The sequence below is a fragment of the Camellia sinensis genome, chromosome 15, assembly GCF_055761805.1.
Source record: "Camellia sinensis isolate YWXY chromosome 15, ASM5576180v1, whole genome shotgun sequence".
Taxonomy (NCBI): Eukaryota; Viridiplantae; Streptophyta; class Magnoliopsida; order Ericales; family Theaceae; genus Camellia; species Camellia sinensis.
The window spans coordinates 6,943,111-7,087,289 of NC_138975.1; the positions used below are offsets into that span (position 1 = coordinate 6,943,111).

General features: G+C 36.8%; 8 protein-coding genes and 1 long non-coding RNA gene across 55 annotated transcripts; 5 read left to right on the forward strand and 4 right to left on the reverse strand.

Annotated features, from left to right (window-relative positions):
• The first annotated feature begins 7,445 nt into the window (after positions 1–7,445).
• VHA-A (vacuolar ATP synthase subunit A) lies at positions 7,446–21,011 on the forward strand. The gene is made up of 20 exons (XM_028216224.2): positions 7,446–7,834; positions 8,737–8,863; positions 9,246–9,301; positions 9,405–9,461; positions 9,594–9,705; positions 9,822–9,859; positions 9,994–10,095; positions 10,720–10,776; positions 10,874–10,945; positions 11,050–11,151; positions 11,260–11,322; positions 11,407–11,539; positions 12,741–12,847; positions 18,614–18,808; positions 18,964–19,050; positions 19,181–19,285; positions 19,663–19,760; positions 19,869–19,947; positions 20,269–20,357; positions 20,498–21,011. Exons 1-20 carry the CDS (start codon positions 7,757–7,759, stop codon positions 20,610–20,612), a joined length of 1,872 nt encoding a protein of 623 aa, XP_028072025.1. The 5' UTR covers positions 7,446–7,756; the 3' UTR covers positions 20,613–21,011.
• A 338-nt stretch (positions 21,012–21,349) lies between these two features.
• On the reverse strand, positions 21,350–30,279 carry LOC114274356 (7-dehydrocholesterol reductase-like). 33 transcript variants are annotated; one of them, XM_082910297.1, is made up of 10 exons: positions 30,080–30,279; positions 29,145–29,367; positions 28,816–28,922; positions 27,908–28,010; positions 27,750–27,815; positions 26,546–26,659; positions 24,761–24,822; positions 24,039–24,180; positions 23,034–23,186; positions 21,350–21,855 (listed from the first exon to the last, which is right to left on the reverse strand). In XM_082910297.1, the coding sequence occupies exons 9-10, from the start codon at positions 23,179–23,181 to the stop codon at positions 21,593–21,595; spliced, it is 411 nt and encodes a 136-aa protein (XP_082766423.1). In that variant the 5' UTR covers positions 23,182–23,186; positions 24,039–24,180; positions 24,761–24,822; positions 26,546–26,659; positions 27,750–27,815; positions 27,908–28,010; positions 28,816–28,922; positions 29,145–29,367; positions 30,080–30,279; the 3' UTR covers positions 21,350–21,592. The 33 variants fall into 33 exon arrangements, with proteins under 33 accessions (XP_082766423.1, XP_082766410.1, XP_082766421.1 ...); XM_082910284.1 differs by having other exon boundaries at positions 24,039–24,226; XM_082910295.1 differs by having other exon boundaries at positions 24,039–24,231.
• Positions 30,280–43,410: 13,131 nt separating this feature from the next.
• Positions 43,411–67,689, forward strand: LOC114274323 (V-type proton ATPase catalytic subunit A). Of its 5 annotated transcripts, XM_082910308.1 has the most exons (14): positions 43,441–43,561; positions 62,176–62,228; positions 62,364–62,593; positions 62,918–63,019; positions 63,127–63,189; positions 63,274–63,406; positions 63,534–63,553; positions 65,457–65,651; positions 65,821–65,907; positions 66,038–66,142; positions 66,519–66,581; positions 66,688–66,768; positions 67,087–67,175; positions 67,314–67,689. In XM_082910308.1, exons 3-14 carry the CDS (start codon positions 62,564–62,566, stop codon positions 67,426–67,428), a joined length of 1,083 nt encoding a protein of 360 aa, XP_082766434.1. In that variant the 5' UTR covers positions 43,441–43,561; positions 62,176–62,228; positions 62,364–62,563; the 3' UTR covers positions 67,429–67,689. The 5 variants fall into 5 exon arrangements, with proteins under 5 accessions (XP_082766437.1, XP_082766438.1, XP_082766435.1 ...); XM_082910309.1 differs by lacking the exon at positions 62,176–62,228 and having other exon boundaries at positions 43,424–43,561; positions 62,398–62,593; XM_082910310.1 differs by lacking the exon at positions 62,176–62,228 and having other exon boundaries at positions 43,438–43,561.
• Positions 61,556–62,404, forward strand: LOC114274358 (putative pentatricopeptide repeat-containing protein At1g16830). The gene has a single exon (XM_082909952.1). It carries the CDS (start codon positions 61,556–61,558, stop codon positions 62,402–62,404), a length of 849 nt encoding a protein of 282 aa, XP_082766078.1.
• A 671-nt stretch (positions 67,690–68,360) lies between the features above and the next one.
• On the reverse strand, positions 68,361–85,486 carry DWF5 (Ergosterol biosynthesis ERG4/ERG24 family). Its single transcript, XM_082910313.1, has 15 exons — positions 85,351–85,486; positions 82,146–82,368; positions 81,867–81,922; positions 80,910–81,012; positions 80,753–80,818; positions 79,543–79,656; positions 77,310–77,436; positions 76,598–76,698; positions 76,160–76,285; positions 75,937–75,998; positions 75,661–75,742; positions 75,485–75,567; positions 75,004–75,037; positions 70,031–70,178; positions 68,361–68,825 (listed from the first exon to the last, which is right to left on the reverse strand). The coding sequence occupies exons 1-15, from the start codon at positions 85,440–85,442 to the stop codon at positions 68,563–68,565; spliced, it is 1,680 nt and encodes a 559-aa protein (XP_082766439.1). The 5' UTR covers positions 85,443–85,486; the 3' UTR covers positions 68,361–68,562.
• Positions 85,487–85,649: 163 nt separating this feature from the next.
• Positions 85,650–93,523, forward strand: LOC114274316 (putative pentatricopeptide repeat-containing protein At1g16830). Of its 9 annotated transcripts, XM_082910307.1 has the most exons (7): positions 85,650–85,787; positions 86,007–87,963; positions 88,519–88,617; positions 89,556–89,678; positions 89,782–90,079; positions 91,088–91,390; positions 93,204–93,523. In XM_082910307.1, exon 2 carries the CDS (start codon positions 86,177–86,179, stop codon positions 87,845–87,847), a length of 1,671 nt encoding a protein of 556 aa, XP_082766433.1. In that variant the 5' UTR covers positions 85,650–85,787; positions 86,007–86,176; the 3' UTR covers positions 87,848–87,963; positions 88,519–88,617; positions 89,556–89,678; positions 89,782–90,079; positions 91,088–91,390; positions 93,204–93,523. The 9 variants fall into 9 exon arrangements, with proteins under 9 accessions (XP_082766433.1, XP_028072024.2, XP_082766431.1 ...); XM_028216223.2 differs by having other exon boundaries at positions 89,556–90,079; XM_082910305.1 differs by having other exon boundaries at positions 85,783–87,963; positions 93,196–93,523.
• A 134-nt stretch (positions 93,524–93,657) lies between these two features.
• MED8 (mediator subunit 8) lies at positions 93,658–103,745 on the reverse strand. 2 transcript variants are annotated; one of them, XM_028216227.2, is made up of 12 exons: positions 103,312–103,745; positions 103,085–103,209; positions 101,698–101,822; positions 101,445–101,619; positions 99,111–99,218; positions 98,953–99,020; positions 97,907–98,206; positions 97,133–97,189; positions 95,505–95,714; positions 94,881–94,934; positions 94,186–94,231; positions 93,658–94,008 (listed from the first exon to the last, which is right to left on the reverse strand). In XM_028216227.2, exons 1-12 carry the CDS (start codon positions 103,536–103,538, stop codon positions 93,824–93,826), a joined length of 1,680 nt encoding a protein of 559 aa, XP_028072028.2. In that variant the 5' UTR covers positions 103,539–103,745; the 3' UTR covers positions 93,658–93,823. The 2 variants fall into 2 exon arrangements, with proteins under 2 accessions (XP_028072028.2, XP_028072027.2); XM_028216226.2 differs by having other exon boundaries at positions 101,439–101,619.
• Positions 103,746–104,386: 641 nt separating this feature from the next.
• On the forward strand, positions 104,387–106,926 carry LOC114274347 (uncharacterized). Of its 2 annotated transcripts, none has more exons than XR_003633388.2 (4): positions 104,387–104,864; positions 104,948–105,029; positions 105,135–105,210; positions 106,577–106,926. It is a non-coding gene; the product is annotated as an uncharacterized LOC114274347 (long non-coding RNA). The 2 variants fall into 2 exon arrangements; XR_014357341.1 differs by having other exon boundaries at positions 106,599–106,926.
• An 18,432-nt stretch (positions 106,927–125,358) lies between these two features.
• On the reverse strand, positions 125,359–129,619 carry LOC114274326 (uncharacterized). Its single transcript, XM_028216231.2, has 3 exons — positions 128,941–129,619; positions 126,852–126,955; positions 125,359–125,661 (listed from the first exon to the last, which is right to left on the reverse strand). Exons 1-2 carry the CDS (start codon positions 129,326–129,328, stop codon positions 126,882–126,884), a joined length of 462 nt encoding a protein of 153 aa, XP_028072032.2. The 5' UTR covers positions 129,329–129,619; the 3' UTR covers positions 125,359–125,661; positions 126,852–126,881.
• Between the last annotated feature and the right edge of the window lie 14,560 nt (positions 129,620–144,179).

The following is a 144,179-nucleotide window of genomic DNA, read 5'->3' on the forward strand; positions in this document are numbered from 1 at the left end:
AACGTTATAAATTCTTCAAACCATACTAGAATTACAACATGCATGCGAAAAAATCTTTGAAAACAACTTCAAAATGCTATGAAACATGCATGCATGCATGATTTGAGTTACAATTCTTAAAGTTTAACTCAAATCTTGTATCAACCTTCCTAATTCCTTAGAGTTCAAGTCCTACACATCATATTTAGACAATATAAAGGTTGAATCCTTACCTAGACTTTCCAAGATTAAGGGCTAAAGACTTAATTCTTGAATCTCTAGGTTCAATTCTATCTCTTCTTAGCAAGTCTATTGGGCAAGCTTAATCTTCTCATTGTTCTCCCTCTCTCGCGCATGTGTGTGTATAGGCTCAAGAGTGTGTTGAATGAAGGAAAAAATGATGAGTTGAGGCAAAAATGTCCCTTATATAGGCTTGCCTAATGATAACTAATTAAGGCTAATCACATGGGCATCAAATTAATCTATTTAAATCGTTCTGAATCAAATTACAATTAAATCTAATACAAATTTCTATAAATCCCGAGTAACACATGTATCAAGTTAATTTCTGAATCGGATGTCGATAAGGCCTTCAATTCACAAACCAAAACGGAAATATGAACAGACCTTTCTATGCTTAACAGATATAAACACAAACAATGCAATGCACAAATAATTAACTCGTGATTACTTCTTAATTACTTGTTAGGCATACTTCAGCATGGATTAACGTTAATCATGGGTTGGGGTTGTTACAACTCTGACAACTATTTTTTGTTTAGATCTAACCGGATGTGATGTAGATATACTCATCTTTTTCGTTGGAAACATATCTTCTTCACAGTCAGTGATGGTGAAATAAGGAGTCGGAGGTCGGTGGTTGCCGGTGAACCCCAATTGATGATAGTCATCAGTCGCCGGTGACTATATATCAAAAAAAAGAAAGAGTAGAAGCAAGATGTGGTTGCCCGTTGATGATCGCCGGAAATCACAAAGAGCAAAAAAGGTAGAGAAGAAGAAAAATGTGATAGGACTTTTGAGTATAAATAAAACGTTATAGGATTAAATAGGCTACGTATTTTTCAAAAAGAACTTCTTGATAATTTGCTCCTCTTTTTTTTTTTTTTCTTTTCTTTGGAAAACATATATTATTGTAACTGAACCTGCACCGCACCTTAAAGTTAAAACTTATTAGGTAAATTACAAATATTTGAAATTTGATTAAAATACGAATAATATTTTTTAGTTTTAAAAATTATATTTTACGTCTTGAGATTTTTAATTTCATAACAAATTATTAATAAATTATCAAGTCAATTAATTGTTTTTAATGATATTAAACTTATGTTTCAATTAATAATTTAAGTAATTTTATTGTTGTATAAGAAAGTAATTATAAATTTTATTTTTTAATTAATTCTATTAAATAAATTTTTTTAATAAGGAAATATTTATAATTTTTCAAATAATAGAAAAATAATTTATACTTTAAATAAATTTTAAAGTGTGTATTTATACATTAGATTCGATTTCTGTGTTTTTTTTCTTTTTTTCTTTTGAAAACATATATTATTATAACTGAACCTACACCACACCTTAAAGTTATAACTTATTTGATTTTGATGCAAGCCACGTCCACAGATATTATTAAAGTAAAATAATGGAGACGAGGACAATTTAGACGAGCCCTGCTGGAGACCCCCAGCAGGGAAGGGCCCCCAGCACCCCCACCTCCACGTGGGGGGCTGGCAATGGAAGGAAAATCAAAAAAAAAAAAAAAAAAAAAAAAAAATTATTTTGGACCAATCAGGAGAGACCCCCAGTACCCCCACTGGGGGTCTCATGCATTTTCCCAATTTAGACGGATACACGTACACATCCAGAATAAGTCAAAATAACCCAACCTACAGAGAGAAGAAATATCACATTACTAGTACAATCAAACAGCACGCTACTTAGAGGCAGTGCATGTCGTGATAAATTTTATAAATTTTGGGTCGTAAATTTAGGATTGATTTGGCCTCTTTTAAAAAAATTTAAAAATCAAAAAATTTAAAAGTTATTACTCTTCATTAAAAAAATATAAAAAAATTATTTTACACAACAAAAAATACAAAGGGAACAGGCGGGTGCACAAACAAGACGGTGTTGTTTAGCTTGTAGGGACCTATCACGGATCCTATTTTGATAATCTGAACCGTTAAATGTGTAGAACTCGTCGAGTACTATATATTTATAAAAAATCACGTTTATCGAATATCGCTAACTACATGATCAAATCAGTTTTGTTTAAAAAAAATAGATAGTGTTATAGTTAACGGTTAACAAAAAACTAATCCAATTAGATAGTCATCGATATCCGATCAACATGATTTTTTGTAAGTATATAGTACTCGACGAGTTCTACACATTGAACGGTTCCAATTAGCAAAACGGGACCCATGGTGGGGTCCTTCAGGCCGAATAACACCGTCAAATGTAATGTCCGAAAATGAGGCAAACATCTCTTATACACTACTCTGCACACTACTGTCACCGCACTGCCCACCATACTGCTTACTCCCCCAAAAATTTATCCTATACATTAATTTATACAAATTTTTAATACACATTTTTTCGTAAAAAACCAAAAAATTATCCCAAACAATAATTTTTTTCTTAATTTTTTAGTCAAAAAAGTTAAAAAAATACACTTATTTATGACATTCAAAACAACCATACTTTTCATATTCCAGTTTTCTTGCTCAAGTGTACACAATGACATAATAATATCTCAAAAAGTCATTAAAAATATTAAAATAGAAATGGTAATTGTGCCGAATTAACGGACAGACTAAATAAGTATGAGTCTTAGTTTTGAACTAACTTGAAGACCAGCTACCTCGAAGGTTTGATTGAAATATGAAATTCAACCGGACAAATGATATGTATTGACTGGGTAAAATTGGCCCGTAACATGACTAAATTGAATCACCTAGCTATTTTTTTATCAAAATGAAGAAGCTAACAGAGAGACCTATCAACGAATTTAACTCGACACATCTGTTGAGCTATTGTTCGGTGGTCCTACCTGAAGTCAGTAAGACTCAACCAATGCGGTTATGCATTTGACGTGCAACTAGATTAATGGTTTGCTTAGCCTGGCTGCCAATATGAGAATTAGGCCGTTTTACTTTAATTTCGATTTAAATCTTATATATTAAAGTTAGATATCCGCTATGACTCCACCTGCTCTTACTAAAAATACATTTATATGTTTAAAACTTATTTATATATCTATATATTCAAATATCTCACTATTTGTATCTATGCCATTTATCTGTGTAATTATTTATTTAAATATGTCATTATTATTTATACACGTATCAACTATTTGGCCCACCATCAACTGCTGTCGTTGGCTACTATTGTCGCCTATGCTGACGACTTTTCAACGTTTGTCTTTCTTACAAAATAAGATTAATCATTGAATCTAATGTGTTAATGAATCTACCAACTTAGATTTATTGACAATTTTATAAAAATAAAAAAATTAAAGCATGTTGACTACTTAAATATGAATTAATTAGAAAAAAAATAGATAACTTTATCAAATAAATAAATCAAAAAAATAAAAATAAATAAAACACTGCTAACAATAAAATTAAGCTCATACAATATTCCTATATTATTTTTTGGTCACAAAAAATTAAAACAAAAAAATAATGGCGATTAAACTAAAAATAAATAAATAAAAGAATGGCCGCAGACAAATGGTGATTAAAGTATTGTTTGGGAAGAATTTTTTAGTGTGAGTATTTGGTTAAATTAATTTGATTTGGAAGGTTGTTTTTCATATTTTGTTTAACTTTTTTTTTTTTTTAGAGAAAAAATGAAATAATTGTAATTTAAATATTAATTTTGATTTCTTTTCAAAAGATAGAAAAAAAAAAGTTGCTAGTAGTTTATTGGTTTATTATGATCAAATTACCTTCCTATTTTAAAAATATTTTTTCATAATTAGTAAAAAAAATCACTTCTCAAAATAAGTTTTTTTTGACTTATGGAGTTTATTTTTGAATAAATTACAAATACATTCTTTGAGATTTACTTAAATTACAAATTACCTATGTAATTTTAGAAATTACATTATGCCCATTAAGATTTCTAATTTCATGACAAATAGGTTCTTTTATTAATAAATCATCAAGTTAATTAATAGTTTTTAATAATATTAAAATTTTGTTTCAATTAATAATTTAGATAATTTTATTATTGTATAAGTGAACAGTTAGAAATTTCATTTTTTCAACTAATTCTGTTAAGTAAAAAATTATGACAGGAAAATATTTATAATTTTCTAAATCACATAAAATAATTTGTATTTTAAGTAAATCTTATGGGTGTATTTATAATTTATCATTTATTTTTTAATTCACTTGCCTAGGGGTGTGCATGGTCCGGATTTGAGTAAAACCATGACCAATCCGTTATCTACGGTTCCTGAAAAATTGTAACCAATCTAGTCCGTTTAAATCGTTGAACCAATCTGAATCTGTAACAACCCCTATCCGTAATTAGTCACTAATCCGTATTTAATGATGTTAATGAGTGGATTAAAATAAATTATGTGTTTATTCTGCACCTTGTGTGATTTTGGCTTCCTATCTGTTACTTATAGAAATATCTGTTTGGAATTTCACTTTAAGATGTAAATTGAAAGCCTTATCGGCATCCGAAACCGAAATTGACTGTACCGATATGTTATTTGAAATTTTTAGAACTATATGGCAAATTTTATTAAAAATTGATTCAGTCTGATTAATTAAGCCATAATTGGTTAGCCTAATATTCTAATTAATGTGTTTTAGCACCATAAACATATATATGAGACATAAGCTCATTTTGAGCTCATTTTCTTTTATCCCTTTAATGGAAAAATCTGGTGAAACATTTTAGAGAGAGAGGGAGCACAATTCTAGAGAGAGAAATGAAGAGATTGAAGAATAATTGAAGGTTTTGTGTTGAATTCACCAAGATTGTGCTAGAATAAGAGTAATTCAAGACTCTAGGTAAGATTACAACCTCTAGATTGTGTAACTAAGTCATTTAACATGAAATTTCTTCAAGATTATGTGTTTAAGGGTGTGTATTGAGCTTAGAAGGAAGATTTGAGTTGCAATTCATGCATACATTTACATTTTCTTACAATTGAGCATATTTTCATAAATCTTCTCTTGTATGTTTGAAATTCATCTTTATTTGGGGAAATCACCAAGTTTCAAGTTGTTTTGTAGTGTTTGATCATGTTTTGAGAAGTTTGATACAAGAAAAATTCATGCATGTTGTGTTCATGAACATCCATCATGTTTTAAGTTGAAATTGTGAGTTTTTAACAAACTTTTGGGCCATGATTTTATGAAATGATCCTAAATTCTTCAAGTTTTACAAGTTTACTATGTTATCTCAAGTTTTGGGGCCCAAGAGATGTGTTTTGATGAGTTGAATTCGAGTTTTGAGCTTGGAGGTGCAATCTGGAAATTCTAGATTTTGCATCTACGCTCGAGCTTTGGAGTTCACGCTCGAGCGACCAATCTGAGTGCGTGCACTCCGCTCGAGCGATCAAAAGTCCGCTTGAGCGTGAATTGCAAGCTCCCAGAAGTTTCATGTCTTTTATAGATCGCTCGAGTGAAGGAATGTGTACTCGAGCGACCATTCACATTTTGCATGTCCGCTCGAGCGAGGAAAGCTACGCTCGAGCATGTACCTAATTTTCAGAAATTTTGACTAAGTGTTTCAAGGCATGTTTTGGCATCCTCATTACAATTTAGGCATTCCTAAGCCTTAATTAAGCCACAGTAATGAGGTTATGGATTATAAACACACTAAGAAAAGAATGTACTAAGTTCCGAGACAGCAAGTGTGTGTGTTTTAGGCAATGTGATAAGAAAGAATATGAGCTATTGTAATGAAAGCTAAGCCGTGTTGGCCATGTGAATGTGTAATGATTAGATGTGCTTGTGTTATGTATTTTGTGATTGTAGGTCAAGACTCGAGGATTGATTGACCATTGCTGGAACCACTGTGAGTAACGTTATTGTAAAGATACGTTCATATGAATTACGTTCCAAATGAAATATGATAAGTTCTGATTTCTGAAATGATATATGCTTTCGTGAACGAATATTCAAAGTTTGAAATCTATTATGGCATCCATAGATAGTCCCAAGTCACGAGGGACGGCATGAAAATGCGGGTCCATGGCATACAAGTAATTACGGGATCTCGTTAGCCACTTCATTATGGTGATATGTGTTTAATCGGTATCCGGAACCGATTACTCTAGTCGGAACACGTTATGTGATGTGTTCTATGGGATGTACCATTATTATGTTCTGATATGAGAATGATTATGTTCTGGTCTGTTTTCTGCTTTTGATATATTTGGATTTCGTTCATTAAACCATTTACCTTAATGTTATTCATTGGGCTTTAGCTCATTATGTGTATATATATGTATAGGTGAGCCTTCTAGAGCCCGAGCCTGAAGGCTTTTTGTCTGGACCTGTGTTCTGTTGTCAACCAACCATTGTGCCTCGCGCGGAGGTTCCCGAAGCATCTTGAGTTTAAGTTCTGTGATTTCTGTTTATTTAAGGCTTGATTTGATGTCGTTGGCTGTACTTAAAATACTGTAATGTGTGTGGGTATAATGTATGGTTGACTACCGGTTATTGTATATAAAGTTTTTAAATATTCCGTTTCATATAAGTCAGCACAGCTTATTGGACAACTATATTTATGTATTTGCTTCCGCTAGTCTTTTAATTTTGTTTATCTGTTCAGAGGCCTTTGGTAGTCCAAGGATTACTGGCCGGTTACGATGCTAAACCTATAAGGGCGGGTTTGGGTCGTGACAGAATCAATCCATTTAAACACAGATTAGATCGGTTTAGGATTACAGATTTACATAATTAAATAACAAAAAAATATATATAGCACTTTAATTTCATAAAAATATAAATATAACACCATATTAGTTTCAAAATAGCAACATGTCTTTTCATAATAGCGACAAATTGTTCTAGAATTTAAATAATCATAAGAAAAACTAGTTCCACCATAAGTATTTAGACCATTACAAATTAACACTAAAAACTACCAAACAAAAGTAATAAAAGAAGATACTATGCAAGTTTAGGTTTGGATTTAAATTTTATATGAAATAAGAGAAGATATTATACAGAAGAGTGTGTAATAAAAATATAGACTATTTATATACGGTCTGGATCGGTTCCAATCCGAAACCGTGGGGTTCAATCCAAAACCAATTCGTGAAGTACGAATTTTTAATTTTTCAATCCAAAACTGAACAACGGATTCAAAAAATCAATACAAACCTATTAGATTGGATTAGACTGAATCGGATTATAGATTTTACCGATTCCTTACTCAGGCATACACTTGCCAACTGATGAATGACGCGGCTACGTATAAATGGACACACCATGAAACCTGATGTGTATGCGCAGCGTCAGATTACTCTCTCCCCTTCCATATCACAAGTAGGAAAGCCCCTCTCTCTGCTCCCTCTATATCTCTCTGTAATTGTACTCATAATTCACGTTCTCATCTCTTCTTCTTCTTCTTCTTATTGTTTTTGGTTCTTCGCATCTGTAATCGCCAAACCCTCTCTATATATAGGATTCCATTGGAAACCTTGTGTTTCCTTGACGATCTGATCTACACAATTGAAGTTTAGATTTTTGATTTCGGTTTCTCCTCTGATCCGTCTCACAGAATGCCGTCCGTATACGGAGCTCGATTGACAACTTTCGAAGATTCAGAGAAGGAAAGCGAGTACGGTTACGTTCGAAAGGTCTCCCTCTTTCTTCGATCTCTCTCTCTCTTTCTTTTCCCTTTCAATGTCTATTATTTGATCCATTTTTTCCTGATCTACGTGCTTACTCAATTTTTTGTTCACCTTGTTTATCCTGTTTAATTTTATTCAAGGTTTTATTTGCTTACTTTGAATATATACGTTAATTTTATTGAGATAATTTTGATTGATTCAGTCAGTTATATTTGTATAAATATTAGTTAAGATTCATGATTTGCAGTAGTATTCTTATTCTTAAGATCTGATTAGGGTCTCCAATTCAACTCAACTTGCAGGCACGATGCTGCACTGCTTGTAGTGTAATAGTTTATTCCCCTGTTTTCTAATTAGCTTATTCCTTATCAGTTGACTGAATGGGGAACTGGAGCTAATCCTTTTTGAGTTATATACAATAGATTGATCATTCTTCTAGTTTATTTTGACATTTTTGTATAGGATATTAAAAATAATATTATGGATTTACTTCAGATATTTGTTCATGTTTCTAAGTTGCTTACATAGATTTTCACTAGTTACTTTCTTTTTTTTTCATTGATTCTGATTATTTTAGATTCTGAAACCATGAAATTGACTTGATGATTTTATTTTTTTCGAGGCAAAAACGCATATGTTAGTAGAAATGTGTAATGATACATCTAGGACAAGATGATTCAAGTAGCCTACGGTATAAAACCAACAAATAGCTTTGATTATAGTAAGGCCTTTCAATATTTTAATGAACTTGTTCTTTGATTTTGTTCCAATGAACTTATTTCTGCTAATAATTTTTTTTAATTAATTAATTAATTTTTTATTTCAAATATGCCAATTTGATGTAACCGATTCTAAATATTTTTATGTTTTCTCCAACTATATTAACATTTTAGTTTCTCACTGAACAGGTATCAGGACCAGTCGTTGTTGCAGATGGAATGGCAGGGGCTGCTATGTATGAATTGGTACGTGTTGGACACGACAAACTTATTGGGGAAATTATTCGTCTGGAAGGAGATTCTGCAACAATCCAAGGTAATCATTTTAGATATGTCCTCAAAATATTGATTATAGAAAATGTAGGGTGGTAATTCATTCTACAACTCCTCTTTATATATATATATATATTTTACTTGTGAATGTGTACAAGTTGCATCCCTTGATGCTTATTAATGATAGGTTATACATATGTATATAAATTCTACAAATATTGTTAAGAGCTTTTTAACCTAGGCCTTAATTGAGCCCTGTTGGTTTTTAATGCACATCATCATCTTTCTTGATTTAATGTGTCCCCTTCCTTACTGTCGCTCTCCCTTTGCACCAAGTTTCTTGTAGCTATAGTTATCATCTTGTACATGGTGAAACTAAAACAGCTTAATATTGACAATAATTTGTTGTCTATATATCATCTCAGTGTATGAAGAAACAGCTGGGTTGACGGTCAATGATCCTGTTTTACGAACACACAAGGTAATCTTGTTATGTTTTATACAATATTATTGTTAGAATTTTGGAGTTGTTATAGATCAAACATTAAATGCACTAACATTTAACTTGTCCATTGACATTACAGCCTCTGTCGGTGGAGTTGGGTCCTGGAATCTTGGGGAATATATTTGATGGCATTCAGGTTTGTGAAATATATGCTTCTTCATATTGCCCAACTTGAATGTTGTCTTGCAACTGGGTCTTTTATTATTAGCCTGGCTTAAGGAAGACATTTACCCACTGACAATCCATTTATTGTTTAAAAATAATGCAGAGGCCTCTAAAGACCATCGCAAAGCGATCTGGTGATGTGTATATCCCTCGTGGTGTCTCTGTCCCGGCCCTTGACAAGGACACCCTTTGGGAATTCCAGCCTAAGAAAATAGGTAATCAAAGAGCATTTTACTTTAGTCGTTCAGAGACAATTGTTATGGCTTTTGTTTACATTAGAGAGCTAGAAAGATTTGATGCTTCATAGTTTAACGTCATCTGTTGGTGGCAGGTGAGGGAGATCTTGTAACAGGGGGAGACTTATATGCTGTAAGTTTAACAATACTCAACTTAGTTTACAGAAGTTTAAAAGTCCTTTCTGTAAAATTCTGTTGCCATATGCGTCTGGCATTTTTATTTTGTTGTTCTTCATCTAAGGTTGCCATGGTTAAATCATTATGCAGACTGTCTTTGAGAACAGTTTAGTGCAGCACCATGTTGCACTTCCTCCTGATTCTATGGGAAAGATAACCTACATTGCACCGGCTGGTCAATATTCATTGAAGGTTTGTCTAATTTATTTTTTTGTTTTTGTCATTCAGCGTTGGCTATTCTTTGTATGACATCCTTAAGGTCAAGTCAGTAATCTTTTGAACTATGTTTTATTTGCATTTGCCATGCACCTGGACAATTTTGACTTAAATATATATGGTGTTCGTCTTAGGCACATTTTCCCCCCATTGTCGTGTCGTGACACATTTAAAGTAATATTTGGGTCAATCTCTAACTTTGACATGCTAGTGGTGATACATATTGTCTCGTAAAAATCACTTACTATCACCTCGATTCTACAAGTGAGTAAAACACACTGCTGATATTCATCGAACTAATTGGTATAGAAATTCTGCCATTTTGCCCAATAATATTTTTGGGTTAGCATGATCATGTGTTGTTTGTTCTAGCTAGTCAATAGATTTAGGTAGGAGGGTTTATGAATGCCAAACACAATTCACTGGTCAATAGATTTAGGAGGGAGGGTTTATTAATGAACACCAGCTTGTGTAACATTTCTCATTCTAATATGTTATTTGAAAATGTTATCCTCGGTATATGTTAAGATTGATATAAAGCCATGCAACGGCTACTCTTCCAGTAGAGCACTTGCATTGACTTACTCTATGTATGTGCAGGACACTGTATTAGAGCTTGAGTTTCAAGGTGTCAAAAAGCAAATTACTATGCTTCAGGTTTTTCGTTTTACTTTTGGAGTTCAATGCACGTTAAATTATTTTATTCCAATATAAACAACTTTATCTTACGGTGGTTATGCCTTCGTGTTTGCAGACTTGGCCTGTGCGAACTCCTAGGCCTGTTGCGTCAAAGCTTGCTGCTGATACTCCTCTTCTTACTGGGCAGGTAACCAGCATAGATAGAAATTGTGTTGCCTGATCTTATTGGTTTTTATTTGTGACCTATATAGCTTGAAAATTTTCTGTACCTAATGGCTTTATTCATATCAGCGTGTTCTTGATGCCCTTTTCCCCTCGGTTCTTGGTGGGACATGTGCCATACCTGGTGCATTTGGCTGTGGAAAAACAGTCATTAGTCAAGCTCTTTCCAAGGTATTTTTTCCTTATAAATGATCATCCTTTGGAAAGTTAGGTGATGAAACTCATCACTAGTCATGAAATGTTGGATCATTCAGTTTGTATTGATATATTTGTATGCAGTATTCTAATTCCGACACTGTCGTTTATGTTGGTTGTGGAGAAAGAGGAAATGAAATGGCAGAGGTACATGGTTGTGTTTTCTTGTTTGGTCATTTTAACAAATTGATTATATTGGAGATGTTTAATCTAGATTACCTAATTATTTAGGTTCTTATGGATTTTCCTCAACTGACAATGACACTGCCTGATGGCCGTGAGGAATCTGTTATGAAACGTACCACACTTGTGGCAAACACTTCAAACATGCCTGTGGCAGCTCGTGAGGCTTCAATATATACAGGTGATTATATGTACTCTTGCTTAATATTGTTTACATGCCTAATGTCAAGGTAAAGCATATTTTTTAGGAGTGAATCATTCTCAATTTGAATTGATAACTGATTGTTGGTATTGTTTATATTTTATATGCTATTTCCCTTGTATAAAGGTAATTTTTCATACTCGTGATTCCAATGTGTATAATCTCTCAAGATGTGCACTGAATGAAATTGAAGGCCATAGAGAACTTCTCTTCAGCTTTCTTGATGTACAAATGAAAATGCATTGTTTTAAGCGCCCCTTCGTATTGCAGCCTGCTGGAGAACAAGAAACAATGTCTAAGAAGCACTAACATTTCTAAGATGGTGTGCCTGTGTCATATACTGACACTTATCGGACACGTGCCCTAACATGTTCTATTATTTAAAAAAAAAAAAAATTAACTGGAAACACTTCAGACACTTGGGGGGCACAAGTATCCAACTAGTAGAAACACAAAAGATAAAACAAATTGCAACTTTGAAGAAAATAACTAGGGAGTCAATGATAAAATCAAAACAATGCGAGTCTATACTTGTTAATCTCTCCTCTTTATAGCTTTTGGATTTTGTGAACTCTAAAGCCTGAAAGCTCCAATTTGTTAGTGAACAAAGATTTTAAAAATAGATATTAGGACTCCTGGAAAAAAGATTTCTTACCATTTTCATATAATGAAATATAAATGCATTTATAGTGTCAAAATAAAGAGATTATTAGTATTATTTTAATGTATATAATGATAATATATATTTATTTGTTGCCATGTTGTGTCCTGATTTTTTGAAACTTGTAGTGTCAGCTTATCCATGTTATGTTGTATCCGTGTGCCGTGTTCATATCCATGCTTCTTAGATGACATGTTGCTTTGTTCCTCTACCCTTTGTCCAACCCAAATGGAACCGAGCGTGCCTCGTTTCTTACTTATAGAAATGTGCAAGGATGTAATACGTCCTTGAGCCAGTTTTTGGATTCTGTAGAGGCCTTTCAATAGGTTTTTGATGTACAACAGATGGGTCTTTTTTATACAGGCTGTGCACTCCCATGGTGCCTCATTTTCTTCAAAAAATTTTTGCTTAAAAAACCTTTTTGAGTTATATGAGTTTCCTTTCCTTGGACAATGAATTAAATTGTCCTGCATGCATTGAGCCATAATCATTCTATCTACGTGGATGTGAATTTTCCAGGAATCACCATAGCTGAATACTTCAGGGATATGGGCTACAATGTTAGCATGATGGCAGATTCAACATCACGTTGGGCAGAAGCATTGCGTGAAATATCTGGTCGACTGGTGAGTGACCAAATAGTAGCTTAAAAACATTGCGTGAAATATCTGGTGGATTGCCGAGTGACCTAAAATGAACTTTTTTTACTTTTATGTGTTACCTTTTGGTCTCGGAAAATATTCCTTGCCTTCTCTTTCTTGCCCACACCATTTATTGTAGTTGTATTTTTATATTTCATTCTACCAAGTAATCTTTACATTGTTACCTCATTGGATTTCTAGTCTTAGCGCCCTCTTTTCCTGTTTGTGTTCTATGCTGAAACTACATACTGATGTTTTAATGGAAATTAAAGACTAGTAATTTATGGTGATAATATGTTGAAGGGGACATGAAATGTCTGCAAAAGAGCTGGCATGCACTGTGGAAGCATTTAGCTTCTTCTTTTTTTTTTCCCTCCCTTGAAAGGGTTTTGCACAAAGCAGAAGAAGTTTACTGTGTGAATTATGTGTATCTACGAGTTTCAATGCTTTTTTTTTTTTTTTTTTTTTTTCCATACACGTGTATGACCAGTGCCAATTTCAGCTCTTGATGTACATTTAATCTCTATTATTATTTAGCTTCATTTTATGAGTTGACTGTTTCTTGAAATGATTTATTGTAGTTGCATGGCCGAGTTGATTGTTCTCATTCAAATGGGGGTTTTAGCATACTACCTGCTTGAAACTGAATTTTGTTCAAAATGTTCCTTAACTTGCATTAAAACTTAGAAAATATGAGGAAGAAGAACTCCGAAAATATGAGGAAGAAGGAATATATTTCTGTTATATTCAAAACTTCTTATCTTACAAGACCAAATGACACTCCTTATATAGGAGATATTACAAACATCATTATAACCCATTATATGCCACTTACATATTATATATTACCACTATCTACCACTATCATATTATATACATGCCACTATCTACCACCAACACCACTATCATATTCTATATATGCCACTATCTACCACCAACACCACTATCATATTATATACATGCCACTATCTTATTATATACATTAACACAAATTTTCAGCACTCCCCCTCAAGCTGGTTTGAAGATATCTTCCATAGCCAGCTTGCTAGTCAGCTTATCAAATTGCTTCTTGTGTAGTCCCTTCGTTAGCACATCAGCTAATTGTTCACCTGTTGGAAGGTAGGTCATACAGATTATGCCAGCATTGATTTTCTCCTTGATGAAATGTTTATCCACTTCTATATGTTTTGTGCGATCATGTAGAACTGGATTATGAGCTATAGATATAGCTGCTTTGTTGTCACAATAGACCTTCATAGGTGTCGGGTGAGAAAACTTTAATTCTTCAAGAATTCTTTTAATCCACATTACTTCACAGATTCCATGGGCAACAGCTCTGAACTCTGCTTCTGCACTACTTCTAGCTACCACATTCTGTTTTTTACTCCGCCATGTAACTAGGTTCCCACCTACAAAGGAGCAGTATCCGGATGTTGATCTCCTGTCTGTAACACTTCCTGCCCAGTCTGCATCTGTGTATACTTCAACTTGAAGATGTCCATGTTTCTTGAACAGTAAGCCTCTCCCTGGAGTTCCTTTCAAATATCTTAAGATCTTATAAACGGCCTCAAAGTGCTCTGCCCCTGGTGAGTGCATGAACTGACTTACCATGCTGACTGCAAAGACAATATCAGGCCGAGTATGAGACAAGTAAATCAATTTCCCTACAAGTCGCTGATATTGTTCCCTCTCTTTGACTTCTTCAGCCTTAGCAGCTTGTAACTTCAAGTTAGGCTCGATCGGAGTCTCCACCATCTTACAACCAAGCATACCTGTTTCTCCAAGGAGATCAAGAACATATTTTCTCTGATTAACGAATATACCTTCCTTGGATCTTGCAAATTCCATTCCGAGGAAATACTTGAGGGCTCCCAGATCCTTAATGTGAAATTCTTTTGCGAGTTTCTCTTTGAGGGCTGCTAACTCTGCTTCATCATTACCCAGTTAAAATGATGTCATCAACATAAACAATCAAAATTACAATTTTACTGTTTTTTGAATGTTTATAAAATATTGTGTGATCTGCTTGACTCTGCGAGAAGCCACAACTGATAACTGCCTTCCCAAAGCGTTCAAACCACGCTCTTGGTGATTGTTTGAGTCCGTATAATGACTTGTTCAATCTGCATACTCTGTCGCTTCCAAGTCTCTGCTCAAATCCCGGCGGTAGGCTCATGAACACCTCCTCTTCAAGATCACCATTGAGAAATGCATTTTTAATGTCAAGTTGATGTAGAGGCCAATCTGAATTTACTGCAAGAGATAACAGTACTCTAATGGAATTTATTTTAGCAACAGGAGCAAACGTCTCCTGATAGTCGATCCCATAAGTTTGAGTGAAGCCTTTAGCCACCAGTCTCGCCTTGTATCTCTCAACGCTTCCATCTGCGTTACATTTTATCGTAAACACCCATTTACACCCAACTGTTTTCTTGTCTTTGGGTAGATCAACTATCTCCCAAGTACCACTTCTCCTTAAAGCATTCATCTCCTCCATGACTGCTAATTTCCAATTCGGATCATCCAATGCTTCCTGTATATTCCTTGGAACAAACCAGTGTGAAATCCTAGATGTGAAAGCTCTATGGTTTTTAGACAGTCTTTGATAGGAGAAGTAATTTGCAATAGGATGTTTAATGCAATTTCGGACACATTTCCTAATTGCTATAGGAACATCAAGGTCGGAAATAGAAGGAATAGGATTACCTAAAATTTCGATGCCAGAACTCGGGTGGACATTCGGGTCATTAGGATGGACATTCGGGTCATTATTCCTCAGATGAAATCGCTTCCTAGTATAAACCTGAAGCTCAGGATTTAGATCATTTTGTAGTACTTCTCCCCCTAAACAAGAATCTTCTTGACTAGGCACCATAGAACTTGGTTCTCCTAAGTGATCATTATCAGACAGATGTGGTTTTTGTGTAGGATAAATGACATTGGGGAGCGGGATAGAAATATCCCAAAAACGGTCTTCTACTCCACTTGTCTCCCCCTGAAGAGAAGTGTTGGGGAAATAGGATTTTGTTTCCACAAATGACGCATCTATACTCACATGAAATTTCTTGGTTTGAGGATCGAAACACTTATACCCCTTTTTGTTTGAGGAATAACCCAAAAAAAACATATTTTATAGCACGGGGGTCAAGTTTTGAACGAAATTGACTGGGAATATGAACATAGGCAGTACATCCAAAAACTTTGGCGGGTAAATCAGAAAACAACCTCGTGTCAGGAAAAAAAGTTTTGAGACAATCAAAAGGTGTTTTGTATGTTAACACCTTTGTAGGCATCCTGTTTATCAAATAAGAGGCTGTTAAAATTGCTTCACCCCATAAATATTTAGGAACATGCATATAAAACATTATAGCACGTGCTACTTCAAGTAGATGTTTATTTTTTCGTTCTGCAATGCCATTTTGTTGAGGGGTATCCCGATATGTAGATTGATGAAAAATTCCATTTTTTTCCAAAAACTCACCCAACTGCTCATTGAAATATTCTGTTCCATTATCAGAATGTAAAATATCAATTTTGGTTTGAAATTGGTTTTCAATCATATTGTAAAAATTTGTGAATAAATTTTTCACGTCAGATTTTTTATTCATCAAATAAATCCAACATAAGCGGGTATGGTCATCAATAAATGTAACAAACCATCTTTTACTAGAAAGAGTAGTGATTTTAGAAGGGCCCCAAACATCACTATGAATCAAATAAAAAGGTTTGGAAGCCTGGTAAGGTTTTGGCAAATAAGTAGAGCGATGAAATTTTGCAAAAATGCAACTTTCACAATGAAAAGAAGAACAATCAATCCCTTTAAATAATTCTGGAAATAAATGTTTCAGATAAAGAAAACTAGGATGTCCTAGCCTATAGTGCCATAGCATTATTTTTTCTCGAACAGAGATTGAACTAGTACTATTAAAGCTCTGAGCTTTTTTATTACTAACAAGTACTTCATCAAAGTAGTAAAGACCTTCAAGCATCCTAGCACGCCCAATCATCATCCCCGAGTTCTGGTCCTGAAATTCACAATGGGATTCAAAAAATGTAACACGACAATTAGAATCCTTAGATAGTTTACTGACAGACAAAAGGCTACAGGCTAAGTTGGGGACGTGAAGAACAACATTGAGATTAATTTTCTCAGTTAGTTTAATAAATCCTTTTCCTGCAATAGGTGAAAAACTACCATCGGCTATTCTGATTTTGTCATGACCAGAACAAGGGAAATAGGTACTAAATAAATGGGAAAAACTAGTCATGTGATCGGAAGCACCGGAATCTATGATCCACGGAGAGAAGTTTAGGCAAGAGAAGGCTTTAGGATTTCTACCTGTTTGTGCCAACAAAACACTAGGAGTACCGGATGAGGAGTTGGATTTTATCAGCTTTAAGAGTTGATCAATCTGCTCTTTGTTGAAGGGACCTGAATTGGCTTCATTAGCGGTAGGAAAGCCACGATTCTTCTCTCCTTGTTTGCTGCTTTTCCAGTTGACAGGTTTGCCATGGATCTTCCAACACGTTTCGCGTGTATGGCGAGGCTTGTTGCAAAAATCACACCAGACCCGTGGCTTATCATCAAACCTGCGCTGGTAATTTGCAGCCTTGTTGGCCGCAGCATCGCTAATTAAAGCAGAAATTTCAATTGATTCACCAGTACCTTTTTTCTTAAGCATGATGCTCCTTCGGCTTTCTTCCCTTCTGACTTCGGCAAATACTTCGCCAATGGATGGGAGAGGAGGTCTGCCAATAATTCTTCCTCGCACTTCATCGAACTCAATGTTGAGGCCGGCAAGAAACTTGTAAATACGGCTGTCTTCCACAGTTTTCTTGTGGTGGTTGCAGTCGTCAACCGATTTCCATTCGTATGTGTTGAAGATATCAAGATCCTGCCACAACCTTTTCAACGAATTGAAATATTTGGTGACGGAATCATCTCCTTGACGAATCTCTCCCAACTTCAAAGTTAATTCGAAAACTTGAGATTGATTTCCTAGGTCAGAATACATCTGACTAACATTATCCCACAATTCTTGTGCAGTAGTATAGCACATGTAATTAGAGCTTATATCCTCTTCCATGGAATTGACCAACCATGTCATAACCATGGAGTTTTCAGCGTCCCAACTGTCGAACAGCGGATCATTAACAGCAGGAGCCTTCTTGTCACCAATGAGGTAACCGATCTTTCCTTGTCCACGGATATACATCCGGACAGATTGTGACCAGCGGAGAAAATTATCACCATTTAGGCGGATGGTGGTGATTTGGACAGAGTGAGAGTTGGTCGTTTTCACCGGAATGGCAGCGGAAGGGGTTGAAGTGGTTTCAGACGTGACTTTCGACATGGCTATGACGGTTTTAGGGCTGCTGTGTTTTTTGTTACTCTGATACCAACTTAGAAAATATGAGGAAGAAGAACTCCGAAAATATGAGGAAGAAGGAATATATTTCTGTTATATTCAAAACTTCTTATCTTACAAGACCAAATGACACTCCTTATATAGGAGATATTACAAACATCATTATAACCCATTATATACCACTTACATATTATATATTACCACTATCTACCACTATCATATTATATACATGCCACTATCTACCACCAACACCACTATCATATTCTATACATGCCACTATCTACCACCAACACCACTATCATATTCTATACATGCCACTATCTTATTATATACATTAACACAAATTTTCAGCAAATGTCATGTGCCTTGTTTTCTTTTTCAGGCAGAGATGCCCGCAGATAGTGGATATCCCGCTTATCTGGCAGCACGTTTGGCTTCATTCTATGAACGTGCTGGGAAAGTGAAATGTCTTGGTGGGCCAGAACGTACTGGTAGTGTCACCATTGTTGGTGCTGTTTCTCCTCCAGGAGGAGATTTTTCTGATCCTGTTACATCTGCAACCCTCAGCATTGTTCAGGTGAAATGAGATTTTACAGATTTTATATGCAACACCTAGTGGTTGAATCATGTTGTTGGTTCAATTAATCATCTGGAAAAACATGGCCTGCAAGTCAAATTCATCTACTTTTCCTTAACTATTGTGTTAAACTAGCTGTGCGCTTGTTTTTGCAGGTCTTCTGGGGTCTGGACAAGAAACTGGCCCAAAGAAAACACTTCCCTGCTGTAAATTGGCTAATTTCCTATTCAAAGTATTCATCGGTGCGTTCTCGAAACGTTCTTGAAGTGTCATAAATTCAGAATTTATGTTTGTACATGTCCATTATTTAGCCTTTTCATCCAAGTGATTTAGCAACCCACATATTGAATACATTTTTTCTTATGTTTCCAGGCATTAGAATCCTTCTATGATCAATTCGATTCAGATTTTATTGACATCAGGACAAAAGCTCGTGAAGTGCTGCAGAGAGAAGATGACCTTAACGAAATTGTTCAAGTATGTTATTTTATTAATTTCTGCGATCTATTTCTTTGGGACACCTGATGAGATAACCAAACCATGCTTCTGTTTAGGGGCACGATGAATGGAGGAGAATGGTGGTTTAAGCCACAGTTTGTCTTTGATTTGCCATGCCTATTATGAAACTACATTTGCTATGAAAGTGCATTGATGTCTCAAAGCCACTGCTTTCTTTCTTTCTTTCTTTCTTTCTTTTTTTCTTCCTTTCCTTCTTTTTCTTTTTCTTTTCTTTCTTTTACATTAAGAAATGTGCTTCCCTCATCTCTTTTGGTGGGAAGTTACGCAATGCATATCTAGATTGTTCCTATTATCTACCTGTCAGAGAAGTAACACTGCTCTTGTGCTTAATGCAGCTGGTTGGAAAGGATGCTTTAGCTGAATCAGATAAAATTACCCTAGAGACTGCAAAGCTTTTGAGGGAGGATTATCTCGCTCAGAATGCATTCACACCGTAAGCGCCTGCATTACTAATTATACTCTCTACAAACTAATCTCCACTAATTCAACTCTCCATATTGGCTTTTAATCTTTCATATCTGTGTGTTGTGTGTGGCAACAGGTACGACAAATTCTGCCCTTTTTACAAGTCTGTTTGGATGATGCGCAACATTATCCATTTCTATAATTTGGCCAATCAGGTAAATCATTCCCTGTTTTCTTCTTGTCCGTTTTGAGATCTGTGAGATCAGTTGTGAGGATGATGAGACTACTGATTTATGGACTTCACTGTTTATTAAGAACTTCTCTATCCCTCATTCATTATTATTTTTTTCCCTAATTGCTTAATCAAGAGCTAAAGTATTAGATAGAAAATACAACATTGTGAGCTATTTCTTGGATGATCAAAATCAATACTTGGCATTTATTTTCCCATCTCTGAGGCATTAATTGGAAATATAGATGTAGAATTGGAAGTGAGTTCTGGATTCTCTTTAACCAGGGATATCATTAATGTGCAGGGGGTGGAGCGAGGAGCTGGTATGGATGGCCAGAAGATAACCTACAGCCTTATCAAGCATCGGTTAGGAGATCTATTCTACCGCTTGGTGTAAGTGATACGAAACATCTATTGAATGAATCTCTCTTTCTCCCCCACTTGCCCTATAGCCTTTGTTCATTTTCTTCTTTTGTTGTTTGTTTGGTATAAAAGCTGCAAGTTTTTCTCTGCTAATCTGTACAATGTTGCAGGTCTCAAAAATTTGAGGATCCAGCTGAAGGGGAGGAAGCTCTCGTGGGAAAATTCAAGAAACTTTATGAGGATCTGACTGCAGGTTTCCGCAATCTTGAAGATGAAACTCGATGATCAACTTTTGAATGCAAAAGTAACCAAAGATTCATTCACCCAGTGGGAATTTTGATACTGGGGGGAAGTGGAAGCTTTGCCCAGGTTGTTGCATTGTGGCGTTATGCGAGAGAAACAAATGAGATTTGGTAGTTTGATGCTAATTTTATAGCATTTTGGCCCTTGTTTTATATGGTTTGCTCAAGTCATATTTATTTTGTTTATCAGTTGTTCCCCCCTTAGGTTTGTCAAAAATAAACAAGACTCGTTGTTTGCTTGTGATTTTTTGTTGACACTTTGATCCAATAAATTATGTAGGAGTTTAGTAAGTTTAGTATCTGAATTCTTGTGTATGGTTTGCTCATTTGCACTGGGTGCAACAAATTTGGAGAATGAAGTTAAAATAATTTTTCATTTTAAGATTTTCTATTTATGTTCATGCTGTGTACATGGGTCGTGAGTTTAGTATAGTATCTGAATTCTTTTGTATGGTTTGCTCATTTGCACTCGGTGCAACAAATTTGGAGAATGAAGTTAAAATAATTTTTCATTTTAAGTTTTTCTATTTATGTTCATGCTGTGTACATGGGTCGTGTTTGACCGTGCGTTCAACCCAAAGAATTCAGTGTTTGATTCACTAATGTGGAATGAAGTGAAATACGATAATCATGTCTTATCTAAATGATGATTTTATTTGTAATGAATTTATATACACACACACATATAATAAATCAAACAGAAAAAACCAAACACAGCGGTAGAGAAAAAACAAGAACATTACCCAAGCTTAAGAAAGTACCATATCTAGTGCAAGTACTCTTTAAAAAAAGGTTTAAAATGATTCAAAAACAAGCAAACAAAGATAGAACATCAACAAAATAAAGAACAAGCCACCCATCAGAAGGATGTGAAGATGCTGATAGAAGCCAAATCAGTCTGGTCAAATTACAAGTGAAAAGGTGGCATCTTCTGTCCTTCAGACTTGTAACAATAAAGTTGAATCAGCCAGGGCCAACTTTAGGAATATCATAATGCTCACTCATGTTTGCAAGATACCAGTTGAAATCCTGAATCCGGTCACGATGTGATTTATTAGATATCTTGGCCAGCCTATGCACATCGATTTGTTCCTTTTGCTCCATGTAGCACCTCTCTGCTGGCGTCAGATGCTCATCATAAGAAGCAGAATTTCCTTCCCCAGCAGATTTGTTGGCATCATTTACATCATCCTGGTTCAGATCTGTTGCCATTCCTGTATTTCCTCCTGCACCATGTATGACAGTAACATTAAAGGACACGTTTGGATTGGGATTAGTTATCCATGGTACCTAGTTTATCTCACATTTGGTAACACAATTTGACAATGGAATAGGGTGTCATTGGACACTTCATCCCATTACATTGAGATAACTCGATTCTACGAGAAGATAGGACAGAGAAGGATAACACAAAAAATGTAAAGAAAAAAATAAGGCATAATGTTATCCAATTCCATCCCTCTCAAACATAAAATAAAACAATATACATTATCTTTCACAATCCTCCCTTATTCTGTGTGGTCCATTATCACACCACGTATTCTAAAGATAATCATATCTTATCCGGAAATTAAACGTGTCAAAAGGGTACTAAAATAATCAAGGTCTATTTGAAATAGAATAGGCGCAAGAAAAAAGGTCTGCCACTCTACATTTCCCCAATGCACAGCACAAAGACTAATTTGCTTCGTCACACATCTACTGCTTTCCACCCTCAACACAGTTTGACAGCCAGGTAGAATTGGCTAGTTAAGCTGTTCACATCATCATCCCATAGGAAATTTGGGATGAACGGTTTTAAGAAAGTCCACAGATAGAAAACAAAGAAACCATTTTTTTGCAATTGTAAATTCAAAGTGTGTTATTTAATTCAATAAAATTGTCCTACGAAATTTTACCTTGATTCGGGGAATTTTACATTTTTACTTGGTGCGCATAATTTACCAAAATGGATCAGAAAGTATAGCATGAAGATTAAACAAAGACTCATGGACTCCTCTATATTTATTTGACAAAACTGTCTTAGTATAGCTTGCATCCGAAGCTGAACAATTGATTTCATTCGATACAAACGAGTACAATTAAATGAATAAATTTAAATATCCAGATCCTTGCAGAATGATGTTAATTCCCACAAGAAGTTAAATGTTTTTATGACCTACCAAATTTGAAACAACCAGTTAAAACCTACACAACAGGTTAGCAAACTAAGATGACTTACTTCCAACCAAAATGGGATGAGAGCGAGTAAAAAACCACTTTATCAAAATAGGAAATGGAAGGATGGGCAATGCAATCAGAATCCATTCCATGTATGTGATATATATGTAGGTATCCATGCAAGTATAAACAATGAACACTCAACTACGCAAGGTACGTACTTTCCTAGAAACAACCAACCTACCTGCTGAAAGCTCATTTTCATTGACTTGAGAAATTTCATCGTAATGCTTCTTCTGTTTCTTTTTCTTCTTCACCCCTCCAGCCTTGACATCCAGGGCCTTTCCTTTCAGCATCAGCTTCCCACCAACAACATTCTCACAAGCAGACATATTCCCTGTTGATAAGATTAATTAAAAACAAAATTTAGGGCTTGCATATTGGTATATTGGTGGTGTAAAGGATGCAAAAGAAATGAATAGCAAAGCAAAGCAATGGCGGCGTAAAACAACAGTTGTACATAGTTAATAAGAATCAACCACCATAAGTCAAGTGTTCTCATCTCTCACACACATCCACATCGTATCACAATGCCCTGCTAAACCCTCACTCACTTTTCCCGCGTTCATACTGATTGTGCATTTGAACCTGTTTAGTTCCCTCTCCTTCCCCCAAACTCCCCCCTCCTTTGACTTGGAATGCTTTGCATCAACACCTAAACCTAAAACAGCTTCCCAATCTCCCTTGTTTGATTCATACAAGTTAAATTTAATTGTTCTTCACACTTGAACTATTTCATAATTCATTATTCCATATGTTTGGTCTTTAATATCAACCTAATCATGTGCAACAACAAGAAGCTTTTCCCCTCTTATTTTTATTTTAATTCAAATACACATTATTAAAAAAACACAATCAAAATTTTGCTGCAACTTACAAGTAAGAGTGTGGACAGAGGTAGGGCTGAGGGAAAAAATTGGCAGAGTTGAAAATTTTCTAGCAGCCACCAAAATCAGCTAGTATTCTAGAATTTTCGAATTAACGGATTGGCAGGTTGGGTTGATTTGATTTGGTTTAAGTCTAACTAAAATCAAACAACACCCAATGACAAAATTTTAGAATACAAAATATCAAGAAACCTATTTTCTCAAAGCAGCATCATCATCGTCATGAACCCTAATTAGAAACAACAAAGATATAGAATGCCACGAAATAAAAATAAAAAACAGGGATGAGAGAGAAAAAGTACCCTAGAGGGAGATATCAGTTACAGCAACCGTAGGCGGCGGAGGTTTGGAAGCGGCCGACATTGGGATGGGCGGTGGTGTAGAGCAAGATCCAAAAACCAACCGAGAGAAGAGACTGACGAATGTAGACAGACAATCTGGATTCTAGAATGATCTACTCATGTTCAGATAAAGGAGGAGTTGTGTAATCCTGCGCTTAATTGAAATAAATTAATGTCATTTCAGATTATGATTTCATATTTAAATAAAAGGTGGTCCTACATGCATCAATTGGTATTTCAATTAGTGTACTAACATACCTTATGCTATTAAAATTGACTCTACCCATTATACAAATTACAAATATCAAAAATCTCTAAAATTATATCATATCATCGGTTATTACACTAATTGGTATATCAATTAGTGCATATAACATTATTTTTAAATAAATGGAAAAAAAAAGAAGATGATTTTATTCTTAGGGAAATGTTAATTATTTAAAAGCAAAAAATAATAATAGTTGGACTCATAATGTTTTTAATTTAATTTAATTTTTTTTTATATCATGAAACCAAACGTTGAATAATATTGACAAAAAATTTATTGTTAATAATGAGATAAGTCAGAGTGAGTTACATGCAAATGATATAGTTTCCATACTGCAATATAAACATGAAAGCAACTAATTTAGTAACAATCTGAGGTACAGTTTCCATACTGCAATATAAACATGAAAGCTCACCATCCTGAGGTCAGGAGAAGACTGGTTTTTGTCTCACCCTTAGCCGTGTATGAGGCCGCAATCTGTATAAACAGCAAACCGGATTAATTCTTAACCTTCAAAGGAAAATTTAGCAGCTACAAAAAAGCCAGTTAGACAAGTTTGGAGGTCAACCAATAAAAGGAAGAAATAAGATTGGATATTAAAGGCAAACTAAAGCCTTTTGTAACCATGCAAGCAAATACCTTTGATGAAGCTTTTCCCCCAAACCAAGCACTTGCCATTTGTTCTACGAAATTCTTGCCTTTGCCTGCTACAGTCATAATTGATGTATATGCATAGAATGCCAGTCGAAATTGCTGTCTGAGGGAAAGTCATCCTCCTATCTCTCATCAAAGCCTTATAGAAAGAATTCATCTCAAACCTTCCTTTCTTAGATATACTGACCAACACAGAATCTTGGCTCTCTCCAATACCCTTCAGCCCGTAAAACAAGTTGAGTAGATTGGTCAATCAATTCATACTAAATCTTACACAAGGTGAAAAATAGAAGGCCAGGCCCTCTCCACACCACCTATGCTGCCAAAACTTCACTGTCTCCCCTTCTCACCTTGAAAATTGAAATGAGTGGATCCCATGAAATCATTCCAAACTTGATGAATACCTTTCCAAAGCCCCCACCCATATGATATAGTCACCTCCAAAGAGGTCCAGTCACCGCATGAACCGCAATATTTGGCCATCACCACTCTCCTCCACTATTTATCCCTCATGTTTTCTAAAGCCACTTGCCCAAAAGAGATTCATTAAAAACTCCCAACCTCCTAATTCCCAATCCACCCTCTCTCAAAGAAGTAAAAACAATATTCAAATCCACAAGATGATATTTAAACTCTTCCCTATACCTTTGCTTAAAAAATCTCTCTACAACTTTAAACCTCTCCTAGCTAATGAAGTGGGATTGTGCACAAGGACATGAACTAGGTGGATAAGGTCCACAATGTGTTTTTAATTACAGTAAGTCAACCTCCATTTGATGGGTACTGCTTATTCCATCCTGCCAACATCCCTTGGAACCTCTCCATAACCCCATCCTGAACATATGTGTCTTGAAGAGCACCCACTCTAAGCCCAAGAATGGAGACCGACCCACCAATATCTGGAACTTCTCCAACAAGAATCAACTCTGATTTAGCCAAATTAACATTCAAACCCAATACATCGTCAAAACATAAAAGGACACATCGTCGATAACCAAATCACATTGTCGTCCATGTATATCAGGTGGGAAACTACCATTGGGGACCCATCTATCATCCCTACTGAAAGCCTTTCGTGAACCCACCTTGATTTGTCATTTCAATCATATGACTTGATGCCTCCATGACTGAAATGAAAAGCAGAGGTGATAATGGGTCACCTTGCCTCAGTCGCCTCGAGGTTTGAAGGAAACTTGCTGACTAGAGATTCACCAAAATTGAGACATACTGTGGAAATACAAAACTAGATCCATTGCTCCATCTATCACTAAATCCCACCTACCCCACAAATATAATAAATAAAAAAAATCCTAGTTCAAATGATCATAAACCTTTTCTATGTCCAATTTGCATATTACCACTGACTGCTGGCTGAAACCTATTGGGATATCCTAGTCATTAATGAGAGAGGGCACGGATGATTTTTGAGATTTCTTGGTTGCCCAATCAAGCAAAGAGACCACCACCTAGCATCCCTTTGGCATGAAATGACATGGGATGTAGACCAACCAGTGAATGACGTCAAGGGATATGTTGGAGTATCTACCTGCTTAATGCAATAGGTGATGGCAAGAACTGCTCAGGACATCATCCCAAATCTGCAGTTTGTGAAAACCTTTATATCGAATTTCTTGCCAATCCGAGGATACAGTTCCATACCCTGCAAGTATGACAACCATAACAAAACATCAGAATCAAGAGCATGTCAATACCAAGTAAAAGTTTCCCTTCAGATAATACATTGTCCAATCACATACTATCATCACAGCAATATGCATCTAGACTACTTTACCAATAACCTAGTCCCCACATTTCAAGAGATGAGGGGTAGGCAGTTGGCACAAATGCTAATGCTTTAGCAGGGATTCAGCAGAAAAAAAGTAACTTATGTAGAAAAAAGTAAGAGACATGCATATTCTGCAGCAGCCTATAATTCAAACGAGTCACGAACATGCATATACCCATCGTTACATTTATGGGGTAGCACTTTGTGTGAAAAGCACAAAATGGGCCCAATGAGGTTCTGCTGATAGCCACAGTGTTTCCTTGAGGAAAAAAAAAAACTAGTCTGAACGTGGCAGAATATGTGTGTCACTTTGCTAACAACAAAAGGAGATGAAATATGATGACGAGTATAAAATATAATGTTATGGACTGGTATTGACCCAAAATATTTTGTATAAAATATATTACTAGTTCGAGTGCAAGAAATTAATAAAAATAAAAAATATTTAACCTACAGATATCACATTGGAAAAGTGTCCTTTGCTTAGGGAATGGTTTGGAAACACCAATTTAAAATTCTTGAGGCTATTCAGAGTTTTCAGACTATACATATAAAAACTAAACAGAAGTTTCTAAAAATTTCAAATGACTTACAAACACAAGAAACCTTAAAAACAATGCCCAAATAGTACACATTAATATGTGTTTGGGAAGGGAAAGATTGGGTACACACCTAAACTTTGCCATAGTTGTGGAAACCTTTTCAGCATGTATCTAAATCTTTGGTCAGGGTATCATTCTTACAATTTATGGTAGTAAAGTTATGCATTTGCAAAACTTTCAAATTACAATTTTGCATTTTGACTGGGAATTTGCAAACTGTGTATAGTTCTTCTTCCCATTTTTCACCTCTAATATCATTGATCATCAAGGTATAACGAAAAAAAATACACATGAATAAGGAAATAAATGAATCAACAATTAGATGACATTGAATAAACATCATAGAAGCTTAAGATGCTCACCCAATAGAAATCAATTATGATGTTTCCACACGAACCAGAATCAGAGGAAGATGGTGCAACATGACCCTAGTATGCACAAAACATGAGCATCAGAAATATAGAGAGATGTTGCATGTATAAGAAAACACTTGATGGTTAACCCAATAAAAAATACTTACTTTTATGTAAAAGAAAATACAGAAGATGAAGCTTCCAAAAATGAGTGCTGAAAATATTTCTCCCAAGTGGTCATAGACAATTGTAGGGTTAAAAACCCCAAACCTGAAGAATGAACACAAAGAAGGGATATCAACACAGTGGATTATAAAAGCCACTTGGTCCATTGAAATTAAAATTCAGATAAACACATGTTGTTTTCTCAAGAATGTAGGGTCCAGAAAATGTGAAATTGGAACGAAAACCAAAACAGAAGGTTATTCAACCCTAACAACACTGCTAAAAAAGTATCTGCAAAGTTCATCGACATCTGGATATACATACTTTGGCCCCAGGAAATTAGTTTCGAAGGGTAATCACTAGGAAGATAGAGTAAATACAGCAGTATAGAAGAAATTATGAAGCATATTGAACAAAATTCAAATACTGAAAGAACCACACAGCATCACTGTTTCTTGAAGGTAAGAGAGGAAAACAAAGAAGCCAATTTCTCAAGTACCAGAGCTGGTAAGACCAAAATTATGACATAATTTCAGTGATTAGTCCCCTCATCTGATCAGGAAGAGCTCCTTGGATAAAGACACAAGAAGTGAAGGCCAAATCACCATAGTTCAACTGACATTTTCAGAGAAAGAAAGAAACATGACATATCTAAAGAGGCATATTCTTTTGAACCTTTGCTTCCTTATTTAGATAACCATACTTCTGACATTTCCAATGAAAGATACAAGAATGAAAAATCTAATTTTCCTTTTCAATCCTTTCTATCTTCAATTTGTTCACTAGAGTTTGCAGCACAGCACTATCTCTATAATTCTGTCAAATACAACTGCAAACAGCAGCACATAGAAAAAAGGTTATCAAAAACTATGAGCCTCTAATAGCAAAGAGACTTAACACTCCACATTACATTCGCACATGACGTGCATGAATGCCTCGCTAAGAATAAGAAAGCCCTAACCACCAAAGGCTGAGATAAGTAATCAATGTCACTGCATATGCCGCCACACCATTCGCCTGCAATAAGCAGAAGATCAAGGCTATGATTTCGGCAATACGACAACACTTAAAAGATAACTATTGAACAAACAGCCAACAACACTTGCTCACTTTTTTTGATGCTATAAAAACTCCAAATAATTTAAACACCATTAAATAAGTCAAATCTACATTTATATGTAGGCAAGATGCAGAAAATGACAAGGAAATATCAATGAGATAATACCAGATATCTGGTACCTTATAAACAGGCCTGTTTCCAGCAGGAGATATTGGCCCTTCAACCCTTTTTCCAGGTAGAAACAGTTGGAGTACAGCCTCAAATGCCACATAACATGAAATCATTTTCCATGCAATAGCAGTGGGTTTTGGCCAAATATTAATAAATCCCGGCAGCCCATGCTACCTTTGGTAACCCAGAGCCTGAGATATAGACCCATCAGCGTGCACCATTGTATACCATCTGTATGAAGTAATAAATTCTGATTTTAATTTTATCTTCATAAAAAGTGCAATGAGTTCAAAAAATCAATAGAGGAGCTAAAATTTGATTATTTCTCTGTGCTTATTGGTGGGGGGACCTCCTTGAAGAAAAATAGATTCTCATCCCTAAAAAATAATAAATTAAACTAGCAAACTCGAAGGGCTTTCAAAGATTTGAACAAACTGATCTTATTTCGACTTTGACTTGGTTATTGTGATCATGGCTACGCGCTGGAGACGAATGTAATCATTCAATTATTATGAATTCAAAGCAGCATGTTTGAGACAAACAATCACCCAATTTGCATCACAGATTTATACTACAGAAATTTCAATCATCTAAGTGGATGAATACATTGTATATTTTTTTACTTTTTTTTTTTTTTGGTTTTGTTTTTGTTGGGACCATATTAGCATAAAGTCAAAATAGCGGATGAAATTCACAAAGTGGAATTTTTACTTTTCTTTCCATTCAGCATTCTCAAGAACCAGACAGAGTGCAAAGCAAGGCTGTTCAAAGTTATTCACCCAAAAAAAGGCTGTTCAAAATATAGGGATCGTGAAATTTAATGACAGTAGTAGAAATCTGAAGATCTTAGAATTGTCGAGGTTGAAAATTGAATAAAATTGTAGACGAAATCAAGTGCAATCAAAGAATGGATTGATGTTATGAGAGAATTACAAGGACTTACAAGAGAATAACAAACGGAGGGCACAGAAACGGAGGGCACAGAGTGAGAAGGCAGATCATTGAGTATGTAACGATGGGGGAGTGCACCATCTTCATCTCTGCCATTACTCCTCTCTCTCTCTCTCTGTACTCTAAAAGTGCGTCTCTTTGAGGCTGACAACGTCTGACTTACCCGGGCAGGGGAAGAGGGCCGATTTCCCCGACTATGGGGTGTGTTAAAAAAACAAATTAGTTTTTTTTTTTTTTGAAAAATTACATTGACACGTACCTTGAAGTTTATATTTATTACAATTTTCTCATCTTTTAGAAATTATATCTCCTTCTCTGAGGTTTAAAGTTTCATTACAGATCGTCTGTTAAGGTTTAAAGTTTTATAACAATTCTCCTCTTACCGTAATGATAATCATACATAAAATTAAATTAACGGGAGGTCAGTGTAATTTTCTAAATGTAAAAAGGTAAACTCTAATAAACATAAATTTCAAGAGGTGTCATTGTAATTTATCTTTTTTTAAACTTTTTAACTTTTTTACGTTAAAAAAAAAATCACAAAAAAGTAATTTTTTTACACAAAAAACTATAAAAAAAAATTTAAAAAGTTAAAAAACCAATTTTTAATCAACTTCTCACAATACCCATATGCCATTCTCAAAACTTTAGTCCCATTCTACTCTAGGGTGTGCTTTTGTTTTTCTTTACTCCCATTATAGGGTGAAACAGTTTTACAATGTCCTTTTTTAGAAAACGATTTTATCAATGCCGTTTTTTGTCAATAAAAAAATAGTAAAATGTTCCTACAGAAAATCGATTTTGCAAAAGCCCTTTTTAGTTAACGTGTAATTAATTCTTAGTTAATTAAAAACAATTTTGATAAAACTATTTTTTAGTAAAAAAAAAAATTCCAACTTGTATTGCCAGCATAAATATTGTTTGCCAAAAATAAATTTATTACATAAAACGGTTTTACAAAAGCCGTTTTATAATACGACTTTACAGAAGCCATTTTATGGGCAACATTTTGTATTTCAATTTACTTTTGTTGTCGGGTTAAAGTGAGACCCAAGTGATTTGTGTTGACACTGAGCAACACAATAGACATTGTCATTGAGTATAACTCACAAGGAAGATCGACGAAAAACAAGCAACGCGACACCATTGGCAAAATTGGGAAGACCTTCAACAAACATCCACATTCAGGTTTGTATTGCATAAATGAAGGCTTTCATTTCAGATTTCGAATTTTCAATTTATAAATTAAGGATTGTTGAAGCTAGGGTTTTGAAAAGGTACAAATGTTGTAATTCATAAGACATGTTTTGTAACTAAGATCTAGTTTGTTCAATGTTGAACAACATTTTCTGGCCACAAAATTTAACAAATTATTTGATCATCTGTTGTATTTTATTTTAAATGGTTCTAATTACTTCTTATTGTATGTCGAAATGAAATTTTTTCTATTTTGATTATAATCTCTTGTGAAACATGTATAGGTTTTTTGTTTACAAATAATTTTACAAATTTTTTTATTTGAAATGTGGGCATTATTTAAAATGTACAGGTTATTTATTTGAATTGTGCAGGTTTTATATTTGGAAATATTTTGTATTTTATTTAAAATGTGGGCAGCATTTTATTTTATTTTCAAATGATTTTATTTCCATTTTCATTATTTTGAAGGTAAAAAGTGAAATTAAATTTGTCGTGCTTATGTTTTCCAAAGGGAAAATAAATTTTATTCTTCATGGAAAAACTTATTGTTATTGGTTTTTAAATATTTGATACTATTGTTTGATAGTGAACAATTGTGGCCATCCTAGTTTACAATTTGAACTTCTGAATAATTTAGGATTTTGTTGTTGGAAGTTGTTAGGTTCTTATAGTATGACAAATTAGGGCTTGTAAAATTAGGTTCTTATAGTATGACACATTTGGTTATTTAATTTTGCTGTACGAAATCTATAACAACTCAGATTTTTAATTATTCTGTAGAATTTATATTAATATTATTTAATCTCAGTTCGAAAAATATATAATTTATTATATATTACTATGTGTAATTTTGTAAAATAATATAATTATTAAAAGTTTAGGGTCAAAATATAAATAATAATAATATAGATAATATAAATAATAATAATAATGGGTGTGGTACTAAAATAAATCATTTATTTTTTGTTAATATAAGATATAGTGTAATTTAATTAATAATTAAATTATTTATATAATTATATTAAAATATTGAGTTAAAGAATAATTATCTTAAATATTTATTTAGGATAAGATTGAATTTATATATAATTATTAAACGAGTCTGAAGTGAGACACGCGTCGGACCATGTGTTGGCCGATGAGCGGCGTCGGCTCCCTATAAATAGGGAGAGCGATCAATCTGGAGAAGGGGAACGAAAGAAGAAAAGAAAAAAGAAGGAAGGAAAGGAAAGAATGGAAACAAATAAGTAGAAACTGAAAGGTCCTTCATAGTGGAAAGAAAGATTAAGGTATTAAAGATAAGGTGAGTTATATTATATCTTGAGTTACTAAAATATATTTTATGTATATTTTAACTTATCAAAATTTGTTTTATACAAGTTATGTTTTTAATAAAAGTTATGTTTTATAAAGGTTTTAGTTACGTGGTTTATATTCTGAATCCTATTTGCTTAAAAGGAAACTCATACATATGTCTGTTTATATTTTAAAGAATATTTGATTATGACCTTATAAACAATTATGTTTTGTAAGTACCACCACGGGAGTCTCATGCCTTGGGGGACTTAAATAACTATTGGCCTCTGTTTGACCACTTTGTGGTCCTCTATTTGTCATAGATCCACTGACCTCTGTTTTGTGCGGACCAAAGTGCTGTGCGGCACTAAGTGCTACACTATTGTGGGAGTCACCTCTAGAATCCGTACGAGCCACCTCTTGAATCCGTACCTCTATTCTGTGCGGATCAAAGTGCTGTGCAGAACTAAGTGCTACACTACTATGGGAGCCACCTCTAGAATTCGTACGAGCTGCCTCTTGAATCCGTACCTCTGTCTTGACTGTCACTTCTGTGACCTCTGTTCTGTTCTGTACCGTGGTTATGACTATTTATTTACATAATCTATGTATTTTAGTTATGCTATTCAAATGATTTTTGTTACTCAAAGGATTTATTTATATAAATGTTTTGGCCTAATTAACTATCCATGGTTATTTCGTACCCTTATACTCTTGGTATAATATTTCTTACTCTGTCGTGTGCTTATAGTTGTTTACCAATTTTCAGGAATCAATGCACTTCAGAAATAGCTTTTTGGAAAGTCGGGTTGCGGAATAGACACACAGTATTTCTTTATGATATATTTTTATATGTAAATATCGGCCTTTTTTGTCAGTAAATTTTGTAATAAAAATAGAAACTCCAATGATTATTTTGGTACCCTCATTTAAATATTACTTCCGCTTGCGTTTATTGATTCGTTTAAGATTTGGCCGTAGGTAACTCCAGTTATTGGCCATCACGATGCTTAACCTTTGGGTATAAGGAGCGGGTCATGACAAAAGCCCTATTACTTATAATGTCATATACGAATGGAATTATGATGTATGAAGTAGCTTTAGAACCCAATGCTACACGAAGGTGAAATGAGAAATTATGGCGTATACAGTACAGTATGTAACTTTACGCCTAATTTAATATGTGGCAAGCTTTCTTGGATGATGGAAGGGAGAGGTGCGAGAATGTTTTCAGGTTTTTGTCTTATTTGTTCTTGCTACAGCTCTCGCGGTGGCCTTCGTCTTCTTGGCCTCTTCCTCGATACTCTTCGTGTCTCTCTCTTCTTGGCCTCATTCGCGGTGCTATTCGAGAATGTTGAACTACAGAGAGTGTGTGTGTGTTTCGAATTGTTGGACCAGATTAGTTTTAAGCCAAAAAAAAGTTAACTGAAAACGGTTTTAGAAAAGTCGTACTATAAAATGGCTTTGTTAAAACCGTATTATGAAACAACTTTTGTAAAACTGTTTAATGTAATAAAATTATTTTTGACAAACAATCTTTATGTTCAAAATACAAGTCGGGGAAAAAATATATTTACTAAAAAATGGTTTTACCAATATTGTTTTTAATTAACTTATAATTAATTACACATTACGTAAAAATGACTTTTGCAAAGCCGATTTTGTGTAGGGAATTTTTTAATTTTTTTTTTATTGATAAAAAATAGCATTGATAAAACCGTTTTATCATATAATGAGAATAATGAAAAAAACGCACCCTACAGTGGGACTAGAGTTTTGAGAATGCCATAGTCAAGGAAATTGGCTGGGGAAGAGACCTAAGACTAGTGTTCGAATGTTGATGGCTGACAGTACTTGGGTTTTATAGTGTCATGACCCAACCCCAAGGGCTTAGGCTTGGAATTGTAACTTACTAACTTATTCTATTTGTAGCAAATTGAATTGCGCAAACGAAAATAAAAATAATTAAACAGGAAATTACTCAATTTTACTATTTTAATAAAAGAAAATACATCTATAGCGCTTTTATTATTTTATTATTCAGTGACCGGCTCTGAGTAGAAACAAAAGGGAGCATAAATATAAAAAAAAGAAATAAAAGAAAGACAAAATAGTGGTTCAACATCAATCCTCGTGCAGATTCCATTACGTGAGATTATGGGTTTCCTCTACATCTCGTCACCTGAAATAGTAACAGCTATAAGCACACAGTAGAGTGAGAAATATTATGCCAAGAGTATGGGGAATACAAAATAACCATGGATAGTTAGTTAGGCCAAAACATTTACATAACTCTATTTGGTAAACAAATCATTTGAATGGCAGAAACTAAAATACATAAATTATATAAATAAATAACCATTACCACGGTACAGAACAGAACAAAACAGAGGTCACAGAAGTGATAGTCAGAACAGAGGTCAATGGATCCATGACAAACAGAGGACCACAAAGTGGTCAAATAGAGGCCAGTGGTTATTTGAATCCCCCAGGACATGAGACTCCCATGGTGGTACTTACAAAACATAATTGTTTATAAGGTCATAGTCAAATATTTTTAAACATTTAAGCAAACATATCCATGGATTTCATTTTAAACAAATAGAGTTCAAAAATTAATTCACGTAACTGAAATATTAATATAATTTATAAAAAGTAACTTGCATTAATATAACTCATAAAATATAACTTATATAAAATAAATTATGATAAGTCAAAACATACGTGAAATATATTATGGTAACTCAAAGTATAATATAATTCACTTTAAAATTGAGTCTTACTATTTCCTTTATATTTTTCCTATTTTTTCGAAACTGTTATTCCTCCTTTCGGTCTCTCTTTATTTCACTCTCTTATTTTCCCTCATTCCTTTACCTTTGTCGCAGTTCCCCTCCAACTTCTTATATACCTACAAACTCATGATGCCTACACAAGGTGACTCATTCTCCCTAAAGCTAGATGGTACAGGTGGCATCTAACCATCTCTCCTGACAGATTATAATCCACTAATTAATGCAAGTAACTGATTGGCCTTATCTCATTAGTAGGCTTATTAATAATATTATTTATTTACTCTTACTTTTACATTTATTTATTTACTATCTTTAACTCTAATTTGGCCAAATTAGTATTATAATTCTATATTTGTGTTAATTTGGCCCTAAATGATAATTCCTAATTAATCTCATATTTGATAACCTAATGCCAAATTAAATTTATATATTTATTTATGGAATAATATATCATCACATACTATCATAATTATATAACTATAAATATTTATGTGATATTTAATTAAACGTTTAGAGTATCACATATAGGGTGCAGTTCTGGTCGTTGGATCGGGTTGAAGTCCGTTCAGATGAAGCTATCGTGTGTTTATTTTGAAGTGGTCAAAAGCTTTTTTTTTTTTTTTTAAATTATTTTTTTAAGAATATGTAACAAAGTAGAGAGGTTATATGATCTCAAATAGGGTACAAGTAAAAAATTAGCCATGTTTCCAAAACAGCTGAAGTTGTCCAACATACCCAATCTATTAAATAAAAAAGCAATCTATGTGTTTGATTTGAGTTTTCTGGATAAGTTTTTTGAAAATTGATTTTTTTGGTTTTCGTGTTTTTTTGTTTTTAGTGAATATTTTTTAAATTTTAAACATTTTTTTTTACTTTTTTAGATGCACCTTACTTAGATGTATATAAAAAGTAAAAAATTTGTGAAAAAATATTTTAAAAAATTAATAAATACATAAAAATACAAAAAAATGTACTGAATTCTTGTATTTTTTTTTTATATTTTTTGTATTTAGTGAATTTTTAAATTTTTTTTTTACAATTTTTTTACTTTTAAGGTGTATTTATGTTAGGTGTGTCTAAAAAGTAAAAAAATTGTTTAAAATATTAAAAAAAATTAAGTAAAAACAAAAAAATACGGAACATAAGAAAGTAGAATTTTCTGAAAAGTGTTTTTTTAAAAGTGGAAACAAGCAAGATTAATTAGGATTATTTATTGAAAATTTATTCATAAATAATAATTAATGGTTTAAATTCATTTAACTCGTGAATCTCATATTTTATCAATTTAGGCCTTATTTAGGAATATGTTATTTTAGTAATTTGTTGATTTTTTATGAAAAGATGTACAAAAAAGTAGAGAGAATGATATGATAATTTATAATATTTTTTGACTAAAATATATAATTGACAAATGAGACCTTAATTTCCATCACATATATTCATTATAGATAAAATCTGGGTCCTTACTTATGGGATCCCATACTTTCCTATCAAAAAAATCATTGAAGATATTCCAACTCGATTTATATTTTTAAAATTTTAGAAAATTTTATTATACACACCTTCTACCATTTTCACCTCTAAGTTATATCATTTTTTTATTTAATTATGACAAATTTTTTTCTTTAATTATGATCTTATTTTAGTTACGACTCATGTGTTATTTGGTTATAATTTTTTTTTATATAGTTATAACTCCAAAAGTATGAAATTATATCATTTTATAAGGTGTATATAACACAAACACCATTTGAGGAGTGTGTACCATAATCTTTCTCCAAAAAATTATTCAATATTGGCTCATTATGTAAATGAGTTAAGTTTTAATACAACTTTAAGCTTGACATGTTTTTAAATCAAGTTTATGTTGGGTATACCTCCTTATTGGAGTGTGGGACCCAATTGATTTATTAAAAGAGTTTCAATTTGGCTTGGTTTAGGTATAATATATTTTTATATATTATATTTGTGGAGACCTAATTCAATTTGGTAACAATTAGGACTTGTTTTTTTAAAACCCAAGATTCAATATATATATATATATTGTTTATTTTCAAAAGAGGTTGGTACGGCTTTCACAAAGTTATTGTTCAAACTTTTCGATTTCGGAGTTCGTGCCAATTAAATCACCTTTGGTGATTTTTGGTTCACAGCGGCAGTGCTTGAGTTTAACTCAGCGGATTGGTTTCGGTTGATTTGTTTGATTATTATTTGGTGGGTTGATCTGGTTCGTTATTTTGGATCTTCTACAAACTCTGGTTCTGAAGATTTTGGTTCATCAATTTGGTGAGGTCTTTCCTCTTTATTTATTTGTGATTATTTGGAATTCACCTAAGGGTGGTTTTGTGAGACCATTAGTGTCTCGTTTGTAATCGTTTGGAACTTATTTGGTTGATAGTGGAATCGGATTTCGATCCCGTGGACGTACCTCACATTGAGGGAACCACGTAAAAATTCTTGTGTTGCCTTTGATTTAATTTTTCCGCATTAATTTTTATTCCCATTGATTGATTTACTTGTGGGGAATCATCGATTTTCCCTAACAACTGGTATCAGAGCATACGGTTTATTTGGGTTTAATTATTTGTGTAAATCAATGGAGGGGAATGTGGGTCGTATGTCTAGCTTCAATGGAAGTAATTGGGTAACTTGGAAAACTAAAATGGAGGACCTATTATTTTGTAAAGATTTGTATGGACCCATTGAGGGTGCTAGTGGCAAACCCGAGGGTATGAAAGATGATGAATGGAATAGGCTTAATCGAAAAGCCGTTGGAGTTATCCATCAATGGATTGATGACAGTGTGTTTCATCATGTTGCTACTAAAACTTCAGCACATGATTTATGGAAAAAATTAGAGAGCCTTTATGATAGAAAATCAGCCACAAATAAAGCTTTTCTATTTCGTAAGTTGGTTAATTTAAAATATAAAGAGGGCAGCCCTATTCCGGAACATCTAAATGAAATAAAGAGTATTGTTAACCAACTTGCCTCTATGAAAATTGTTTTTGATGATGAGTTGCAGGCTTTGATGCTACTAAGTTCTTTGCCCGAAAGTTGGGAGACTTTGGTTGTGACCGTTAGTAATTCGGCACCTGATGGAGTTGTCACAATGGGCCAAGTCACTAGTAGCTTGTTGAATGAAGAAACTAGAAGAAAATCAGCGGGTTCCTCTCATTCGGAAGCATTCGTTGTGAGAGGCCGAAGCAAAACAAGGGAGAGGAGTAAGACTCCTCATGGTCGTGATCAAAGCCGTGACAAATCAAAAGATGGTTCTTTTTCAAAGAAAGACATTGAGTGCTATTATTGCCATGAGAAAGGGCACATGAAGCGGGAATGCCGAAAGCTCAAGAATAAGGAGAAAAGGCGTGACAAAAGTGTGGACAAGAAGCAAGAAGACACAACGGTAGTTACTACCAATGGTGATCTCATGGTCGTTTGTGAAGATGATTGTATCAATTTTGTGGGCCAAGAGAGCAATTGGGTGATTGATTCCGGTGCTTCTTTTCATGTGACTTCTCGAGTTGATTTCTTCATTACCTACACTGCAGGAGATTATGGTTCTGTTCGAATGGGTAATGAAGGTTTGTCCAAGATTATTGGTATGGGTGATGTTTGCTTGGAAACAAATTTGGGCTGCAAGTTGTTGCTTAAAGATGTGAGGCATGTTCCCGACATTCGCCTCAATTTGATCTCTACCGGGAAGCTAGATGATGAAGGCTACAACAACAAATTTGGTGATGGAATATGGAAGCTCACAAAGGGTTCCTTGGTGGTAGCTAAGTGTAAGAAGACTCATACACTTTATTCGATGCAAGGAAAAATTTGTAAAGGTGTTGTCAATGCACTTCAAGATGATACTTCTACCGAATTGTGGGACAAGCGGCTTGGCCACATGAGTGAAAAGGGGCTGCAAGTTTTGTTCAAGAAAGAGCTTCTACCCGGTTTGAAAGGTACGCATCTTAAAACTTGTGTTCATTGTTTGGCGGGTAAACAACATAGAGTTTCTTTTCATAAAAATGTTGCTTCTAGAAAAGAAAATATTTTGGAGTTGATTCATTCGGATATTTGTGGTCCTTTAAAAGTTAGAACACATGGTGGTGCACTTTATTTTGTTACTTTCATTGATGATTATTCAAGGAAAGTTTGGGCTTTTTTACTAAAAACTAAAGATCAAGTTCTAGAAGTATTTAAGCATTTTCAGGCTATGGTTGAAAGAGAAACAGGGCAGAAATTGAAGTGCATCCGATCAGACAATGGTGGTGAATACATTGGGCCATTTGATGAGTATTGTCGCAGCCAAGGTATTCGGCACCAAAAGACAATTAAGAAGACTCCTCAACAAAATGGCGTTGCCGAGAGGATGAACCGCACAATTGTGGAAAGAACAAGGTGTTTGCTTTCACAAGCTAAATTGTCAAGATCCTTTTGGGGTGAGGCGTTGAAGACAGCGGTTGACGTGATCAATTTGTCTCCTTCCTATCCTTTGAATGGTGATGTTCCAGAAAGAGTTTGGACCGGCAAAGATGTGTCTTATGAGCACTTGAGAGTGTTTGGTTGCCGAGCTTTTGTTCACATTCCAAAAGATGAGAGGTCCAAGCTTGATAGTAAGTCAAGACAATGTATTTTTCTTGGCTATGGGCGTGATGAATTTGGGTATAGATTGTGGGATCCGGTCGACAAGAAAGTTATTCGAAGCCGTGATGTTGTGTTTCTTGAAGACCAAACAATTGAAGACTTTGGCAAAGGTGATCAACTGGAGCCAAAAACTAGTGATCTCATTGATATGGATCCATCTCCTTCATCTTCAGTTGATGATGAAAATGGGGGAGATATGCAGCCACCTATTGAAGATGTAGAGGATGATGCTATTCAAAATGAAGTTGAGTCAGAAATTGAGGAAGAACATCCAATTCAAGAACCGCCACCACAACTTGAGTTAAGAAAATCTATAAGGGACCGACAACCTTCAAGAAAGTATCCTCCAAATGAATTTGTGTTGATTTCTGATCAAGGGGAGCCGGAGAGCTACCAAGAAGCAATTGAGCATGTAAAGAAAGGTGATTGGAAAAAGGTCATGAACGAGGAGATGAATTCCTTGCTTGAAAACCAGACTTATGATTTAGTGAAGTTGCCTAAAGGGAGGAAAATTTTGAAAAATAAGTGGGTTTTCAAATTGAAGAATGATGGCAAGAATCTGAGGTACAAGGCACGTCTTGTTGTGAAAGGCTTTGGGCAAAAGAAAGGCATTGACTTTGACGAGATTTTCTCACCTGTTGTAAAGATGTCTTCTATTCGGGTTGTACTTGGCATGACTGCAAGTATGAACCTTGAAGTTGAACAACTTGATGTGAAGACCGCATTTCTTCATGGTGATCTTGAAGAAGAAATTTACATGGAGCAACCGGAAGGTTTTGTGGAGAAAGGAAAAGAGAAATTTGTTTGCAAATTGAAGAAAAGTTTGTATGGTCTCAAGCAAGCCCCGCGGCAATGGTACAAAAAATTTAACTCTTTCATGATGAATAATGGTTTTTCTAAAACCACTTCGGACCATTGTGTGTTTGTGAAAAATTTTCCGGATGGTAAATTTATTATTCTTTTGCTTTATGTTGATGACATGTTAATTGTGGGTCAAGATTCTACCATGATAAACAGGTTGAAATTGGAGTTGAGCAAGTCTTTTGCTATGAAAGATTTGGGACCGGCAAAGCAAATTCTTGGTATGAAAATTGTTCATGATCGCAAAGAGGGGCTGATTTGATTGTCTCAAGAAAGCTACATTGAGAAAGTTCTTGAGAGGTTCAACATGAATAAAGCAAAGCCGGTTGGTTGTCCACTTGCGAGTCATTTCAAGCTTAGTTCGAATCAATGTCCTACAAGTGAGAAAGACAAGTAAGAGATGCAGAAAGTTCCTTATGCTTCAGCAGTTGGTTCTTTGATGTACGCCATGGTTTGTACAAGGCCGGATATTGCTCACGCCGTTGGTGTGGTGAGTCGTTTTCTCTCTAATCCGGGTAAAGAACATTGGGCAGCGGTAAAATGGATTCTAAGATATCTTCGAGGGACTTCGAAGGTATGTTTGTGTTTTGGGGATGGTAAGCCGATGCTTGATGGGTTCACAGATTCTGACATGGCTGGTGATGTTGATTCTCGAAAATCTACTTCGGGGTATTTGATGACTTTTGCAGGGGGAGCTGTGGCATGGCAGTCTAAATTACAAAAATGTGTTGCTCTCTCAACTACCGAAGCTGAATTTATTGCCATTACGGAAGCTTGCAAAGAAGAGTTATGGTTGAAGAAATTTTTGCAAGAGTTGGGTTTGAAGCAAGAAAAGTATGTGCTTTATTGTGATAGTCAAAGTGCTATTCACTTGAGTAAAAATTCTACTTTTCATTCGAGATCGAAACACATTGATGTTAGATACCATTGGATTTGTGATGTGTTAGATTCGAAATTGTTACAACTCGAAAAGGTTCACACAGATGATAATATTTCGGATATGTTGACTAAGACTTTGTCGAGGGACAAACATTTGAAGTGTCGAACTTTGGCGGGTCTGGTTGATATCTCCACCTAAGTCGGTAGGGGGAGAATTGTTGGGTATACCTCCTTATTGGAGTGTGGGACCCAATTGATTTATTAAAAGAGTTTCAATTTGGCTTGGTTTAGGTATAATATATTTTTATATATTATATTTGTGGAGACCTAATTCAATTTGGTAACAATTAGGACTTGTTTTTTTAAAACCCAAGATTCAATATATATATATATATATTGTTTATTTTCAAAAGAGGTTGGTACGGCTTTCACAAAGTTATTGTTCAAACTTTTCGATTTCGGAGTTCGTGCCAATTAAATCACCTTTGGTGATTTTTGGTTCACAGCGGCAGTGCTTGAGTTTAACTCAGCGGATTGGTGATTTTTGGTTCACAGCGGCAGTGCTTGAGTTTAACTCAGCGGATTGGTTTCGGTTGATTTGTTTGATTATTATTTGGTGGGTTGATCTGGTTCGTTATTTTGGATCTTCTACAAACTCTGGTTCTGAAGATTTTGGTTCATCAATTTGGTGAGGTCTTTCCTCTTTGTTTATTTGTGATTATTTGGAATTCACCTAAGGGTGGTTTTGTGAGACCATTAGTGTCTCGTTTGTAATCGTTTGGAACTTATTTGGTTGATAGTGGAATCGGATTTCGATCCCGTGGACGTACCTCACATTGAGGGAATCACGTAAAAATTCTTGTGTTGCCTTTGATTTAATTTTTCCGCATTAATTTTTATTTCCATTGATTGATTTACTTGTGGGGAATCATCGATTTTCCCTAACAACAGTTTAAACAATCTATTACTTAGTCTCATAAATTTATATGAAATATAAAAAATCAAATCACTCAACATTGACTTGTTTGTGTTCGATACATTAAAAGTTCATTTGTAATCAATTCATTATATAAACAATAATTGACTATTTTATTTTTTATATATAGAAAGATGTACAGAAAAATGAAGATAATAATGTGATCATTTTTAGTGATTTTTTGACTAAAAATCTTGTTAATAAGTGTTCATAGGAAACAAGTAAAAAATAAAAAAATATATATTAAAGAACGAGCAGTAGTGTTACATACATCAATTAGTGTACTAACATTAGTTATGACATTATTATTGATCGCACTCATTATACAAATTACAAATATTAAAAAAATCTTAAATTATATCACATCATCAATTGATACACTAATTAGTATACTAATAGGTACATATAACAGTTTTATTTTTTACAAGTATAATAACTCAACAAATATTAAAAATTTTAATATTAGCAATAAATATTAAAATATGAACGATTTCATCTTTTACAGGTTTGATTTTTTGAAAAATTTAATAAATAATTTTTCAAACATATACTTTTTAATATCTAATTAATTTAATTATTTATAAATATAATATATTTTAACAAATATTAAAATATAAACGATTGAGAACATCAAAATTACACCTCAAAAGTGAGTCCGAGCAAATAGGGAGTTAAAAGAGAGAGATGACAGAGAGGATCGTCATTCGATTTTTGCAGTATAAACAAACTACGAAGTAGAACTGGAGCCTCCTGAAGAGGATCAGCAGCACTGGATGTTACTCAACAGTTCTGAGCTCGGAGTTTCAGAGTCACTACAAACCCTAATCTGGTTTTGCCTCTCTTTCTCTTTCTCTTTCTCTTTTCTTAGTCTGCTTGTATGTTGTGTTTGGTGGCCTGCAGAGAAGTGTGTACTGGAAATGATATGGAACTGGAGCTGAAAATCCTTACACTCAGCTTCACAGCGAATCATCAAAACAAAGTCTTTCGCTTCAATTCACTCTCTCTTATCACCAATTGAATGTTCTATTCACAAAATTGAAAATTTCTCTACAGCAACAACACACTATCGACAAGTACTTCCAAAGACTTCTTCTAGAACCTTACCCCTCAAACAGTGCATTGCACTCTACACAACTGCCCTTCTGATTTGATTTCTCTGAGCTTCTTCTTGTGGTGTGCTTGGCAACCACACTACTTCCACGATCGAGGTGCGTTTGATCACATGGCTAATGTGGTCTCTTGCCTAGCCCGACAGTTGGGAACAGTGAAAGGACTTATTAAGCAATTAGAGGGTGTTGGATGTGTCACATGGATGCGTCGTTCAAGATTGGGCTCGTTGATGTAGCCCTTCGAGTGTTTAAGGAGACACAGGACCCAAATTTCTTGACATTTAGCACTGCCATTTCTAATTTATGCAAGCTCAGTGATTTGATGAATATGTAGGATGTGCTCAAGGAAATGTTGAGAAAGGGGTATTGCCTTAATTCCGGAACCTTTTCAATGGTTCTTAATTGTTTTTGCAAAATGCGTAGGCTGGCGGAGGCATTACAACTATTGGGTCTGATGATTACTTTGGGAATTCCCACCTCCGTGAGTGTTTGGAGCATTCTGATTGATGGGTACTGCAAGTTTGACAATCTTGTTATTGAGAGGGTAATTTATAACGAAAATTTGGGCCGAGCCATGATCCTTTAATCTCTGTTTTGGGCAGGACTAAAAGGCCGGAGTGTGGACGTCGAGTAGCTCGGTCCCATTTTATCTGAGTACCAAACTAGGCAAAGGCGTTGACCAAGCTACCTAAAACTAGGCCCAAGGGTTGGCCGAGGTGTTTGGTAAGATGGAGGGCCGAGCCAGGTGTAGCTCGGCCGATGCTTTCATTTCATTACTTAGTTGAGGGTGTGACTGAAGTAAGGTAGTTCAGTTATGTTGCACCGGCCAAGACAAAGGAGAAAGCCATCTCACTTGGCTAGCAGTGGGTAGGGTGTTACCAGGATATGCGTTATCCTTGGGAAAGTAATTCCTATAAGGACTCTGCTGAGGAGGGTTAGAGTCCTACTAGGATTGTGCCAGGGATTTGTGATTCCCAGGAGGACTCTTATAAGTAGAGTTGGAATCCTACTAGGATGGTACCAGACAGAATCTATAAAAGCTCATAGCAGGACCTATGGACAGATATCACAATTTTGACTCTCAAATATACAGAGCTTTTGTCTATTGCCTATTTGCTGACTTAGGTATCAGAGAGGTATCTGGCACACACCCGCTGGCTAGCTCACATTTGTGTTTTCAGTGAGTAAAGCGACAACGTTTGGAGGAAGCGCAAACTTGATCAACAGGATTATATGAGAAGATTATTTCGCGCTCGTACAATTGGCATCGTCTGTGGGAATACATAAAGAACAAAACCTTTTGATCGAGTTTCCCTCTCTAGTTGAAATCAATGGTGCACAATGAAGACTTGCCGCAATCCGCTATTGACAGGCAAACCCCTGAACGGGGTGGGAGGTGCGAAGGTTTACCTTCTATCCCACCCATGGCAGAATTAGAACCCCAGCGACGGAACTCCCGGAGGGACACATGGGAGAGATGGGGCACTAGTCCTCGTCGCTCTCAAAGTTCTGAAAGACAGAGGCGGAGGTTGGATCCTCAAGTTCTAGAAGACCGCGTAAAGGAGCAAGACGAGTTAATAAAGAGGGTGGCAGCAGACATGGAGACAATGAAGCGCCAGATAAAGGAAAAAAGGGTGGCGACAGAAGAAGGGCGCAAAGGCAACACGCCCTCTTACCACTCGGAAGATCGTGACAGACATATCACACCATCGCAAGCAGAAAGTCGGAGCCTTAGAACATGCGACACTCAATCAAGGACTTTCTGGACTCATTACTCCAAGTCTAAGAGAACGAGGACTGAAAGGTCGTATATGGAGGGTAGTAGTTATCGGCCCTCGCACACGCACCAAACGACATCTAGGCACACAGAGTTACCTAGGTCGGCGGATCTGCGAACAGTGCTCGAGGAAAAGGCCCGATGGAAGGAGGACACCAGGGCTCGCGATCCTCGCAGAGTTTCAGCCTTACTGCGATTGGCCCCGAGGACACACGGGAGTGTCGAGGTAGGGATGCCAATACCACGCCATGCTTATGAACCAGCAGATAAAGTATTAGCAAGGTTACAAAGCACGCCGTCCGTTCCGACAATTGAGAACGCAACACTACCCTCAGGCTTCCACCAGCCCCAAATTCACCACTTATGAGGGGAAGTCAGACCCCTACATGCACTTAAGCCACTTTCGCCAGGTTATGGCAGTATACCGGCGAAACGAAGCTCTAATGTGTATCCTGTTTCCATCTAGCCTTGGTGACCTAGGTCTGACCTGGTTCGAAAGGCTGCCAGAAGGCAGCATAGCCTCATGGGCACAGTGGGCAGAAGCGTTCGTGACTAGATTCAGAACGAATACCAAGATGCTAGTGAAGATTGACATAGGCGAAAAGGAGACGTTGAGGTCTTATAATAGTCGATATTAGGAGACTTTCAACCAGATTGGGGATTGCCCTACAAATCTCGCCATTACACAATACAAACGGGGGTTACTAGTCGGTAACAAATTGAGGGACTTAATGACAATGATGCCACCCCTTACGATAAAAGCCCTAATGGAGAGAGTGCATCAACATATTCGGGTAGAGGAAGATAGCACCTGTGCAAAAGCAAAATTTGGCACAACAGCGATGCCGGATAAAAAGACTACAACAAAAATCAACACGGTAGAACAACCAAGCTAGAATGGGCGAGGCAGAAGAGCCAACAGAGAGGACCCAGAAAAAAAGAAGTTAAGAATCCGCACTGCCATTACCACAGTATTCAACAAACCTATCTACCGAATTCTTAGCGAGATATGTGATGAACCCTTCGTTCGGCGGCTAGCCAAGTTGGGAGAAGCACAAAAGGGCTATGATAAGAGGTCCCGTTGCACCTTCCATGATGAGAAGGGGCACCACACTGAAAATTGCACACCATTGAGGCAGCATCTGGAAGAGTTAGTGGCTGCTGGACACCTGGACCAGTATATAGAAGAGAGAACACAGCCAGCCCCCCAGGACCTCAATAGACCAAACGGGATGGCAGTTGACGGTCCATCCCAAGGCATAATCAATGTTATATATGGGATCGTCGAACCTGAGCGGGTATGCGAGCTCAGGGGGATGATCAAAAAGGCTAAGCACTTGAGAGAGGTATTAAGTGCATAACCCACCATCAAAAGGGGCAGAACAGAGGCTACGAACGTCATATCCTTTTCAGACAGGGATCTAGCAAGGCTACATTGCCCTCACAATAACGCGCTGGTGGTCACTTTGCGCGTTAAGAATTTCGACATTAAGCGGATTCTAATTGACCAAGGAAGCTCATGCGAGATAATGTACTACGAGACCTTCAAACAACTGAAATTAGAGGGCAAAGACTTGGCAGCTGCGACATCTCCCCTTGTCGGTTTCAACTCAATGCCAGAGTGGCCAATGGACAAGATAATCCTCCCAGTCAAGGCAGGAACCATGACAAAACAGGTGAAATTCTAGGTATTGAAGGTCCCTTCCACTTACAATATAATCTTGGAAAGGGTATGGCTGCATGCCATGCGCTCAGTGGCGTCAACCTACCATCAGGCATTACGATTCCCTAATGAAACCAGCGCGATTGAAGAAGTCTTAGGAGACCAAATCATGTCGAAGCAGTGTTTCGTCACAGTAAGTGGCAGCCGTGCTGTAAAAGAGTTCGTTCAGATGGTAGAAGAGCCAGAAAGCAACGAACTGTTTGTAGATGTCGGCAAAGCAGCAGAGCAGAAGGCAGTGGAAGACCTAGTTGAGGTAATGATTGATGAAAAGAATCCATGAAAGTTCTTTTTGCTTGGATTGTCTTTGTCCAGCACTGAGAGAATAGATGTCATAGAATTCTTAACCTCTAACATCGAAGTGTTTGCCTGGACACCATACGACATGCCTGGCATTGACCCAAATTTTATCTGCCATCAACTTAATGTCCACCCAACTGCCAGGCCAATTATTCAGCGAACCCACCGATCGGCACTCCACCACACAAAGATAGTAGCAGAAGAGGTAGGAAACTTGCTAGAAGCAGGAGCCATCAGAGAAGTACACTACCTCAGGTGGATCTCCAACACAGTGGTAATACCAAAGAAGAACGGCAAGTGGCGCATTTGTGTGGACTACAAAACAGTCAACAAAGCATGCCCAAAAGACAGTTTTCCCCTACCACGGATAGACCAACTGGTGGATCTGACGGCAAGGCATAATCGACTTAGCTTTCTTGATGCGTATCGGGGTTACTATCAGATCGCTATGCATGAACCAGACCAGGAGGTTACGTCAATTACAACGCCCAGAGGACTATACTATTACAAGGTCATGCCCTTTGGTTTAAAGAACGTAGGGGCTACATTCCAACGGATGGTCATTAAAATGTTTGAACCATAGTTAGGCAAAACGATTGAGGCTTACATAGATGACATAGTGATCAAAAGCAAGGATGAGAAGGACCATCTCAGGGACCTAGATGAAATGTTCCAGATTTTAAAGTCCCACAAGTTGCGTCTAAACGCATCTAAGTGTGCATTCGGCGTAGGATCAGGCAAGCTCCTAGGTTTTCTAGTGACCAATCGGGGTATAAAAGCTGATCCCTTTCAGATCAAAGCAATCCAAGACCTTGAGAGGCCTAACATAGTCAAAGAGGTACAGCATTTCACTGGCCTAGCAGCCGCATTCAATCGGTCTATAAGTCGGTTGTCAGATAGATGTCGACCATTCTTCCAAGCATTGAGGGCCAAATTTGAGTGGGATGAAGAATGTGACCGCACCCTAGAAAGCTTGAAAGACTACATGACCTCTCCTCCGTTGTTGGTAACCCTGGTGCCAAGAGAAGAGCTCTTTTTGTACTTAGTAGTTTCACAGCATGCAGTAAGCGTAGTGTTGGTTAGAGCGGAAGGAATCCAACACTTGTCCATCTTTTATGTTAGCAAGACCTGGCTGGGCGCAGAAACAAGGTACCTACCATTGGAAAAACTGGCCTTAGCTTTGATGATGGCCTCAAGAAAGTTGTCACACTATTTTCATGCCCATACTGTGATTGTCCTAACAACTTTTCCCTTAAAGGCTTTGTTTGAGAGGACAAATTTTTCTGGGTGAATCTTGAAGTGGGCAGTGGAGTTGGGGCAGTTCGATATCAAGTTTCAACCCAGAACCGCAATAAAAACCCAAACTTTAGCAGACTTTATGGCTGAGTTCACACTAAGAAGTCACCACATCTGCCCGGTCAATTTGACCAACGCAACCGAAGTGAGGGGGAAAAGTGCCGCGAGAACTGTGCAGCCCCCAATGCAAGATGCCTAGCTACAAGGCAAGCCGTATAGGCTTGAGGACCAGAAGGAAGGAACAAACCATGCTGTTCCCAATGGGGATTCATCAAAGAGCAGAGACTTAAGGCAGTCAGACAGTGAAGATCAAATCCCAACAGCAGGCATGGACTTGGAAGAAAACATCAGCAACACCCATAATTCCAAAACATTATCCGATCCATCTACTTGCTGGAAGCTATTCGTCAGAGAGATGTGGAAGCTCTTCGTGGATGGGGCATCCAACAGGCATAGTGCAGGACTTCACATAGTCCTCATCTCACCGGATGGCCTAACAATCGAACATGCAGTCAACCTTGGCTTCCTAGCATCCAACAACGAGGCAGAGTATGAAGCGCTGTTAGCAGGCTTAAAATCAACACTTTTCATGAAGGCAACCGAGCTAATTGTATACAGTGACTCCCAGTTGGTAGTAAACTAGATTTCAGGCGACTACGAGACAAAAGATGACAGGATGACTAAGTACCAAGAGTTAGTCAGAAAGGAGATTATGAAGTTCGAAGTAGTCCGGATAGAACAAATTGGTCAAGAAGAAAATAGTAGAGCAGGCGAGTTGGCAGGCTTTACTTCAATGGAAGATACATTTATCCCACACTCATTATTGATCGACTTCCTAGCTAGACTAAGTATTGAGGAACCCGAAGCAGTCGAGACATATTGTGCTGAACTAGGCCCATCCTGGATGGATCTCATCATAGTATTTTTAAAAGATGGCATCTTACCTGAAAAAAAGAAGGAAGCCAACAAAATTAGAGTAAAATCACAGCGATTTTGGCTCTTCCCATCATTGGCATTGTACAGAAAATCCTTCACAGGACCTTACCTGAAATGTGTCCATCCCAGCAAGGTCGAGGCATTTTTGTTCGAGATACACGAAGGCATATGCGGAAGCCACCAAGGGGGAAGGTCATTGGCTTACAGAGCAATTTCACAAGGATATTGGTGGCCATACATGCAAGCAAATTCAGAGAAATATGCCAAGAGGTACGAGAAATGTTAGAAGTTCGCACACCAAATACATCAACTAGCCAGAGAGCTTCTACCATTAACTAGCCCGTGGCCTTTCGCAATGTGGGGCTTGGACATAGTGGGACCACTTCCAACTGCACCTGGCAACAGAAAGTTATTTCTTGCGGCAACAGACTATTTCACAAAGTGGGTAGAGGTAGAAACACTTGCATCAATAAAGGAGAAAGACGTTAAGAAGTTCATCTGAAAGAACATCATAACTCGATTCGGCATACCCAAGGCTCTAATATCTGACAATGACACTCAGTTCTATGGCAAAATTTTCAGGGGCTTTTGCGAAGAATACAAGATAGAATTCTACAACTCTACACCAGCATACCCTCAAGCAAATGGCCAGGCAGAAGCATCAAACAAAGTCGTCTTAGATGGTTTGAAAAGGTTGGAGAGAGCAAAAGGCAAGTGGGCTAAGGAGTTTCCTCATGTTTTATGGGCTTACCGTATCACACCTCGGCGGTCAACTAGAGAAATGCCTTTTTTCTTGGCCCAAGCAATAATCTCACTAGAAGTAGGCCTCCTTACTATTAGGAGTGAAAATTTTAACCCAAACTTGAATGAAGAAGCTATAACCTTGGAACTCGACCTTGTAGAAGAGAGAAGGGAAAGAACACTAGTTCACATTGCCTCATACTAGCAAGAGTTATCCAAAAAATATAACAAAATAGTACATCCGAGATAGTTCAAGATTGGAGATTGGGTACTGCACAAAGTAATGAGCAACATTTTGGTACCTGGAGATGGCAAGTTAAGACTTAACTGGGAAGGACCATACAAAGTGGTCGGGTTAGTAGGAAAAGGGGCATATCACCTGGAAGATGGAGACAGCAAAGCTATTCCCAGGCCGTGGAACACTGCTAATTTCAAACTATTTTATTTTTAGCTTTTCTTTAAAATACTTGTAATTTTTCTTTTTCAAATAAAACAAGTAGTTTCTTTTTTAGCATAAATCTTTCTATTGTAAGAGTTGTTCTTAGCCCTTGCCAGCAAGGGGTAATGAAGAAGGTTGACAGGTATGATAAATAATTTTCTCTTCTTCAGCCGAGATAAGGATTAAGGCTGAAGAAGCTTGGTAGGATTGGCCAACATTTAGCTCTCTTTAGTCGAGATAAAGATCTACGTTGAAGAAGGTTGGCAGGTATGACCAATAATTTTCTTTTCTTCAGCCGAGATAAGGATCAAGGCTGAAGAAGGTTGGTAGGTTTGACCAATATTTTCTCTTCTTCAGCCGAGATAAGGATCTAGGCTGAAGAAGGTTGGCAGGTATGACCAACAATTAGCTTTCTTCAGCTGAGATAAGAATCTACGCTGAAAAAGGTTGGCAGGTTTGACCAACATTCAACTCTTTTTTTCAGCCAAGATAAGGATCTAGGTAGAAGAAGGTTGGCAGATATGACCAACATTCAGCTCTCTTCTTCAGCCGAGATAAATATCTAGGCTGAAGAAGGTTGATAGGTATGACCAAAATTCAACTCTCTTCTTATCTAGGCTGAAGAAGGTTGATAGTGAAGCTTGGGTAACCAGCTTGGGGAATGATAGAATATCACCCCCTATTTATAAAAGAAGATTAGGGTTTACAAGAAATGCAATTTACAAGATGATCCCTGAGTGCTATCCCTGAGTGCATAAAATGATTACAGTGATTACAGACAGACCCTAGTGTGCCTTTCGGCGAATATAATATGCTATCACTTAATATAATATGCTAACACTCCCCCTCAAGCTGGTGCGAAGATATCTCTCATGCCCAGCTTGCCTACGATGTCATGAAATGGTTTATTCCCAATTCCCTTGGTGAGAATGTCAGCAAGTTGTTCACCAGACTGGACAAAGGGAGTACAAATGATACCACTAGTGAGTTTCTCCTTAATGAAGTGGCGATCAATCTCAACATGTTTTGTCCTGTCATGTTGAACTGGATTGTGAGCGATGTTGATGGCGGCCTTATTGTCACAGTATAACCGCATGGAGTCCGTCTGATCAATACCTAGATCACGCAACAATAATTTGATCCATAAAAGTTCACACACACCTTGTGCCATAGCTCTAAACTCAGCTTCTGCGCTTGACCTGGCAACCACATTCTGTTTCTTACTCCTCCAAGTAACTAGGTTGCCGCCAACAAATGTGCAATACCCTGAAGTTGATCTCCTATCAGTTACTGACCCAGCCCAGTCAGCATCTGTATAGGCTTCTACACGAATATGATCATACTTTGAAAAATACAGACCCTTACCAGGAGCAGACTTCAAATACCTCAAGATTCTCATGACAGCCTCAAGGTGAATCTGATGAGGAGCATGCATAAACTGACTAACTATACTGACAACAACAGCAATATCAGGACGGGAGTGAGAGAGGTAAATGAGCTTACCCACTAATCGTTGATAGCTCCTCCTATCCACAACTTCTCCTCCTTCATCATCCCCTAATTTCTGATTGGGTTCCAGGGGGGTGGCACATGCCTTGCAGCCAAGCATCCCAGTTTCCTTCAACAGGTCAAGCACATATTTTCTCTGTGAGATAAATATCCCATCCTTAGAGCGAGCAACTTCAATGCCCAGAAAATACTTCAAGCTGCCCAAGTCTTTGATTTCAAACTCTTTAGCTAAATATTTCTTCAACAGAGGTATTTCCCCACTATCATTGCCTGTAAGAACTATGTCATCCACATAAACAATAAGTGCTGTAGTCTTACCGTGTGAGGAATGTTTCACAAACAATGTGTGATCTGCCTGACTTTGTTTGAAGCCATATTTAATCATAGCCTGAGTGAATCTCTCAAACCAAGCCCTTGGAGACTGTTTGAGACCATATAATGACTTCCGAAGTTTGCATACTTTGCCTTCTGTTTGATGATCCTAAAAACCCGGAGGAATGTCCATATATACTTCTTCTTCGAGGTCACCATGGAGAAAAGCATTCTTGACATCAAACTGATAAAGCGGCCAATCTAGATTAGCTGCTAGAGAGAGAAGTATTCTGACTGAATTCATTTTAGCCACGGGTGCGAAGGTCTCCTGATAATCAATGCCATATGTCTGAGTAAACCCTTTTGCCACAAGTCTTGCCTTGTAACGCTCAATAGACCCATCTGCTTTGTGTTTCACAGTATATACCCATTTACATCCCACAGGTCGTTTGCCCGGAGGTAACTCAGTCAATTCCCAAGTGCCATTCTTCCTAAGTGCTTTCATTTCCTCAATCATGGCTAGTTTCCATTCAGAGGTAGCAAGAGCATCTTGAAAATGGTTAGGAATGCTAACAGAGGAAATATTGGACACAAACGCTCTATATGAGGATGACAAATGAGAGTATGATACAAACTGTGAGATAGGATGTTGAGTACAAGATCTCACACCCTTCCTCTTGGCAATAGGAACATCAAGATCAATGGACTCGAGAGATTCAAAGTTACCTCGACTCTCATCAGAAGCAGGAGATGGCAGTGGGGTAGCAGAAACGGTCCCGTGTATCCAGTTAACTTGTTTTCTGTCTATGTCCCGGACATAAACATGCCTGTCCGTATTCTTGGTGACAGTGTGTTCTATAGTCCCAGTAGAAGAGGGGGGTTCAAGAACAACTGGTTCCACCATAGGAAGCACAGTAGTAGAGGGTGGTGCAAGAACAACTGGTTCCACCATAGGAGGCACAGGACTCACTTCACACCAAGGCTCCCCCGGAAATGAGGACGGTGACACCGGAGAGGACAAGAAATAGGACTGAGATTCAAAGAAAGTGACATCCATGGACACAAACCACTTACGAGACGAAGGGTGGTAACATTTATACCCCTTTTGAGTAGGAGAGTAACCAAGGAAAACACACTTGAGGGAGCGAGGGTCCAACTTACCACGAGAGGGAGAGTGATTATGGACAAAACAGACACAACCAAATATTTTAGGAGGAATAGAAAACAAGGACTGAGAACTGAGGAGGACGTGAAGCGGAGCCTGTTTGGCCAAGACCTGGGTAGGGAGACGATTAATAAGATGGGCAGCGGTGAGAACAGCGTCGCCCCAATAGGGTCGAGGCACATGCATAAAAAAACACATGCACCGAGCCATGTCAAGAAGATGCCGATTCTTGCGTTCGGCCACCCCATTTTGTTGAGGGGTATTGGTGCAAGAGGTCTGATGGATAATGCCATGAGTAGAGAAATATTGTCCTAACCCAGAATCGATGTATTCCCCGCCATTATCAGAACGAAAGATTTTGATAGTGGCCCCAAACTGAGTACAAATCATCTTATGAAAAGTGCGAAACACAGAGAAAACCTCACTTTTATCTTTCATGAGATACACCCAAGTAGCACGAGAAAAATCATCAATAAATGTAACAAACCAGCGATGACCTTTCACAGACAGAACACGAGAGGGACCCCAAACATCAGAATGTATTAATGAAAAAGGAACAAAGCTTTTATTCAAACTGGGAGCAAAAGAAGCTCTATGTTGTTTTCCAAGTTGACAAGACTCACAAAGAAAGTCAGACACATGATGATTTGCGAAACTAGAAGGAAATAAATGCTTAAGTAAATGAAAGGAGGGATGCCCAAGACGCCGATGCCACAGCCATACATCAACGGGGGTAGTAGAAGACGTGGTGGAAGAATAAGCAAGTTTGTCCGGTTGATCTAGGAAGTAGAGACCATTTGCTGCACTACCACTGCCAATCGTCCTCCCCGTGACAAGGTCCTGAAAAAGACAATGATGAGGAAAAAACGTCACACGACAATTCAAATCCTGGGTAAGACGACTTAAGGATAATAGATTAACAGAAAACTTGGGAACATGGAGAACAGAAGATAGATGTATGGTAGGAGTGACTTGGACTAAACCTTTGCCAGAAATGGAAGAAACAGTTCCATCGGCAATCCTAACTTTGTCCTGACCTGAAGAGGGCTTATAGACAGAGAAAAGATCAGCGGAGCCAGACATATGATCTGAGGCACCAGAATCAATAATCCAAGGCAAAGATGTATGACACAGGAAAGCACAAGGAGAAGATGCTAAGTTACCTGAGCGGGCAAAGGACGAGGAAGCGGTACTGAGAGTAGTAGAAGATCGGCGGTCCAACAATTGGCGCAAAGCATCCTCCAGCTCAGTATCAGAAGCTTGGGTAACAGAAGTAGAAGTAGTATCAAGGGTATCAACGGCACTAGACTGATGAGCCCGGGAATAGGAACCACGTCCCCTAGATTGACCTGACCGACCTCCTCGAGAACCAGACCGATCACTGCGACCCCCGGATGGAGTCCCATGAAGCTTCCAACACGTCTCACGAGTATGCCGTGGCTTCTTGCAATAATCACAAAATACAGACTCCTTAGCAGCAGACGGATGAGGCAGGCTGAGGCCATCTCGAGGAGTAGACAGTAATGCGGAACGGTCAGTAGAGACAGGGGACATCATAGCAGACCGGCGACTCTCCTCATTTTGTACATAGGAAAATGCCTCCTGAAGTGAAGGAAGAGTATCCATACTCAGAACTCGACCCCTAACTGGATCATACTCCACATTTAGGCCGGCCAAAAATTTAAAGACTCGTTCCCGTGCGATGAACTTCTTGTACCCGACAGAATCAGTAGGGCAAACGGGCTTATAGTCTTCCAGGTGATCAAGGCGTTTCCAGCCGTTGGTGAGGAAAGTGAAGTACTGAAGAACAGTTTGCTCCCCCTGAAGTGTGCTCTCAATAGAGCGGCGCAACTCAAATGCCTGTGAAAAATTCCCTTTGCGGGAATAGGTAACAGCCACAGCCTCCCAAACATCCTGGGCAGTCTCCATAGACAAGTAGCCCTCACCAAGTTCTGGAACCATCGAATGGATAAGCCAACTCATAATTAAAGAGTTGGTAATCTCCCATTGTTCATAACTTGAGTCAGTGGTACTAGGGGCCTGTATCCTGTCATCAACATATCCCATCTTCCCTCTGCTCTTCAAAAACATAGTCAAACTTTGGGACCATGCTAGGTAGTTCTGACCATTAAATAGAGAGGTGGTGATTTTCAGACTAGGGTTGGGATTCTCAATCGTGGCAGTAGGTAGAATGGGACTCTCACTCTTTGGTGTTTGAGAAGAAGGGGACACACTGGTGGAATCTGTCATGGATACAATACTACCGAACCCGCAACACAACTAGGGGCAATCACAAACCTGGAAGGTGGTAGTGATATAACAGGCACAATGACCACTATAAAGATATAACAAAATTAAGAAACCATTTTTGTTTGTTTGTTTTTTGTTTGTTTTTGTTTGTTTTTTTTGTTTTTTTTTTGTTTTGTTTTGTTTTTTTTTTGTTTTTGTTTTTGTTTTTTTTTGTTTTTGTTTTTTTTTTATTGATTTTTTTTTGTTTTTTTGTTTTTTTTATATTGATTTTTTTTTTTGTTTTTTTGTTTTGTTTTTGTTTTTGTTTTTTTTTTATATTGATTGATTTATGTAGATATCAGGATATATACATATATTTATATATAAATATATATATATATATCAGGCTATTTATATATATATATCAGTATATATATATATATATTTATAGATATACTAGAGTCGGAGATCATACCACAGTGAGGATGACGAGGGACGACGAGTGACGAAGCTGAGGGCGACGAGTGACGGAGACGACAGAGGAGCTGAGGACGACGAGGGCGATGAGATCGACGAGCTGAGGAGAAGACGAAGACGAGCTGAGGACCTGAGGAGATCGACGAAGCAGGAGATCAACGAAGACGAAGCAGATGATCCACGAAGACGAAGCAGATGATCCAATCGGCTGATGAAGACGAAGCGGCTGATGAAGACGAAGCGGAGTGACGACGGTGGCTGAAGATCGACGAAGCAGATGATCCAACTAGGTACGGTTTTGAACCCTAACCCTAGAGGTGTAGCTCTGATACCATGAAGCTTGGGTAACCAGCTTGGGGAATGATAGAATATCACCCCCTATTTATAAAAGAAGATTAGGGTTTACAAGAAATGCAATTTACAAGATGATCCCTGAGTGCTATCCCTGAGTGCATAAAATGATTACAGTGATTACAGACAGACCCTAGTGTGCCTTTCGGCGAATATAATATGCTATCACTTAATATAATATGCTAACAGATAGGTATGACCAAAATTCAACTCTCTTCTTATCTAGGCTGAAAAAGGTTGGCAGGCATGACCAACATTTAGCTCTCTTCAGTCGAGATAAGGATCTAGGTTGAAGAAGGTTAATAGATTACCGGGCTCTTGGAATGAGATAACTATCTCAGCCAGAAAATATGAAGAAATAGCAACCGAGCAAAGAGTTCAATCCTGATGCAATTAAAGTTGAAGGATACAATTACGAGAAGGGCTTGAACTGAACAAAAAGTTGAGAAAATTGTAGATTTCATTTAAGATTTTGGCATGCATTATAAGAGGAGGGGCATGAGCCCGGTTACAATTTCATTGAAAGAGAACGAAAGAAAAAACAAAATCAAGCAAATAGATCATTTAAGTCAGCATCTAGAACAACTCAAGCTTCGCCACTCGGCAGGTCGGTTGCAGGCACACCCTCGACCGTGCTTGACACTGGCGGCTCCACCTGAGTTGGCTGACTGGTCTGGAGACCGTGATCATTAATAACAACAGGGGCATTGTCTCGGTCAGGGGATTCTTCCTCCTTCCTCTCTTGGAGAAGTTTCTGTTGGATGGCGTTAGCGTAGTTCGCCATGTAACTTGGGATGAAGTGAGGGGGAGGATTTTGGAAGACCTCGGTTTCTTGCCCCTCGCCGAGCTTCAAAGCAGTTGCCTTCCATCCACACTTGAAAAAGATGTCCTTCGCCGTTTTGCATTGCAAGACATAGGTGGCCTCTCATTCTTTATAGCCACGGTCCTCAGCATTTTTCATCTTCTCTTTTAGCTCGGCGATTTCAGCATCTTTTTTCTTCTCGAGCTTGGCTAGTTCGCGCAAATAGTGGTCTTTTTTTTCGGCTATTGCCTTCTACTTGTCTACTTCTGCTGCGTTGACCAGCTCGGTCAATTGTGCATTCTCAGACTCAAGCTCGGTCGTTTTTTGCTTCGCTTCGTTTGGCTCGGCCGTTTTTGCGCTGGCGTCTGCCACGGCCAGCCGTGCTGTCTTGCGAAGCTCCAGCACGCGCTTATGAGCAATATGGTTCTTTTGCATGGTCTGCAGAAGGATAGATGGTGGTTATGACTAAAACCGAGCAAACAGAGTGTAAGATGGAAAAACAAATAGGGAGCACTTACCAGCACCGTCGACTTAGTGGCCGAGCAGATGGCCTTTAGCTCGGTCAAATGGTCGTGATGCTCCATGTCAGATGGCAGGCACACACTTTTTGCAAGGTTGAAAGTAAGCATATGATCCTTATCTGTCACCACCGAGTCTGTAGTGGTAATAGCCCGGTTCTTGTAAGTAATTTTTGGCACCCATTCTAAAGGGCTAGCTCGGTTAGTGTGCGTGGGTTTGGGGCTCGGCGGTGTTGTTTCAGGAAGCAGGCGATCCCCCTCATCAATCAATCGCTGCTGCTCGGTCGAAGAAGTGCGAACATGCTTGTTCGACCGAGATGACGAGGCTCGGTCTATTGGGAGGGCCACCATAGCCTCGTGTGTATGACCGGCTTGTGAGGTCTCGGTTTGAACCCCGTCGACTGGAGTTGTTGTTTCGGTGATCTGGGCTCGAATAGCTCGGCGCTTGGCCATTTCTTGTTCTTCAGTTAAGGGAATGAGGTTGATTTGTGGCAAGTTGGGGTTCGGTTCTGGTGATAGTTCTAAAAGAAAGTCAATTACCCTGTACGGGTAGGTCGGCTCGAAGTTAAGCAGCTCGGCCCAACCTCGATGATAGTACCGAAGCGTGGCGCGGAGAGCGTCTTGGTTGGCGTATTTGTATTATGATTTTAGCTGGTTTAAGTCTGCATAATGAGAAAGACAATTGTTAGCACGGTGTAAAATATAGCCTGAAATAGCAAAGCAAACAGAAAACCGAGGTATCCTTACCAGCAGTCCCCTTATTCCAATTGATGCCAAAGCCCGGTATTTGGGCTTCCTGGTCTTCGAAGTTGCCTGAAATCCAGAAAAAATCATCGTTATTTAAATCTTTATCAAGTGTATTTTTTATGATTTTCTCTCGGCCTCTCCGTACTCTTAAATAGTACACCTAACCATCATCGTTTTGGCTGAGCGAATATTGGTGAAAAAGCTCGGCCAATCCGAGGTTGAGGCCAAGTCGGCGGTTTAGCTCGGCGATGCCATTTATTATTCTATAAGTATTGGTGCTAAGTAGGGTTGGGCATAGTATTGTCTTCCTGAGGAACTCGCATATTAGTGGCTGGACAGGGAAACGGAGACCGACCTCTACTATTGATATTACGGTGAAAGGGACAAAGCTCGATTTTTTCCAGGGTGTGGTATCTAATTCGGCTAATGAGAGGTGGACGTCGTCAGTATTTGGTAGTCCTTCCGGAACTTGGCTATCGCCCCAAGGGAGTCAACTAGGAATCGATATTTACCCATGTTAACTTAAACAAAATTATGAATGGAGTTCACAAGTTGCCTAGCTCGGCGCGACTGAGGCTATGGTTAGCTCGGTTGAGCAAACTTGCCTAGGGGTAGGGTGCAAAGGTGTGCCTGATCAACTTAGTCAAGTCTGCAAAGGAGAAATAAGAAGTGTTATGCCCAGGCAACTTGACCGGGCTAAGTAAATAGTCAATTTACAGAAGAAATAGTAAAAGCTTAGCTCGGCCACATCTAGGTGATGGAGAGCTCTTAGTTCGGTCGTGAAAAAGGGCCAACTCAGGGCCTCTAGCTCGGTTAAAGGTTAGGCTGCAAGGTTATAACCGATTTCTTATTTCGATCGTGTTCAAGCCTAAAAGTCGCCTAAACAAATATCTAGTCCGGTTACAGCACGAATCTGGATTAAACTTTGTGTTTTTTAATCCACTTGGTGTGCTTTTGAGCTCGAGCATAAGGTTTTGGGTTTATGACATTTGCTTAACACTCTAGTGTATATATAGTGTATATAAACACATGTATATGGAGATTAAATACCAAAAATGAAGAAATAGATAAAAAGGAACATCAGAAAGAGGCATTAGTAACTTCCGAGTGAGAAGGCGTGAAAACAGTGACCAACCAGCAAGAAGGCCAACGAGGATGGAGGCGTGGGTATGGAGCTTCAGGCAGGGGAGAGAAGATGAACAGTGGGAGTGTTTTGATTCAAAAGAGGGGTTTTCATATAAAGCACAAAAATGGGCGGGACTGTTAAAAGATTTTCGAGGTACAAAGACGGCTATGACAGTTGTACTTGACCAGTGGGAGCAAGCCACGTGTCTAGGGGAATGGATAATGATTCAGACGTGCTTGGGAGGCGGAACGGCGTGCAGAACAATTGACAAGACGTTTATGAACCGGGCAAACTGGTAGCCCGGTAGAAAGTGAGCTCGGTTGGCTTGAATGTTTTAAGCTCAGCTGGAGAAGAATAATTCCAAATCATGTGTTGTAGATGGAATTAAGGGGCAATTGAGAGGGTAATTTATAACGAAAAATTGGGCCGAGCCACGATCCTTTAATCTCTGTTTTGGGCTGGACTAAAAGGCCGGAGTATGGACGTCGAGTAGCTCGGTCCCATTTTATTTGAGTACCAAACTGGGCAAAGGCATTGACCGAGCTACCTAAAACTAGGCCCAAGGGCTGGCTGAGGTGTTTGGTAAGATGGAGGGCCGAGCTAGGTGTAGCTCGGCCGATGCCTCCATTTCATTACTTAGTTGAGGGCGTGATCGAAGTAAGGTAGTTCGGTTATGTTGCACCGGCCTAGACAAAGGGGAAAGCCATCTCACTGGGCTAGCAGTGGGTAGGGTGTTATCAGGATATGTGTTATCCTTGGGAAAGTAATTCTTAGAAGGACTTTGCTGAGGAGAGTTAGAGTCCTACTCGGATTGTGCTACGGATTTGTGATGGTGCTAGACAGAATCTATAAAAGCTCATAGCAGGACCTATGTGGACAGGTATCAAAATTTTGACTCTCAAATGCACAGAGCTTTTGTTTATTGCCTATTTGCTGACTTAGGCATCGGAAAGGTATCCTGCACACACGCGCCGGCTAGCTCATGTTTGTGTTTTCAAAGAGTAAAGCGACGGCATTTGGAGGAAGCGCAAACTTGATCAACAAGATTATACGAGAAGATTGTTTCGCGCTCGTACAACAGGTTATTTATTGGAGAAGATGATTGAGGCCGGGTGTTCACCGAATGTTGTAACATGCACCTCTTTAATTAAGGGTTTTATGGATTCCCAAAAGCCTGGCAAGGCATTATGTATCCTCAGTACCATGGAATCTAAGGGATGTTCCACTGACTTGGTTCTTTGTAACGTGTTAATAGATTGCCTTTCTAAGATGGGCAGGTGCGATGATGCACTTGATGTCTTCTTTAGTTTGCCGAAACGAAAACTAGTACCAGATTCTTACACTCTTTGTTCTATAATGTCAGCCCTCTTTATGTCCAGACAGTTTGATCTTCTACCCATACTAATCAGTGGACTTGCTATTCAAGCTGATCTAGTGGTCTGTAACTCCCTTCTGAGTTATTTTTGTAGAGCTGGTTATCCATCTGGTGCTGATGAGTTTTATAATGACATGATAGAGAGAGGCTTTATTCCGGATGGGTATAGTTATTCTGGATTGCTGAGTGGACTATGTGGAACAGGAAGGATTGGTGAGGCAGTTAAAGTGTACTATGCAATTGTGAGAAACAACTTTTGTCTTGACCCTCACATCCATACTACAATCATAGATGGACTTATAAGTTCTGGTAAATTTCACAGAGCTATCAGGTTGTTTAGGAAAGCCGTTGCAGAGAAATACCCACTTGATGTTGTTTCATACGCAGTTGCCATCCAAGGACTTTTCAGAGGTGGTAGAACTGGAGACGCTTGTATTTTATACAACCAAATGAAGGAGGTTGGTGTAGCTCCAAATGCATGTACTTATAATGTAATGCTCTCTGGTTTTTGTAGAGAAAGAGACATAGAAATGGTTAGACAAATCCTACAAGATATGGTTGATTCAGGTATTGAACTGGACTGTAATGCATTTTATATGATAAAGAATCTCCTCTTGAAATCATGGTATTCCCGTTCAGCCTATAATCAATTCATTGAGATGGGCAATTCAGCTTTGGTGTCTGATAAGGCTATTGGGGCAGTTGCTCAAAGGACTTGCCCTTGGTGCAAATGTAGGTGCTAATTTGGTGGATGTTCTAGAGGTTGACACATCGGGCTCTGATGACATTTGTGATGTGGCTGCTTCAGTGGGTTGAGATATAGTGGTGAAAGAGCTCGACTGTATCTAGCCAGATGGTACAGGCTGTACAGCTCCTCTTCGGTGAAGCTTATTGAGCCATCAATGATATTGGCTCGATCAGGCGCCTTCAAGGTAACACTCATTCTGTTATCTTTATGGATGATTGTACTAATCTGAAGCAGAGTAGGCTTTTGGATTTCAGTTGTTATAACGTCTCATCAATGTTTATGAAGTTTGCTTCTATTGTCATAACGTGTCATCAATGTTTATGAAGTTTGCTTCTATTGTTTATTAACTCTTTCTGGCCATCGAGCTATATAGAGTTTGAGCTAGAGCATAGTATTATAAACATTGTGTTTATTATTTAGTTGCTGGCATAGTGCGTTGCTCCTGTCTAATCAACTGTACTTGAAATATACTTCAAAGTTCATACATCTATGACTTTATTCATATCAGCGTGTTCTTGATGCCTTTTTCCCCTCGGTTCTTGGCGGGACATGTGCCATACCTGGTGCATATGGCTTTGGAAAAACAGCCATTAGTCAAGCTCTTTCCAAGGTATTTTTCCTTATATATGATCATCCTTTGGAAAGTTAGGTGATGAAACTCGTCACTAGTCATGAAACGTTGGATCATTCAGTTTGAATTGATATAATTGTATGCAGTATTCTAATCCCAACACTGTCGTTAATGTTGGTTGTGGAGAAAGAGGAAATGAAATGGCAGAGGTACATGGTTGTGTTTTCTTGTTTGGTCATTTTAACCAATTGATTATATTGGAGACGTTTAATCTAGATTACCTAATTATTTAGGTTCTTATGGATTTTCCTCAACTGACAATGACACTACCTGATGGTCGTGAGGAATCTGTTATGAAACGTACCACACTTGTGGCAAACACTTCAAACATGCCTGTGGCCGCTCGCGAGGCTTCAATATATACAGGTGATTATATGTACTCTTGTTTAATATTGTTTACATTCCAAATGCCAAGGTAAAGCATATTTTTTAGGAGTGAATCATTCTCAATTTGAATTGATAACTGATTGTTGGTATTGTTTTTATTTCATAGGTTATTTCCCTTGCATAAAGGTAATTTTTCATACTCGTGATTCCATTGTGTATAATGTCTCAAGATGGGCAGTGGGCACTATGAAATTGAAGGCCATAGAGAACTTCTCTTCAGCTTTCTGGATGTACATATAAAAATGAATTGTTTTAAGCCCCTTCGTATTGCAGCCTGCTGGAGAACAAGAAACAATGTCTAAGAAGCACTAAAATTTGTAAGATGGTGGTGTGCCTGTGTCATATACTGACACTTATTGGACACGTGTCCTAACATGTCCTATTATTTAAACAAAAAAATTTAAAACTGGAAACACTTTGGACGCTTGTGGGACACAAGTATCCAAATCCAACTAGTAGAAACACAAAAGATAAAAACAAATTATAACTTTGAAGAAAATAACTAGGGAGTCAATGATAAAATCAAAAAGTGCGAGTCTATACTTGTTAATCTCTCCTCTTTATAGCTTTTGGACTTTATGAACTCTAAAGCCTGAAATCTCCAATTTGTTAGTGAACAAAGATTTTAGAAATGGATATTTGGACTCGTGGAAAAAAGATTTCTTGCCATTTTCATATAATGAAATATAAATGCATTTATAGCGTTAAAATAAAATAAAGAGATTATTAGTATTATTTTAATGTATTAAATGATAATATATATTTATTTGTTGCCATGTTGTGTCTTGTTTTTTTAAAACTTGTAGTGTCAGCATATCCATATTGTGTTTTATCTGTGTGCCGTGTTCATAGCCATGCTTCTTATATGACATGTAGCTTTGTTCCTCTAACCTTTGTCCAACCCAAATTGAACTGAGTGTGCCATGTTTCTTACTTGTAGAAATGTTCAAGGATGTAATCCGTCCTTGAACTAGTTTTGGATTCTGTAGAGGCCTTTCAATAGGTTTTTAGTGCACAACAGATAGGTCTTCTTTTGTATGCAGGCTGTGCACTCCCTTGGTGCCTCATTTTCTTTAGTAATTTTACTTAAAAAACCTTTTTGAGTTATATGAGTTTCCTTTTCTTGGACAATGAATAAAATTGTCCTGTATGCATTGAGCCATAATCATTCTATCTAGGTGGATGTGAATTTTCCAGGAATCACTATAGCTGAATACTTCAGAGATATGGGCTACAATGTTAGCATGATGGCCGATTCAACATCATGTTGGGCAGAAGCATTGCGTGAAATATCTGGTCAACTGGCGAGTGACCAAATATTAGCTTAAAAACATTGTGTGAAATATCTGGTGGATTGCCGAGTGACCTAAAATTAGCTTTTTTTACTTTTATGTGTTGCCTTTTGGTCTCGGAAAATATTCCTTGCCTTCTCTTTCTTGCCCACACCATTTATTGTAGTAGTGTTTTTATATTTCATTCTACCAAGTAATCTTTTCATTGTTACTCATTGGATTTCTAGTCTTAGTGCCCTCTTTTCCTATTCGTGTTCTATGCTGAAACTACATACTGATGTTTTAATGGAAATTAAAGACTAGTAATTTATGGTGATAATATGTTGAAGGGTGGACATGAAATGTTTGCAAAAGAGCTGGCATGCACTATGGAAACATTTTAGCCTTTTTTTTTTTTTTGGCCTTTTCTTCTGTCTCTCTCCCTTGAAAGGGTTTTGCACAAAGAGGAAGAAGTTTGCTGTATGAATTGTGTGTATCTACGAGTTGCAATTCTTTTTTTTCATACACGTGTATGACCAGTGCCAATTTTTGCTCTTGATTTACATTTAATCTCTATTATTGTTTAGCTTCATTTTATGAGTTTGACTGTTTCTTGAAATAATTTATTGTAGTTGCATGGCCTAGTTGATTGTTCTCATTCAAATGGGGGCTTTGGCATACTACCTGCTTGAAACTGGTTTTTGTTCAAAATGTTCTTTTACTTGCATTAATGTCACCTGCCTTATTTTCTTTTTCAGGCAGAGATGCCCGCACATAGTGGATATCCTGCTTATCTGGCAGCGTGTTTGGCTTCATTCTATGAACATGCTGGTAAAGTGAAATGTCTCAGTGGGCCAGAACGTACTGGTAGTGTCACCATTGTTGGTGCTGTTTCTCTTCCGGGAGGAGATTTTTCTGATCCCGTTACATCTGCAACCCTCAGCGTTGTTCAGGTGAAATGAGATTTTGCAGATTTTCTCCGGTCTCAGAAATTATGTAGCACCTAGTGGTTGAATCATGTTGTTGGTTCAATTAATCATCTGGAAAACATGGCCTGCAAGTCAAATTCATCTACTTTTCCTTAACTATTGTGTTAAAGTGGCAGTGCGCTTGTTTTGGCAGTTCTTCTGGGGTCTGGACAAGAAACTGGCCCAAAGAAAACACTTCCCTTCTGCAAATTGGCTAATTTCCTATTCAAAGTATTCATCGGTGCGCTCTCGAATTGTTCTTGAAGTGTCATAAATTCAGAATTGATGTTTGTGCATGTCCATTATTTAGCCTTTTCATCCAAGTGATTTAGCAACCCATCTATTGAATACATTTTTTCTTATGTTTCCAGGCATTAGAATCCTTCTATGATCAATTTGATTCAGATTTTATTGACATCCGGACAAAAGCTCGTGAAGTGCTGCAGAGAGAAGATGACCTCAATGAAATTGTCCAAGTACGTTATTTTATTAATTTCTGTGTTCTATTTCTTTGGGACACCTGATGAGATAACAAAACCATGCTTCTGTTTAGAGGCATGATGAATGGAGGAGAATGGTGGTTTAAGCCACAGTTTGTCTTTGATTTGCCATGCCTATTATGAAACTACATTTGCTCTGAAAGTGCGTTGATGTCTCAAAGCCACTGCTTTCTTTCTTTCTTTCTTTCTTTCATTCATTCATTCATTCATTCATTCTTTCTTTCTTTCTTTCTTTTACCTTACAAAATGTGCTTCCCTCATCTCTTTCGGTGGGAAGTTACGCAATGCATATCTAGATTGTTCCTATTATCTACCTGTCAGAGAAGTAACACTGCTTTTGTGCTTAATGCAGCTGGTTGGAAAGGATGTTTTAGCTGAATCAGATAAAATTACCCTAGAGACTGCAAAGCTTTTGAGGGAGGATTATCTCGCTCTCCATAAGCGCCTGCATTACTAATTATACTGTCTACAAACTAATTTCCACTAACTCACTTTCATATCTGTGTGTTATGTGTGGCAACAGGTACGACAAATTCTGCCCTTTCAACAAGTCTGTTTGGATGATGCGCAACATTATCCATTTCTATAATTTGGCCAATCAGGTAAATCATTCCCTGTTTTCTTCTTGTCTGTTTTGAGATCTGTGAGATCAGTTGTGAGGATGATGAGACTACTGATTTATGGACTTCACTGTTTATTAAGAACTTCTCTATCCCTCATTCATTATTATTTTTTTCCCTAATTGCTTAATCAAGAGCTAAAGTATTTAGAAAATACAACATGGTGAGCTATTTCTTGGATGATCATAATCAATACTTGGCATTTATTTTCCCATCTTTGAGGCATTAATTGGAAATGTAGATATATAATTGGAAGTGAGTTCTGGATTCTCTTTAACCAGGGATATCATTAATGTGCAGGGGGCGGAGCGAGGAGCTGTTATGGATGGCCAGAAGATAACCTACAGCCTTATCAAGCATCGGTTAGGAGATCTATTCTACTGCTTGGTGTAAGTGATACAGAACATCTATTGAACGAATCTCTCTCTCACCCACTTGCCCTATCATCTTTGTTCATTTTCTTCTTTTGTTGTTTGTTTGGTATAAACTCTGCAAATTTTTCTCTGCTAATCTGTACAATGTTGCAGGTCTCAAAAATTTGAGGATCCAGGTGAAGGGGAGGAAGCTCTCGTGGGAAAATTCAAGAAGCTTCATGAGGATCTGACTGCAGGTTTCCGCAATCATGAGGATGAAACTCGATGATCAACTTTTGAATGCAAAAGTAACCTAAGTTTCATTCACCCAGTGGGAATTTCAATACTGGGGGGAAGTGGAAGCAGTGCCCAGGTTGTTGCATTGTGGCTTTGTGCGAGAGAAACAAACAAAATTTGGTAGTTTGACGCTCATTTTATAGTGCGTTTTGGCCCTTGCTTTATATGGTTTGCTTAGTCATATTTACTTTGTTTATTACAGTTGTTCCCCTCTTAGGTTTGTCAAAAATAAACAAGACCCGTTGTTTGCTTGTGATTTTTTGTTGACACTTTGATCCAATAAATTATGTAGGAGTTTAGTAAGTTTAGTATCTGAATTTTTGTGTATGGTTTGCTCATTTGCACTTACCTGCAACAAATTTGGAGAATGAAGTTAAAATAATTTTTCATTAAAATTTTATTATTTATGTTCATGTTGTTTACATGGATCACGGTTGACCGTGCCTTCAACTAAGAATTTAGATAGTGTTTGATTCACTAATGTGAAATGAAGTGAAATACAATAACTATTTCTTATTTAAATGACTACTTTATTTGTAATGAATTTTTATATATATATTTTTTAAAATAAATCAAACATAAAAATGTGTTGAAAAAAGAAGAAAGAATTGGCTATCTAAATTGATTCCAAGCCCCTAAATGAAACAAATTACTCGAATCCCTTGAATAGCTCATGGAGACTGTTCAAGAGAAAAATAAAACGGACAAATATGATTCCAGACCATTTTCTACCGTCTATTCTCACGTGAGAGCATGTGATTGTGAACACCACTCCCATTGTAACTAGGCAACAGAAAATGCTGTAGAAAATGGTGTCGTCCATAGTGGGACAAAAGATTTTTTTTTTCCGAGGGAGGGAGGGAGGGTGGGAGAACTGGAATAACAGATAAAACAAAAACATTAACCACGCTTAAGAAAGAATTATATCTAGTGCAAAGTACTTTTTAAAAAAAAGGTTTAAAATGATTCAAAAACAAGCAAACAGAGATAAAACATCAACAAAATAAAGAACAAGCCACCCATCAGAAAGATATGAAGATGCTGGTAGAAGCTAAATCAGTCTGGTCAAATTACAAGTGAAAAGGTGGCATCTTCTGTCCTTCAGACTTGTAACAATAAAGTTGAATCAGCCAGGGCCAACTTTAGGAATATCATAATGCTCACTCATGTTTGCAAGATACTGGTTGAAATCCAGAATCCGGTCACGATGTGATTTATTAGATATCTTGGCCAGCCTATGCACATCAATTTGTTCCTTTTGCTCCATGTAGCGCCTCTCTGCTGGCGTCAGATGCTCATCATAAGAAGCAGCATTTCCTTCCCCAGCAGATTTGTTGGCATCATTTACATCATCCTGGTTCAGATCTGTTGCCATTCCTGTATTTCCTCCTGCACCATGTATGACAGTAACATTAAAGGACATGTTTGGATTGGGATTAGTTATCCACGGTACCTAGTTTATCTCACATTTGGTAACACAATTTGACAATGGTACAGGGTGTCAGGATTGGACACTTCATCCCGTTACATTGAGATAACTCAATTCTACGAGAAGTCAGGATAAAGAATGATAACACAAAAAATGTAAAGGAAAAAAAAAAGTATAATGTTATCCAATTACATCCCTCTCAAACATAAAATAAAACAATATACATTAATCTTTCACAATCCTCCCTCATTCTGTGCGGTCCATTATCTCACCACGTATTCTAAGGATAATCTTATATTACCCGGAAATTAAACAACGTGTCGAAAGGGTACTAAAATAATCAAGGTCTACTTGAAATAGAACAGGCGCAAGAAAAAAGGTCTTCCACTCTACATTTCACCAAAGCACGGCACAAAGGCTAATTTGTTTCGTTACACATCTACTGCTTTCCACCCTCAACACAGTTTTGACAGCCAGGTAGAATTGGCTGGTTAAACTGTTCACATCATCATCCCATAGGAAATTTGAGATGAACGGTTTTAATAAAGTCCTCAAGTACAGATAGAAAACAAAGAATCATTTTTTTGCAATTGTAAATTCAAAGTTTGTTACTTAATTCAATAAAATTGTCCTATGAAATTTTACCTTGATTCGGGGAATTTTACATTTTTACTTGGTGCGTCTAATTTACCAAAATGGATCAGAAAGTAGACCATGAAGATTAAAAAAAGACTCATGGACTCTCTATATTTATTTGACAAAACTGTCTAAGTACAGCTTGCATCCGAAGCTGAACAATTGATTTCATTTGATACAAACAAGTACAATTAAATGAATAAATTTAAATATCCCTTTAACGGATCCTTGCAGAATGATGTAAACTCCCACAAGAAGTTAAATGTTTTTACGACCTACCAAACTTCAAACAATCAGTCAAAACCTACACAATAGGTTAGCAAACTAAGATGAGTTGCTACCACACTTGCAACCAAAATGGGATGAGAGCGAGTACAAAACCATTTTATCAAAATAGGAAATGGAAGGATGAGCAATGCAATCAGAATCCATTCCATGTATGTGATATATATGTAGGTATCCATGCAAGTATAAACAATGAACACTCAACTATGCAAGGTACGTGCTTTCCTAGAAACAACCAACGTACCTGCTGAAAGCTCATTTTCATTGACTTGAGAAATTTCATCGTAATGCTTCTTCTGTTTCTTTTTCTTCTTCACCCCTCCAGCCTTGACATCCAGGGCCTTTCCTTTCAGCTTCAGCTTCCCACCAACAACATTCTCATAAGAAGACATATTCCCTGTTGATAAGATTAATAAGTAACAAAATTTAGGGCTTGCATATTGGTATATTGGTGGTGTAAAGGATGCAAAAGAAATGAATAGCAAAGCAAAGCAATGCCGGCAAAAAATAACAACAGTTGTACGTAGTTAATAAGAATCAACCACCATAAGTCAAGTGTTCTCATCTCTCATACACATCCACATCCTATCACAATGCCCGGCTAAACCCTCACTCACTTTTCCTGCGTTCATACTGATTGTGCATTCGAACCTGTTTAATTCCCTCTCCTTCCCCCAAACTCCCCCTCCTTTGACTTGGAATGCTTCGCATCAACACCTAACCCTAAAACAGCTTCCCAATCTCCCTTGTTTGATTCATGTAAGTTAAATTTAATTGTTCTTCACACTTGGAACTATTTCATAATTCACTATTCCATACGTTTGGTCTTTCACAAACAATATCAACCTAATCATGTGCAACAACAAGAAGCTTTTCCCCTCCTCTTATCTTTATTTAAAAAAAAAACCCTTGCAATTCACATTCACATTATTAAAAAAACACAATCAAAATTTTGTTGCAACTTACAAGTAAGAGTGTGGACAGAGGTAAGGCTGGGGGAAAAAATTGGCAGAGTAGAAAATTTTCTAGCAGCCACCAAAATCAGCTATCCTCTAAACCGGCAGATCGATTGAAGTATTCTAGAATTTTCGAATGAACGGATTGGCAGGTTGGGTTGATTTGATTTGATTTAAGTCTAACGAAATTCAAACAACACCCAATGATAAAAATTTAGAACATAAAATATCAAGAAACTTATTTTCTCAAAGCAGCATCATCATCATCATCATCGTCGTCGTGAACCCTAATTAGAAACAACAAAGATACAGAATGCCAAGAAATAAAATTAAAAAACAGGGATGAGAGAGAAAGTAACCTAAAGGGAGATATCAGTTACGGCAACCGTAGGCGGCGGAAGTCCGGAAGCGGCCGACGTTGGGGGTGGGCGGTGGTGTAGAGAGAGATCCAAAAACCGAGAGAAGAGACTGACGATGTAGACGATCTGGATTCTAGAATCATCTACTCATGTTCAGATAAAGGAAGAGTTGGCCTTTTCCCAAACTGAGCTTCTTTTACATCCTATTTTTCAAACTAGGTCTAGTTTGGACGGAATTTCTAAACTAAGCTAAAGTGTTATTACAAATCGCGCTTTTACTGTTTGGAGTCCAAAATTTGATGCATAGTGAAAGCGCTATTGTAAAATGCACTTTTAATTAATAAATCGCTATTTTAAATCGCGTTTTTAACGTTAAATTTTTTTTCTAAAGAAAACGCTATTTGAAATAGCGCTTTCACTGTGCATACGTATCAAAAATAATTTATTTAAAGTAAATATATAAAAATTATATATATAATACATACGTATTATATATAATTTATTTAAAGTAAATACATATGTATTATAAATTATTATAAAAAAATTTATAATACATACGTATTATAAATTATTTTTGGTAATTTATAAATTATTTTTGATTATAAAAATTGTAAAAATTATTTTTGATTATAAAAATTTTTACCCTTACATACGTGTTATAAATCAAACCATCCATAACCTAAAAATGATTTATATTTATGAAAATTATAAAAATTATATAATTTATTATTATAAATTATTATTATATATAAAAATTATATTATTTTAATGGTTAAGAGTGTGGGTTGGGTGTTTGTGGGTGCGTGCGTATGTCAGAGGGGGTTGGTTTTGGTCAACAGTAGAAACGTTATTTCAAATAACGTTTTCTAAAAAAAAAAAAAAAAAAAAATTATATGTATAGTGAAAGCGCTATTTCAAATAGCGTTTTCTTTAGAAAAAAAATTTTATGTTAAAAGCGCGATTTAAAACAGCAATTTATTAATTAAAAACGCATTTTATAATAGCGCTTTCACTATTCATCAAATTTTAGGCTCCAAACAGTAAAAGCACTTTAGCTTAGTTTGGGAATTCCGTCCAAACTATGCTTAGTTTGAAAAATAAGATACAAAAGAGACTTAGTTTGAAAAAAACCCCAGAAGAGTTGGGTAATCCTGAGCATAATTGAAATAAATTAGACCAATGATCGAGACCTCACACACACCACCACACAAATTTGGACCACGGACCACTTACAATGTGAATCCTATATATATGAAATATGAGGGCAGAATCATTCCAAAAGCATGCCAAACATTTTCTAATAAATTAATGTCATTTCAGATTATGATTTCATATTTAAATAAATGAAAAAAAAAAGAAAGAAATGATTATTCCTAGGAAAATGTTAATTATTTACGAGTAGAGAATCATAATAATTGGACTTATAATAATAAGCAGTGGAATCAAGAAATTAAGTTACAGAGACGCTTACTAATTATAATTTTTTATTTTAAAAAAAATCATGATCAATTTTAAGATAATAATCGGTATGTTTGGTTTCAATTTTTTGAATTCAATTTTTTAAAAATTGAGTTTTTTATTTTTTGATTTTTTTTTATGTTTAAAATTTTAAGCATTTTTTTAGATGCAAGTTACTTAAATATATCTAAAAAGTAAAATATTGGTGAAAAAATATCTCAAAAAATTAATAAATACACAAAAATACGAAAAATATACTAAATTTTTGGTTTTTTTTTTTGTTGGTATTTAGTGCATTTCTTAAAGATTTTTTTTACGAAAATTATACTTTTCAAGTGTATTTATGTTAGATGTGTCTTAAAATTAAAAAAAAATACTTAAAATATTAAAAAAATTCAGTAAAAACAAAAAAATACGAAAAATAAGAAAGTAGACTTTTTTGAAAAGTATTTTTAGAAAACCCAAACCAAGCAAAATTTTATGAGTTAAATTTAAGTATAAAAAATTAAAAATCATTATTAATAGGAACAAATCAAAATTCTATAACAGTGTGTAATAGTTCAGTGTGGGATGGTGATGTAAATTTGTAATTTTTGCACAAAAAATTATGGATCAAAGTTCCTAGTTTTAGAAAATAGAAACACATCATTTTTAATACAAATTATTATAAAATCTATTTAATTTTTAATTGACAGAAAATATTAAAGAGATGATATTACTTATAAATGATGTGTTTTGAATATAAATTATTGGGTTGTGATTGAGACCTCCTCAATCACCAACTCCCACCACCCCACTCCCACCACCCCCCTCCCACACACACACGTGGCGGGTGGTGATTGGAGGAGAAGAAAAAAAAAAGAAAAAGGAAAAAAAAAATTAGCCAATCAAGAAAGAGAAGGGGTCAAAGGGGGTGGGGGGAAAGGAGGTCTTGATCATTTTTTTAAATTATTACATAGTCTTAGAGTATCATATGACGTTGCCTATGTGATACTCAAAGCATGAGAATTCACAAATCACACTAAATAGTTTGTCAACTACCTGAAAATAATGAGTTAATTATATTCAATCTAAAAAATTTCCCACTACACTATTGGTTTAGACTACTACATAAACAATACCACATAGTGCCCTTAGGTCATGATTCACAAAATTAATAGTGAAGTATTAATAATCCTATTAAATTAGTGTGGTATTTACTATCCAATTGGATTAATATCCATTGGATTAATAATCCCACTTCTACCCCATTATTAATAATCCTACAAATTTATTGGATTAATTATCCATTGGATTAATAATCCTAAACTAAAATGTTAAAACAAACATAGGATAAACATAGAATAATTGGGTCCACGAATAACTACTTATTATGAACAAAATAATAAACCCTTAGCTAAAAAAATGTTAAAAAATAAATAAATAAATTTTGTATAGGACCACAAAATAAATTAAAAAAATTAATATTGACACAAATTTAATTATTAACAACGAGATTTTCATTTCCCGTAAAATTCATGTAATGTGATTGGATTTGACATGTTGCCTGTCTTGTTATTGTGATAAATTATGAATTTTTTTTTTTAAAGAGTTTGACTATTTTTCTAATTAAAAAAATAAATAAAATATGATAGGTCAGAGTGAGTTACATGCAAATGATTCAATTTTCAACAGAGAAGGTTCTTCTGTCATTTTTCTCTTCAAATAATTCTGATGTTCGTAATTAATTTTTTCAAATGTATAATTTAAAATATCTTTTTTTAATTTTAAATATATAGTTTAAAAATATATTATTTTAGTATCATTTTATTCTAATTTTAAATTATTGGATTATGTCCTTTACATCACCCAACAAATTTATTGTAGAAAAAAACCAAAAAGAATTGCATATGCAACCAACCCTTTAGAAAATATGAAATAACTGCAAATCAGTGGAAAGAATTAAAATTACAAACAAATGAAAAGACCATAAATATTATGAAAACATGTAGATTCTTGTGAAGATAGAAAGAGAAGGGCAGGGAAGAGAAGGGAGATAGGAAGAGAACGAAGATAAAAAGAGAAGGGCAGAGAGGGAAAGAGGATGGGGGGGGGGGGTATTTTTATCAAAATTTTAAACCATACGAATGCATCAAGGGAAAAAAAAAAATCATAATGTGCAACTAAATAAAAACTAATCACATTAATTTTTTGGGTGCCAAATTGGCATCACAAGAGTACAACAATTTCAGCCCAAAGTTGCTGCGTTATAATACTTCATGTTAAAACTTACAAACAGCACATCTAACCTACCAAGATAAATTAACTAGTAAAAGTAGAGCACTAAAAATCACAATCCTATATCACCCTCTAAGGGTCGCGCATAAGCAAGGCAGATCAAAGTCGATGGTGGATTCAACCAAACTGAAGCCTCAGAAGATTCCAGGTATAATCCTGTAAGGGACCTTCTCGCAATATAATTTCCAATATTTCCCATATCTGCAACCACCACACCGCCAAATTTTTTCATTCAAAATGCAAAAAGGGATCAAGGAGATATATGCCGAATGAGCACAACAAGAAGCACATCCTGTTAGGACACTCAGGACAAAATTACACATACTTGTGCTAATTCCAAATGAGACTCCTCGTGCAATCATATCAAATGGCTAGAAGAACTAGCATGACTACGTCTAATTTTGTTTAGCTATTAGATATGATTGCACAGATTGCATAAAAATAAATAAAGATAAAAAAGAGTCCTCCTAATGATATCCAACTCACTGGCTTGACAGACTAAGGGATATCCATAATTTTCTTTTCACATCTTATTGCAAAATTTCCAACGACAAAATTTCAGCTGAAAAGATGTGCGCGCGCGAGAGAGAGAGAGAGAGAGAGAGAGAGAGAGAGAGAGAGAGAGAGAGAGAGATTGTGTTTGCTTACTTAGATCGACATCGGTCATCATCCCTTTTCGCTCGGTCAAACAGAAGGATGGTAAGAAATACTACATAAAAGTAAGGAAGAAACTGCAAAAAACAATTAAGAAATTCAAATATTGGGCCATATGTTACACAGAATTGCAGGCAGAGCAGCTATTTTATAGTAATGCAAACTCTCACATGGTTGAAAAGAGTCGGTACAGTCCAGAAGAAAGCTGCTAATATTTCTGGTACATAATGGAAATGACGAGATAATCCCCACCTGCAGACCCGTAACATTAGAAAGGCCAACTCAAATATTAATTGAATATCACTAAACTTAGACCAATTGAAGGGAGAACTCAACCCTTCTTGAATGTGCGCAAATTACAAAGTACATGGCTTAGGTTAAAAGCAACTAATTAGTAACAATCTGAGGTACAGTTTCCATACTGCAATATAAACATGAAAGCTCACCATCCTGAGGTCAGGAGAAGACTGGTTTTTGTCTCACCCTTAGTCGTGTATGAGGCCACAATCTGTATAAACAGTAAACCGGATTAATTCTTAACCTACAACGGAAAATTTAGCAGCTACAAAAAAGCCAGTTAGACAAGTTTGGAGGTCGACCAATAGAAGGAAGAAATAAGATTGGATATTAAGGCAAACTAAAGCCTTTTGTAACCATGAAAGCAAATACCTTTGATGGAGCTTTTCCCCAAACCAAGCACTTGCCATTTGTTCTACGAAATTCTTGCCTTTGCCTGTCACAGTCATAATTGATGTATATGCATAGAATGCCTGCTACAAGAATGTAAATAGCAAGCTGGACAAGTAGAATGATTTCATTAGTTTGTTAAGAGCAAGAAATCAAGACGAGAAGAAATTTGTAGCCAAGGACCAAAAAAGAGATTGTGCTCATCCAATTGGTTTCATGTTTGGGGTATGCATGAGTTTTTGAATTAAGACGATATTTTTTGCTGTTGGGGGGAGAAGGAGGAGAGAGTGAAAACTTGTTTTGAAAATAAGTGAAACGTTTTTTTCGTTTCCAAAAATTTTGAAACTTTTGGAATCAATTCCATTTTTTGAAAACAAGAACAACATAGCCATTTATTGGCAAAAAACGTATGTGACTTACCTGAGTTCCAAGATTCACAGGATGATTTACTAGGTACATGCCAGGAGAAGTATAGACAGATGGGACCCATACCAAGCATCCCCAGCATATATAAAAGCCAGCTGCCGAAACAAAACATAGGATAACCATAATGACATTGAGCATCAATGATACTAACAAAGGGAAAAAGAAACACTGAAAACAAGATCTACACGTAAAAAGGTGGGGTTATTTCAATCTTTCAACTGTAAATAATTGGTTAGGATACAATGAGAAAAAAGACCCTGAGTAATTGAGTTGCAAGGATGCAAGGAAGGATATGTGCCGAAACAATGCCGTAAGCATGCGCGCAACTGTGCAAATTCATATATTTTATAATAACTCTTCTAAAGACAAAATTTCTCAAATTTGAATAACAGATTATTAGGCAATTTAAAGCTTAGGTTTCGCCAAATAAATTGAAAATAAAATGAGGCCAGCTATAGGTTTTGTTCTCATCTTAATTAAAGAGGGAAAAGGGCAAGGCAAGTTGTTCTGGTACTAAAGTTATGAGTAGTTGAAACTCAAATAGTTATTTCATTGTTTTTCAAGAACAAAATACAACAGAATGCCAACCAAAAAAGGAAATGTAAAAAAAATATTGTACTGCAAATGTTAATTAGTCATTCCTCATTGTCCCTAAAATACCTACTAATGCTCATGAAACATGAAGAATGATGATGCATCTACAAACCTCGATCGTGTGCAATATCCATTGTGTTCCAATATCCATCTTCCCACCAAAAGAACTTTGTAATATACGCTAGCATCAATATAGTATTTACAAGCATGGAATCTGCCACTCTCCCATTTGCTTCATACTGTCAAAGCAGAGCAACTATACATTAAAACAACAGTAACCAAATAATTTTCTTAAAATTCAAATACTAAAGCTAATTTTTTCTGAATTAATATTGTTAAGAGAGCATCAAAAGGGGATGCTAGCCATACACCGGAAAAAAATAAAAAATAAAATAAAGGTTAAGCCTGCACAATCCTCACTACCAATACATAAGAAAAGAGAGAGAGGCCTATATATTTCCCACAAGTTAATAAGCAAAATTTACAAATTGATCCTCCCTGAAGTCCAACTATACATTATAACCAAAAAGTCCTTAAGAGTTAAGTCTATATAAAGGCTCCTCTACCCCCTGAAATGTTCTCCTATTTCCTTCACTCCGTATATGATCCACATCAAACACAGTGGAGTCAATATCCATGCATTTTGCCTAAAATTCCCCACCCTTCTAACCACCAATTATGTAGAACCCCAGCCACATCTCTTACAAACACAAAATCCATCCCAGACAAAGTTCAACTCAACCGCTACAAATCCCTCACCATACTACAATGTATGAATATGTGAGAAACGGATTTGCCATCACACTTGCATAGGGAACACGAATTTACAATGACTTTCTGCTTAATAAGCAAATTATCAAAGAAAGTTACCTTGGAGAAGGCACACCAGTCAAAATTGCTCTCTGAGGGAAAGTCATCCTCCTATCTCTCATCAAAGCCTTATAGAAAGAATCCATCTCAAACCTCCCTTTCTTAGATATACTGACCAACACAGAATCTTGGCTCTCTCCAATACCCTTCAGCCCGTAAAACAAGTTGAGTAGATTGGTCAATCAATTCGTCACTAAATCTTACACAAGGTGCAAAACAGAAGGCCAGGCCCTCTCCACACCACCTATGCTGCCAAAACTTCACCGTCTCCCCTTCTCACCTTGAAAATTGAAATAAGTGGATCCCATAAAATCATTCCAAACTTGATGAATACCTTTCCAAAGCCGCCACCCATATGATATAGTCACCTCCAAAGAGGTCCAGTCACCGCATGAACTGCCATATTTGGCCATCACCACTCTCCTCCAATATTTATCCCTCATGTTTTCTAAAGCCACTTGCCCAAAAGAGATTCATTAAAAACTCCCAACCTCCTAATTCCCAATCCACCCTCTCTCAAAGAAGTAAAAACAATATTCAAATCCGCAAGATGATATTTAAACTCTTCCCTATACCTTGGCTCAAAAAATCTAGCTACAACTTTACAACTCTCCTAGCCAACGAAGTGGGATAGTGCACAAGGACATGAACTAGGTGGATAAGGTCCACAATGTATTTTTAATTACAATAAGTCAACCTCCATTTGACGGGTACTGCTTATTCCATCCTGCCAACATCCTTTGGAACCTCTCCACAACCCCATCCTCAACATGTGTCTCGAAGAACACCCACTCTAAGCCCAAGAATGGAGACCGACCCACCAATATCTGGAACTTCTCCAATAAGAATCAACTCTGATTTAGCCAAATTAACATTCAAACCCAATACAACCTCAAAACATAAAAGGACACATCGTCGATAACCAAATCACATTGTCATGCATGTATATCAGGTGAGAAACTACCATTGGGGACCCATCTATCATCCCAACTGAAAGCCTTTCGTGAACCCACCTTGATTTGTCATTCCAATCATATGATTTGATGCCTCCGTAACTAAAATGAAAAGCAGGGGTGATAATGGGTCACCTTGCCTCAGTCGCCCTGAGGTTTTGAAGGAAACTTGCTGACTAGCGATTCACCAAAACTGAGACATACTGGGAAAATACAAAACTAGATCCATTGCTCCATCTATCACTAAATCCCACCTACCCCACAAATATAATAAATAAAAAAAATCCTAGTTCAAATGATCATAAACCTTTTCTATGTCCAATTTGCATATTACCACTGACTGCTGGCTGAAACCTATTGGGATATCCTAGTCATTAATGAGAGAGGGCACGAATGATTTTTGAGATTTCTTGGTTGCCCAATCAAGCAAAGGGACTACCATCTAGCATCCCTTTGGCATGAAATGACATGGGATGTAGACCAACCAGTAAATGATGTCAAGGGATATGTTGGAGTATCTACCTGCTTTATGCAATAGGTGATGGCAAGAACTGCCCAGGACATCATCCCAAATCTGCAGTTTGTGAAAACCTTTATATCGAAGTTCTTGCCAATCCGAGGATAAAGTTCCATACCCTGCAAGTATGACAACCATAACAAAACATCAGAATCAAGAGCATGTCAATACCAAGTAAAATTTTCCCCTCAGATAATACATTGTCCAATCACATACTATCATCACGGCAATATGCATCTGGACTACTTTACCAATAACCTAGTCCCCACATTTCAAGAGATAAGGGGTAGGCAGTTGGCACAAATGCTAATGCTTTAACAGGGATTCAGCAGAAAAAAAGTAACTTATGTAGAAAAAAGTAAGAGATGCATTTTCTGCAGCAGCCTATAATTCAAACGAGTCACGAACATGCATATACCCATCGTTACATGTATGGGGTGGCACTCGTGTGAAAAGCACAAAATGGGCCCAATGAGGTTCTGCTGATAGTCAGAGTGTTTTCTTGAAGAAAAAAAAAACTAGTCTGAATGTGGCAGAATATGTGGCATCACTTGCTAACAACAAAAGGAGATGAAATATGATGACGAGTATAAAATATAATGCTATGGACTGGTATTGACCCAAAATATTTTGTATAAAATATATTACTAGTTCGAGTGCAAGAAATTAATAAAAATAAAAAATATTTAACCTACAGATATCACATTGGAAAAGTGCCCTTTGCTTAGGGAATGGTTTGGAAACACCAATTTAAAATTCTTGAGGCTGTTCGGAGTTTTTGGACTATACATATATAAAAACTAAACAGAAGTTTCTAAAATTTTTCAAATGACTTACAAACACAAGAAACCTTAAAACAACGCCCAAATAGTACACATTAATATGTGTTTGGGAGGGAAAAGATTGGGTACACGCCTAACTTTTGCCATGGTTGTGGAAACGTTTTCAGCATGTATCTAAGCTTTGGTCTGGGTATCATTCTTAGAGGCTTCAATTTATGGTAGTAAGATTATGCATTTGCAAAACTTTCAAATTACAATTTTGCATTTTGACTGGGAATTTGCAAACTGTGTATGGTTCTTCTTCCCATTTTTCACCTCTAATATCATTGATCATCAAGGTAAAAAAAAAAAAAAATACACATGAATAAGGAAATAAATGAATCAACAATTAGATGACATTGAATAAACATCATAGAAGCTTAAAGATGCTCACCCAATAGAAATCAATTATGATGTTTCCACACGAACCAGAATCAGAGGAAGATGGTGCAACATGACCCTAGTATGCACAAAACACGCGCATCAGAATATAGAGAGATGTTGCATGTATAAGAAAACATTTGATGGTTAACCCAATAAAAAATACTTACTTTTATGTACAAGAAAATACAGAAGATGAAGCTTCCAAAAATGAGTGCTGAAAATATTTCTCCCAAGTGGTCATAGACAACTGAAGGGTTAAAAACCCCAAACCTGAAGAATGAACACAAAGAAGGGATATCAATACAGTGGATGATAAAAGCCACTTGGTCCATTGAAATTAAAATCCAGATAACACTTGTTGTTTTCTCAAGAATGTAGGGTCCAGAAAATGTGAAATTGGAACGAAAACCAAAACAGAAGGTTATTCAACCCTAACAACACTGCTATAAAAGTATCTGCAAAGTTCAACATCTGGATATACATACTTTGCCCCCCAGGAAATTAGTTTCGAAGGGTAATCACTGGGAAGATAGAGTAAATACATCAGTATAGAAGAAATTATGATGCATATTGAACAATATTCAAATACTGAAACAACCATACAGCATCATTGTTTCTTGAAGGTAAGAGCGGAAAACAAAGAAGCCAATTTCTCAAGTAACAGAACTGGTAAGACCAAAATTATGACATAATTTCAGTGATTAGTCCCCTCATCCGATCAGGAAGAGCTCCTTGGATAAAGACACAAGAAGTGAAGGCTAAATCACCATAGTTCTACTGACATTTTCAGAGAAAGAAAGAAACATGAAATATCTAAAGAGGCATATTCTTTTGAACCTTTGCTTCCTTTTTTAGATTACCATACTTCTGACATTTCCAATGAAAGATACAAGAATGAAAAATCTAATTTTCCTTTTTCAATCCTTTCTATCTTCAATTTGTTCACTAGAGTTTGCAGTACAGCACTATTTCTATAATTCTGTCAAACACAACTGCAAACAGCAGCACATAGAAAAAAGGTTATCAAAAACTATGAACCTCTAATAGCAAAGAGACTTGACACTCCACATTACATTCGCACATGATGTGCATGAATGCCTTGCTTAGAATGAGAAAGCTCTTACCACCAAAGGCTGAGATAAGTAATCAATGTCACTGCATATGCCGCCACACCATTTGCCTGCAATAAGCAGAAGATCAAGGCTATGATTTTGGCAATACGACAACACTTAAAAGAAAACTATTGAACAAACAGCCAACAACACTAGTTCATTTTTTGTGATACTATAAAAAAATCCAAATAATTTAAGCACCATTAAATAACTCAAATCTACATTTATATGCAGGCAAGATGCAGAAAATGACAAGGAAATATCAATGAGATAATACCAGATATCTGGTACCTTATAAACAGGCCTGTTTCCAGCAGGAGATATTGGCCCTTCAACCCTTTTTCCAGGTAGAAACAGTTGGAGTACAGCCTCAAATGCCGCATAACAGGCAATCATTTTCCATGCAATAGCAGTGGGTTTTGGCCAAATATTAATAAATCCCGGCAGCCCATGCCGCCTTAGGTAACCCAGAGCCTGAGATATAGATCCATCTGCGTGCACCATTGTATACCATCTGTATGAAGTAATAAATTCTGATTTTAATTTTATCTTCATAAAAAGTGCAATGAGTTAAAAAATCAATAGAGGAGCTAAAATTTGATTATTTCTTTGTGCTTATAGGTGTGTGTGTGTGTTTTTTTTTTTTTGGTCACCTGCTTGAAGAAAAAGAGATTCTCATCCCTAAAAAATAATAAATTAAACTAGCAAACTAGAAGGGCATTCAAAGATTTCAACAAACTGATCTTATTTCGACTTTGACTTGGTTATTGTGATCATGGCTACACGTTGGAGACGAATGTAATCAGGGGCGGAGGCACAACAGGTCGAGGGGGGTCATGTCCCCCCCCCCCCCCCCACCCCCAGTTCTGAGTTTTCTTTTTTTTTTGGTCATGTATAAAATGTATTCTCTTTTTTTCTTAACATGTTCTTTGACTAAGCGCTTATTGTATTGTTTACAACAAATAGTTATTTGATACTTTGGGAACACTATGTGATATTGTTTATGTAATAATTTAAATCAATAGTGTAGCGAAAAATATTATACATTGGATATAATGAATTTATTATTTTCAAATAGTTGACATACCACTTTGTGTGATTTGTGATTTTCTATAACGCCATATGATACTCTAAGACTGTTTAATAAATTTCACTCAAAACACATCATTTATAAGTAATGTAATCTCTTTAATATTTTTTTGTCAAATAAAAATTAAATATATTCTATAATAATTTGTGCAATAAATGATGCGTTTTTATTTTTTAAAATGAGAAATTTTGATCCATAATTTTTTTGCTAAAATTGTAAACTTACATCATCATCCCACACCAAGTTATTCCACACTATTATAGAATTTTGATTTGTTCTTATTAATAATGAATATGTAATTTTTTATATTTAAATTTATCTCACAAAATTACAGCTTGTTTGGTTCTGTTTTTCAGAAAACAGTTTTCAAAAAATTCTACGTTTTTATTTTTTGTATTTTAATGTTTTCAATGAATTTTTTTAATATTTTAAGCAATTTTTTAAAATTTTTAGATACACCTAACTTCAATACATTTAAAAAATATAATATTTGTGAAAAAATATTTAAAAAATACAGTAAATACCAAAAATACAAAAAAAAATGAAAATTCAATATATTTTTTGTATTTTTGCGTATTTATTAATTTTTTAAAATATTTTTTCACAAATATTTTACTTTTTAGATACATCTAAGTAAGGTGCATCTAAAAAAATAAAAATAAAAATAAAAATGCTTAAAATTTTAAAAATATTCACTAAAAATAAAAAAAATAAAAAATAAAAAACTCAATTTTGAAAAAACTTAATTCAGAAAACTAAAACCAAACACACTTATCTTAATGTTAATGTTGCTCATGATTTTTTTTTTCTAAATAGAAAATTATAATTAATGCCGTTTGGTAACGGTTACGTTTTCAGTTTTCTGTTTGTATATATAAAAATTTAAAAAACTCAAATAAAAACTTGTTTGGTAAATTTTTTATTTATAAATCAGTGGTCTCAGTTTATAAATTTGGCCAAAAAATATAAACTCAAAACATGTGTTTCCGTTTTTAGTTCTGAGTTTTTTTTTTGTTTTACCACCCAACACTAACTACCACCCGCCACCATTTTCCAGCACCACCACCCACCACCCACCCCCCACCACCACCTGCCACCACCACTCACCACCCACCTGCCACAACCACCCACCACCTGCCACCACCACCACCCTGCCACCCACTCGCCGCCGCCACCACCACCCCCTGCCACCCACTCGCCGCCGCCACCACCACTCATCACCCGCCACTACCATCCACCGCCCGCCACCACCACTCATCACCCGCCATCCACCCGCCACTACCATCCACCGTCCGCCACCACCACTCATCACCCGCCTGCCACCACCATTCACCACCAGCCACCTGCCACCTACCCGCCACCACCACCACCACCACCACCACTACCACCCGCCACCGTCACCCACCCACCTACTACCACCACCACCCGCCATCCGCCACCCACCTGCCACCGCCACCTACTCACCGCCACCGCCACCGTCACCGTCACCCACCCACCCCCCACCACCACCTGCCACCACCCATCATCCGCCACCCACTTGCCACCACCACCCACCACCAGCCGCCGCCACCACCCGCCACCGTCACCCACCCACCCACACACCCACCACCACCCGCCACCTACCCGCCATCCGCCACCCACCTGCCATCACCATCCGCCACTACCACCACCACTCACTCGCTACCACCCACCACCCGCCACCGTCACCCACCCACCACCACCACCACCACCCGGCCGCCACCCACCACCACCTACCGTCTTCCGTCGCCACTTGCCGCCACTTGCCACCACTTACCATTTCTCACTCTTTTTTATATTTTTAAAGTTTTTTAAACATTTTGTCAATTACCAAACGCGTTTGTAGTTTATGTTTTCTAAAAATAAGCAAAAAATAAACAAAAATCAGTTTATAAAATTTTTGTAAAAATAAACTGAAAACGTAAACGTTACCAAACAATGTCCCTCTAACTTAATTTCCTGGCTCCGCCGCTAAATGTAATCATTAATTATTATGAATTCAAATCAGCATGTTTGAGACAAACAATCACCCAATTTGCATCACAGATTTATACTACAGAAATTTCAATCATCTAAGTATATGAATACATTGTATATTTTTTTACTTTTTTTTTTCTTTTTTTTGGGGACCATATTAGCATAAAGTCAAAATAGAAGACGAAATTCAATAAGTGAAATTTTTTACTTTTCTTTCCATTCAGCATTCTCAAGAACCAGACAGAGTGCAAAGCAAGGCTGTTCAAAGTATAGGGATCGTGAAATTTAATGATAGTAGTAGAAATCTGAAGATCTTAGAATTGTCGAGGTTGAAAATTGAATAAAATTGTAGACGAAATCAAGTGCAATCAAAGAATGGATTGATGTTATGAGAGAATTACAAGGACTTACAAGAGAATAACAAAAGGAGGGCACAGAGTGAGAAGGCAGATCATTGATATGTATGTAACGATGGGGGAGTGCACCATCTTCGTCTCTGCCATTACTCTTCTCTCTCTCTCTCTCTCTCTCTCTCTGTTTGCGTGTGTAAAAGTGCGTCTCTGTCTGACTTGACCAGGCAGTTGGGCTTGATTCAGCTCGTTTCAGTCCTAGTCCACCGCCTTAGTCCAGCCCAAACTGATGAATTCAATTCGGACTAGGCCCAAAATTCAGCCGGGTGAGATCTCATCACTTTGTTTCGCGCGCTCTCTCGCTTTCTCTCTCTACTCTAGGGTTTTTGCAGTACACACAAACTACAAACTAGAACCTCCCGGAGAGGATCAGCAGCAGTGGATGTTACTCAACGGTTCTGAGCTCGGAGTTTCAGAGTCACTACAAACCCTAATCTGGTTTTGCTTCTCCTTCTCTTTCTCTTTATCTTTGTCTGCTTGTATGTTGCGTTTGGTGGCCTGCGGAGAAGTGTGTACTGGAAATGATATGGAGATGGAGCTGGAAATCCTTACACTCAGCTTCGCAGCGAATCATCAAAACAAAATCTTTTGCTTCAATTCACTCTCTCGTATCACCAATTGAATGTTCTATTCACAAAATTGAAAATTTCTCTACAGCAACACACTATCGACAAGTACTTCCAAAGACTTCTTCTAGAACCTTACTCACCCCTCAAACAGTGCATTGCACTCTACACAACTGCCCTTCTGATTTGATTTCTCTGAGCGTCTTCTTGTGGTGTGCTCGGCAACCACACTACTTCCATGATCGAGGTGCGTTTGATCACATGGCTAATGTGGTCTCTCGCCTCGCCCGACAGTTGGGAACGGTGAAAGGACTTATTAAGCAATTAGAGGGTGTTGGATGTGTCACAAAGCCACAAACTTTGTTGTTGTTGTTGAGAATTTTTTGGCACGGAGGTATGTTTAATTTGGTTTTCGAGGCGTTTGAGGAAATGTTCAATTATGGTTACACCCCTAATACGTTTGCTCGGAATATTGTTATGGATGCGTTGTTCAAGATTGGGCTCGTTGATGTAGCCCTTCGAGTGTTTAAGGAGACACAGGACCCAAATTTCTTGACATTTAGCATTGCCATTTCTAATTTATGCAAGCTCAGTGATTTGATGAATATCCAGGATGTGCTCAAGGAAATGTTGAGAAAGGGGTATTGCCTTAATTCCGGAACCTTTTCAATGGTTCTTAATTGTTTTTGCAAAATGGGTAGGCTGGCGGAGGCATTACAACTATTGGGTCTGATGATTACTTTTGGAATTCCCACCTCCGTGAGTGTTTGGAGCATTCTGATTGATGGGTACTGCAAGTCTGACAATCTTGTTATGGCAAGTTATTTATTGGAGAAGATGATTGAGGCCGGGTGTTCACCGAATGTTGTAACATGCACCTCTTTAATTAAGGGTTTTATGGATTCCCAAATGCCTGGCAAGGCATTATGTATCCTCAGTACCATGGAATCTAAGGGATGTTCCACTGACTTGGTCCTTTGTAACGTGTTAATAGATTGCCTTTCTAAGATGGGCAGGTGCGATGATGCACTTGATGTCTTCTTTAGTTTGCCGAAACGAAAACTAGTACCAGATTCTTACACTCTTTGTTCTATAATGTCAGCCATCTTTATGTCCAGACAGTTTGATCTTCTACCCATACTAATCAGTGGACTTGCCATTCAAGCTGATCTAGTGGTCTGTAACTCCCTTCTGAGTTATTTTTGTAGAGCTGGTTATCCATCTGGTGCTATTGAGTTTTATAATGACATGATAGATAGAGGCTTTATTCCGGATGGGTATAGTTATTCTGGATTACTGAGTGGACTATGTGGAACAGGAAGGATTGGTGAGGCAGTTAGAGTGTACTATGCAATTGTGAGAAACAACTTTTGTCTTGATCCTCACATCCATACTATAATCATAGATGGACTTATAAGTTCGGGTAAATTTCACAGAGCTATCAGGTTGTTTCGGAAAGCTGTTGCAGAGAAATACCCACTTGATGTTGTTTCATACACAGTTGCCATCCATGGACTTTTCAGAGGTGGTAGAACTGGAGAAGCTTGTATTTTATACAGCCAAATGAAGGAGGTTGGTGTAGCTCCAAATGCATATACTTATAATGTAATGCTCTCTGGTTTTTGTAGAGAAAGAGACATAGAAATGGTTAGACAAATCCTACAAGATATGGTTGATTCGGGTATTGAACTGGACTGTAATGCATTTTATATGATAAAGAATCTCCTCTTGAAATCATGGTATTCTCGTTCAACATTCAATCAATTCATTGAGATGGGCAATTCAACTTTGGTGTCTGATAAGGCTATTGGGGCAGTCTTGCTCAAAGGACTTGCCCTTGGTGCAAATGTAGGTGTTAATTTGGTGGATGTTTTAGAGGTTGATGCATCGGGCTCTGATGACATTTGTGATGTGGCTGCTTCAGTGGGTTGAGATATAGTGGTGAAAGAGCTCGACTGTATCTAGCCAGATAGTACAGGTTGTACAGCTCGTCTTCGGTGAAGCTTATTATGCCATCAATGATATTGGCTCGATCAGGCTCGTTCAAGGTAACACTCATTCTGTTATCTTTATGGATGATTGTACTAATCTGAAGCAGATTAGGCTTTTGGATTTCAGTTGTTATAACGTCTCATCAATGTTTATGAAGTTTGCTTCTATTGTCATATCGTGTCTTCAATGTTTATGAAGTTTGCTTCTATTGTTTATTAACTCTTTCTGGCCATCGACTTGTACAGAGTTTGAGCTAGAGCATAGTATTATAAACATTGTGTTTATTGTTTAGTTGCTGGCATAGTGCCTTGCTCCTGTCTAATCAACTGTACTTGAAATATACTTAGAAGTTCATACATCTATGACTTTATGTGCTTACTGTTATCATGTTTGGTTGGTCATAAATGGTGGTATTGTGAAAGGAAAAAAAAATTTGGGGTGAATTTTTTTGGTGGTATTGTGAAAGGATTTGCTATGCTTTGTGGCATATTTGTCAAATGGTATCTTATGCTACAAATTAATGGATATTAGAAGGATATGCTGTAATTTGCTGCATGTGATTGGATCATTTTAGTTGCATTTCTATCTAATTTTTGGTTCAATCCTTGTAGATGGATGCTACTTCTTGCGGGACAAGTTTGCCTGCTGTCTCTTTGAGGATGCTCTCCCCCTGCATGTAGTGGATCTGGATGATGAAAACTTTGAAAAGGGTACTCATTCTTGACCTTGTGAATCTAAATTTTAAATTGCAAGCGTAGGACTTGTGAAAATTTATTCTCTTATTTTTGTAGTAGTTTTAGTAGGGAGATTAATACATTCGTGAATACATAGAAGTTGCCCCTTAGGAGTCCAAGCAACAGTACTAGGATGAAGAAATGAGCGAACTGTTTTTTTTTTTTTTTTGATATATCATTATAAATAAAAAAAATTTATCACCAACGCGTACTATAACTTACTTGGAATCACACTGCTATGATAAATCCATGCTTATAGACATTAGATTACAGCTGGTTTGAATCTTTTTCAAGTTGTATTTTTTGAGATTGGTAGTGCAATTGTATGGTAGACCCAGTTTGTCTCATGTTGTGTTTTGGGAGTTAAAGAAATTTTATTTTCTCTTCTTATGCGATTACAGTTATGTCTGGATTCAAGAAATTATCACTGAACAAGGACAACGTCATTTTCTGCTCTCGCTTTTTTCTTTTTTGCATGCCAACTATCTTCTTCCAGATTCATTACATGCAGAGGGAGAGCATCTCCTCAAACATTAAGAAAATGGGTGGATAGACTTCGCACATTTTGCAGGACAGTGTGAAATTAATTCCTTTTTGGAGTCCATTTAGCTAGATTTTGCTCCCTTAATATTCTGCATAGCCTCTGAAGATTACGTGCAATTTCACATGTTTTCCCAATCTTAATTTACTGCTTTTCTTATTCATCTTACTAACATCAACAAACTGGTATTTGGTCATTAGCCACAAATCTTGGCACTTACACTTATTCACTTTCATTCAACAAGTGGTCGAATGATGGTCTTAAGCATTACCACTTGCCTCCCAATACTTGAGCTCTTTCAATATTTGCTTTATGAATAGTTAAGCATTTTTAGTTTTTTACATTCATGATATGGATTTGCTGTGCATTTCAGGATGTCAGTACACATTTGACCTTCATATGGAGAATATTGATATTAGCTTTGCCTAGAAATGTCACGGCAATGTGATGGAGGACGACTCCACATCTCCTCCAAATTGCTAAATGCTACGTGAGGGTGAATTCTTCGACTTTTTTGTTTGCTATGTATTTGAAATTACCAAATGCGTGCAAGCATAAACATTTTTCGATTGCATTATAACGGGTGCTCGTGGTTTTAGAGCAAAGGTCATGAATTGACAAGTAGCGCACTGGCCAAACGACCCAAATGTTGTCAACAGTTCCACTGTTCCGGAAACTGGAAGTAAAAAAGGGACATGGATTTGTAGTTAATGATCGGAACAGTTCAGTAGATGATTTCAATCTGACCACTTGAACAGAGAGAAAAAGGCAGGGAAATTACTGTTGCTGATGTTTTACTTAATTGAAATGGTTGCAAAAAAGATGAAGCAGACCTTCTGGTGGTAAGAGTGACACCTTGTATGCAACTGAAACTGATCAGAACGGCAACGGATCAAGGTAACAAAATCACCCAAAAAATGCAGTAACCCTCTGCGTCTTCTTATTCATAGTTCCTTTTGTTTTCTTTTTTCTGCTTCTGATTTTTAGTTACATATCCCTTTGCCAAAAGGCTAAGAGTGGAAAAATTAATAATTAAAGAAATTGTGTTTGTTAGATTTATTTAAACTCGTGACTTCTTATCCTGTATTGGAAATAGAAGTTTGTCTACCACTACGTTAATTTTGGGAAAAAATGTTTTTTCTTATATATTTTTTGGCATTTGGTATTACAGAAAACAACACACAACGAAAAACATTTTTTTATGGTCAATGGAAAACAGTGTTACGTTTTTCACTTTTGAAAGGTGAAAACATTTTTCAGAACCATCACTATCACCATCGCCACCACACATGCTACCACCACTGTCACCGCCACGCTGCTATTGTCACCACTGCCACTGCTACTGCCACCATTTCATCCGCCTCCACCATCCCACCACCACCACCTCATCCACCTTATCACACAACCGCCACTGTCACCATCGTTGCTACTGCCACTGCCACCCACCACCACCACCACCATCCTGATATACAACCACTAGCACATTAGTTATAAAGTTGCAACCAAACATAGGAAAATGGAGATATAGTTAACACTTTGAGAGTATGGTTATGGGTTGGCTGATTCACCTACCGAAACTGTGATCAAATGTTTAGAGGGAGAAATAAGTTGAGTAAAGAGAACAAGGTAGATGCCTGTAATTAAATTGAGAAAAACGATAGTTGTAGTTTGAACTGGTAGTTACAGCACAACCCTCCCTGCAAAGTACTTATATAGGCAGTTAGACAAAGAGTGAATTTATCAAGCTGGCCAATGACCATTAGGTGATACCTACGGTTCAAAAAGTCATTGACAACTAGTCTTGCTGGAGAACTAAACAGATTCTAAAACACAAACTAGAGAGGGAGAGAGAAAGAGAGAGAGAGTTTGTATGTTGTATGATAAGTCACTTTAATTGTGGTGCAGGCCCTGAAGGATGATGAAAAATGGGTATGCATCGCCGCCATCGTCATCCCCTCCAACACCTTCATCCCCTCTTCCAATTAGTGTAGGACCGGGCAATCATAGGTATTCCTTCTCTTCGTCTCAGTCTCCCTCGCCACCCTTCTCGCCTCCTGCTTCAAGCCATACTTCCGCTGAGAACCTCCCGCTTCTACATGCCGTTGTCGACAAGTCCACCCCACTCAGAGCACCGCCATTGGCTTTTTCGCTGGATCGTCGGAACCCTTCTGATGAGTCGGATTCGAGAAGTTCATGCCTAAAAGACTTGTAAGCTCTGTCTCACTCTCTCTCTCTCTCTCAGTGCAGTTGTAGTTGGAATGAACAGAATTTTTACAGAACTTTCAGGAAGTATATGTATGTTTTCTAGTGAAGATAGAGTTGAAGATTTATTCTTCACATTTGATTCTCCTGAAGTTCTGTAATTTTTCATTTTATTTAATTAATTATTTATTTTGGTCTGGGCAAGAGAAACAAGATCAAAACAGAAGTGCATTTGGTTTTAGAATTTAAACAATTGGAAAATAACTCTGCATCTTCCACCAAAATGATACATTTCCACGTTTTGCTTGGCCGGCCTTGGAATGGCCATGATCTCTCTCTCTCTCTCTCACACACACACACACAGACACACCCACCTTCTTGGAGATCTATTGACTGGTAGGACTGTCTCAACCCATTTACTTGTAGTTGTAATGTTATGAGGCCACACATGTTCAATTCAAATTCCCAACCACCAGTCAAAAAGTGATTCTTACATTAATACACAAGTAAAGAACCTTAGAAAAATGTTCATGACTGGTGGATTCCCTATCCCGATATTTATTTGTTTGGTTTGGAGTTTTTAAAAATAATTTTCTAAGTTTTCAATTTATATTTTTGTATTTTTAGTGATTTTTTATAAATATTTTAATCATTTTTTTTACTTTTTAGATCCACTTATTTTTGATGTACTTAAAAAGTATAAAATTTGTATAAAAAATTATAAAAAAAATCATTGAATATAATAAAATATGAAAATGTGCTGATTTTTTTGTTTTAAAATATTTTTTGTATTTGGTAAATTTTTATAAAATTTATTTTTCATAAATATTATACTTTTTAATTGTATTTAGATTAAGTGTATTTAAAAAATAAAAAATTTGCGGAAAATATTTATAAAAAATTCACTGGAAACAAAAAAAAAAAAATCAATTTGCATAAAAACATAGATAACCAAACAATTCAAAATCTTTGTCTATCTGTCTTCTCTTCCAACCACGATATAGTAAAATACTTCTATTTTTTTTTTAAAGAAAAAAAAAATCATCATCCAATCTTAATTTTTGACAGGCCGCACATAAAAATGGGTTCCAACCTTTGAACGGTACTCGCTAATTGGAAACAGACTTTTTGTATCAAAATTTTGAGAATTGATTTATAGTGGAAGAGCATTGCTTGGTTATAACTTGTGAATTGATGGTAGATAGGGATGTAACCGGTTTGGTTCGAAGTATATATTTAGTATTGAATCAATCTTTTCGGTTTTTATGATTAAGAAATCAATATATATTGTATATTACGGTTCGGTTTTGTCGATTTGATATAAAAGAGAAATTTAGATAAAATTTTAAAAAGTTTTATGGTAGATTATAGAATTTTAAATTGAAAATAAATGAAGAAAATATATAAAACTTACTCTATAAATGTTTTTTTCCTAATTTTTATTACGAAAGTGTATTATATTAATTATTTCTCATATTATATTTAAGAAATTATAATATAAAAATATTTAAATATAATATTCGGTCAGTTCGTTTTGTATCGGTATAAAAAGTTTGAAAATTGAAACACACCGTATGTTATGAAAAATAGATCGAAAACTAAAATTTCGATCGAAATCGATCGGTCGGTTTGATTTTATCGATTTTTCTTACATCCCTAACAGTAGATATACGAGGCCATGCAATGCAAGAAATTGGTGTATTCATTCCCATACTAATTACTAGCTTTTTTTTTTTATTACAGTATAAATAAAAATAATATAATGTTTTCAAAAAGGCTACTTTTATTTATTTGTGTGTTTTAATGGAAAGGAATGCAGGTTATTATGGCTGGTGTTAAGATGCTGCGGTTGCTGCTCTGCCTCTCCCAGAATTCCAAATCCGAATCCAACCCACACACGCACCGCCGATGTATTACTAGCAGCCCAACTTTGTCACATGGCTTCGAGAGAAAGAGATTGACTTAATGCGGTGTCCGACAAAATAATACAAATTTAACAAAATTTACTTGTATGGAAGTCCATCTTTTTGTTTTTCAATTTTCTAGATTTTTTCTTTTGTAAACCTCTTCTACAACATAGGACATGAAGAATATTTTCTTTACAAAATGAAAATTAACTTCCAATTTTCCAGCTTGAAATGTTGACATTGCTAGGAATCATGAAAATAATGGCCCAAAAAAGGAAAAGAAGAAAGACAAACAAAAAAAGAAGACAAACAAAAAAATCAGCTAAAAAAACCAATGTCAAATGAAGACTAAGAAACCCCACAAACTTGGAGAAATATCTGATTTTATTTTACCAATAAAAAGGCTTAAAAAACAAAGCCACACCCCACTTTACCTTGAAAGTTATTAACAACTAATAAAACCCAGCTTGTAGGCAAGTTATTAACAACTAAAACCCAGTTTATCTGTACTGAAGTGCGAGACTGTATTATGTCACTGTTGGTTTTGCTGTCGCTGTTGCTGAAAGTTAGGATGATTTTGTTGAGCATTCTGGAGGGCGACCATACCAGGTTGTAAATTCTGAGGATTTTGCGGCATGTTTCCAAATGCACCTTGCGAGCCATGTTGCTGTTGGATTGGCATCATATTCCCAGGATTGCCTCCTCCCATGTTGAACACTACCCAAGGAAAATTTTAGTTAATTTAACTTCATTTTTAATATATATATATATATATATATAATAAAAATAAAAAAATAGTAGCAAGGAACAATAGGAAGAGCAAAAACAAAACAACGTAAACTTAGTTGATAATAAGTTGAAGGTTGACGACTACAAAAAGGATGTAGTTCATACTTTGATCACTCAGAATTTGATTCCGATTGGTGCCAGATAATCCAAACTGAGTCATAAAATGGGCACAACAAAAACAAATTAGGGCATTGATCAATGACAAAATAAAATAAAATTCAAACTTAATATATGGAAACCAATACAAAATTTATGGCAAAGAAATGCCAATAGTCCACATAAAACCTTACAGCATGTAAGAAGTAGGTGACTAGCTACATGGGAAGCTATACTGTCTGTCACAAAGGAGCAATTATTTGTTGCCGTGAGTGGCAGTTACGTGGCAATGTCACAAAGCGATCTGAGCCATTCTCAGTATGTCACCAAGAAAAAAAGAATTTTTTTTTTTTTTTTTTTTGCTTTTGGATTTTTTAAAAATTGTTTTACTTTTTAAATCCTTTTAGATTAGGACCCAAAAAGCAAAGACTTGAATTTAAAAAATAATCATAAATTACTTGAGACAAAAAAAAATTCAATAAAAATGTGACTTTTTGATCTGTTGCCAAATTACCACCAGCAGTGTTAGCTAAAGAATGGTATTGGTCTAGGATGTCAAGTCAATACTCAATGCAGCTAATCACCAATCAGGGGATGGCACCTCAAGTGTAGAATCTGTGTTATATTCCTTACGACGTTTTGGTTACTACAGCATTGCCCACAAATCAGGAGAGAGAAACAGGTAAAGCCAATTAAATTCTGACCTGCATCCTTGGCATAAGTGATTGTGATTGCATTGCAGCTGACATGTTTGACATCTGTCATGGACAAAAAAAATGCATCAGGCCAATATAGAAAGAATACTACATATAGAATGGTTTATCAAAGGACAAGGTTAGTCACAGAACAATGCAAATGAACAAAAAATAGGCACTAGAAAATGAATTCAATTATGAGTTGGCACTGAAAAAGGCAATATAATAATATAGTACAAAACATGCTGTCAAACTTCAGCAGGAAAGATTCCTATTTCTCAATGTGTGCAGAAATGGACTTTTGTGAGTATTGTTTGTACACTACCCAAAAACTTGGGGACAGCAAACTACCAGTGAATACAGAACACCCTTTTTGAACATATGAACTGGATGAACCGTTTACAAGGAAATAGAAACCATAAGAGCTATTATCAAATCCAGAGATGCTACAAAATATAAAATTCCAAGGTACATACTTAAAATAGCAATGCTTTTTCTTTATTTTCTTTATTATAAGATTAAAAAAGAATAAAGAAAAGTTACTGTTCAAACTTCAACACAACAAATAAGAAAAGGGAAAAAGCAAATGACGATTGAAAACCATAGAATGAAACATGTATTTATGTAACTCACCATTTGGGTATTTGGAGTACCCTGAGCAGCATTAAACAATGCACTATTGGCAGAGCTAGAAAACTGGTTTAAATGACGATTCAACTGATTCCCTTGGTTGAGTTGGCTTTGACCAATGGCATGCTGAATGGGTCCAGAAGGCAGTTGCCTACCCTGAAATTGCTGGGCTCCCAATGTCTGAGAGAACTGCATTTGGTGCTGACCATGTAACTGGTAAAAAGATGGTATTGATCACACAATTAATAAGGAGTTGTGTGAAAGGAAACACAAGTACAACAAATGCATCATAGATAAAATTATGATTCCACATATTAGGTTAAAAAAAAAAAAAAAAAATGCTTAAATTCTGTCTGTAAGAGAGAGAGAGAGAGAGAATTTAAGGCTGTGTTTGGTTATGTTCTATAAATATAATTCCGCCCCTCCATTTGCATTTCATGTTTGAATGAAGTTTTTAAAATGTGATTCCACCACACATTTTAAAATGTAATTCTCCTTCACATTTGGCTACTCTCTCTCTTTCGTGTTCTCCATTTTGAAAAGTAGAGGATTTTTGAATTTTCGGTCTACCCGGTCATCCTCCTGGACATCCGGCCAGTTGACAGGAACAGCGTATTTTTTTTTTTTTTTTTTTTTTTGGCAATTGCCAATCGCCACCTATTATTTGTTAAAAAAAAAAATTATATTTGTTTTTGATATTTTTTAAATATAAAAATTATTATTTTTAGACCAAAATGACATTTTTATTTTTATTTTATTTGAATGTTAAAAAGAGGTTGATTATGAGTTTTGAATAGAGTTTTGAGTTGTGTTTGGTTATGAGTTATAACTTTTTTTCAAAACTCATAAACAAACAAATTTTCTTGTTTCACATGTCACATCAAACATTCAAAACTCAATTCAACACTCAACTCAAAACTCAATTCAAAACTCATAACCAAACAAATTTTCTACACTCAAATCATAATTCCAAAACTAACAAACTCAAAATACAATTCTATATTCAAATCATATTTCTAAAACTCTCCCAAACACTACCTAAGTGTAGACACATTCTTATATTCACAATATTGTTGACCAAGAATCTTTGGACATCCCCCATGCATCAACCAAACTATAAATTTTGATGTAATTACAATTAATTGAAATTATGAAAAGAAATTATAATGCTTACAGTAATTATAACACATTTCTCAAGTTTAATCCTAGCATAAATTGAATGAGACAAAATGATTGAATTAGGGACGTAAAAGTACCTGGTAATGTAAAGATACAATTCTATTGAAAAAACATGGAGCAAATCAAGAACCATAATCAAACTTTTTAAGAATTTAAACAAGCTGAATTGAACTTGGGATTTATACATTAAATCAAATCTTGAATACAAAAAGTGTGACATGGAGAGAAGAGGAAGATGAGGGGGAAACAACTTCCAATTGGTGTATTAAACAGTTTCCCTTATCCTAGTAGAACCCTTTAATAGACATAGAATAGAAAATAAATAAATAAAAATGTAACCTTCCATGTGCATGCACAAGTGCTTGCCTAATTAGATGTGTATGTTCTATACAAGATTATATACATGCGAAGGAATAATAAACAGGACTCAGAGAAGTCTAGCGTAAAGTTACCGTCTGAAATTTCTGCTGAGCCTGCCCCTGCAAATCCTGCAGCTGTGCCAGTTGGTTCTACAAACAATATTGCAACTTCTATTAGGACAGCTATTGCTTCATGCAAAAGAGATCTAGCTCATGAATGTTACAGAACATATATCTAGTTTGAGCCACCAGCATAGGGAAATAAGGAATGAATGCTTTAGCAAACTTTCTGTAGACCATAATGGAGAACGGATGAGCCAAAAAGTGGAGGAAATACAGTTCAGCAGTAGAAAATTTTTCAGAGTTTTGGGAAAGAATGATTCGGATGCCCGTGTGTGTATTGGATTGAGAATGAGTGATGATACTAGAGAGAAAGAGAGATTTCAAGAAATATTCCTATGGAAAGCAAGCTTTGCATTAACAAACCATACATACAAAAAAATAAAAATTCAAAACTTCCAGCCCTCTCCATAGTGCTTCAACAAAGTTTAAAAGAGTTTCAAAATTCAAAAAGTTCATTCTTTACATAAGAACATAAATTGCTGTTAAAGTTGAGGGTTAAAACCAGTATCATCAGTCAGGGAACAACACTACACAATAGAAAATATATACTAAAATATGTGTGTGTGTGGGAGTTGGCAGTGAGGCTGCACACATGCCCACACACAATGATGTAACAAGTTGCCAGACTTACCTGACCATATAGTGAGAGAACATGAGCTTAACAGAGCAGTGTTTTCAATTCTAGCACCTCATTTTAATTAAGAAATGCAGCAGCTCCAAAACACTTTAAACTACAAGTTGTACCTGTCCCAGTCCAGGAAGTGAAGCTTGCCTAAATTGCTGTTGTTGGGCTAAGAGTTGCTGCTGATGCTGAGGCAATTGCATCATTTTCTGCCTTTGCTGCTGCTGCTGCTGCTGTTGTTGTTGTTGCTGCTGCTGCTGCTGTGATTGTTGCTGAGGAGAAGGTGTATTCATCATATTTGTGCCAGACCTAGGAGAATTGGCATATGGAAGTGGAGATGCTGCTGCACTATCAAAGGGGGTCGCCGCTGTAGCACCAGAAGGAGAAGCAGCTGCTCTTCCAATGAGTTGTGCACCAGAAGCCTACATTGAAATTATTTGTTAGAGCACGGAACAATATTATACAGAGTTTATAATATGTTCGCAGAAATAAAGCAACTATCAACCAAAAAAGGTACAGATAAGGGAAAAAAACTATAAACAATCTGCTTGAAACTGAGGGGAAAGCAAAGACACAGAAATGACAAGAACAGAAAGCTCCCTATAAGTTAATGTGATTTCCATGATATGTATCTCAGTACGAATTCACACAGGCTGAATGCAGCTACAGTGAAGAGAGAATTATTATCCATTAAAAAGCACTTTGAAAAGTACTCATTATTATGCCTTTTGAGGTTATAATTCCAGTTTCTTCTCATTTATGAGGTGGACAATGACAAAGAAGAAGAGGAGAATCATACAATAAGGAACAGTTCACATAAAAGAGGATGAGGAAGTTCTTCCAAATAGTGATCAATAGCAATTCTAACCTCTTCCCTTCTCCTCGACTTATTAGGGAAAACGTTCTTCAGAGAATTGTGTTTTTCGCAAAATATAAACTTATACTACATTCAATTCAACGAAGCATGTGATAAAGAATGAGAAATTCTTATTTGCAAAGAACAAGCATGGGCAATGCAAGACTAGACCAGAATAGCCTAGATGAGTGTATAACAAATGCACAAGAGATTCCATTAGGAGCTGAAGCAGCTTTGTTATCTTTAGGATTGATATGAAACAGCAAGTTTGGGGGGAAAAAATGAATTTAATGGTGAGAATTAGAAACCAACCTGTAACAAATTACCCTGACTGTTAATGTTGTTTGATGACAGCGGAGGAGTATTCTTCATATACATGCCTGAGAGGTAATGCCACCTTATAACATCAAGCTACAAAATCTGGAATAGAAATTTATACTCATGCTCTAGTGACAAATGATGAACCTTACCAGATGCATCAGGAAAAGTCTGTGGACCATCAGCCACAGTGAGTACATCTACAAGATGCAACGGAAGTGCAGATGTAATCTGCCTGTGGTCTCCAGTCATTCGCAAACCTGCATACACATGCCAGGTCTATGAAATCAAAGATAGCAAGCATATACCCAGACTAATGAACTAATGTTGTTTCTATAGATTGGAGAGAATAATATGCAGACTTGGGAAGCCCAAAACAAGGGCTGGGGTTCCACATGGATTAAAATCCATTCATTCCAGGGAAAGTGTCTTCAGTAGCTGTTGGATCCTTCAATTACTTTTTTTTAGTCTTACATTTGTCAGATATCAATTATTTTTAGATAAAGAGAACCAATTTTCAGATTATTGTAACACTGTAATTCAAAATATTAGAGGCAGTTTCTTTTCTTGTTAATGCAGCTCGGTATTGTTCAGGCTACAACAGCCTTTTGCATATTCTGGTAAACCATTTTAAGATAGGTTATTACTGATAGTCGGGATTATATTGATTCAAGGAGTAGGTTTACCAAAATGTGAATAAACAGGAGAGACTAAGAATCATTGCCATGCGGATTTTAAGTCTAGCAAAGTTGTAATCATTTCTTCCAAAAATAGGGAACACTCAAATAACTACAAGCAAATGAAGCCTTGTCATGCTTGAAATATGTGAGTGGCCTCAACTCTTCTCTTTCTTTCTCTTAAATTATCTGCAACAATGTTTAAAATTGCTACTTTCACCCAAACCTACTCCTAAACAATTAGAAAAACTGTCTTAATCCCTAATTCCACTTCAGAGCCCTTGTTACAAACTCTTAGTCATTTCTTAACTAGTTATAGCCAACCCTAACTATAGCTCTTCACTATAGCAAGTCCCACAGGAATGTGAATTATCCTGTGCTGGCAACAACTTTTGGCTCTATTCTTCTTATCTTTTGACCAGAAAATGCATTGTTCAATGGGGATTTGCTAGCAAAACTTAGTTGTTCCAAACCAGAACACAAGAATGCACACTACAAATACCTAGGCAGGTGAAGATAATGATTTTGAAAAACTATTCTTAAAACTTCAATTCATCTTGAACTTCAAAAAGTTAAGCAGCAATGGATGGTGCATTACAAACACGCTACCAAAACTTTTTTTTTTTTTTTTAATAAATCAAACACGCTACCAAACTTCTCAAGGTTTTAGCCAAGATTCGAGCAAAAACAAGAAGAGTGTGAAACATGACAACATGCACACAGTTGCTGCAACTTTTGACAGCTTTGACTTCTTTGACCTTCCATAATTATACAGGAAATTATCTATGAATGAGCAATTGTGCAACTCAATCATTTATACAAATATTTATTCACAAGAAAGGTCATTCACATGTATTTTTCAATATATTCTCATTCTTCAAATGCCTGTTTGAAATTTTTCACACCATTTCACAATCCGAAAGCTCATGCCACTAGTATCAATCTTTGCTCACATGTTGCACCTCAACTCCAACTTCTGTTACATTGCTAGCCCTGTGTTTACCTACATGTCAAAAGTTTTAGTACTCTCCAGGTTTTCGGCAATGAGATACAGCTAAATGTCCCAATCAGGTGTCTTGGGACATTCCCCTTACGAGGAAGGAACTGACAGGATTGGAAAATTGATGAGTTTATGGAGCTGTATTGGGTTTACTCAGCAAGAGGAGGAAGGGAGGGGTATGATGAGTGATGACATCCAGTCAGTAATTTCTCACAAAGGGAATTTGGGGGTTAGAGTGAGGAAGAGCTAGAGGAAAGCATGGCTACTACTAGTGCCCTTTTGCCTGATGTGGTTCATTTGGGGAGAATAAAATGGGAGAACTTCCAGGGCGTAGAGCAGGCAGGTGCTATATAGATTGAAGATCAACTTTTTGACTATTTTGTATAGTTGGTTATCAGGGATGGTTAATACATATCTAGGCCTTTTTTTGGACTATAGAAACCATGGAGGTGTAAGCTTCCTCTGATAATCTCTTTTTATACAGGTTGCATCCCCTGACCTTGATGTTATCTCAGTAAGCTTGAACTGCCCATGTAATAAGGCCTTAATCATACAAATGATGAAAGTCAAGGGTCATTTCCATCCGATAAGAAGCCAATGAATAATGACTAATCATTTAAGAGTTATGCAGTTTTCAGCGGCAATGCATAGTTAGCATTGGACTAGAATGGCTCAAGATTCACAATCTTAGATTATCTAAGCACGTATAGAACTTAAGAAAAACAAATGAGGCAGACTTGATAACAAAGGAAAACCATTTTTCTCAAAAACTATATGGTGAAAGCAGAAGTGGAGAATCACACCATCACCATGATTTACAGCATTCCGAAGTAAATTCTCATGTTCTTGAATCTTTGCAGCTTGACCCTTGTCTAAAGTTGGAACAGTTGTAGGCCCCTGTCGAGTGCTAAAATAGGCTTTACGAGTATCAGCTATAACTTTTTCAGCACTTTCACAGGCTGCTCCAATCATATCAATTCTCATCTGTAAAAATAGAACGCATGCTTGAGTAAAGAGTTATAAGACAACAGAAAATTGGTCGCTTCATTTTTGTTTAATCACCTTTAATTTTTCAATTTGTATGGGTACTGGCAGGTTTTGCATCCCATGTAACAACTGCTCTCTCTTGACATTGTCATCCATTTCCATCTCAGGCAACAGCTTTGATGACAACATAACAGGCAGAACTGTATCCACAGAACCCCATTACTTTCATGGTAAAGAAATTACATATTGCAAATGGTTATTAAATCAGATGCAGGTCGACAAGCTAACAAAAAAGACTAAGAAATTCTGCAGCCTGCATATTAGTATATATATATATATAGAGATCTGATGTATTTCTTCAACAAAAAAATAAAAAATAAAAATAAATAAATACCAGTGTCAATCTTATACTAAGTCCCAGATTCCTTTCAACCGCTACAAAAATCAAATTGGCTTGGCATGATAAAAGAACACAAGTGTCCACCTCATTGAGAACACTTTTGATGTTGTGGGCAGTATTTCAACCATGGATCTTAAAAATTATGTATAGCCCTGACCTCAGTAGGGTCGCAACTCATGAAACACATATAGGTAGAGGCATAACGAAGGCATAATAATCAGTGTTTACTTCTGTTAGGAAAACTTTGGAGTTATTAGGCAATTTTCTAACATATGTTACATGGACTCGGGTACAAGTATCGGATGTTGTTGTGTGTCCAACCTTCAAATCTTTCTAAACCTAAATCTTAGGGCATGGGTACAGCGACATGTCTTAAACTGTTTAAGACTTACATATCTTACGTATTGCATAATATTCTTAAATAAGATGTTGTAAATTATTTAGAAATGCACTACAAATGAAATGGGATTTGAAGAAAATACGAAATTTATGTATCTCATTCATGTGAGAAGTCAGAAATATTTCTTTAGTAGCAAATCTGAGCATTGTCTTCTTCAAACATTATATCATATTAATGGATCCGAGTGTCTAAATTGAACACGAGTGTCTAAAGAGTCCAACCCTTGTCCCTCCCTTTCTTTTAAAGACTTGTATCAGCCTTGCGCTCTTACTAGTAGTGATATAGTTCCTATGAATTACAAAGAATATCCAAAGAAAGATAATTCAATAAATTAAATTTTATTGAGCTGAATTGAGAAAATATATACTAGAACACTTTTGGCAGAGTATATCAAGCAACTATTCTCATTATGATTGTTTAGCTAATCAATCTAGATTCCTTAATGTTGTGTGTGGTTGGGAATTTGGAGAGGGATTTGAAAAAAAAAAATGAAAAGGCGTGTGAAACTAGGTGAAATCTAAGTATATTTTATTCAAATTTCACCTAACTTTTCCTTCTAACTTTCCATTTCCAAATCTCTTCTCAAATTCCCAACCAAACACAGCATAGTTGTTTGCACTTATGTGTGACAGTAATGTGGAGGAATAAATAAAGATGAATACTTGTAGCATTCTCGGCATTAACGTTCTTCGGATGTACAACAAAAGCCTTGGAGACCTTCTTAATGTCTTCCACAATGTTGAAAAGCTCAAGATTCACCATAGAAAATTGGCCCAATACATCTTGCCTGAAACACAAAAACAAAAAACCAAGTATGTCAACACAGCACCAAATTCACATATCAAGTGAGTGAGTGAGTGAGTGAGAGAGAGAGAGAGAGAGCCCTAACCATTTGGGGACCGAATTGGTGCGGGAAAGGGCGTCAATCTCTTCAAGGATGCGAGAAATGGCTTTGAAGAGGCTGATGGCTCGAGTCTTGACGGAGTCGAGGTTGAGTTGTTGCTGCACCGCAGGGTTCAACCTCTCAACAACCTTCTGTTGCTGTTGCTGTTGCTGTTGCTGTTGAGGCTGCTGGGTTTGATCTTGCGCTCCCAATACGCCTTCCATGCCTGCCATGCCCGATAATCGACACCAAAATTAAAACTCCGCCTCTGAAATCAATCGCTTTGTACGAATGAATCAATGAATGAATGATTTGAGGACGAACGAACGAACGAACGAACGAATGAAATCAACCCTAAGGCTTTATTTGGCATAACCAATTAGTCAGTATCTCCGTTTCGTTTGGTTTGGTTTTTCAAAAGAGTTAGGCCTCGGGCGGGCATTAGTCGGTTTAATTAAAAAGTTATTAAAAAAAATTACAAAATTAATTATTTATATTAAAAAGTCAAAAAAAAAAAAATTTCTTTATTTTTTACATATTTTTTCGTAAAAAATTAAAAATTCATCTCAAACATACCAGTTTTTTTTAATTCATATTTTAACTAAATAGCTAAAAAATTACTAAATTAATCTGTTCCCAAACGAGGCCTTAGTACATTATATTTTGAAAGTTAAAGCGTTAAATACGTTTAATTTTTTTTTTAAAAAAAAAGAATAGTTACTTTTAAAAATAATTTTGAGATAATTTATAATTATTTTTTTATAGTTGAATAAATAGATGTAAAAAAAAATTAATTTAATGATATGTAAAATGAAAGAAAATGAAAGAAGAGAGAAAAAAAATGATACATTAATTTATTTAAAAAATATATATATCTATATAATAAAGCAGGACAGATTTTGAAAATATGTAAAATGTATCAGAGATACATTTCATTTTAAAGGCTCAGATCAATTGTGATACACATCAATGGTTGAGATTTTGCTCCAATTCCCGCCCAAACACTTGGTGCTCTCTCTCACCTACCCACGTCTCCTCCCCCATTCCATCTTTATCTCCTCTATGTTGCACTTCTCCTTCCATTCCTTCATTATCTCTATCTCCTTCTTTGTTCCTCTTCTTTATCTTTCGCAGAGACGCTACCCGATCTCTACCTCTCCCCCCACCCTCCCACTCGCTGCCTCTCCCCCTCTCCCCCCACCCGATCTCTGTCTCTCCTCTCATCCTCTCACTCGCTGCTTCTCCCCCCTTTCGCAGAGACGTTACATCTCTCTTTCTCTCTCACCCGATCTCTGTCTTTCCCCTTTTCCCCTACCCTTCCGCTCGCTGCCTCTCCCCGTCTCCCCCCACCCTCTCACTCGCTGCCTCTCCCCCTATCCCTCCTTTCGCAACCCTACCTCTCCCCTTCTCCCCCTTTCGCAAGATCACTCTGTTGAATTTGATCTAGGGAATGATCTTCATGATCACTCTGTTGTTTGATTTTTTATAAATTATATAGATTTTTTACAAAGAATCTGGATATAGACCCACATTCTCATATTCTTATAGATTTTTTATTTGTGAGTATATTTTTATTTTATTTGGATACCCAGTTTTATAGATTATGTAGATTTTTTATTTATATATAGATTTTTTTATAAAGGCTGTGATCTGCAAGCTATGGAACTCTCTCAAACTCTGTAACGATCTGTAATCTATCAAACGATCTGAGCTCTTCAACACAGGTATGTAATTCTCATATTCTTATAGATTTTTTATTTGTGAGTATATTTTTATTTTATTTGGGTACCCAGTTTTATAGATTCTGTATATTTTTTATTTATATATAGATTTTTTATTGAGGCTGTGATCTGCAAGCTATGGAACTCTCTCAAGCTCTGTAACGATCTGAGCTCTTCAACACAAGTATGTAAATATCTCTCTCTCAAACTCTGTTTTGTTGGGTTCATCGACTGATTAGGTTGATTTATATTTCATTTTTCATTTTTTTATCATTGAGAATTATGTCGGGTTTTTATTGGTGGTGATTTTTTTATATATATATATACAAACGCCTGCATGCATATATATGATGTACATGATGTGTTTTTAACTTCTGATTAAGGGCGTATGAAGGGTTTCGTAGGTATTGAATCTATGCTTGGATTGCTTATTTATGTTAAGGGTTATGGGTATTGATCTAACGGGAACCCAATTTCAAAGATCCAACAGTCACTTCTTTCATTTGATGATTCGGATTTTCTCAAAACTTCACTGTTTTGTTGGGTTTAACTTCTGATTAAGGGCATATGAGGGGTTTCGTAGGTATTGAATCTATGCTTGGATTGTTTGTTAAGGGTTATGGGTATTGATCTGACGGGAAAAAAATAATTATTTGTTTGTAATTTTGTTGTGTGATCTGTTTTTTTGGAAGGTTGATGCTAGGTTTGTTAGACATTCATTCTAAATGAGAAATGGTTTTTATTTGGTTTAATTATCATGTTTTGTCGATTTGATGTTACTTTGATGTGGTATGAAAGGTAGTGTAATGGGTTCGCGGATTTGCACTTGTGGTTTGCTTCCAATTTGAAAGATTATTCTTTTAATGAGTGGAGATGTGTTTTCAATTTGATTAATGTTAGAGTTGTAAATTTGAAAACTACAAATCATGTTGAAAATTTGATTTGGGTAAAAAATGTTTAGAACTTAATTTGGTGTAAGTTTGATTCAAGGAGTGGAGATGTGTTTTCAGTGATTTTTTACTCAAATTTAAAATTGTTTATGTCAAGGGTTGGATATATGTTTAGGTGTTGTAGTTACCATGCTTATTACAGTTATAGTTCATTGTTTTGAAGTGTTATATGGGTTTAATGGAATTTCAGTTATTGTGCCAATATCTTAGGAAGGATGTCCTATGGCGTGGTTCCATTTCATGGCACTCTTACAGTTTCTGTCGTATTTTTAAAACAATTGAAAAATGGTTACTATACACTTTCGGTCTAATTGAAGATGGGTCGAATTTTAAAACAATTTACAGCAGTTTAAAAATGGTTTAGAGCAGTTTCGAGATGTGAAATTTACAGTTAAATTTAAGAGGCATTCTTAGAAAACGATAAAAGTGTGACGAAGCCTCTTCTTCTGCAATGTGTGCTTTTAATAAAAGAATAGATGTGTATGATGTTATAAATGAAAATATAGCACATAATATCTCAGTGTTAGCCAACATATATTTATGCCCAGTAAATTGATTTCCCAAAGAGTTAAAACACAACTTGAACTTCGTCGAAAACAGAATTGCCTGGATTCTCATGTAGGTAAATCTCCAACAATGAGAGAACACGAAGTTTGAAGAGCACGAGCTGGGATTGAGCAGTTTCACCCCCAGCTTGGTTCTTACGCTCTTTCAAAATTTTTGCAATCCATACGGAACATTGCATCATCATCCATTCCCCCATCAGAGTCATCAGAAGCTTCGGGATGTTCTTTGTCAACTGCCTCAAGTCCACCTACTACTTCAGAATTATCTATCTGCAAGTTTTATTGTTATTTGTATAGATTTTTTTTTAAGTTTTTTTTTTATGTAGCTTATGGATTTGGATTTATTTTTTAAAAAAGTTTTAAGTCTGACATAATAGTTGATCTTTATAAAATGGGTTTTGATTTTAGAAATATATTTTTATTTTCAGTTTGATTTATGAAATGGATTTAATTTCTTAATGAAAAATGAGTGTTGATTTTTTATGATTTTCAAAAAATCTTTTGAAACGGGTGTTGATTTTTCTTCATTTAACAAAATCAAATCACAAATTTAAGATAAAATAGAGTGAAAAAAAAAATACAAAGAGGAAAATCGAACAAAGGAAATAAAGGGTTTGTTATTTGAGCTCTGAGAGTAAATGTAGTGTTTGTTAAGAGATGAGAGAGGATGAGAGGAGGAAATGAGAGAGGGATTAATATTGTACTTTTTTGGATACAGAGAGAGAGAGAGAGAGAGAATGAGTATTTTAAATACTGTACTTTTTTGGATGGTGAAATTCTATAAAATGTTTAATAAAAATTTCAAATACAAATTAATATTTTAACTTAAACTTTTAGTAATGAATTTGATAAATTATATTTTAACTTAAATGAACCGTCATTGTACGATATCTTGAACTGATTTATTATAATTGATTTCTATAACCATGAAATTATTATTATTTTGAATTGATTTTTTTGTAAAGGATGTGATACCAATATTTATAATTTATGTTAATTGATTTTTATAAAATATATATACCGTGCCTTCAGGCACGGGCATACGCTAGTATATATATATGAGAGAAGAGAAAAAAATAAAAATAAATTTTATTAACCAAGTATGTTTTTAAATTTTTTATCTAAATTTTAATTTGAAAACTAAATCAAACACTGCGTTTTATCTTTTTAAATTTTTTTTTCTAATTCACTAAATACAAAAATAACTTTTAAAAGAAAAATCTTATAAAAAATGGTTTATTTTTGTCTTTTTAAAATATTTTTGAAAAAATACAAATGTTTTATTTTTAATATAATGTAATTGAAACCAATCTAATAAATAAAGCAAAAATGTTTGAGATTTCTAAATAAGGAGCTTCAGAGGTGAGTTCAGAGCCTTTATCGCGTTTTCCTGCGGTGGATCTTGCGATGCCCCGAAACGACGTCGTTTTGGGACAAAACTTCAATTAAAAAAAGAGAGAAAAAAAACAGACAGAGAAAGAGGGGAAGAAGAAGATATATCAACAAACTCAACATTTCGAAGCTCCGAAAACAAGTCTTGAATGTCCCCAAAAAAGCCGATTTGAATGCAAATCAAACACCTTTAGTTGCTGAAGATTCTTGATACCAACGGGAAACCCACCTGTAAAATTGTTTGATGACAAATTGAGATAATTCCAATGGGTCCGTAAAATTGATTTTTCGACAGATCTAAATGCTCTAAAGTAGTCATCGAACCCATTGAAAGAACTAATCGACCCGTGAGAGAATTCCCAGAAAGACTCATATTTTTAGCATTTTTAGACCACCTAATGTGAAGAACTTCAAGAGTCTATCAAGCGAAATGGAAGTGACATTGCCGTTGATATCGCAATCGACGTCGTAGAATGAACTAGGGCAAGAGTTGGGATTTGTGAACAATTGGTTCCATGAATTGAAAACCTTTCTTAGTGGATCTTCAAGAAACACTTTTTTCAACTTGAGAAGTGATCGGACTTCGTCGGAGGAGGAAGAAGAAACAGGAATGGAAAAGAAGAGAAGGAAGAGGAAGACGAAGAATAAGAGAAGATGAGAGACAAAGTGGGAGAGAGTGAGATTCATGGTGAGAAGAACCCTACAAATCACTCATTTTGATGAAGAGATTGAATGCTTGAAACCCTCTTTCTCTTCCTTTGTGCTTCTTCCCCTCTTTTCTCTTCTTTGGTTCTGTGTGTGTGTGTGTGTTTTTTTTTTTAATTGAAGTTTTGCCTCAAAACAACGTCATTTTGGGGCACCGCAGGATCCACCACAGGAAAACGCAGCAGAAGATACGAATGTTTTATTTTTAATATAATATAATTGAAACCAATCTAATAAATAAAGCAAAAATGTTTGAGATTTCTAAATGAGGAGCTTTAGAGGTGGGTCTCACTTTATGATTTGATATTTTGTCTTCTGATATTGTATTTTTTTTAATGTATTGCCACATCACTAAAATTGACATTAAAACTCCAACTCTAATGCTCACTATCATCACTCTAAATAAAGTGTTAATTAAAATCGGCTACTATAATACAACAGCACCAAGGCAGTCCTCCTACTATAAATAAATGCTTATTATGGTAAGCTGGAATGGTAGCCCAATTTGAAGGCCTTCAGGCTTATCTATTTTTGAAAGGGCTTTTAGGCCTGTTTAATTTTAATAATGGCCCTGTGGACTACACAGCTTTGGTGGGCCTTAAAGCCTGCCCAGTTTTGGTAGCGCCCTTAGGCCTGCCCAGTTTTGGTGGGCCTTAAGGTCTGACCAGTTTTGGTGTGTCCTAGGCCTGTCTGCCCAGTTTTTTGTGGGCCCTAAGGCCTATCCAGTTTTGTGGGATTTTGAGGTTAGGCCAGTTTTGGTGGGCCTTAAGGATACATCGGTTCTATTTGGGCCTTGAGCCCTAACAAGTTTTGTAGTGGGCCTAAGGCCTCTCCACCCAAATTGGATATGGCTAGAGGTCGTGGCCAGTTTTGGTGGGTTTCCATATGGGCCATTTTCTTCTAATATGATGTACTACTTGCCGTGAGAAGTCAGAATTTTTAAGTCGAATTTTTTATTTCATTTTTTTAATTTTAATAATTTATAATTATAATTTGTTTTTGTTTTGCTAATGATTTTTTTTTTGTATTATTAAATTTTGAAAATGATTTTTTTTTATTTTATAAATTGTAATATAAAGAAAATAGTCATTCAAGGCATATTTGCAAATCTCAGATTATTTGCTATGAACACAACAAAATTTGAGAAAGATTCAAATTGAGCAAGTTACCAACCATTTCTAAATTAAACATCTAATGGTTAAAAACTATCTTTTCATCAAGTTATAAAAGAGAAAGAGGTACCACGATACTCATAAATGCCAAATTGTAACCTATTGCTATTATAGAACATTAAAAAGTCAAGAATTATATATGCTTTTGAATAGTGTCATAAAAACAAAAAATTCATATAAAAATTAATCAATGAAATGCACCGAACTTTGAATTTCATACAAATTTTATTTTCATACTAAACTATGAATTATTGACCTAATTGAACCCAAATGAACTAAACACCAAAAATTGAGTACTCCTAAAGAAGTGTAATATATAACTTGCATCAAAAAATAATGTCCAATAAATTTATTATTTAAATCAGAAAAGATCAAGTTAAAATTGATTTCATATCAACATGAATATATGATAAGCATCTGTACGGGGGAGAAATATTCGCCTCGCTTCGTACCTCCTTGCTACTAAGCTCGTCTCACTCCATTAGGACTCCGTCGCACTATGAACAAAACAAATGTGAGCTACCCGGCGGGTGAGTTTGCCGAAAAACCCCTATAACGGTCAAGTTAACTTTCTAAAAGAAGAGATAAGGCAAAGCACTTTAGAGAGAGAGAGAGAGTTCAAGATTTTTTCAAGTTTCTTACCTTCAACGTGTGCCTCTTCCTCATTTTCAAAGTTGGCCATGCAGCCTCAGAGATTATGGGCGCACTACCTTTGTTGTCCTTCCTAGACAGGCGGTTGTGCTCCCCTGTACCTTTCTTACACGTGTAGATATCGAAACCACTAAATAGTGCTTGTCGTACCGCCAAACGGTATTAACGCATACCAAGAGTGGATTTCCCTCTTCTTGTCATTGGTCCACGTGGAATATTGAATCGAGCTATTACTTGGCAAAATATAAACATCACGTTGGACTGCTTAATGTTGAGCCAAACCAAACCGACCTATCAGCGCCGACCAAAGTCGGGCACGCTGTTCGGCATCTCAGTTACATACCGCCGTCTCATGAACTGTCTGTCATCACAACTACAGTTTGAACCGTCCACAGCTCGGCCCCCACCGTGAACCTGTTTGGCCAAGTCTAACCCAACACCATAATCCACGTGGGTCAAACTCGGTCTGACATCGTGTTCTGTGAAGTCTTAGCTCGGCCCAATACATCTCAGACAATCCTAATCCGGCGTTGCACCATATTCAGTGCGGATATAATTCGACCTCACAACGTGTCCCAAGTTCTCCTTTCATGGCCCAACACCATATTCCGTGTTGGTGTAGCTCGGTCCATTGTTCGAAGCAAATCTCTCTCTCAATTGCCCATTAATCCCATCCAAGCTGAGTGTAATTGGGATAACTAATTCTGACCGAGTTATTCGCTTTGATCGTTCATTGAGGCTTGCGTCGGTCGTCTTGTCATCAATCTATCAGCCGTACTGACAAACCATCTTTTTGATGCCACGTGGCCCCCTTTGATTGGTTCTGTGCAACCTCACAACTGTCCCTACTATCTCTAAAATTCGAAAAGTTGGCGCCTCGTCATCATTACCTATATACACGAAAGGTTAAACCTCAAATCCCTTCACTATTCATCTTCACTGCACAAAGCCCTAAACCCTTGAGTTTCTACCACCCTCACCGCCGTTGCTCTTGCTTGTACCACTTCCAATGTTCTCCATCTTTGCGAACATCGTAGTACAGGTCGAGGTTGATTGAAACTCGATTTGGTGCCCAAATCCGTAAGTTATTCTTACCTTTAACTTTTTTCCATTGTTGTTCTTTGAGTTTTTTCATCCTTCTTTATTCGAGATTGTTGAAACACTATCAATGCCCCTCTTATGGGGTAAAATTGATAGGCATTTGTAGAAATTCAGCAAAACTGGAATAAAAAACACAAATGGGGCCACTGTATCCCTTATTCTCTTTAGCTTCAGTGTGTGAGCTTCACATTTATGATGAACAGCATGAATTCTGGATAAAATTGAGCAAAATTTTACTTTTAGATCCAAAAACATGATTGAGCCAGGCTAAAAATCGTTTGTGGTTTTGCCAAGGAGCGGAGACCGCGCAATGAGCTTGTAGGGTTATTGCACTGAGCTAGGAAACCAAATGTCTGAAACAAAGGCCCGAAACCGGCTTGAGACCTCATGTCTTAGACCTTGAAGTCGTGCAAAGTATTTTCGCGCTAATACTTGGTTTTAATAATGCAGAAACTAGGACCAACCAGAGACACCTCATCCTTGGGAATTGGTGACGCTCGCAGACCAAGCAATTATTCCTCGGGAAATAACTTAGATTGAATAACGAAATAGAGCCGAGAAAAACGGGAAAGTACCGTTTTATGGTCAGCTCCCTTGGGGCCATGGCCGAGTTCCATAGGGAATTCAACATTCCAGACGATGTCCACTTAGAGTAGGCCAAAAAAGGAGACACCCTATGGGGCAAATTGGACATTTGCCCCTTCACTATGGTATCTATAGTGCAGGGTGGCCTCTGCTTCCTGGTCCAGTCCTTGGTCTGTGAGTTTTTTAGGCAAACTAGGTTGTGCCCAACCCAGGTCTCTAACGACACTTACAAAATAATAAACGGCGTGGCCGCGCTGAACCGGATACTCGGTTTGAACCTCGGTCTTGCCGAGATATTCTACCAATACACACTTAATAAGAATAAATGGGGCTTCTGCTGGTACTTGAAGGTTAGAAAAGGCCGAGCAAAGCTTGTAAAGGGTAACCCAGATACAAAGATGAATGATGATGACTTCTTATGGGTGTCTGGCCATTATGAAGACACCGAAGTGCCCATATCGGGCTGGTACATATGGAAAAACTTTGGGAGCGCTGGTGAGAAGCTCAGCACGGTTTTAATTTTGTATATGCTCTGTCTCTGCCGACCTAATACTTACTTTATTTTTGCAAATTACAAACTCTTGGCGGACAATTATTCTCACGCTAACCAAGAGGCTATCAGAGTTGCTCTACAGCATCCAATCGAAGAATGTGAGTCTCATAAATTGCTCGGATATGAGTCGAGCTACCAACACATGGCACCACAAAAAGCAAGGTTACTGATTTCCTTCGTGCCCCTTCTCCAAAGCCGAATCCAAATCTTCCGCCGATCAGAATTGTTCCCTTAACTGTTGAGCAAGAAATGGCTAAAATCCGAGCCATCAAGTCCATGATCACCGACAAACCGTGGGATTCTCTACCGGTTGAGATGGCAACGAGCCAATCATCACGGCCATCTGCGTAGGAATCTGGCCCAGTTTTAGCTCTGGCCAGCGAACAAGGTGCTGGCCGGTCGAAGAAGAGGCTGAGGTGGACACAAGCCGAGCAACGCTTAGTCGATGAGGATTCAACCGAGCTACCGTCTACTGACTAGGGGGAACAGCCTGACCAACCTTTGGCCGAGCAATCAGCGCGCTCCACTGCCCCGCCAGTTTGGTCGCCCGAGCTTAAATATAAAGGCCGAGTGGTGAACTCGGCTGACTCGGTCTATACTAACAAAGATTATTCGCTCGGCTTCAACATGACCAAGGGTTTACTCCTCCCAGCAGACATAAAGAAGCACGAGGAATTGTCCGATCTAAAAGTCCTCCGCTCGGCGACCAAGTCAATTATGTTGGTAAGTAAGCGAGCCTCTAGCCCTTCTGTTGTCAACTTATTACTCGGTTTCGATGTGCTAACGTCTATTTTGTTGCAGGCGCCGCAGAAGAACTATTTGGTCTATGAGCCCATGATCTCTGTGTGACAAAGTTTGCGAGAGGCCATCGCTGACAATAAGACCAAGGCGACCAAGCTAGAAAAATTAAAGACCGCACATGAGGCGCTGACAGCTGAGCAAGATCAGATGGCCAAAAAGCTTGCAAAGGCCGAAGAGGATAAGCAAAAGGCGGTGCAAGCCAAGAAGGATAGGTATTAGGCCAAGCTGCGCAAGCTCCGCGCTGCACATAAGACCAAGTTAGAGAAGAAAGTCGACGATGCGGAAGATCGCGGCTATGCTGAAGGAGAGAAGGTGTACGTACGACAAGTGGAGGGAACGAAAGATATCTTCTTTCAATACGGCTAGAAAGCTGACGCAAAGAAGTTTGGCTATGGCTCTGACTCTGACGTTTTCAAGAACCCTCCACTTGCCTTCATTCCTCCGCACATGCAGACCTACGCTGTAGCCGTACAGCAGAAATTGATTGAGGCATCACAGGCGGCTAGCGTGGCTAAGGTTGCACTCCCCCCACCGACTAATGAGAGTCGGCGGCTGGTCCATGAGGAAGAAGACTAGCCGGGCGGCAAAGGGCCCGAACTGGGATCGGATCTGAGCCCCATCATTGAAGATGAGCTCACGGTAAACATGATCGAAGAAGATCAAGCCGAGTAGGAGGAAATTGTGAACGTAGATTAGGCGCTTTTGTATTTCCTTTTTTTGTTGTTGTAACCAGGCTATGATTCCCACTTATGTAACCGAACTGTTTGATGAATGAGAATTAGCCACTTTTTGGTCGCCGTATGCATCTGTCTTCTTCAATTTCATTTCTTCGCTTGAATAACCATAGTGCTAACTTGGATATGGCTGAAATAAATTTACACATGTGAATAGTACTTGAATGTACCGAGCTAATTTCTGCCCAGAGAGTACAAACTTAAATAATTTCTTGCTGAATGGATTTAGCCAGTTTAAATATGAGGAAACGCAATGTCCCTCCGAGTGGGTGGCGAGCAAAACCAGCTCGATTTCAAATCAAAAGTTGGGCATAAAGCCAACCCCCTATTTTTTTTTGGGTCGACCAAAATTAGATCGGGAGGCGAGCAAAATCAGGTCAGTTTCAAATTACTAGTTGGGTAGAACACCAATTTTCTTCTCGGCGAACAAAAGTAGCTTAGGGGAGGCGAGCAAAATCAGCTCGATCCCAAGTTATTAGTTGGGTAGAACACCAACTTTCTTCCTGGTGAGTAAAAGCAGCTCGGGGACGACGAGCAGAATTAGCTCGAAGGAGGCGAGCAAAATCAGCTCGGAACAAGCGATCACAATCAGCAATGACCCAAACCATTGCCCGGACTGAGTGAAGTCAATTCGGTCTTGTGCCCAAATTTCTACACGGTGAACCATTACAACCAAGACTAGGTTGCCCCTAGTACTCAGTAGCTTAAATGCAACACTTTTTTAATACATGGGAAAAAATGACATAAAGACAAATAACAGGGTCCTTTCCATTACGCAGCAAACATTATTAACAATGTCGAAAAGCCAAATTTGATTACAAAGGAAGGGAGATTACATATCAAAAGTAAAACAGCTTGAGATTGGCCACATTCCATGGTCTTAGAATAGCTATGCCATCCAAGTCCTCCAAATGGTATGCCCCTTTGCCGACAAGGCGATTATCTTGTATGGACCTTCCCAGTTTGCTCCCAATTTGCCCTCACTGGGGACCAAGGTGTTGCACATCACCTTCCTCAAAACCCAGTCCGCAACTTTGAATAGGTGCGGATGCACGGTCTTATTGTATTTCTTGGAGAGCTTTTGTTGATAGGTCGTAATGTGAATTAGCATCATTTCTCTTCTTTATTCGGCTAGATCCAACTCCAGGGCGATAGCTTCACTGTTCAAGGTTTAGATCGGATGGTTGGCATCTGATTTCCAAGGGTATGACCGCCTCCATGCCATATGCCAGGGTGAATGGAGTTTCCCCGGTTGAATGTCTCGGAGTGGTTCGGTATGCCCAGAGTACGTTGGGGAGTTCCTTGACCCACCTCCCTTTAGCTTTTTCCAGCGACTTCTTCAGCCTGTCCAAGATAGTCTTGTTTGAAGTTTCAGTCTGATCGTTTGATTGAGGGTAGGCTAATATTGAATCGTAAAACTCAATCTTCAACTCTTCGCAAAATCTGCAGAAGAGTCTCCCATCAAATTGCGTACTGTTATCCGAGATGAGGGAATTTGGTTGAACCAAGTGATTACATTTTGCCAGACGAACTTCTTAACACCCTTCTCCTTGATGGTGACCAATGGCTCAGCCTCAACCCACTTGGTAAAGTAGTCACTAAGCAGTAATAAAAAATTTGTGATTGCCCGGCGCGGTTGGAAGTGGTCCTACAATGTCCAGCCCCCATAATGCGAATGACCAAGGACTGGTTAAGGGGAGCAACTCTCTGGACGGCTAATTGATTTATTGAGCAAATTTCTGACACTTCTCGCATTTACGGACATATTTCTGAGCATCAGCTTGCATGCACAGACACCAGTATCCTTGGGAAATTGTTCGGTACACCAATGATCTGTCCCCAATGTGGCTGCCACATATGCCCTCATGAATTTAAAAAAGAATGGCGTCAACCTTGCTGGGGTGGACGCATTTTAGAAATGGTCCAGTGAATGATTTCTTGTATAAGACACTAGATAAAGAGAGTCAAAACCGCTTAGACTTGGCCCTTATCTTGTTGGCTTCCTTCTTCTCGATAGGCAAGACCCGATCTTTTAGCAAGGTAATGATTGGATCCATCCAGGATGGTCCCAAGTCGGTGCAGAGTACCTCGGGTGCCTCTGGTTCCTCGATGCTTGGTCGGGGCAAGAATTCTATCATCAAAGGATTGAGAAATGTGGTTTTTATATATGCCAGGCTAGCCAATTCGTTGGCTTGACTATTTTCTTCACGGTTGATTTGCTCCATTCTTATCGCGGCAAACTTTTTGACCTCCGCGCATACCGGTGCTTGATACTTGGCCATTATTTCATCCTTGGCCTCATATTCCTTAGAGACCTGGTTGACTACCAATTTGGAGTTGCTGAATACCATAAGCTCTGATGTCTTTATTCGTAGAGTGCTCTTCAAGCTGGCAAGAAGGGCTTCGTATTTCACCTCATTGTTCGACGCTAGGAATCCAAGCGTAATAGCATGCTCAATGGTCAGTCCTTCTGGCGAGGTTAACACGACCCCCAGCCCGGCGCCATGTTTGTTGGAGGCTCCATCGACGAAGAGCTTTCATATCTCACCAATGAACAATTTCCAATAGTCGAAAGGGTTTTGAAAGTTTCTTAAATCCAGGGCACTGGCCTGCTCCACCTGCAGCTTTCCTGTATGCGCACTCGTTTGGTCGGTTGGTAAGTCAGCCGGCCCTTACTCTGCCCGCTCAGAATTGTCTTGCTTGCCTATTGCTTACCCCTCATCTTCTTACGGCAACGTCGACATTATGGGTCGTGCAAAATCCGCACTAATCCTTTCCCTTTGCTCTGTATCATGCGCCAAGTTTATTGAACAGACGAGGTGGGTGCCCGGTGCAAATTCAGCGACAAAATCGTCCAGGGCTTGTGCTTTGATAACTGTGCGGGGCTAAAATTTAATGTCGTACTGCCCCAGCTCTACCGCCCACTTCAAAATTTTATCATTGAAATCTACCTTCTCAAAGAGCACCTTAAGTGGGAATTCGGTTAGGACTACTATTATGTGGGCGTGGAAATAGTGTGCCAACTTTCTGGAGGCCATTATAAAGGCTAGGGCCAATTTTTTAAGCGGCAGATATCTTGATTTGACTGGGAGTAGTGTCTTGCTAACATAGAAGATGGGGAGATGTTGAATCCCCTCAGTTCAGACAAGCATCACGCTTACTGCATGTTAAGAGACAGCCAAATATAGATAGAGCTCTTTCTCAGGCTGCAGGGTGACCAAAATCGGAGCGAAAGAGATATAAGCCTTCAAGTCCGTTAAAGTGCGGTCGCATTCTGCATTCCAAAAAAACTTGGCCTTCAAACTTTTGAAGAAGAGCCTGCAGCGATCTGATGACTGATTGATAAATCTATTCAACGGGACTGCCATTCCAGCGAGATGCTACACGTCTTTTGTGGAATTTGGTTGCTCTAACTCTTGAATTGTCTTGATTTGTGAAGGGTCAGCTTCTATACCCCGATTTGTCACTAAGAAACCCAAGAACTTTCCCGTACCCACACTAAAAGTGCACTTAAAAGCGTTTAAGCGCAATTTATGGTGCTTGAGGATAACAAACATTTCAGCTAGGTCGGAGAGGTATTAGGATTCATCTTTGCTCTTCACTACCATGACGTCAATATAGGCTTCCATAGTGCATCCGAAAAGAGGAGCAAACATTTTGGTCACCATCCTTTGGAAGGTCACCCTGACATTCTTGAGACCAAATGGCATAACCTTATAACAATACAAGCCTCTCGGCGTGGTGAAGGAAGTGATTTCTCTGTCCGGTTTGTACATGGTGATTTGGTGGTAGCCGCGGTATGCATCAAGGAAGCTAAATCTCCAATGACCAGTGGTAAGGTCCACCAGTTGGTCAATTCTTAGGAGCGGAAAATTATCCTTTGGGCAAGCACGGTTGACCGTCTTGTAGTCAACGCGTACCCGTCATTTTTCATTCTTCTTCGGTACCACCACCGTGTTAGAGATTCATTTGGGGTATTGTACTTTTTCAATTGCCCCAGCCTCCAACAAGTTTTTGACCTCCTCCGCCACCACATCAGTATGCTACAAGGCCGAGCTTCGTATTCTCTGTATGACTGGCCGTGTATTGGGAAATACATTCAACTGCTGGCAAATGAAGCTAAGGTTGATGCCAGGCATATCGTAAGGCGTCCACGCAAAAACTTCAATGTTGGAGACCAGGAAGTTGAAATAGTCCATCCGCTCGGTGCTAGACAATGACAAGCCTAAGAGGAAGAATTTGCTTGAATCGTTCTCATCAATCCGAACCTCCACCAAGTCTTCAACTGATTTCTTTTCAACTTTTCAGCCCACATTTTCCAGGACCTCCTTGTCTTCTGGTCCTTCTATCATCTGAACAAAGCCTTTCGCCGTCCGGCTTCCGTTAACCGCGATGAAGCACTGTTTCAACATGACTTGGTCTTCTCAGACCTCTTTAATTTGTCCGGTTGGGGCGGGGAAACGCATGACTTGATGATAAGTCGAAGCCACTGCCTGCATGGCATGCAGCCAACCCCTCCCCAAGATCAAATTGTACGTTGATGGGACCTTCAGCACCCAGAACTCTACTTGCTTTGTTACTGTCCCTGCTTTGACTGGCAAAATGATCTTCCCGATCGGCCATTCCTCCAATTTCATCTGTTTGAATGTGTCGTAGTATTTGATCTCGACCGAACTGCCTTGGTCGATCAAAATTCGCTTAATGTCAAAATCCTTGACACGAAGCGTTACTACCAAGGCATCGTTGTGTGGGGTTTGAATTCTCTCCAAGTCTTTGTTAGAAAAGGTCATGATGTCTTGTATCTCGGTCTTCCCTTTCTTTACAACGGGCTGAATAAAGAGCACTTCCCTTATGTGTTCGGCTTTTTTGATCATCCTCCTGAGCTCGCAAACTCGCACGGGCTCGATGATACCGTGAATAACATTGATGACTCCTTAGGGTGCTGCATCCAAGACAGCAACGCCATTTGGTTTTGCTTGCCCTTGCGGAGCAGCCCTCATGCCTCCATCTATGTACTGGTCTAAGTGCCCAGCCGCAACCAGCTCTTCCAAGTGTTGTTTTAGCGGCACGCAGTCCTTTGTGCAGTGCCCCATTTCTTCGTGGAAAGTGTAGCGATATCTTGAGTTGAATCCCCTCTGTGCATCCCCTAACTTTGCTAGCCAACGGACATGTGGCTCATCTCGAATTTCACTGAGGATGCGTTAGATAGGAATCTTAAAAACAATGGTGATGCCGGTTTGTGTCTTCAATTTTCTCTTGGCATCCTCCTCTTCGTTGCGAGGAGCATTAGCCTGGTCATTCCCGCATCCTTTGTTTTTGTCGTTGCGGTTAACACCGTGTTGTTGTTCTCTAGCTCGGTTATTAGGGTAGTTATCCTTCTACCCTACCAAGTGAACCTTCCCAGCCACACATCTATCCGCCGCAACTGAATTTTCCTTCTCGGTTGTGGTGGCAGTGGCGGCATCATCCTCAACTCGAATGTGTTCATTTATCCGCTGCATTAATGACTCCATGGTTGTAGGCTGGCGCATCGTGAGCGAGTCTCGCAGTCTATGTTCGACTGGCAGACCTCACCTGTATTGGGCGATTGCCAAATTGGTGGGGCAATCCAGGATCTCGTTGTAAGTCTCTCAATGCTTGGCATTGTATACCTTCAAAGAGTCGCCTGACTCCATTTTGATGCCCAGGAGGTGGTCGACCTCTTTGGATGTTTGAGTGTTGGTCTTGAATCTGGTGACAAAGGCTTCCGCTAGCTGTTGCCACTCCTCGATACTCCCCTCCGGGAGCCGTTCGAACCATTTCAACCCCATTTCTCCCAAACTTGCTGGGAATATGAGGCACATCAAGGCATCGTTGCGCTGATGGCCTGCCATTACTTGCCGGTAATGACTAACATGCATGTATGGGTCAGTTTCCCATCATACAGCGTGAACTTTGGTTGATCGAATCCGGCAGGGAGGGACGTGCTCTCTATCTCTGGAGACAGCGGGGAGGCAGTGAGTTATGCCAAGTCTCTATCCACCGGTGCTGGAACCACCACTCTAGGCGGCGTCATGGCCACCTCTTCACTGCAACAAATTTGGGGACTCAGCCTTTGCAACGCTGACACTCTTTGGGCCTCTCTAGGGCTTGCTCACTCCTCTAGTACGTCCCTCAGGTCCTTCGAACGGGCGGTGTAAGAGTATCTCAACATCGTCAATAGATGTGAGGGACGGTAGCTGTTGTTGCGCGTATGAGATCTCTCCACTGGTGGATCGGAATCGCCGACGCCGTAGCTTCTGCTGATGGAGAGCGAAGTTGTCCCCCGTTAGTGATAATTGTCGGAGCGACGGGGTTGGGTACGTTCACTGTAGTCGCCCACTCCAGTAACACCCTTCTCTTTGATTTGTCGCTTCAACGTTTTCATTTCCGCCGCCATCTTTCGAATAAGGGCATCCTGGTCTCTGAGTTTGTGCTCCAGGCGCTAAGCATATGATTCTCCTCGTTGTCTGCGACCCTCAGGACTCTTTGAATGATAAGAGCTCCTCGCGCATTTGTCTCGCGCATCCCTGGGCTGCCCTTTAGAGGAGGTCTTTACGCCCGCCATGGTCGGAATAGAGAAAGGGCCATCTCTTCTCCGGATTGACTCTGGAGTGATTCTGTCGACCACGAACAGCGGTGTTTCGTCGATGTTTGCCATGGAAAATAGTCAACAAGGCTAGTAAAACAAGGTTTGTCTGTCAAAGAACTTCTCACAGACGACGCCAATTGTACGGGGGAGAAATATTCGCCTCGCTCTGTACCTTCTTGCTACCAAGCTCGTCTCACTCCATTAGGACTCGTCGCAATGTGAACAAAACAAAGGTGAGCTACCCGGCGGATGGGTTTGCCGAAAAACGCCCTCCGACAGTTAAGTTAGCTTTCTAGGAGAAAAGAGAAGGCAAAGCACTCTAGAGAGAGAGAGAGAGTTCAAGATTACTTCAGGTTTCTTACCTCCAACGTGCACCTCTTCCTCATTTTCAAGGCTGGCCATGTAGTCTCAAAGATTGTAGGCGCACTACCTCTGTTGTCCTTCCTGGACAGGTGGCTGTGCCCCTCTTTACCTTGCTTACATGTGTAGAGATCGAAACTGCCAAACGGTATTGATGCATACTAGGAGTTGATTCCCCTCTTCTCTTCATTGGTCCACATGGAATATTGAACCGAGCTATTACTTGGTAAAACATAAACATCACATTGGACTGCTTAATGTGGAGCCGAACCAAACCGACCTATCAGTGCCGACCAAAGTCGGGCACGCTGTTCGGCATCTTGGCTACGCACCGTGGTCTCATGGACCGTTTGTCTTCACAACTGCAATCCGAACCGTCAACAGCTTGGCCCCCGCCGTGAACCTGTTCGACCCAGTCTAGTCCAACACCATAATCCACATGGGTCAAACTCGGTTTGACATCGTATTTTGTGCAGTCTTAGCTCGGCCTAATACATCTCAGACAATTCTAATCTGGCGTTGCACCATATTCAGTGTGGATCCAATTCGGCCTCACAACGCATCCCAAGTTCTTCTTTCACGACCCAACACCATATTCCGTGTTGGTATAGCTCGGCCTATTGTTCAGTGCAAATCTCTCTCTCAACATCATAATTTTAAATGGCTTTCTACTCTCAAAATCGTTGTAAAATTATATACAAGATACTACTATAAAATAATAAATTATAATTAAAAAATATTAAGAATTAAATTGAATTAAATAAAGTATAGTGATTTTATTGTACTGGCATTCGCGTTGTAGGTAACAACATTCATATTGAATTTGGGCTTACTAGATACTTATATCGTCGTAAATTTTTATCCGAATTTAATAATTATATTGGTTTTAATAAATTTCACCATTCGTGTCAGTTTCCAATTATAATATCATCGTAATAAAATTTGGTGTCAATCTCATTTCAATGTAACTGTACCAACCACCCATTTCGTATTCATATATGAAACAAACCCAAGCACCTGTTGGTAACAGTGGTGCCTGCCCTTTTCAGGGTGCAGGTGGCTGAGAAATTTTGAGAAGGATATTTTAGAAATAAAATAAAATAAAATAAATAAAAAGAGTAGCTCACACTTTTTACCATTGGTGGTATTACTAGGAGATAGCAGATAGATTATTATATTTTACAAATGGTAAGAAATTAATAAAACGAGACTAATAACACTTAGCCATCTTCCGCCTTTATTTGGGAGGAAAGCATAAATTTGAGTGAAACTTCATTAATGATAAATTGGTATATTTAAGAGTCACAAAATAGCTTGAATAATGTTATATGTATCAATTAATGTATTAATTAATGTATTAATTGATGATATGATATAATTTAAGAAAATTTTAATATTTATAATGTGATTAATGAGTGAAATTAATAATAATGTCATAACTAGTGTATGTACACTAAGGCCTCGTTTGGCAGGTGGTTATTTTAGCCTAGAAGTCAAAAAGTTACTAAAAAAATCAAAAGCCAACAACTTATACTAAAAAGTCAAAAATTTTATTTTCTTTATATTTTTTGCACATTTTTTCATAAAAAGTCAAAAAGTCATCTCAAACATACTAGTTTTTTTTACCTCATATTTTAGCCAAAAAGTTATTAAAATAGTCTGTTTCCAAACGAGGTCTAATTAGTATATGTAGCACCACTGTAAAAATTTAGGAGATTTGGTCAAAAAAATTTCGTAATAAAACTTTAATGTATTAAGAACAAACACAAAAATTTTTTCACTATTACCAAAATATTAAATTTTAAAATAATGTAACTTTTGATATAAATGTTGATTTTTAATAAAATTAGTATTTTTACAATCCTTCCATCGAGATCTATCAAATAAGATTATGTTCATTATGAAATTCTTAAAAATACTAATACTAATAATAATAATAATAATAATTTATTACCGTTGAAATTGATGTTAATAGTAACCTGTTATTCGGTCTCATAATTACATGTTACTCTAGCAATATTATTCAAGGGAAAAAAAAATATTTTACTTTGTCCTTATTTAATTATGCGCTTCCTCTTTAGGGGATTTATGAAACAAAATAAATTGGACTGTCATTTTCACCAAACAGTAGTTCAATAGAAGAGTTTTAGTTACATTTTGATTACATATTTGAGTTTCTCTTGATTTAAGAATTTTTTTAAATAAAACTCAATTTTGTATAAATTCGATTCAACAAATATAGAGTATTTTGAGTAATTTTATTAATATATATTTAATTTTATTAATATAATTATAGTAATTTTATAATGTAATTTTATTAATAATTGATTCTCTCTAATTAATTATAATTTACAGCTATGAACATAAGTTGGCAACCTGTTTAGTGCAGCTGTGGGATTATAGATTTAAGTCGTAGAGTAGTGTTTGGTAAATAAGCTGTGTAATTGTCATTTTTGCCCTTATAGGATATAAAATTTGTGATTTCATTTATAATATATTTTTTTCTTTTTCTTTTTCATTTTATTTTCTTTTCTTTTCTTTTTCACCTTCTTTTCTTTTCTTTTTTAATTTTTTTTTCTTCTCTTCTTTCTTTGTTAATTTTTTTTTAATTTATTAATTCATTAAAATTAATATTCATGTTTTAATTTATATTAAGGTTGTGATTTCATTACATATTATTTTCATATATTCATCAATTTTTCATCAATTTATATTAATGTACCAATTTTTCCAATTTATTATTATTATTATTCATTTTAATTATTTTTAGTAATATCTCATTTTTTCTTTATATTAATGTATCATTATTATTCTTTATGTTAATGTATCAATTTATATTAATTTATCAATTTACATATATTCATCAATTTACATATATTCATCAATTTATATTAACGTATCAATTTTTCCATCAATTAATATTATCAATTAATATAAATTACATATATTCATCAATATTAATTTTTTTCATCAATTATTACATAAATTACATATATTAATATTATCAATTATTATTAATTTTTTCATCAATTACATATATTCATCAATATTCTTATTAATAGTATCAATTTATATAATTTTTTTTCATTTTTTCATTTAAAATTAATTAGTCTCAATTAATTAGCATCAATTATTATTTTTTGTTCATTAATTACTTTGTTTTTTTTATTACAAAAACACTGAAAAACCTCCAAAAAAATAAAATAAAATAAATAATGAAAACCCTAGCTCCGGCGGGATGAATCGACACTAGGGTTTCATTCAGATCCACAGAAAGAGAGAGAGAGAGCTAGGGTTCAGATCGTGATGGTCCATCCCGCCAGCAACCGCTTCTTCTCCTCCTCCTCATCTCACTGCCGACATCGATCGCGATGGTGCAGATTGCAATGGTTCAAATGGGAAACAGACGGGTTCACGACGGGGAGAGGGAGACAGACGGGTTCGCGATGGCAGATCGCGATGGTGCAGATTGCGATGGTAGATCGCGATCGCTATCGCGAAGAAGAAGACAGACGGGTTCACGAAGAGATAGAGACAGAGAGGGAGAGAGCTTCTTCGCCGGAAATCGACATGCTCGCCGAAAATCGCCCCTTTCATTTGTGTGAGAGAGGAAGAATGAGTGAAAAATGATTTATATACATGGCACACATGTAATTAGCATCAATTCAGAAAGGCATTTACGTCATTTTAATCCTCCCATTTCAGCTTCCCGTATAAGCTGAAAATTTAAGCACCGCCTGAGGTGCTTAGAAGTTTAAGTTGAAAATAGCTTAATAAAATCTATAATTTATTCCTTTAAGGTTTACCAAACACATCAAAATAACTTAACTTAAAAGCTGCTTTTAAGTGCTACCAAACAGCCACATAATAGTTCCCAAACCATCACAGAAAGTGGCAATGTTTACTATTATGGCTTCACATATTCTACACCGGTGCAATTCTTGTGTCTCAATAATCCATCAAAGAACCCACCTTTTGGACTAACATGTTTTGATTTATTTTATTATTATTGCATTTTGTGTTGTTCTTGCTACACAGTCCCCTTCGACAGTGTTTCCCCTTCCATTTGGTTCTCAAAAGGGGTGGGTGAGCCGGAAAACATGGTTGAAAGTTGCAGAAAAGCATAACTAAAACTTCTAAAACCCTTGGAAATAGCTCTGCAGCCGCGAGCGTAAAAACCACAAATGATATTACTCAATAAAAGATGACTTCCAAACCGGGGATGTTCTAAAAAATATACAATGAAACTACAGGCTGACAACCTGGTTTCTTTATAAGATAGAGAGTTATGAAAGTCCAAATTTTTTGAGAGATACTAAGCAGCATTCCCCCACCACACTACACAGGTTGCATCTGTACAGCTCCTCCCACTAAGTTACATGTCTTCAATCTACACCTTTCTTCTTCTTCTTCTTCTTCTTAATTATACCACATAACATTTATGCGTTGATGAGCCTGCACATATAAACAGGTAGATTACAACCAGAATCGTTGCATGTTCATGACAAAATCATCATTTGAACATGAAGATAGCGATTTTTATCAACTACCATCAAACTTATTCTCAGTTGACAAACAAGTACTATGACTCTGAGACACTTAGCAAAATGGCAAAACTTCTTTTAAGAAACGATATAATAAAGTTTTTATTATTTCCCCCCAACCACATCCTAAAAGCGTCTCCAAGTTTGCACATCTTAAGAAAATATAAAAGGATCACTGGACAAACCCAAGTGATGTAAGCATAATGCTAAAAGATTGTGCCATTTTAGAAGTACTAAACCAAAGCTAAAACTCATGCAATAAAATCATTGTATTATGGCCTATGACAACACGGCATGCCAAAAATTTAGTAAATGTATTTGAAGATGATGAAGATTGAAAGGCAATTGCAATGCCTACAACATGGACAATGCTCCTACTATCTGTTTCAGAGCATGAGTTGCAAAAAGAAGTCCAATTTCTTAGGATAGAATTTCCTCTCAAACCTCTAAGATTGTTTTAGTTTTTTGCCATTCCCTGACAAGTTTCCCTATAAATCAGTTGATCATGTAAATGCTAAACTGAGTAGGGTTTCTGTGCTCCACACTAACAGAAGGAAAATGTCATCGTTGAGTTGAAAATTTCATCATTTCATGATTTATACACGAGCTTTACCACCAAGGGTGTAAGGCTAAGAATGAAGCCAGAGAAGTTAGTATTTGTGTGTGTGTTTGTGTTTTATCAGCAACGGAAAAGTAAATTTATTAGAGAAAAATGGACAAGTAGAAAAGAAAAAAGAAGACAACGAAAAATCGACAAGCAAGGGAAGAATGTCAATATGTGTGCTTATTATCCTATATACGTATACAACTTGCTAGTCAACATAATGCATCTAAATGACCCAACAAGAATTTTATATATATGAATACAGCTTGCGAGTCAACATAATACATCTAAATGATCCAACAATACTTGAAAATGCTTGGATAAGAAAAATAAGCACACATTATTCTTATTATTCAAGCTTATTCTTCAACAAAGAATTTAGAACTTATATTTCTTATTTCATATGCATCTCCTTACTATTACTGTTAATGTTGAAGAATAAACTTGCCACAATTACTCAACTTAAAATACAGCTAGTCGTGGAAACTCTCACTGACCTCAGATGCCAGTCATGTCAGAAATGTGTTTTATCCATCCTTATCTTCAGACTGTGACGGGTTTCTGGAAGCTGTTTCTATATCTGCAGGATCTGGAGATGCATCTGCAATCAGAAGGGAGAAAAACATTGCATAACCAAACCAAACCAAGCCTTAAGTCCCATCAAATGGGGTCGGCTGAGAAAAACATTGCATAGCAAATCAAAATCCATTGCATTCAACATAGCACCAGTTTATATTTAGTACAACCTAAAAATCATGTACAAATTTTGAAACTATCATGATAGTCCCCAGAACACCATAGTTATTCTAACACAATTGAAACAAACATTTTGTGAAACCCCACCCCCTACCAAATAAAATATTAACATTTAGGCCTCGTTTGGGAACAGGCTAATTTAGTAACTTTTTGGCTATTTGGCTAAAAAGGTAGGTAAAAAAAACTTGTATGTTTGGGATGACTTTTTGACTAATTACGAAAAGATGTGCAAAAAGTAGAGAGAAAAGAGAATCTTTGACTTTTTGGTATGGGTTGTTGGCTTTTTGGCTAATTTAGTAACTTTTTGGCTAATTGGCTAAAATAGCCTCTTGCCAAACGAGGCCTTAATGATTTCATGGAACTTCTGTGAATTTAGAAATTTCTGAAATTCAAAAAAATCCATTATTACCAATCGGTAAATCAAAAGCAATGACTTATGTGGCATTGAAGCATTGTGCTCCTCCCAAAAGCAAAAACTTCTAACATTCTTTAAGCAAATGCACATCCCAAGTAATACTTTTGATGCAGACCATAAGAAATAAAGAAGTGATAAAGTCTATAAATTGCTTGCTTTTAAGCTAAACCCACTTTCAACCAATTTGAATCATGTGTAATCAAGTGTTTTAAGTCTCATTGGACCTTGTTTTATGGTTATTTCAGTTACGTATTATTCTGGTAGTTTTCTTTCACATTTTCTAGTATTTCATAAGCGAAGGTGTGAAGGGTATTTTGGTAATTTCCAGTTTACTAAAGGGTATTTTGGTATTTTGGTTTGGATAAATTTTAGAAGTCAAATGTCTTAGTTTCCAAATAGCAAGGCAAAAATGCCAAAAATCATATTAAGGCAAGGAATTCTCTATAGTCTACATAAAGTTATGTGACAATTCTAATTCAATAAATGTTATTTTTAGAGCTATTGTATCTTCTTTGAGATTGTGTGATGCTATTCTAACTAGTGTGGTGCATTTGGGAAGAAAGGGTTTTAGCCAAAAAGTCATGAAAAAACCAAGAAGACAAAAAAACACAAAAGTCATACCCAAAAAAATCAAAGATTCCTTCTCCATCTCTCTACGTTTTTGCATGTTTTTCTCTATAAAGCCACTTCTCAAACGAACCCAATTCTTTTTACCTCATATTTTAACTAAAAAAAATCAAAAAGTCACTTCTCAAATAAACACTCAATTCTTTTCACCTCATATTTTAGCTAAAAAAAAAAAATCAAAAAATCACTTCTCAAACGACCCTAAGCCTATGATATGAGGTGCAAATCCTAGACTTCTTATTCTTTTTCTTCTTCGTTTTGATTTTTTCTATTGGCTTCGTTTGGCACCTTGAAGTTTTAGACAAAAAATCAAAAAGTCATTATAAGTTATCATATCACCCTCTCTCATTTTCTGAACATTTTTTTGTAAAAAGTCAAAAAATTCCTAAAATAGTCTGTTCTAAAAATCCACAAAACCACATCATCTCAAGCATCATATAGTTTCTTAACCCTACACCCTAACTTACAAAAGATCACTAACCATCACTAAACCTTCACACCTTTACCTTTAATTACCAAACCTCCACCCAAATAAGCTTAACCAATCCCTTTTTCTTCTTTTTTGTACTCTCAAATCAATAAAACAATCCTAATAATTTCATATCCAAATTCTTAATATAATTATTTCATCTGCACAATATCTATTTTAATGTTTACGTACATTCGTTCTACATCACATTTTTTCTGATTTACATGCAACTATATATATATATCAAACAAAAAGGACCAAACTTTACATTAGATTAAATATACAAATATATGAAAGAAGAGCTACAGGTGCGGAATACCAGTGACGAAAAAAGCGGAAGAAGGCCAGCCGCGAGCGGTGGTGAGAGACATAACCTCCTCTTCGGTGAGTGAATTCGCCAACTTGTCAACCAAATCGGCGATTCCGTAGGTCCTTCTCTGCGGCGGAACCCAATACGACGATCCGGGGACGAATGGTAGCCAATCGGGGGCCGATCGCTTGACGATTATGCGGTGAATCGCGTCCTCGATCTTCTGCACCGCCAGGGCTTCGCGTTGATCGGAATCGAAGTCTTGGAAGTTCTCCGACTGGCTCGATTGGGTTCGGAGGGATACGAAACGAGACGCGTGTGGAGATGGAGGAGATTTGGGGACGAAGATACCCGGTTGGGAGGTTCGGATTAGGGTTTGATACAGAGATCGGGCCATGTAATTATTGCAAATAAATTCTAGAGAGAGAGAGAGAGAGAGAGGGTTCCAGTAGATGGCGAAGAGGGTGTGTGTGAGCTATATCCGTGCGTGGTCTCTGTCGGTGTGTGTTTGGATATAAGCAACTGCTTATGACGGTGGCGGTTTAAAGGTTGTACACGTGTTCGGATTTCACAAATTAAATTAGGAGTAGATATAGAACCCATCCTTGACCTTCAATCTTGCTAGTGGATGGACTTTTATTTTGTAATTTTTTTTTAAAAACATTTTTATGTTTTTTTACTTCTTCTTATAATTTTGCTTTAACAGTAAATGTGGGGGGTTTAAAATTAGCCAAAAATAAAATGTCGCCTACACGTTATTCCACTTACCATAATAAAATATTATTATATTATACTCTGTCTTTTTTAAATTTAATATTTTTGTATTTTGATTTCCGATAGATTCAAATTAAACAAGGGATGGTGGAGGCCATTCTTGACCTTGAATCTTGTAAATCATGGACTTACATTTTTAGTATAAATTATACCACTATCACTTAAGTTTCAACGAAATCTTTATTTTGACTTTTTATTTATCAATTTTTATTTTTATTCGGGGATTTAATTTTTTTTTCTTAATTTATTTTAACTATCAGGAAGGCTGTTTAAAATTAGCCTAAAAAATAACATATTCATAGCAAGTGACACAATAACACTTAGACCTCGTTTGACAATTATGTCAAAAAGTCACTATAAATTATCACATCACTCTATCTACTTTTCTACACATTTTTGATAAAAAATTACTAAAAAATATTATTTCCAAACAAAACCTTATTATATAAATTAGTAATTTACGTTTTGTCCTTCCTAGGTTTCTTTATTTTGCTACATTGGTATTTATTTCCCCCCCCCCTCTTGGGTCTTTAATATTTTTATTTTTTTTATACAATTTACTTAATAACTAGCATTCATTCAAAATTTGACTAAAATTGTTCGTTGATAATCACATGACATAATAACATAGTATTATGTAAATTTGAATTCAAAATTAAAATTTAAATATCAACTCCTATTTCTCTCGCATAATAACATAGTATTATGTAAATTTGAATTCAAAATCAAAATTTAAATATCAACTCCTATTTCTCTCACATCTTCCTCTCTATAAATTTTGTATCCCTTCAACTTGTTTGCAACCATATGACACCACACGACATAATAAACACATTATTGTACAAATTAGTTAATTTTTTTCTCATGAGTTATATTATTTTTATATTGACAATGGGATTTTTGAGTGTTGGCCAATCTTCATTGTATTACGAATAAATAATGTTTGTGTTGTTGGAAAAATGTTGTTTTTATAAAGCTTATTTTGGGCCAACTTTGAACCCAAAATTGAGTGGGCCCCGAACGTCTTTTGGGGCGGGTCCGAAGAGGTGAAGTGTTCCTTGCCACGTGGCAAGTCACACGGTGAAGACGGTTCGTCAAAATTATTTATGAGTAAATGGGAACTTGACGTCATTTTCGGGTTCGTGGAATGAACATTTAAAGTTTGTAATGTGGGTTTCCTTGTGAGGCTTGTCCCACATTGAAACTTTTAGAGAGTTTATTTGTATATATAAGCTCTAGCCTATAACACTTGGGTTGGGCCCCAAGGGGCACCCCAAGTTTGTAGAAGGGAAGAGTTATGGACACAGTGTACCTTCGCCCAAAACCACCACACACGGGCCGCCACTGTCCGGCCATGCCGAGCAAGAGTGTGGATTGGGTCAAGTCTAAACATTAATTTTTTGGACAATTTATTTGAATTTTTTCAATAAATTCTTGCAGGAAAAATTAATTTAAATTTTGAAATTTGAATTTGAAATTCAAATTCAAATTGTTGTCCAACAATTGTGTCTCTTCCTTTTATTCCATAACAGATTTTTGAGCCCAAGCTGTTTTTTGGATCTGTTCAAAACTGGACAAATTTAAATTTGCCCAGGCAGATTCAAACAGTGTCATTCCAGCAGTTAATCTGTTGAACAGTTTGCATATTTGTGTGTTTTCAAAACAGCACCTGTTGGATTCAAACCACACCTGTTCATTTGAATTTTATACCTGTTCGGTCAGCACTTGTGTGCCTATAAATACCAACATTCCAGCAGTGTTTTCCAATCCGAAAATCAGTCTGAATATTTGTATCTTTGCTGTCCATTTTGTTCTAGTGCATTTATTCTTCATATATTAGTTTTAGATTAAATTTAAGAGAGTATAGAACACAAGGTTTGGTTCGCCGTACAATTTTGTTTGGTGTACTACAACAATTTTGTGAAGATCATTGTATCCTAGGAGATAGACGCCACTCAACCGTAAGCACCGCAACAAGGCGAATCTGTCTTAAGGACAGAGTGTCACACACCCGACTTGGTCTTTGAATTATTTATTCGGTTCTACAAAATAAATACTGTAAGTTTTATTTTATTTTGTTTGAATTGTTTCAAATTTTTTTATTTACACAGAAGATTGTTCCAACAATCTTAAGACAGATTCGAATTATTCTGTTTACAGAATTATTCGTTTGTTTCCTTTTCTCTTTCTTCTTTTAAAGAAAATTATTTTCTGTGAATTTACAATTTAATATTCTGGTTGGAAAAATAAATAGTGGTTATATGCTATTTGGCAGATAGTAGTAATATACTGTGTATTTTCTTTGACAACTAGTAGTAATATACTGGTGTCATTAACAATTCAAAATATATACTTGTGGAATTTTGTTAGAAATTAATTTTGGTTTTTAGAAATTATTTTATGAGTGTTCTTTAATTAAAAATAAATTAAGTTTTTAATTATTGAAGTAAAACAGAAATTTAATTTTTTGTGTGGAATTAATTTGGTTAAATAAAATTTTATTTTATTTCTAAATTAATTGAAAAATAAAAGTTACATTCTTTTTATTTTTATTTTTACAGAATTTAATTCTGTGAATTTGGAATTAATTTTCTGTGTAGTGTAAATTCTAATTCTAATTTTGTTTTATAATTTAGAATTTATGGCTATTGAAATTGGTCAAACTAATGTTCAAACCAGTACTGGTATGGTGATTGCCATCACACCAACCCCTCCTTATGTTGAGACTATGGCAGTGAATCATGGTGAAAAACCAAGAAAGTTCTTAGGAACTATTGCTAAAATATGGCAGAAGAAAATGCTATCTAAAGGAGGGGAAACTAAGAAGTACAAGTTTAATGGCATGTGTTACATTTGTAACAAAGAGGGACATCGAGCTAAAGATTGCCGTTACAAACGTAAAGGCAAAGGAAGATCAAGTAAGAAGGTTGCTAAAGCCAAAATGACCGAAATGGGTAAAATTTCTAATGGTGCAGATGCCATAAATCTTTCTGCAGTTGTTTCCGAGACAAATCTTGTCAGAAATCCTAAAGAATGGTGGGTGGACACTGGTGCTACTCGCCATATCTGTGCCGACAAAAAGATATTCACATCTTATTCTGCAGTGGAAAATAGTGAACAACTTTTTATGGGCAACTCCTCAACTTCCAAAGTTGAAGGACAAGGAAAGATTGTACTTAAGATGACATCTGAAAAGGAACTCACTCTCAACAATGTGCTGCATGCACCGGACATTCGCAAGAATCTTGTTTCCGGATCTTTGTTGAGTAAGAATGGGTTTAGGCTAGTATTTGAAAGTGATAAATTTGTACTTACTAAGAATGGGATGTATGTAGGAAAATGTTACAAGTCTGATGGCCTTTTCAAGATGAATGTAATGACCGTTGTACCCTCAATTATTAATAAAAATACATTTTCTTCTTACTTGCTTGAGTCTTCAAATTTATGGCATGGTAGACTAGGACATGTTAATTATGGATCTTTGCGTAGATTAATTAATATGGAATGTTTACCTAAATTTGACATTGATTCAAATCATAAATGTGAAATTTGCGTTGAGGCAAAACTATCCAAAACTCATTTTTCATTCAATTGAAAGAAGTACGGAACCACTTGAATTAATTCATAGTGACATATGTGATTTTAAATCAATTCAAACAAGAGGTGGGAAAAAATATTTTATCACTTTTGTAAATAACTATACTAGATATAGTTATGTTTATTTAATTCGAACCAAGGATAAAGCTTTGGAAATACCGTAGAAATTGAATACTTTAAGGGAGATATTGCCTATAAACAGACCAAATACATTTACTGGGATTATGTTGATGCTTTCACCCAGGTCTTTTATTACCAAAATCCGATTAAAAACCATTCTTGGTTTATCCGTGTCAGCCCTGATCTCCTCAAAAATGATGTTCCTTCCTGGTTCCTCGTTTGGTGGGATAAGTTTGGGCTTTCTCTTGATATCCTACCAGAACCTATCCGTAATGCTTTCAATGAATGGCATGTGGCTTATTCTCGAGCCTATGCTCATTTGAATAAAAACCGTGATCTTTCCATCAGTAAATCTTTGGTCCATTTTACTATCCGTTTTAGCATCTCATGGATATGGAAGTGGGATTTTGCATGTGATTATCAGAATAAGGTTCCCCGCCTCAAAAGGATTTATTTTGTCAAATGGTGGGATAAGGGTATGACCCCTATCATAACAGAAACTGTTCAGAAGATCCAGCAACATGCTTAAGCCTGCTGGGAATCCGTTAAGCAACCAGCTCTTCCAACACCACCAGCATTATCCAACAATCCGTTTATTCAAATTCAACAGGAATTGAAACAACAGTACCCCCATCTTTCAGAACATGAATTAATAATTAAAAGCATGGATTTCCTTAAACAACAATTTCTGCAAACAGTTCCACAGGATGATGACTCCTCCATGAAGTCAGGTACCAGTCAGCCCTCATCCGAACCAGACACTGATCCGGCCGAACACGTGGTAGCAGGAGAGTCTCAACTACCAGAAGATGAGGAGTCCAACTTGGGAGACTTTTGGGATTCCCTCACAGCTGTTATTGTCGAAAAAATTGCAAAAGACAAAAACAGTAAAGGAAAAGGACCTGTACAGTAAAATGTCGGCACAACAGGACAACCAACTTTAAAAAGAAGATGCCTTTGATCCGCAACTTTTGCTAAAGCAGCTATCCTTTATCCGAAAAGAAAAGATGCTGTCTTTACAACCGGCAAGCTTGATGATAAGGATAAGGTGTAATGTATTGGTCCATTAGAATTATTACATCTGTCCTTCACTTTATCCGTTTTTCTATTATAAAAGGGAAGGCTTCACCCTTGTTGAAGCAGACTAGGTTTTGAATTCTCTCTCCTTTCTTCTTATTGTACTCCTCTCCTCTTGTAAAATATTTGTACTCCTTCAATAAAAAGTTGACAGTTCAGTGTGCATCCTCCATGTCTGTGAGTATGAATGCCCGAAGCAGTTCTTCTAATGCTAGCTTCAGAACAGCACCAAGAAGTTTTTCCAACAACAGTTTCAGATCTATTCCACCTTATAGGATAGACCTTCCGGAATCCAGTCGACAGTCTGTTGACTCTATTTTCCAACAGATACCTTCTCGACCTCCTAGTAGGCCACTTAGTGATCCACAAGAAGATCCGATGAATTCAGAAATTCAAGGAATCAGATTATCCCAAAATAAGATTCCTCATGGTGTTTATACAACACCTCAACCAGATAGCCCAACAGCCAGTGATATGAATTTTGAAATTTAATGGATTTTACACCAGGAAGTGAAAATAGAAAATGGTATAAGCGAAGCTCCCATAAGCGATATGAAATTTAATGGATTTTACACCAGGCCGTGGATATGAAATTTACTGGTCCATGAGACAGACTTGTCTCAATAGCTCCCATAAGCGAAGCTCTCCAGTTCAGGCATCTACCATCTCTAAGAGTGCATTGAATACTGGTATTTTGACCAAGAAGGGTTAAAGGTTTAAAGGTAATTTGTACTAATCCTATGTGGATGTACTTATACTGTTTTAAAAATGGTATAAAATCATTTATATGAATTAATCGGATTATTTCATCATTATTCTGTATACAAGACGCATGTTCAAAGGTCTTGATTATCGTTTTACTGAAAAATTGAAAGTGACCTTTTTTATAAATAGTCTTGGGGTCTACTGTCGGGATAGTCCATTTATCTAGGGCTTCCTTTACATCCTGGTAGGCTACTAATTCAGCTACGTCGGCTAAAGAGGAGACTGTATTTCCTACTGTTGTTACTGATTCAGATCCTGGTATTTCTACGGTATTTTCTTGTTGTTCAGACATGGATGTATAGTGATCATATATGTCTAATTTATTTAATTTATATTTATATTATGTGTTAATTAAAACTTGGCTCTGATACCATGCAAGGTGCTCACTAAAGGTCAAGGCTAGCACGTCTGTCAACGACTTACGGGCATCAGACGGTCAAACGCACTCTCTGCTAAACGACCTAATCCCCACGCGACTTGGGTGACGTCCCACTAACCCCAAACCATTAATTAACCTTACAAAAGCACAAACCCAAGAATTAACATACACATAATATCAGTATAAAGAAAACAAATTATAACATATATGATCTCATTACCTTACTGTTGAGGTGGTGAAGGCCTTCTGGCCGCCCACGCACAGATCTGTTCGTTAATCAGAGTCTGCAATTCAGCTATACGTTGATCACACTCTGATATACGCTCAGATATATACTGTTGGGTATAGAAATCTACTGGTGTATTAAGTTAATAATTTTTCTGATGTTGCCAGAATTCTAAATAAGATAATAACTGTTCTAAAACATTAACAGAGGGCATTCATACTTACAGACATGGAGGATGCACACTGAACTGTCAACTTTTTATTGGAGGAGTACAAATATTTTACAAGAGGAGAGGAGTACAATAAGAAGAAAGGAGAGAGAATTCAAAACCTAGTCTGCTTCAACAAGGGTGAAGCCTTCCCTTTTATAATACAAAAACGGATAAAGTGAAGGACAGATGTAATAATTCTAATGGACCAATACATTACACCTTATCCTTATCATCAAGCTTGCCGGTTGTGAAGACAACATCTTTTCTTTTCGGATAAAGGATAGCTGCTTTAGCAAAAGTTGCGGATCAAAGGCATCTTCTTTTTAAAGTTGGTTGTCCTGTTGTGCCGACATTTTACTGTGCAGGTCCTTTTCCTTTACTGTTTTTGTCTTTTGCAATCTTTTCGGCAATAACAGCTGTGAGGGAATCCCAAAAGTCTCCCAAGTTGGGCTCCTCATCTTCTGGTAGTTGAGACTCTCCTGCTAACACGTGTTCGGCCGGATCAGTGTCTGGTTCGGATGAGGGCTGACTGGTACCTGACTTCATGGAGGAGTCATCATCCTGCGGAACTGTTTGCAGAAATTGTTGTTTCAGGAAATCCATGCTTTTAATTATTAATTCATGTTCTGAAAGATGGGGGTACTGTTGTTTCAATTCCTGTTGAATTTGAATAAACAGATTGTTGGATAATGCTGGTGGTGTTGGAAGAGCTGGTTGCTTAACGGATTCCCAGCAGGCTTGAGCATGTTGTTGGATCTTCTGAACAGTTTCTGTTATGATAGGGGTCATACCCTTATCCCACCATTTGACAAAATAAATCCTTTTGAGGCGGGGAACCTTATTCTAATAATCACATGCAAAATCCCACTTCCATATCCACGGGATGCTAAAACGGATAGTAAAATGGACCAAAGATTTACTGATGGAAAGATCACGGTTTTTATTCAAATGAGCATAGGCTCGAGAATAAGCCACATGCCATTCATTGAAAGTGTTACGGATAGGTTCTGGTAGGATATCAAGATAAAGCCCAAACTTATCCCACCAAACGAGGAACCAGGAAGGAACATCGTTTTTGAGGAGATCAGGGCTGACACGGATAAACCAAGAATGGTTTTTAATCGGATTTTGGTAATAAAAGACCTGGGTGAAAGTATCAACATAATCCCAGTAAGTGTATTTGGTCTGTTTATTACGAAGATCGAGATCCCGGGTAGTGTGCGGATGGATGCCCCATTGAGAAATGGGCATAATAGAACGGATAACAATTTTACTGAAAGAAATAGGACTGGTGGCCTTGTTAACATCATGTAATTTGTGAGAAAATTCATAGGCCCCAATTTCAGTTAAAATTTGTTCATAAATGTACCGGTATTGATCAAAATGAGGGGGTGACTGTTGGGTAGTCAGATAACGACGCTTGATTTCCCAAGGGTCAGTCATCTACTGTTCATCTGCGGTATCAATCCAGAGGACTGTTTCCTCAGTAATACTGTTAGGGGTGTACGGATCTTCAGTCCTAAGGAGAATATCCTTAGCTGATGGATTACTGGTTTGACCTCTTAAAGGTGGAAATGCTGTTGGATCATAGCGAGGGTTATTACCCCGGCCACGACCACGGCCACGATGGCCTCAGCTGGTCATTCCTGATGAGATTTCTGTAAATATTCACGGGTTAAGAAATTAGGCAAAGAGTTAGTTTCTTCCTTGATGTATTCAATATCAAAATCAAAATTGGATAAATAACTCTGCCAAGTCAAAAATAGCTGTTTGGATGCAAGATTTTTTACATTCTGTTTAAAAATCTGTTTAGCAGCAGAGCAGTCTACTCTGATGAGGAAATGCTGGTTTAATAAATCATCCTGAAATTTAATAACACATTTAACAATGGCTAAACATTCTTGTTTAATGGTTGGATAATTTAAAGCAGCTTTATTCCAGTGTCCAGAATGGAATCGTAATAATTCCTCTTTCTAGGTCTTGGGATTAAGCTGTTTTAAAATACCACCAAATCCTTCATTGGAGGCATCAGTTTCGACAATCTTTTTCCAATTAGGATTAGGTAACTGTAAGCAGGGTAACTGTTGTACTTTAGCCTTAATGCGGCGAACAGCTAAAGTATATTCAGGTGACCATGGTGGTGGATTTTTTCGTAACCTGGTATACAGAATGTTAGCATCTGCAGATAAATTATGGTAATAGTCTCTAACATAGTTAAGACTTCCTAAGAATCTCTGTAACTGAGTTTTGTCTTTAATTTCATTGGGAAATTTAGAGGCAAACTCCATACTACGGTTAATAGGTATAATACTACTATTGGAAATATTATGACCTAAATATCTGATCGTGGTTTGGAATAACTGCATTTTTGGGGCAGAAATAACTAAACCATTTCTGATAACTTAAAAATATTAAGATGTTTAAGATGCTGATCGATTGATGAAGAAAAAATTAAAACATCATCAATATAAGACAAAGTAAACTCTGTATACGGGTTAAAGATATCATTCATGATATGTTGGAATTCTGATGGAGCATTTTTTAAGCCAAATGGCATGACGTTCCATTTGTAATGCCCAAAGGGTACAGTAAAAGCTGTTTTATATCGATCCTGTTCGGCAATCTCAATTTGCCAATATCCTGATTTAAGATCAAATTTAGAAAAAATGATTGCATCCTGGAGGAGATCCAAAAGATCTTTCTTATTCAGAATAGGGTAACGGATCCATTTTAATTTGTCATTTAACGGTTTGTAATTTATAACGAGGCGTGGAACTCCTCGTTCAAGTTCAGCATTTTTGTTGACATAAAAAGCTGTACAACTCCACGGGGAGTGACTAGGTCGGATTAATTTTTTCTCAAGAAGACTGTTAATTTCTGATTTACATAATTCCATATATTCCTTTTTCATCTGACTAGGGCGAGCTCTAGTTGGAATATATTTTTTATCAAAGTCTGGTTCATATGGTAAAGTTACTGTATATTTTTTGCGATTCCAAAAAGCATTAGGAACATTACCACAGACTTCTGTTTGAAACTCTTTTTCTAATAATTTAATTTTCTATTGTAAAGAAGGTTGTTGCAACCTTTGTTCTGTTGTTAAGAAGTGGACTTCTTTTTGTAACAAATTTATCTGATTTTGTTTACAAATAACTAGATCCCTAATTTAATCTAATTCTTTTGTATACGGTTCTGTTATAAATTAAAAAATTACTGATTTTCCCTGTATTTGAGAATAAATACCTGTTTGATCAATTTTCTGGATAGGCATCAAAAGACATAAAAAAGGTGTGCCTAAAATTATATTCTGGGCAAGATTTTTGACTAATACAAAAGATGTAGGTAGGCATAAATCTTGATTACAGATATAAGCTTCTGGAATTTTATACCTGATTTGTAAGGAATTACCACTTGCACTGGTTAGACTCTGGGTAGTCTTTTCAAAATATCTGGTAGGAACTAGACCTTCTTGGATACAGTTCATGTCAGCTCCGCTATTTACCAAAGCAATAGCATCTTTGATGATAAAATCAGGTTTAATCATAAAAGATACTTTTATATACCATTTCTGGAATGTTACCTGATTAACTAATAACAGATATGGTGTAGTAGAAGTTTCAGACTTAGTTTCTGGTGCTTTATCTGGTGCTTTATCTTGGACTGGTTTATGGGGTAACTGGGTATGAAGATACTTAATATCTTTAATTGCGGCTTCACTGGCAGTTTGCAAGTGTTTGACTTCTGTTTTTAGAATATTAATTTCCATCTTTAAATCCTGGAGTGTAGCTGGTTGTTCTGACACCGGTTTTGTGTGAATTCTGTTAATTACATTTTGGAGGTTGTAAGAATAATCGGGTATAAGAGACGTTTCCTGTATTGTCTGTTGGTGTTCATAACACATTTTTAAATATTTCATTTTTATTTCTGGATCTTGGATCTGGTCTGCGACAGCAAGCATATCCTTTTGAGTATCGGTTAAAACATTAATACTGCTAGGTTCACCTAAGTGTAAACCATTCATTTCTACAATTGATTTCCAATAATTGATTTCTGATAGTTGTTCTTGATTTGTACTACAAGGACAAGATTCTTCTGGTTCATCTTCACTACTAGAAGTGGAGTATAACTGATTAATTTCATCTTCAGAAGGGGTCTCTTCTTCAGTTGAATTTTCTTCAGCTTCAAGAGCTTGAATTATCTGTTCTTTAATGCTTAAATCAAGATTTAATTCATTAACCTTGGCTTTAGCCTTTGATTTACAACGGTTAGCATAATGTCTGATTTGGCCACATTTGTAGCACTTGATCTCTGATTTATTTTTACTTTTATTTTTACTGGTTGATTTCTTGGAATAAAACTTCTTAGTAGATTGCGGATGACTAGTCTTATGTGACTTTTTTCTGAAAGGTTTTGAAGATTTCTTATAGGAAATCTTACGAGGTTTTCCGGGATATTTTATAACGGGTTCATAGGCAAACTGTTCACAGAACTCGCCTAATTCTTTTCTACCGGTAAGATTCTGTTGTTTCATTTGGTGATGCAATTTTAGGTCATTACACAGAGAAAGACCTTCATCGGTAATTATGGAGCAAAGTTGTCCATAAGTATATTGTTCATAAGGAATAGACATCCGGTCATGGCGGTCCCGAAGTTTTTTCCGAACACGTTCAGCAAAAAGGGTAGGAAGACCATCAATAAACTTGGCTTTCCAATGGGTACTGTTACCATCAGGTCGTTGCATAACCTTGATGAGGAAAACATCTTTGTACCACCTAAAGTGGGTAAGAGATGGGCAACGAAGGTTCTGAAGGAGTTCTCGGCCCCGGTCCTGAGAACTGGTACTGGTTCCAACAAAATGGAGAATTATTGTCTGGATGAGCGTGTAAACAGCATCCTGTTGTTGGACAGGTTGATGTGTGGTAGGATCAACTTCAACTTTAACGGAATTAACAATTTCTAACTGTTGGGTGAGGGTGAGGATATTATCCCACCATCCTTTGAGTTGTCCGGTAAAACCATTAATAATAAATTTCGCAATGGCTTGATCCTGGTTACTATACTGGCGACAAACAGTGGCGTACATCAACATTTGATGTAATTTCTTATAAATGCCGTATTCGGATTCACCATCTATATTCCATTCATAGATGGTTTTGCCATGATAGCTTCCTTGATCATTGATGTAAGTCTCTTCATAGAGGACATCATGAGGAGTCGGCCGAGCGTAATAGTTCCTACTGGGTGGTAACATGGCAGGTCGAGAGGAACTATACGAATGGAGTTTATTAACAGATGAGGGTTCTTAAAAATTGATTTGAATTTCATATATTTGTTCTGGTGACAAATTTTCTTCAGGCATAGGCTCAGCTCTAAGCATTTGGATTGAGCCACTGGATTGTCCTGGTGGTGGAGTCGATGCTGGAGAGCGAACATGTAATGCTTGCATTTTTTGGGGAAGGGTGTCCATAAATTCTGTATTAGAGGCTTTTAATTTAAAATTAGTAACCTCTAGAGGTGGTTTAATGGAAATTGGATGTAGGTTAGTAGAGCCGGTAACGGGTAAAGCTAAACTCCTATCTTTGAAAGTGGAAATAGCTTCTTCAATTCGAATTAATTGTTTACTCATAGTTTGACAGATTAAATTGGTATAATTATTCTGTTTTACAATTAAACCTTCGGTTTTAGTAAATTTTCCTGATTGAGCATCTATGTAAGCAGTAGCTAATAAGGGTTGACGAGTAGTCTCACCATTAGGAGCTAACTCCAGTGCTTGAGGAGGCGGATGGAGAGCATTAATAGCTTGTCCTTCAGTTGTCGTCCAGGTCTTATACTGATCTTCAATTGTGTTTAGCTGGGGTTGACTAACTGTTTGCCTAACTGTTTGATACCATTCTACGAATGGGATCAGCTTCTGTTGTAACTCAAGATGTTGGTAATATTGAGTTTTATATTCTGCTAACTGTTCAGGATTATGATTAGTAAACTACCAATTTCTAAAATCTTTGTATTTTTCCTGATTAAATTATTGGTTTAATATTTTTCTATTTTCACTTCCTGGTGTAAAATCCATTAAATTTCAAAATTCATATCACTGGCTGTTGGGCTATCTGGTTGAGGTGTTGTATAAACACCATGAGGAATCTTATTTTGGGATAATCTGATTCCTTGAATTTCTGAATTCATCGGATCTTCTTGTGGATCACTAAGTGGCCTACTAGGAGGTCGAGAAGGTATCTGTTGGAAAATAGAGTCAACAGACTGTCGACTGGATTCCGGAAGGTCTATCCTATAAGGTGGAATAGATCTGAAACTGTTGTTGGAAAAACTTCTTGGTGCTGTTCTGAAGCTAGCATTAGAAGAACTGCTTCGGGTAAGTAAAGGTTTCTGGAATTGAAGGTAAACGTTACCTCCTTGTGTCTGAATAACATCATCAATGTTATGTTGAATAATTGGTTTGGGGGGCACAGCATTTGGAATATGCCATCTTTCGGGAAATGTTATATCCTTCCAAGGGATTAACTTTGGTACAGCTACTTGACTACTGTAAAGATTAGTTTCAATTAAAACTGTTTGTCCTGTTTCAGTTTTCTTTCTTACATAAGGATTTAAAGTTGTTAAAGCCTTAATGTAAATTCTGGAATGTACTGAAAACGGAGGGGTTCCTGGTTTATACTCATATCCATGAGTAAGAACTCGAAGTTCTAAAACATCAGAAAGATTAGCATCACACAGTGCTATGCTAAGATTCGGATAAATATCGAAATATACTGGTCCATGAGACAGACTTGTCTCAATAGCTCCCATAAGCGAAGCTCTCCAGTTTAGGCATCTACCATCTCTAAGAGTGCATTGAATACTGGTATTTTGACCAAGAAGGGTCAAAGGTTTAAAGGCAATTTGTACTAATCCTATGTGGATGTATTTATACTGTTTTAAAAATGGTATAAAATCATTTATATGAATTAATCGGATTATTTCATCATTATTATGTATACAAGACGCATGTTCAAAGGTCTTGATTATCGTTTTACTGAAAAATTAAAAGTGACCTTTTTTATAAATAGTCTTGGGGTCTACTGTTGGGATAGTCCATTTATCTAGGGCTTCCTTTACATCCTGGTAGGCTACTAATTCAGCTGTTTCGGCTAAAGAGGAGACTGTATTTCCTACTGTTGTTACTGATTCAGATCCTGGTATTTCTACGGTATTTTCTTGTTGTTCAGACATGGATGTATAGCGATCATATATGTCTAATTTATTTAATTTGTATTTATAGTATGTGTTAATTAAAACTTGACTCTGATACCATACAAGGTGCTCACTAAAGGTCAAGGTTAGCATGTCTGTCAACGACTTACGGGCATCGGACGGTCAAACGCACTCTCTGCTAAACGACCTAATCCCCACGCGACTTGGGTGACGTCCCACTAACCCTAAACCATTAATTAACCTTACAAAAGTACAAACCCAAGAATTAACATACACATAATATTAGTATAAGGAAAACAAATTATAACATATATGATCTCATTACCTTACTGTTGAGGTGGTGGAGGCCTTCTGGCCGCCCACGCACAGATCTGTTCGTTAATTAGAGTCTGCAATTCAGCTATACGCTGATCACACTCTGATATACGCTCAGATATATACTGTTGGGTATAGAAATCTACTGGTGTATTAAGATAATAATTTTTCTGATGTTGCCAAAATTCTAAATAAGATAATAACTGTTCTAAAACATTAACAGAGGGCATTCATACTTACAGACATGGATGATGCACACTGAACTGTCAACTTTTTATTGAAGGAGTACAAATATTTTACAAGAGGAGAGGAGTACAATAAGAAGAAAGGAGAGAGAATTCAAAACCTAGTCTGCTTCAACAAGGGTGAAGCCTTCCCTTTTATAATACAAAAACGGATAAAGTGAAGGACATATGTAATAATTCTAATGGACCAATACATTACACCTTATCCTTATCATCAAGCTTGTCGGTTGTGAAGACAACATCTTTTCTTTTCGGATAAAGGAGAGCTGCTTTAGCAAAAGTTGCGGATCAAAGGCATCTTCTTTTTAAAGTTGGTTTTCCTGTTGTGCC

Excerpts from the sequence above, each read along its gene's own strand:
- LOC114274323 (XM_082910309.1), top strand. The coding sequence starts at position 62,564 with ATGATATTGGCTCGATCAGGCGCCTTCAAG. Across the intron at positions 66,143-66,518 it reads ACCTCAATGAAATTGTCCAA|CTGGTTGGAAAGGATGTTTT; the intron begins GTACGTTATTTT and ends TGCTTAATGCAG. Across the intron at positions 66,582-66,687 it reads TAGAGACTGCAAAGCTTTTG|AGGTACGACAAATTCTGCCC; the intron begins AGGGAGGATTAT and ends ATGTGTGGCAAC.
- DWF5 (XM_082910313.1), bottom strand. The coding sequence starts at position 85,442 with ATGGCAGAGACGAAGATGGTGCACTCCCCCATCGTTACATACATATCA. Across the intron at positions 82,369-85,350 it reads CCTCCTTTTGTTATTCTCTT|ATGGTATACAATGGTGCACG; the intron begins GTAAGTCCTTGT and ends TACTTCATACAG. Across the intron at positions 80,819-80,909 it reads GTATTTTCTTGTACATAAAA|GGTCATGTTGCACCATCTTC; the intron begins GTAAGTATTTTT and ends TGTGCATACTAG.
- LOC114274358 (XM_082909952.1), top strand. The coding sequence starts at position 61,556 with ATGGGCAGGTGCGATGATGCACTTGATGTCTTCTTTAGTTTGCCGAAA.
- LOC114274326 (XM_028216231.2), bottom strand. The coding sequence starts at position 129,328 with ATGGCCCGATCTCTGTATCAAACCCTAATCCGAACCTCCCAACCGGGT. Across the intron at positions 126,956-128,940 it reads TTCCGCTTTTTTCGTCACTG|ATGCATCTCCAGATCCTGCA; the intron begins GTATTCCGCACC and ends TTCTGATTGCAG.
- MED8 (XM_028216226.2), bottom strand. The coding sequence starts at position 103,538 with ATGGCAGGCATGGAAGGCGTATTGGGAGCGCAAGATCAAACCCAGCAG. Across the intron at positions 101,823-103,084 it reads TAATGCCGAGAATGCTACAA|TTCTGCCTGTTATGTTGTCA; the intron begins GTATTCATCTTT and ends CTGTGGATACAG. Across the intron at positions 99,021-99,110 it reads GACTTTTCCTGATGCATCTG|GCATGTATATGAAGAATACT; the intron begins GTAAGGTTCATC and ends ATTACCTCTCAG.
- LOC114274356 (XM_082910302.1), bottom strand. The coding sequence starts at position 23,181 with ATGTCTGCTTGTGAGAATGTTGTTGGTGGGAAGCTGATGCTGAAAGGA. Across the intron at positions 21,856-23,033 it reads TGAAAATGAGCTTTCAGCAG|GAGGAAATACAGGAATGGCA; the intron begins GTAGGTTGGTTG and ends TACATGGTGCAG.
- VHA-A (XM_028216224.2), top strand. The coding sequence starts at position 7,757 with ATGCCGTCCGTATACGGAGCTCGATTGACAACTTTCGAAGATTCAGAG. Across the intron at positions 19,948-20,268 it reads TCTATAATTTGGCCAATCAG|GGGGTGGAGCGAGGAGCTGG; the intron begins GTAAATCATTCC and ends ATTAATGTGCAG. Across the intron at positions 20,358-20,497 it reads GATCTATTCTACCGCTTGGT|GTCTCAAAAATTTGAGGATC; the intron begins GTAAGTGATACG and ends ACAATGTTGCAG.
- LOC114274316 (XM_028216221.2), top strand. The coding sequence starts at position 85,871 with ATGATATGGAGATGGAGCTGGAAATCCTTACACTCAGCTTCGCAGCGA.